Raw genomic sequence first — 140,330 nt, forward strand, 5'->3', positions numbered from 1 at the left:
TCAATCGTTTGTTTGTTTTTTTTTTAAGCAGAGGAATAGTTTCTTCTTAAACCACATAAAGTCGCCAAATTCTCAGAAAATACGTGAAGAGCTTTGCTTTCTTTGAAGGACAGGCGGAAACCCGAGGTCAGTCCACCAGACCCAATCCAAGAATCCCTGGCTGATCCCCCACACTGGAAAAACCATGCAGATGGTGGGACAGCAGGACACCTTCGGGGGGCGTGAACTCCCTAAAGAACAACAAACAAAAACCCTTGTATTTAAAAAAAAAAAAAAAAAAAAGGCCAAGACTAAAACACCACAGTGTTGAGGTTTCTCTGGTTCCCAAATGTGCCGGGAGCAACATGGGGCGTTCCTAAGCCCGTCCGGGAACTCTTCAAACGCACACTTTCATGTCGTTGGTTTCATAAAGAAACAAAGCTACCCTAATATTTCACTTGTTAGAAAACAAACAGGAAACCTTTCCAGCAAGTGATAAACTAGACAACGGGCAGGCCCTTACCCAGGAATCTCAGAGAAAGTAGAGTTTATAAACAAAGGAGAACACCTTCGGCACTATCCCTCGGCACTAGTCCTGCAGACCGGAGAGAGCACCACACAAATAGCCAGCAGGACAGAGCATACTCCTTTGATGCACACACAGGGGCTGTGAATAGTGCTTGACATTTATTTCCAAGGCAAGATCACTTGACAAAATGCTCTCGTGTGCGGCAAATCGGGGCTTAGCAAATGACCTCAATCACGGTCGGTGAATGGCAAGAGACACGACCAAGTGTGAGAGACAGAATGCGTGCGCAACTCGGGGAGAACCGTGTGGAACAAGTCCTCTGGAGGAAGGTCCCCCCCAAGCTCCGGCTCAACAGTGACCCCAGGGCGTGTCCCTCCCGTGGGGGCAGGGCACAAACAAGAGGGAGAAGGACCGCACCAGGGTGCGGAGCCCTGGCGCGCTGGTTCATAGTTTATCCCTCAAAATGCAGAACAAACATGCCCACAGAGTGAAGCCAGGCTCTGCGGTCAGTGTCATTTTTCAAGCAAATACATTTTTCTCCAAAAGATATTTAAAGATGGGACGGGTTAGTCCAGAAGATGAATACCAACCTTTAAAAAACAAAATACGCTAGGAAGCGAGAGAAAAGGCTTGCTGAAGGAAAGCTGTGCCTGCCTAGCAATGTACTCGACCGGGTTTAAATGGAAAACATGACATCTGGGGCCGAGTGTCTGTGAACGGGTGGTCTTGCCGGTCACTAGCTTCTTTTAAAAGCCACATCGTTAAATGACCTTCAGGGAACTGGTGAAATGGGCACGATCTTCACTGGGGACAGTCAACGAGCCAGAGGAGTAACAGGAAAGCCTGGGCCCTCCCATCCGTCCTGAGGGACTAAACACACCGTACGATCGATGCGTCCGACAATGCACATTTGTTTGCTGTGCTTACTAAAGCCACAGGGTTATCTGCTGAATCCAAAGCACCCCACTCTGACTGCAAGCTTAGCTTCCTAACCAGTTGGCCTGGTCAAGGGCAAGCCGTCTCTGAGAGGAATAAACAGAAATCTCCACCAAGGGAAAGACAGAAGATGGTGAAAGACAGACGCTGATCATGGAGTTCCGGCTCACGGCGCCCACGAATCAGCCCACGAGGATGGGACTGACGGCGTGGAGAAATGAAAGCAGAGCGCTTCCATGAGCCACTCGGCCAAGTGCACTGTTACCAACGGGGCAACGAGATGACCGCCGTTCTTCATTCTGAATGGGGCCCACGGGACTGCGGGTACTGTCTCGGCTACTGGGCAAACATACCAGCCAGATAAATTTCGTTACGTTCCTCCCTGTGAGACAACGTCCAAGTCCTGTTAGTAATCATTCACACATCAAAGAAAAGCCTCCCCATAACACACTTCCAGCAGTCCCCCAGCATTCACACGGGTTTAAGAGATGCCGATGAGGGGAAATCCCTAAACCTGTATCCCCAACACCAAGGTTAATGGTCCCAGTTCTAAGTGTAAATGACCTAACACCAGAGGGAGTCTATGAAACTCACAAGAACGGTAAACACTACAGCATAAAATGCTGAACCCCAAGTTCAAAACCTCAAGAGCAGGTTAACACGTGGGCAGCAATTCCCTCGGGACCCTAGAAAATGTCACTTTTGCTAGAATGATCTTGTTCCCTATCCAGAGGCCAATTATTCACTCCAGGGGCAAAATGAGAACTCTTGCTTCTGGGCGGACGTCCCCTCTCCTGCCTGCGGCTCGGTGTGCCGATCCGAGGAGAGAACAGGGAAGCACCACCTCGGTCTCAAACCCACCCGATCGGAGAAGGTAGGTGGAGCGGGGTTACACTCGCCACCTCTTCCAAAGCCAGCCAGAGCTTATCTTCCGAACAAAATGACAGGCGCACACGGAGGGGAACAGAGGAGCCCTTTGCTGGCTACCAGACGGCTGCGCCAGGAAGTCCGGATTCCCACCCAGCGCAGCAACCCTGAGCGAAGGGAGAGCTGCCGGACACTGGACACGGACCGAGATGCCCAGGGCCCCGCTGGACGGACGCATCTCTACCACTCTTGAGAGACACTTGGGATCGCTCCACGTTTTCAATACCTCAGTCATTTCCCATAGATTTTGGCGTCTGCGACTATTTCCAATACTCATTTCCAACAGCAACCTCAGGATTCCGGAGAAACCCATCCATGATACCTAAGGGAGTATCTTCCCACCTGAACACACAGGCTGTGTTCAGGGACATGGAAGCGAGCACCAACAAGGATGCTCTTCTGCCTGCTGTTCTGTTCCGGATTCCCGGGAAGAGGCATTCTCAGATCAGAGGGCCTTATTCTCGAGAAGGCACTCAGTCTGACTTACAGAGCCGCTGACCCCACCAGGGGTGAAGGACCAGCACGAGTTCCAGAGGCCAGGGGTCTACCGAACAGGTCGGCCTTGACCTGGATCACAGTATCACAACCCAGAGCTCAACAAATTGTTCCACAATAGGGCCTTATTCTGTCTTTGGCTGGGCTCTTGCTTGTGGGGCGCTGCTGCCCCCAAAGTGAATTTGGACTCCACACTCCATGTGTTCCTAAGGGCTGTACGTCACTTTAATGAGAATCTAACTGTAACTTGTAAGTCAGCCAAGCAAATCAGCCTGGAGCGACAACAGCTAAGCGGGCTAAGTGGACAGTGCTAGGACTGGGATTTGAGGAGGAGGCTCTGAACGCGGGTGGCACAAGTCTAGGATGAAGAACACCAGCTGCTGGAGGAGGAGCCTGGGGAAAAGGCTCCAACCACGTCAACTTGCTTCTTGGGGATCCCAGGACGTTACCATGAACTGTGCGCCTGGCCTGGAAGTGGGGGCACCACAGGCACGAGAGCCACCAGGGGTGGCCTGACAACACGTGGCCTCTCGCCTCCCCATCTCTTCTACCTGGGAAGGCCTCCTTTCCACAACCCAAGAGGGGCGCCTGAGCTGCTGCTGGGACACCCCAGCAGCACGATGTCCGGCCACAATCTGAGGCCGCCACTCTGGTGACGCTGACCACGCCGGGGCCAGGAACAGCACAGGGCCGCTTTCCCTCCCTCCCCTCTTCTGCTACCGGAAGATCCAAAACTCCATTTCCCCAGATCACTAGTCACTAACACTGGAGATATTCAACAAGCACAACCCGAGTCTTGGTTCACCTGGTCGTAGGGCTCACTGCAATTCTGGGGGTGTCTTCGCACCCCCTCCCCCGAACTCCAGAAACGAAGAGGCAACTGCAGTCAAAGAAACACCATGCACAGCTTTAAACCAACTTGGTGATTTTTATTGATGGGCGACAACTTCTGTACTCCTGGAGATCACTAAACTGTGTACAATTAGAGATGCAGCAATAAGAGGAGCAGACAGCAGAATTAAACTGAGCGACTTAGGGAAATATCAATCTTCATTATTTTACCCATTGTTCATTACGTGTAACAGAAGCATGAATGCAATTTGAAATCTTTAATGGCAATAGAGTTTACAATCACCCATCTACGCGGACTAACATCTGAACTCCAGACATCTGCTCTGCGATGTGCTCGGAACAGCCTCTCACCGCACGATTACAACAACGTGTTTGTCCTATTAGGAACCAGCAACTTATTTTTTGTATTTACGTTTCTTTTGAAGTAAGAACTATTTCTTCTCTGATAACTGGCTCATTTTTATCGTTTATCAAAAACTAAAGGGTGGGAAGGAAAGTGTGATGAATTAAAAAATTTATTTTTTTAAGGAAAGATAAAATTCATTTTCACAAATTTACAAGTGTTGCTGGTGCAGGATTTATTCTACTAAGCAATTAGACTGGGAATCAATGCAAGTCCCCCTTCTTACTCAGGAATCGGCATTATTTCAGAAACATGGGTTGTGTGTATTTTCTTAAATCAAGCGACTGTCTGTCTGAACGAAATGATTTGGATCCGGAAGGTGGACGCCAACGTGAACTGTTGCGCACAAGCCCCACGGCGTCTGCTTTCCATTCCAGCCCATTTCTGCGAAGGAGAAGAGTCTCTCTAGAGAGCCGCTGAAGAGAGGGAGGGCGTCAGAGGGAGTCGGCGTCTGCAAGCGGGCGGCGGGCACACGGCGCGGGCGGCTACAGCAGGTCCACGCGGCGGTAATACAGGAGGTAGGCTGTGCGCTCCGCAGTGGGCTTCACCACCTGGTACTGGCTGATCACCTTGACCGCCTGGTCGTCGATGCGCAGCCAGCCGTTGAGGCCGATCTGGAAGACGTCCGTGGTGTAGTGGCCGCCCGTCGCGCTGCTGCCGTGGTGGTAGACCACTGCAAGAGAGGCCCGCGGGCGACCCGGTGAGACAGCTGCACCCCTGCGGCCAAGGGCACCCACCAGCCCCCCCCACAGAGCCACTGCATGCGATGCCCCTCACCGAGGCAATAGAGTTTACAACAGAGATGTCACTACACAAAGCTAGGTCACATCATCAAAACTCTGAAAAATTCCCAGAAAAAGTCATACGTGTATATCTTAATGACATTTTAAGGATGTTTAATGCCTCACAAACAGGAGACGCCAGCTCTGTGGGGCCATCCCGCACGCCAGCTCCTCGGGTGAGGACTGCCCATCACTCCATGTCCATCGCTGAGGCGAGCACACGGGGATAGAGCGCGAAAGACCCCCCAGCCCCACCACCCACCCACCTCCAGAAACGCCACCCAGAGACCCACAACGCTCACGCCCTTCACCCAGCCAACCGCACTTCCGGATGCTCTACGGAGAGCGTCCAACCTCGGACCCACGGCAACACCCACGCTAGAAGGAATGGTTAGCGGACTGCATCACGGCAGATGGACAGACGGGGCACTGGACACATAGGAACATGCTTGTGAAAAAACAGGAAACGCTGAGAACCCGGGCTTTCTGGGGCTGTCATCACGGTGAGTGACCGCACGTCTCAGGAGGGACAGCAGGGCTGTGACACGGGCTGAGCGCAGCAGCCCCACCAACATGGCGCTAGTCCATGACCCTGTTCCCTTTTAAAAAATGTTCTCATTTTTTAACAAATAATGCCAAAATAACTATAATAAATACCACTTGTTATTTACTTAAAAAAAAAATATATATCTGTCATCTAAAGACACCAAAGGCTGCATCTTCCCTCCGTGAGGAGGAGGGCGGAGGGCCCAGGCAGCTGACAGGAGGCTAGGGGAAGGAAACCCCCAGCGCGGCCTGCAACGTGGCCAGGCAGGCTGTGTGCCACCACTGGGGCAAAAAGGACAGTCACTTGGAGAGGCACCCTACTTAGCTGGTGGGCGTGTCGCTGGGCTCTGGCGGTAGCGGCCACACCTCGGGAGGACCCAGCCCGCTCCGGGCCCATGGCTACTGCTCGAGGGAGGACAGTCCCTCTGGCAAAGCAGTCTCTGGGGCTCAGAGGACTCCCCGGCTCTGGCCCCAGCCATCCCTGTGACGAACATGACTGGACACCCGAGGGCGGAAGACTGCGAGGTGACCAGGCAGGAAGCCGGCGGTGGTGCCGGTCACTGTGATCACACGGGCATCAAGGGCGTAGAACAGGCTCAACACAGCTGGTCCCTTGGACCGCAAATCTGCTTTCGGGCTTTTGTCCTGGATTTTCACCTCCAAGACCTATGACTCGGACAAGACTTTATAGGAAGTGACCCTTCAGCGGGATGTAAAGGACCTGTAGTTCAGCGGATCGGCAGCTCCTTCTGGACGCCTGCAGCCGCAATCCTCCAGAGCAGGCACTGCACGCGGCCGGGGTTGGGCCGTGCCGCACTCACGTGCTCTCCCGGACCCACAGTCAGAACCGTCTTCACCAAGGGCTTCCTTCCTCACATTTTAGAAAATGCCACCCGTCGAGTCCAGTCCCCTCATGTGGGATTAGAAGCCGTGAGAGGAGGAAGCAGCAACGCGAGTGACAGCCCAGCTCAGATGCTGGACCACGGCCGGCAGGCAGAGGAGGACCCAGGGCTCCTTGAGCTTGATCGCAGCCTGGCCCGCCGATGGCCTTGAGGGGAGGAGCAGCAGGGGCAGCACAGCAGCACTTCACTCCCACTGGGACCCTAGGGCCAAGCGCCCTGAGCGGGCCGGATCCCTGAGGCAGATCCCCCTCCGAGGCAGGCGGCAGGGCCTCCATGACAAGGCGGAGCAAGGAGAGGGCTGGGGACACCACAGGAACGTGTGGCCACCCTGTCAGCGGAGAAGCCGTATCACGGCTTTGGGAGGGCAGACAAAGGGCAGAGCCGCAAGCAGGAAGACCGGACTGGGCCAAACCCCACCCGTGTGCGACAGGGACGTGACCCACTGATCAGGGCCCAAACCACCCTCCTAAATACGCACGCAGCGACCGTGTGAAGCCCAGCCCGGCCACCGCCGGTCAGAGTGGAGAGTCTCTCTCAGAACTCGGGTTTCTTGTTTTATAAGACAGCCCCCCCCCCCCCGTACCTCAGGACAGCTGCAAGAACAAAAGAGATACTACAAAAGGTCCCTAGGAGAAAGGTCCCATGAACGGGTGACGGTCAAGAAACGCTCCTGTCATTTTAAATTACAAACACGCTCACCAAAGCCAACACAAAAGGAGGTGTACAGAACAGAGCAGGTAGGAAATTCCAATAAAAAAGGCCAGAGAGCACCCGCGGTTGTTGCAAACGGTGACTACCAAGAGAGACCTAAAGCCTCAAAGGCCCAGGAGACTCAGGCTATAAAAGAGGAAGGAAGGCAGACGAAGGACGCCAGGTGCCTCAGGAAGCGGAGGGCCCGGAGATAAGAAGGGTCAGGGCCCCCAGTTCTGGGGTTGAGGATGCCACTGCCCTCCAAGAGGGCTCTGAGCTGGAGCGTGGCAGCCCAGGCGCCCGGCTGAGCCAGTGCAGTGAAGACCATGCAGCAGACCGTCCGTGTGGGCCCCTCTCTCCTAACCTGACCAGGCCACTCCGAGGTGCTAACCCACGCAGAGGTAGCGCCTCCACGGGTAGCACCCCGCCACACAGGTACCGCGACCACAGCAGCCAAGGTCGCAGCCTTAAACTGCCAGGCCAGCGGCCTCACGCCTGCCCCTCTGGCTCAAAGACAGAAAAGACGCTAAACAAGGACCGGATTCAGCTTAGAGCCAAAAGGATATTCGGTCAAATTTCAAGCACCGGATGTCAGGACAAACACACAATTTCATCAAAAGACGTCCTGACTTAGCAAGTCTATGGGGAAACCAGCGGAGGAGTTTAGTGTCTGTGTGAGGCTGTCTTGGAGCAAACTGTGCCTGGGCACAGACCCTTCTATCACTGCTTCAGTAAGGAAATAATAAACAAATTTACTTACCTGCAAATAGCCTATAGGTTCTGTGGCATTTAAAATTCTTATTTTTAACCCCTGGAGAAAGCAGTTCTGAAAAACAAAAGATCAACAGCTCCAGTCTATAAAAGCACTTCAGGAAAGGCTCGGAGTAATGGAAGCCAAGAGGTGACAATGGTCCCCACTCGCATGCACCCACCCCACACAGCAGGTAAACAAAACCCACAGCCTCCCTCGGCGCGCAAGCCCTGCCCGCAGGGGGCTGCCAGGCGGCGCAGCAACGCCCCCCGCCAGCAAGCAGCTGAGCGGCGCGAGAATATCCTGAGCCCGCCGAGCTCAGGCCAGAAGCCCGACAAGCAGATACCCTGAACACTGGAAAAGAAGCCAGCTGCCCGCTCAGAAACAAAACAAAACAGCTCCAGGAAACCTAAGCACTGGGATGTTTCACACATGAAACCACAGAACTTCCACTGTGTGAGTCAGACGGTCTCTCCAAAGAGGCACTGGTCCCCAGCTGGGCAGGTGGACAGCCCTGCGTCCGAGCCCCAGGGCCCCCTACTGGGGCAGCACGCCTGCAGATGGGCCCCGCACGGCCCTTACCAGCCGGCCCCTCCCATCCCCCACCCACGACCCACACCAGGGCCTCTGGGTCCTGCCTTAGCTGACTCCTTTCTAGAAGGCATTTAAGGTGGCAGCTGCGGTAAGAGCACAGGCAGCCAGCAAAGGTCTGTAAACAAAGCCTGTGGTCAGTGCAGGCGGTTTATCTGGGCAGGAGGGAAGAGGCAAGAGTATGGGGCACAGGATGCCCGGCAGGGCTCAGTGTGTGCGCCTCACGCGACAGCCCAGGCACAAACGCACCGGCGACCCGGTATGTGACCCGGTATGTGATTCTCGGCTGGTATTTCTTCCCCTTTCTGGTTCTCAAACGGAATCAGGAAAACGTGCCGCCTTTGAACAAAGCAGTTCCGAGGTGAAGGTGGGAGGGGGGACCCCGAGCTGGCTCAGGAGTCAGCCCGTCAGCTGCAGACCGGCTGCAGAAACGCAGCGTCCCTGCCTGGGGCTCCAGGCTAGGCCAGCTACCCCCCGTCTGGGAGGCCCCAGGCCCAGGAAGGAGTGGAGTGTGGCCATGCTATGTGGTGGGGAAGGCGACAGTTGCATTCCTCTGCAGAACCCAGCGATGACATCCCACAACCGCTTTTCTGTCTTGCACACTCCCTGATGATCTGACTCTGCCTCCAGCTTGTTCTCAGTCAAGGCAGGACGGCACAGTACCTTCTTCACAAACCCCGAAGCTCAAGGACAGCTCCCCTTCAAGCTGCACTTTCACCAGGACACCCTGAACTTGGTGCTTTGGTCAAAATGCATCAAGGCTGCTGAGCCCCGGTTACCTGACAGAGACTCGTAGCCAAAAGAAGCCACAAACCTGACCCAGTGTCATTGCATCCAGAGGTCGGAGGAATCCCCAGGGGCCTATGGACAACCCTGTCTCACTTCACTGAAAAAGCTCCTTTCACCAGGCTGGGCTGGGCAGTTGTTAACACTTAGTGTAAAGAAAACGATTTTGTACCATTAACCCATAAAACTTTCTAGAAAAACAATGCTCATTTTGACGGACAGAATCTCTAATCTTCTGATTTAGTAAGAGTATATGGTTTCTTCATCTTTGCCTTTATTTTTCAAGAGCTTCTTTGGTGCCAGTTATAAGACAAAAATCTGTGGTAAGCCGAGAAACTGAAAACCAGAAAGTCACGAGAACTTCCTTGTTCTCAGAAGGAGCCTGAAACGCCAAGCATCGAGCTCACGGACTCCCCAACAGGTGTCACCACGAACCCTCCTGCCTTCCGTGTTTGTTACCTTTACTGATCTCCAAGTCCACAGGGTAGTCAATGTTCTTGACGAGCTTCTGGCATCCCCCCGTCTTCTCGTAAACAAACCGCTTGAGATGCAGCACCAGAACAGGAGGGAGCTTCTCCAGAGTCACTCTCCGACTTATCTCCACCTGAGGCACAAAGCAGAGCAGGACCCCGCGCCTTACTTCACGCAGCAGCAGACGCACGTCCATCACACAAGGACCCCCCCCACCACCACCAAGAGCCCGTGGCCTGGGGGTCCAGGACAGCACCGCTCGGCCGTTGCTGGGTGGAGGGAGCTTCTCAACATCTAACACTCGGCTAAGAGGCCTTCTGAGAGCTGATATTCCTTGTACAGAAAGGCCACCATCCTGTGAACACAACCGCTGAAGACCCCATGGCTTCGAGAGTCCACGTGTGAACTCCCCCCTCAGAAGCCCTGCTCTGTGACGGTCACGACGCACAGGCACAGAAACTGAAAAGCAAACGTTGCAGCAGAACTCTGCATTATGTATGCACTAACACGCTTTCTAGCAAGTCCCACACCAGTCATCAAAGTGAGGCCAGGGTGTTTCCCAATACCCCAAAAGCCATCTATTCTAACCATTAATTTTACAAGTGCCAGTTTTATCAATTTATATGCTCCTTACATGCTTTTGCAGGTCTAGCAAATGCTGCTTTTCATTAAAATGCGTCCTCACGAACCATTCTTATTCCTCTTATTTATTGTTTTTTGTACCTATAAACCCTTTGATGCTTCCTGTGTTTACATGAAGAACACTTCTGGCAGAAATTTGTTTGCATCACGATCCAAAAGATAAAAACACAGATGAGAAACCAAGGAAGTGCTCAGAAGACCACATTTGTATCCGGGTGGCCGTGTCTGAATGGGCACCTGGCTTCCCACCCAGACTCCGATCCCTGCGGTGGGACCACCCAATGTGCCTCCAGAGTGCCAACGTGTGTCTGCATCCTGGTGTCTCCACACCCAACAAAACATGTAAATGATGGACAAGTGTGGCTACAGCTCGACAGTCAGAAACCGGGGTTCTGACGAGTGGACTCCAGCTTCCTTATCTGTGAACCGAAGAGTTGGGACAAAAGTGTCTCCGGGATGCTTGTAAGTGCTGGTGACCCAGGATTAGAACCTCTAGCTTTCAGGCAATTCATTAAGTGACTAATCTGAAATTTTTGCCTATGTTTTGGGTTTCCAGACAAACTGAGACAAACTTTTCTTCACCCAAGAAAACCAGATCTTTTCTATACAGCAAGTAATTTATATAACCATAGTTTCCCATCGACCTTCACCATGTGCTCCCACAGCAAAAAACCTTGTGACCTTAAAATATAAAATACTAAAGTTTAAAGAAATCACATTCCAGAACATGTGATACTTGCTCTCTCCAAATATCCCCACCCCATAGGAACTGTCTGAAATCTTCCTTTCTCAACCATTTGCTGTCTGGGTGTTCCTGCTCTAGTCTGGTAACACACCACCACCAAAGAGCTGCGACTGAGCGGTTCCACTTCCTTCCTCACGGCTCCCCGGAATGCCTCTTCTGCCTGCATCCTTCCTCCACCTGCCATCTAGAACAAGCCCCGTTCTCTCCCGCCCCCCATCTCGTCTGCACCCTCCCCAAGCCCACAGCTACCCGGAGCAGGAGCAAGAGAGGAAAAGCACCGGCGAGGGGCTCTCCTGGCAGCCCGGGGAAAGGCAGGAAGCCGCCAGCGGGATGAGCGCCCACCAACCTCCACGGGTGGCCGGCGAGAAGAGAGCCGCGGGGACAGTGACGCCGCCTCCGCAGCCGCGGCCGCCACAGAGAGCCACGGGGACAGTGACGCCACCTCCGCAGCCGCAGCCGCCACAGAATGAGCCAAGCGCGCAACTCAGCCACACCAACCAACCTCCCGAAAACAAATACCCACTTTCTCATTAAGTTCCACCGCCAGACTCCGCTTATTCACTTAAGACAAGTGCCAAGATTCTGTCTCTCGCTCCTACCACTTGTATTTTTTAAATAAAATCACCCGTGGGAAGAAGCAAGTAAGAAAACGTGGTGGAGGGTTAGGCCTAACTCTGCGTGGATCCCCCAAGAGGATGGGTTCGTCAGTCTAAGCAGGAGGCCCCAGAGGACCGCAGGTCTCCAGTCCGCCTCCGCTCGGCTCCCCAGCTCTCCCGGGAGGCCCAGCAAGCTCGGCGAGGTGCTGGCAGCGTCTACTATTCCTGCCCCTTCAGCCGCCACAGAGTCTGCTCACAGCAGGCTCCCCAGGGACACGAGGGACTGTGCAGGTGAGCGCTGCCCCCAGCTAGCCTGTGGTCCCCTCCCCCGTATGTTTTTCCACATTCACAGGCATCGTCTCAGCAAAGGAGAAGACCCCCTCGACCGCCGCGTGGACAACAGGCGGCAGCTGTACATTTGGACCCCAGGAACCAGTAAGCTCTCTGAGACCAGAATATTCTCGCCCTCTCCTGCCTTGGCCAACAAGTACACCCCACGAAGCTATCTGCTTCCCTTGACGCCTGAAAACTAAAGGACTCGGGCTTCTGTCCTTTTCAGATCCAATGAAAGACTAACAGACAAGAAAAAAGCTACTTTCTATTTGTCGATGTCCCTGAAGACCTACAAGCGAATGAAAAATAGACAGGTTTGGAGTCTCCTTTCTCCCCTAACTAATCCTGTGGAACTGCTTATGGCATCAGGGATGTAAAGAAGCTGTGCGGCCTCTGTGAGAGGTGGTACTGATTTTTACCCCATCCTAATTCGACGATCAGAAAATTAAAAGTAGCTCAAGACAAACAATCCAAGCGGCCACTACCTTGGGATACATGGTTTCGAGGTAAAGGAGGCTGCCGGGAGCATCTGCCTCGACCATTTCATTCCAGTGGAAACTTCCAATCCAAACCAGTTAAGCACCAGGGTTAAGAGGCGGAGTGCAAAGGCACTTCTCTGCCCCCCCCACTTCCGGACTCTTTCCACCGCACCAGGGAGCCTCAGCACAACATTCGAGATCAACTAGGAGTATACCTCTTGTTTGGTTTTTGTGGTATAACCCTGGACAGACTCTCTTGCCACCAAGCTCTCCAACGCATCCTGGACCGTCCGGATCCTGTCAGACTGGATGTCCAGCTGCAGGGTGAAGAAAGGCTGCAAAGTGGCCGACTCCTTTGAGCTCTGCTGGTAAACCACAGACCTGAGAGGCAGAGACAGAAACAGAAGACTGTAAGTGTCACCGCTCTGCCCCGCTCTCCGCTAAGGCAAGCCAGCAGGAGAAGACACGTTAACTGAAAACGAAATCGCTCAGTGTCATCTTTAGAAGACCAGAGAGAACAGAAAAGCCAAAAATTTACTGAATTTGGAAATAATCCTGCTGAACACCACCTCCGGATTGTTTCCAGCTGCCACCCGCAGGGTGACCATTGTCCCGGCACTAGCAGCCGGGAAGAAAACACGCTCATCTTCCGAATTCCTGCCCATCCACTCCACACTTTACCAAAAGCACCAGCCAGAAAATGCGCCTCTCCTGCCGGGGCCTCAAAATGCTCACACTCTCCGTTTTCTCATCGTATCATCGCCCGTTCCAATAAAATAGAGGAAACCCCAAGGCAAACAGAATATTTTTAATGGCGTTTCCCCCCTACAAGGAGAGGAGTGAACACTCCAGGAAACAGGGCTACCCCCCAACCTCAAGAAGGCGGCTGCCAATTCAACTTTGTTTTCTTAGCTGGTTTTTTCATTTTTCTTTTTCTAAGTTTTCTGAGTACAACTTATGCTCGGCCCATCTCTCAGCCCTGGCAAGTTACATTCCAAGAGCGCAACAAGGAATTCCATTTCTGCAGCCTGAGTGACCTAGTTCACGGACGGGATCAAACGGGCGTGCGTGGGTACTGAGGCTTTAGGGGGCAGATTCCGTGAAGAGCCGGCTAAAGGGCCCCCGTGCCCGCGCCGCACTGCTGAAGAGCGGTGCAAGAGCGGTGCTGGGACACACCTCGACGCCCCCTCCCTTCCAGGGTGCCACTGGGGAGCAGCGGCCCCCTCCGGGCTCCGAGAGCGGCGGGAGGTAAAAACTGGTGGAGGGGGACGCCTGGGTGGCTCAGTCGTTAAGCGTCTGCCTTCGGCTCGGGTCATGATCCCAGGGTCCTGGAACTGAGCCCTGCACTGGGCTCTCTGCTCTGCGGGGGGCCTGCTTCTCCCTCTCCCACTCCCCCTGCTTGTGTTCCCTCTCTCACTGTCTCTGTCAAATAAATAAATAAAATTTTTTAAAAAAGCCCAAACTGGTGGAGTAATCAAGAGGTGGCCCTCCTAACTCCAATGGCTTAGACTTTTACTGATGTGGCCTGAGGGGAAAGGTGAGGAAAGGAGCTGGTTTTTCAGAGGGCCGTGAACACACACCCAAAGACGGTGAAATTAAAACAAAACAAAACAAAAAAGACCTCCACCGTCCAGCTGTCTGAACAAGGAAGCACACTTCATGGGACTAACTACTACTTCACACAGGAAAGAAGTACCCTAACTTATAAAAAAAAAATTCCTATCTTCATTGTTTCTCAAAAATGTCAACAACCAATTTCAACATAAAAAGACCACCCCGAGGCCAGAGGCCTGGCAGAGCCATGCAGGCCAAGCTAGAAATTTCTACAAAGTGGACTCTGGTTTTTCCCACCAGTTATTCTCAAACAAGTGTGGGCTCTTTGGAAATGCCGGCCTCAGTGGCCTCAGAGTTTTGATGCTCTCCCTCTGCGCAGACCTGGTGCCACCGTCCTCCCCACCGGGCTGTTCCCTCACCCTCTCTCCCATCCCTAAGGGACCGGCCCAAGAACGCCAGCGTGAGAGAGCTCACCGCGAGCTAAGGACACAGCCAGCCTGCCCTCACTGCTGTCGCCTGACTTGCATCCCTGCTTCCCCTCCCCAAATGGTCCAGGCCAAGGAATCACATCCTGCAAAAACAAGTTACAGCGGCAGCAGTGAGAGGCTGGGCGTTTCCCCAGAGCACCCCTGACCGCAAGAGGCTCATGTGGGGAGACTCCAGAACACAAAGGGGTCGGCAGGCTCACAAAGTAGCTCACAGAGAAGAGCTCAGAAATGACTCGTTCGGGGGGACCGGCTTCGGAATCCTACCCGACACTGCAGCGCTGACGGGCTTGAGAAGAAGCTCACGGACATGCTGAGGTTTTACCAGCCTGCTGGAAGTTTCCATGCCTTGGGAAGGGCGTTACTTCTTTTGGATACACAGCATTTGGGATAAGCAAAGGCTGAGTCTCACTAAAAAACCGTCCTTGTGGGATATAACATGAGGCCTTTCGAGAGGAAATCCCATTCTGACGAGGCCCTTTGGGACTCTGGATGACTAACCTCCTTGGAGACGGCCCCCATGCTCGTGAGTCCCACATCACGGTGGTCCTGAACGGCTCTAATGCAATCAAATGGAAGCCTTCTAGAAGGACGTCATGAAAGAGCAGCGAGCGGCTGGCTGACGGGAACTGGGGCAGGAGGGGGGCCCAGGCACTCCAGGAGGCCCCAGGTGCCCAGAATGTCTCCTTCACCTTTCTAGCTCACTTGGTTCAGGCGCCTGATACTCGCCAGCAGACACAAGAATGTCTTCTCTTAACGAAACATGCGTTTCCATTAGCAAGTCCTGCTCGTTCTACCTAGCGGAGTGCAGCTCGCTCAGGGCGAGCGGTGCTCGGGGAGCGGGGTGTGTGTGTGTGTGTGTGTGTGTGTGTGTGTGTGTGTGTCAGGAGTCAGGGCGGCCGCTGGGCCCAGGGACCGGCGCCCTGTGCCGAACCGCCGTGTGGGACGAGAGCAGGGAAGCACAGGGAAGTCTGGGAACAGAGCGGGCACAGGGGCATAAAGGCAAGCCATCGAGTCCAGACTTTCTCGGACACGTCTTATCACAGCAAAACCCTGGAAAAGGCAAGCAGGCAAGCACTAAAGTATTCCATAAAAGCATAATAAACCTGATGTGTCCCCCAAAAATGCCAGTGATTGGGGTCTGCACAAACTCCGCCTGGCGAGTGACTGAAGTCTTGTTTCTGGGGCCCACTTGCTCCCACTCGTCCTCACTCCCTTCGCCGGGCTCCTCCTGCTCGTCTTCATCCACTGAGTGGCTTTTGGGTCCGTTGGAAACAGGGAGTTCTGAAAAGGAGACAGTCTGCTTAAGCTACCACTGGCAACAGGAACAGCAAAAACGTTTTTAAAGAAAGGTCCTACAGAAGCTGCCCGCACAGAGTTAGCTTTAAAAGTGAAGTCAGGGTGTGTCCGACATTAAGAATAAATACAACGTGGCCGCCCGCCGGACCCCTGTGTGCAGGAACCGCCAAGGACAGCGCACCTGAGAAATCCGAGGGCGGACTGGAAAGTGGGCATTCCTGGGTCACTGCGGCCAGTCCTCCTAGCTCGGGAAGGGGCTCTGGTCACACGGAGAGCACCCTCCTCCCGCAAGAACCGTGCTCTGGCATTTAGGGGCGAACTACGCTGGTATCCGCAACCCAATGTGTGTCACTCAGGGCGCCACGTGCAGTGCGTGGGGCAGACAGGAAGGACGCGTGACAGCACGTCAGCAGGGCCAGGGCCAGCGCCTCGACAGTGTTCACCAACTCCTCTCCCAGCTCTTCTGAAGGTGTCATCACTTTCCTCAGTAAAGAGTTGAAGGGAAAAAAGCAGAGCTTCTGGATATATTTTAATTTATCCAAATAGAACAATCTCAATGGTCTTATAAGCAACGTAAAGACCATCAGACTCGCCCTAGTGATAAAGGGACACCCAAGGGTCACAGACATGGGGGGGAACAAAGTACCACTTGGGCAGGTGAAAAGCGTTCAAGGGGAATTCTTAAGGAAAGGTCCTCACAGGTTTGTGGCAAACAGACCATGACCTACTTTCGTTATTTGGTGACAGGAGTTTCTTGAGGTTCAGCATTTCCTCATGAAGTCCATTTAGAATGAAGCCTAAGTACTCCTCAGCATCTTCTTGTCGACCCTGAAAAGGCCAGATGTGAGCACATTAATTTTAACCGGTCCCCACACAAGGACTGCAGGGACCGTTATACATGCACAGGTCTCCTCGGAACTTTCCAACAAGACTGAATGCGAAGCGGAGCTCCGCTTCGGACCACTGAACAGGCAGGCGGAGACGAACGGGGGGGGACCAAACCCATCCTTCTGTCTGAGTACAGAATGAGCAGGAATTTTATCTTTTCGTATTTCTGAAATTTTCTACAATAAATATGTGCTGCCTTTATGACAAAAAACAGTCACTTAACAGTTGCTCTTTTGCTGACATGAAACAGAAGACCAGGAACAGAGGTCCAGGGCCTAACGGTCACACCGGGGGTTGTGGAGAACAGCCCTGTGTGTCTCGTTCTATTTTTGATGATGGGCAACTATAGGGGAAAGGACCCAAATTATAGGTGAAAAGCGCTACTGAGACAGAGATTTAGCTAACGGCTGTACACACACACCCCAGCAGAATCTTTCAGAGATGAGTCACACAGCAGTCACGGACTCGTCTTACGATCTCAGGATTAGTTCCCATTTCACTCTTTGGAGAATAACCACATGTTCCAAGATTTTCAAAGTCCTCCTGCCGCCTCCAGGCACATCTGTCTGCTCCACACAGAGCTGTAGCTCTCGCCGAGAGCAGCTCTTAGGAGTGGAGGGCGCTCTGCGTGTGGGAAAGGGCAGACACTGGCTCGCTCGAGATGCAGAAAGAGCAGACACAGCAGGCTCGAGGCGGCTGTCCGTGGAGAGGCCCGCTTGCTAGGATGGTCTTTGGTTGGCATCTGGGTACCTGGATCTGGGGGGGGGGGTCCCCCTCATTTCAAGAAGTGAAAAGAGACTGTGCCGAAATCCCACAGTGTGGTTTAGGGGTGCACACCTGCTTCCCCTCTGCGAGTCTGGAATTCCAGACCAGTCCTTGGTAAAGCCTCGGGCCACTGAGTCTCCGATGCGCTTCCATAGCAGACATTTTCTACATGCTGTCACACGCTGATGCTGAGAAATTAAGTGCGTTCTCCTGACACACCACGAGAGGAGTCTCAAGGTCTCTCGCGGACATCTGATGTCACTTTTGTGTCCCTGCACTGGACTAAACCCTGTGAGTTACAGCTTCTAAGTCCTATGAGTGCTTCCATCCCATCACCGACCTGGGGGTGGTGTGGCGGAGCCGACAGAACAGAGCCAGTATTCATGTAACACTGAAAGACACCTCTGTCCGCCAGCAGAACTTCCGAGCAGGGTGCCCCCTGAGATGCGCTGCTTCCCCTCTGCCTCCGCCCGAGTGGACGGCCTCCCTCTGGCTTCCAGAGCACCAGTGTGCGCATTCATCTTAGTACTTCTCTTGCTAGCCTATTTTCTTGGATCTAATTCCCCTACTGGACGGTCAGCTGTTTGAGGGCAGAGGGCACAGTCTAATCCATTTCTGCATTCCCACCATTCTGTACATTTCTACCTGAAAGTGTAAATTCCGAGCTGACAGCTACCAGAGGAGCAGTAAAGTGTCCCCGGTGGGATCCAGCTACCCTGTCCTGGCCAGTCACCCTTCTCCAGAATAAGAAGCTTCATATTGCTTTACTCAGCTTTAGTGGAATTATTCTGATGATTTTTCTTTCTAAATAATTTCCCTAAGCATCACTTCAAATGCTTATAATGACCCACATCAAACTCTACTCAAGACCTCCTCGGCCCCTGGTCCCATTCCTTCAGGAGCAAAGCGCATGATTAAACATCTCGACAGGAGACAAGGAACTGCTAAAAACACGTGAGGATGTTTTCAGCTCTGCTGAAGGCCGCCGTCATTCCAGGCCCCATCACCAAGCTCCATGTAAGAGGCAGAACAGCGTTCAAGGAGCGGACTGTGATACCAGGCCCTGCACGCAGGAGCTGTGGGACCTCGGACAAGGATCTCCCTTTTCTCCACTGCAACAAGGAGGCAAGCGCCACTCACCGGCCTGAGTAACCTCTCGTGCAGAAGGAACGTACAGGAGTACTCGGTGCACCGAAAACAATGCATGAGCCGGCTCTGATCATGGTGATCGTATTTTTTAATATTCAATCAAGCAAGCAACTCCCTAACAAGCTGAGATCTATGGAAGCCCCCGACCCCCAGCACTGACAATGCGCCAAGGGCACTGAACAGCAGCAGTGCAGCCGCGACCAGAGCACGGGGCGAACTTTCTACTGGCTACGAGAGAGCAGTGCCAACCTTTTCAGACAGGCTCGACTTGATGACCGTCAGAAGTCTGTAAATATACGTAGGTTCAAAAGCAGCTCCCGGGCGGATATCTCTCACGATTTTATCCCCAAGAGCTGCAATGGAAACAGGACACAGATTTTCGTAACGAAAATGGAGTCTTCAAATGCTCAAAAGCAGCAGCGTCAGAACTCCCCCTCCGCCCTCACACAGCACCAGAAGAGCACAGGTGTAGCATCTGCATTTTAAATATATTTTCTTTCCAACAAGACTGAATTTATGACATTCAGTCATTAGACCTCCTAACTGTCCGTATGTAATGGGCATCAGAAGACCTCATTTTTACTCACCTTGTCTGGGTTTTGGAGGTACTGGCATATTAGTAAACTCATTCATTAGCCGAACACTATAAACACGGGGGAAACAAAAGTTTAGTATATTTTTTTAAAAAAAAAAACATACTTTTACTAAAGAGCCTCAATGGCTAAGCAGAACATTTTAGTATGAAGATGGCAAATACTAAGTAACCAATGCTATAATCCTGGTGAGTTCTTGTCTTTTCTCTGTAAGGTCTTGATCTATTTCACGTAACATACACTGGTAAACACTACACTTGGGTAACATCTGAGGAACGCAGGAAAACAAGGCTCCAGTTCCCCTGATGGTTAACTTCCACATAAAAACATGAACAGTACATTTAAAAATAATAATAAAATCATAGGACTCATTTGCAAAAAATTAAGAACCTGCTAAACTATTTGAATTCGAATTACCACAGGCAAAAACCCCAGCCCTTGACACACTTGTCAGCACCTTACTTACAAGCTATCTATCATGGGTGTCGACGTACAAGGCCTTTGCACTTTTGAATAGAGAGGAATGAACTTCATCAGGTGATACATCGGAGGGCAAGCAACCAGCGCCTGCAGTGTCTGAGTACCGGCAGTAAGGAAGTGTAAAGGAAATGCAACAGACACTCCACATTTCTAAAAAGTGCATCTCACCCAAAGCAGGTAGCACTGAGTCAGCCAAGGGCGCTGCAAACTTACACACGTGAACATAAAAAGGGACCCGCCAAATGGCCATGAGGATGACCGTCTTGGGATTTCCCCGGAAGGGATTACTCTGCAATCAGCATTTACATACAAAAACTGGATTCGACCAAGATAAATCAATTTAAGTGAACACGCTGACCCATCAGTCAGGGCCATGCTAGTGAAAATCAGAGTCGCCTGATTCTGTCACTCACCAGCCAACAAATCATCTTTCGGGGGGTCAGGAATAACTTTATAAGCAAGGTAGGTGGACTGAGCAAGGAACGAAGTCTTTGGACTCAAACTTTCAGGGAGAGACCCCGAGGCAGCCGCACGGAGCAAAGGCGCAGGGGAGAGCCGGGCGCGGCAGGCCGGCTCCAGGGACGGCACTTGAGAAGGATACGGCATTAATGTAGCACCAGTTTCCTTTATTGATCAGCCCACGGGGTTGCAATGACACTGGCTTATGTATCAGGGTTACATTCTCCAGTAACTCTGAAAGATGAAGAAGCACATTGAAGAGGTTAGTGGCGTCGAGTGGACACATGGAATAAACGCTCGATGGCTGGCGAGTGTTAGAGCCGCGTGGGAGCTGCGCGCTGTCCCACACCACGGACGCCAGGTAAGGGTCAAACAGTTCTTTGAGTATCTCCCCCCAGGGAACACCAACACTCGTTCGTCTTTCTGTGGGAACGGAACCGGGGAACACAACTCATTTAACAAATAGCAGAAGAGGCTGAGATACACGGTGACAGAGGTGACAGAGACCCGAGAGACCGGCTTCTCCCCCGCACCCCGGGCTGAGGCAGGCCTTGCTAACACCGCTACAGAGGAGCCCACGGACCGAACCCGAGCCTCAGCCGGCAGGGGGGCCCCCAACACACCACAGTGGGTGATCCGCCACTCTGTGATGGACAATACTCCTTTCTAGGATGACTGTCTCATAATAACTAAACTGTATTTTTCATTAGAATTCCAATTTCTGGAATGTTTGGGGTGCCGGAACACACTTACTCCACTCAGAAACACATTATGCTCAGTTTCCTCCTCTCTCATACCTCTTTTCCACCTTCGGACAGATGTGAATACCACCTTCATATAACGCTTTAACACTTCATTAAATGCTTCCAATTTTCTTCCCCAGAAATGCTTTAAAACAAGACAAAGTCTCCCTATGTCCCATTAAGAATCTTGTACCAGGGGCGCCTAGGTGGCTCAGTGGGTTAAGCCTCTGCCTTCGGCTCAGGTCATGATCCCAGGGTCCTGGGATCGAGTCCCACATCGGGCTCTCTGCTCAGCAGGGAGCCTGCTTCCCGCCCCCCTCTCTCTCTGCCTGCCTCTCCGTCTACTTTGATCTCTCTCTCTCTCTCTCTGTCTGTCAAATAAATAAATAAATAAATAAATAAATAAAATCTTTTAAAAAACAAAAAGAATCTTGTACCTGTGACAGCTGTAAGTTATGGAAACCTTCTACACTCAGTGTTTTACAACTTAAACTTGTTAACAGCGCACTTGACCCTCAGCCATCCAGAACACCCCGACCCCCTCTCGCCAGCAAGGAAGCATCACCCAGCTGGCCTGTGGGCACTCAGGAGCTAGGCAGTGCAGCCGGGGCCTGAAGTCCGTGATCTGTGGCCACTGCACGCTGCCTCCCTTCACTTTTAAATTGTGTACCAGAAAAGAAAGAAATAAGTACGTGTACATCTGCTGCCGACATCCATCCAAGGCATCACTCAAACAAAAGCAGCTTTTCAATTCTAAAATGCAGTTGGACCAGGAGGTCTGACTTAAGCATTAACTGAAGAATTTAATTTGCAAAATTCTAATGTCCACACCAGCACAGACACACACACACACACACACTCTCTCCCTCTCTCCATTGAGAGTAAATGCCAGCCTTCCTCTGAGGAAGCACACCGAGTAACTTTCCCCTTTATAAAAAGTAAAGCATTACAGGCTCAAGAAACCCGGTGGGATCTATTCAATTAGTCTGGGCTTACAAAGCTCTTGTCTCCCTCCTACTACGGGCACAGCACCGGGCTTCAGTGTGGACCACGTCAGTTAGACGCAGTGGACACTGTGCTGGGAGCCTCAGCTGCACTGTTCATAACCGTCCCACGACCCTTGCAAGGAGACATGGCTATCCTCCTCCCCACTCTACACGTGAGAACAGAGGTCCAGAGGGTTAGGGACGTGGTACAGGCTAAGTCCCTGAGCAGACATGACCCAGGGGCTCCGCTCTACAAACCTTTCATTAAAAGGTTCCCGTGCTAACTTACCCCACGGGCTTGAGACCGCCCATGGACAATGGAGCTGTCCATTTGTCTTTGATGCATGTTTTCACAACAGTCCATACTCTCCAGCGTGTGCCACAGACTGGCAATTATTTTGATATAATTACTCCACAAAAATAAAATCTGTGCATTTTCAAATAAGCATCAATCCCAAATGGATACTCTGGCGCGGCCCTGCGGCTCTCTGCCATAGCACGTTCTACCCACCAACAGTCACACTATGTCTTTACGGAACCGTAAGACTCCAAATCAACTGCTCTCCTGCCACAAGGGCCTCTGTTCAATGACCCGCTGTGGTTCGAAGAGCCCTGCCTGGGCGCCGGGTACAGGAAGCCCAGGGGTGACTAGGAGGCAGCCCTGTGGCAGGAGAGCTTGTGGACACTGAACAAGGGAAAAGCCAGTGCAGGCTAAGCTGAAGGGGGCCAGTGGAGGGGATGGTCAGCCCAACCCCCAGACTGGAGAAACCATGAGACACCGTGAGGGGGCCAGGGGCCAATGACCGCAAACAGCAGCTGACACAAGGGCCCTGGCTGGGGGATGGCGCCTTCCACCCGGAGGGGTAGGTTTCTTTTTGCTTCGTACAGTGATGTGATCACAAGTTTAGTTCAGAGGTACTGGTAAGAGGTACCCAGACTACACCAGTCAACAGTGTACTTACATCCACAGAGCAGCAAGCAACAGATCTGCGCGCGCACACACATGCCCACGCGCACAGACACACACACATGGGCCCGAAGCTCGGGGCTGGCGCTGTGCCCTCAAGAGGAGTGATGTGTCGGGAGCGGCGTCCTAAGCACCAGGCACGTGGCAGCAGCAGCCAGGAAGAGCACGCAGCGCCCTCCACAAGGCAGGGCAGTTTGAGGTCGCTGTGGAGGTGAAAGCAGGTTCCAGGGCTCCAAAGAGGGAGTACACAATGGAGCTGCTGCCTGAAGCCTGTGAGACCCAATGGGGTCCCTGAGAGGCTCCCAGGGCTGTTGGGGGGAGGCAGCTAGAAAGGGCAGACTTGCCAGTTTATGGTGGGGAAAGACAAGGTACAGGAACCTCAGTTTCCTCTGATAATAAGGACACAGGCAACATCATCTAGGGTGAGGGCAGGGGCAGAGACCAGGGGAGAGGACGGCAGGGAGTAGCTTAGTGACAGTAATCCCCGTTAGTACAGACACTGAAGGAGAATGGAAAGAAAATGACCAGGGACTGAAATAGAAGACCTGAAACTGCCCTCCCATGTTAACTCTCTCAACAGATTCAAAAGCATGTTTATAGCTGGTCAAATTGCTTTTAATTCATATCTTACGAAATTTTTAAAAAAGGAACTTATGACAAGGCCGCCACTCTCGAGAGGGAAACAGGTGCAAAAACATCAAGAACTAAGTAGTCGACGCTCCTCAGAAGGCGCCTCTCTTCCCCTGGCTGCCGAGCCACGTGCCCAGAGCAAGCGCCCGCTGCAGGGTGAAGCGCTCAAGGCTAGGGACACGGAGAGCGAGTCCGATTGCAAACTGGCCGGCAGTGGACTTCCGCCCACCACTCATCTGGAAAGCAGGTGTACCGGTTGGACAGAAACCTTCAGTTTCTGCATCAACCCTTCCCTTGAAGCAATGCCAGCTTCTGGCCATCGCTTCTGGTTCACTTATTTTAGGGGACAGACAGGAAAACGCCAGTTTTGCCGTTCGGCTTCTACAATGTTCAACTCATGGCTCTCAGCATCACCTAGCGGTGTGCTCCGTAACTGCACGTAACAATTGCAAGTTCCGAACAGCCATCCGTGCACAGAAGGAACACGGCAAACCTCAGACACGTTGTGTGCAACAAAATGACACCAGGATGTTTATCAGAGAATTACTGAACCAGCCTCAAGCTTTTAACACTCTTCGGAAGAGCCTCCAGTCAGGGGGCACCCGGGGCTCCACCGGAGCAGAGGCCAAGCCTTGACTTCACTTCTGGTCGCCATCTCGGGGTCCCGGGGACCAAGCCCCACTTCCGGCTCCTTGCTCGGTGGGGAGTCTGCTTGAGATTTTCTCTTTCCCTCTGCTCCTCCCTCTGTCCACTCTTTCCCTCTCTGAAATACCTAAATCTTTGGGGAAAAAAAAAAAAGTCTCTGGTATAAATTTGAAAGTTAGTATCTTTATAGACTCCTCTATACTGAGAAAAAAGAGTGAACAATCTAGATTTTCCTTAATAGTTATGCTGCTGTTCTAGAAAACCTTTCTCTCCACTGGCAAGTCTTACGTAAGCTAAAATAGAGTATCACTCTGTCGCTCGTGCCTTCCACGAGCCCAACACCACTCTCAAAGACAGCCAGCCTGGAATGGAAGCAGCCTTCCCTGAAGGCACCCAGAGCAAGCCCCAGCCCTTCTCTGTGGCAGCAGGCACCGCGGACGCCACCTTGTATCAGAGGTGTGCAGCTCCTTCCAGATGACTCCCTCACAATGCTCACTACTCTGCTGAGTCCTCCCTCGCCAGGTAACATAACTTCCAGGCCTTCGCCGCCCCGACCTCATCCTGCCGTCCCCAGGTTCCAGCACATCTCCTACTGGCCCCCAACCCCCTCTGCAAATGATGACTGCTCTTTCTGCTACTAGGAGTAGACATCTGTAACTGCCCTATCTTATTCTTTAGACAACACTTATGACAAAGCTGATCACAACTCACTGACCGAGATAGTGGGTGGCCCACACAAAGTACTTACTAAGAGTACAGGGGGTGCCTTAAACATCTGGAGACTAAAGGTCTTGGTTATGGTAAATGACTCCATTCGTGCTTATCAGAAATGGCCCAGCGGACTCTGAAGGTCATGCTATCACCTGTTCACAAAGCCTGCAGGTGTCCCTGTGAAGGAGACAGGAGCCCAGAAGACAAACCAGACAACCAGATGTAAAAGCCTGGCTCTGCCACTTCATTTTGCAACTGAAACAGAAGACCTCACCCCTCCCCGTAACAGAGCCGACGAGCCGCACCAGGCCCGGCTGCAGTGAAGACACCAAATCCTGTAACAGGAGTGTAGAGAACACCCAGCAGGACAGCCAGCTCATCACAGGCTCCGATTATCTTTACCAGAAAATAAAAAACTGGGGTGCTTGGGTGGCTCAGTAGGTTAAGCATCGTGCTCTTGATTTCAGCTCAGGTCGTGATCACAAGGTCCTGGGATCGAGCGCCACATCAAATCCCACCTTGGGCTCCACGCTCAGGGTGGAGTCTGCTTGAGGACACCCCCTCCCCAGCCCGCTCCCTCTACACCCACTCCCTCTCTCTAAAATAAATAAATCAAGGGGGAAAAAACTGATGTAGATGGGAAAAGGAAGAGAAAGGAAATTTATGGAAAACTTTAAGTGAACCAACAATTTTCAGTACTCTAAGAAGTTAAATTACTTAAAATTAAGTACTGAACATTTTGTGAATATACAGAGTTCCACTTCAAAAGATATGAAAGCATGTAAAAAATTAAACATTTTATCTATGATGTTCTCTTAAGAAACAAATATCCAGGGGTGCCTGCGTGGCTCAGCGGTTAAAGCCTCTGCCTTCGGCTCAGGTCATGATCTCAGGATCCTGGGATCAAGCCCCGCATCACATAGGGCTCTCTGCTCAGCAGGGAGCCTGCTTCCCTTCCTCTCTCTGCCTGACTCTCTGCTTACTTGTGATCTCTGTCAAATAAATAAAATCTTTAAAAAAAAAAAAAAAGGCAAAAAGAAAAGAAACAAATATCCAAACAATGTCAAGTTTTGGTTTTGTAACATAGTATATATTGGGCCTTTCCCCCCTCAAGAATTTCAGTAACCATAAACTGAGCCAGACACCAACATGGACAAAGTCAGCTCAGCTGCCGCCCAGTGAAACACACACACACACACACACACACAATCCTAATTCTTGTCCACTGTCACCTGTCACTATTACTGAATCCTGCTGCTACAACTCAGTTATTCTGGACTTGCGACAAGCCAGTGTGATAAACTGCTTTCAGTGTTTTGGTACCACTCCTGTCTCTAGTTCCATATACTACCGTATTCCTACCTTAAAGTCTAACAAGCACTGTACTTACCGAGGTCAAAAGAATTAAGGCCAGGCAGAGTGGTGCCAAAGGACAGAAGGCACGGTACTTCTGAGCTTGAAGCTCAAAGACTGACCGGTGCTGCAAAGACATCACTGCTGGTTCTCTAGCTCACCTTCTTTTAGAGCAAATGATCAGAAGCTGACGGTAGTAACAAACTTCTCGTCCAAACGCCTTCCTTCCAATTCATTATCATCATGTAATTCACTATTCAGATTCACTGACACAGCAGCCTTGCAGAGGACAGCTTCCTCAACCCACCCTTCTCACAGGGCTGGTGTGGCTGCCCAGAACAATGTAACTAGAACGGCCCAGAAGGCCAGAATGACTCCATTTCACATAAACGGCGTAAAACTGAAGCTGGTGTCTTCACTTTTTTACAGTTTAAACATTAGGTGGCTAAACTAAAATTCAACTTTCTCATGAAATCTGCTGATGTACAGAAAAACTGAGTGGTTAACAGCCTTTCTCGTGTTTCAAGACATACACAGTAGCTCACATATGTTGCCACAAATCATTCCAAAGAAACGATTTACAAACTCAGTGGCGACACTTGCATTGTAAACTTTTAAGTCAATATAAGATAGGATTATTTTTACATGTACTTTGTGCATCAAATTTTGTTTCACTAAAACTAGGATGTAGAGGTCATGTCACCACTTAAGTTCTATGAAAATACAAAGTAGGAACTCTCCTCGATTCTTAAGGCCCAGTAAGTGACCTGTAATCAACATTCTGATGCCACTGACGGAGTATCTGGTCCTCTTCCTCAACTACCCAGCATGTCCTGCAAGTGTTTTCGTTTTCTTTGTCACATCACTTTGGAAGAACACATCCTAGCTAGCTTGGTTATTTAATCAGCTGGAGGACAGCAAAGTGACCAAAATGTACCGCTGTCCATTGGCTACAGATAAACATAAGCTTTACAGGTAGAGGGCTCTCGATTCAGTTCTAGACGAAAGACACATCATAAATACCAGCAAGAACATATGCACACGTATACGGAAACTCTCCATCCACAGGCAGGGAGGGATTCTACAAACAGGTGCCACACCTCTCCAGCGGAAGGCATGCTACATCATCATAACCTTTGCTATTTTGGACAATTTGAAAAGGAAATGCAAAATATTTAAGAAATCATTTCCCAAGGAAGAGGTAAGTATAAATATAATTTATAAGCCACCAAAAAATGATCAATCACAAGGTATGTATTTGTTTATAAATACGGACACAGGAACTCATTTTTCTGAGCAGACCTGACTTGTCATGATTCTGCTGCTCTCCTGGAACAAATCTTAGGTATATAACTACTGTGCAGAACCACATATTCAGTAGGTTTTGACTAAAACTCGTAATAAATGGTATGACTAGGTGGTTCGATCTCCTCACGAAGATTTTTTAGAGCCGTCGAAGACCTCAGTCTACTTCCTCCTCTTTGCACTGGAATTCTGATTCATTTCATGTAGGTCTTCAGCCCGTGCCCACCATGACTTCCACTCTTTTAAAACAAAAGACACTGATATAAGATTTTAAAACCAAAAGGTAAGATACAAAATAGCTCTATTTGTGATTTGAAAGCATTTGACACATTCAGGTTTGGGATATGACAAATGTTTCTTAGTGAAAACCCAAGAAAAAGTAAAGGTTCATCACAAGGATCTACGCGTCACCACAAAGACCACAGGCGCTCCCCCAGCTGCGGGCGTCGCCAATCCCTGAGCTACTCGTGTTTGTCAAACTTACTCCCGAACATGGACAAATCTGGTATTTTGCAACCACTTTCAAATACAAGCTACTGAGATTTCAAGTTTCTTGTTCACGCCTCCTAGTTCAGCTGTTCCTACTGAAAAGTGCCAAATATTCCCTCTCAGACTGACAATAACTACACGCTGAAAGCCGGACCCCTCTGCGAGCCCACGCGGGTTTCTGTGTTGGTGTCCACCGTCCTGTGGGGCTGGGCAAGGCACTGAGCACGCCCAGACAAGTGCTCTTCCCTTCCAACTCCTCAGATCAAACTTACACTTCCGAAGAAGAGCTAATGGAACAAAACGCTGACCGTCTACACCAAGAAGGTGAAAGCAGAACCCACTCAACGGACAGTTACAACTCATCACGAGCTGCTGTATTTCCATTCAAAATGCCTTATACGGGGTTCTTACTCTCTGTTTACAGTAGGTGTTTCCTCGTTTGTATTTCACTGGTAGTTGTATAAAAATCAGGTGGCATTTATGAAGCACAGACTTAATGACAGGGCAGAGAATCCAGAAATGTGGGCATCCAAAATAAATGAGCCTGGGCTTCAAAAAAAAAAAAAAAAAATCGATTGTAGCTATTGGTATTACTCGAAGGACTCAGAACGGAAGAAGCTGACGTCTAAACTGCTCCCTTCTCCCTCTTTCTCTCAAGCTAATAAATATCATAATAAACGCAAAAAGTACTCTCTTGTTAGAACCAGTTAGATGCTTATGCTAATTTGAGGATAACCAACCTCAATCAAGAGCTCTTTTATTGGAAGGAGAATGTCACACCGTTCAACACGGCTTAAAACAAGTGAGCCTACGCTGAAAAGCATGCCCATTCAAGGGAAGTCTGCGGTAGTAGGTCTTACAACAAACGGAATACAGCTCATCATTTTTATACAGTAAACCTCTACAGAGCAGTGTGACCAAGGGGACACTTCCAAGCAGCACCACTTGACCCAAGTGCATGTGATCCCAAGAGGCATTTCGTGCCGGCGCCGCTGCGCGTGGTTTCACAGGAAGCACCGCTCACAAGTGTCGGCAGCTGCGTTCCAGATGTCTAAGGCCCCATAAAAAGGCTCAAAGAATCAAGTGTTTTACAAAGAGCTACACTTTCCCTCAGAATATGAAAACATCTTCTCAACCGGACTAATCTAATCAAACTACGATTAAGGAAGTAACCCTGCTGGGGCGGCCCTGCCTCAACTCCAACAGACTTGACCGCGCCCGGCATGGCGTTCCCCGCTAATACAAGGAGCCCAGAGCCGTGTTCGGGTTAACAGCAGACTTGAGCAGGTGAGATTTTAACAAATGTACAACACAGCAAACTATGTATCAAAACACATTTCAAGTCACGGGATCAAAATGTTCCAAAACCTTTAAAATGAAGTTTTTCTTATTTTAAATAAAGATTGGGAAAATTTCCTAGAAATGGGAGGTTTTTAGGAAGAAAAGTATTATTATAACGCCATCATTACTTTGAACTTGGAATGCACATTTTTAAAAGCATCCCACTGATGCATTTCTCATGTAGAGTTTTTAAAATAAAACTTTTAACATACTGATCTATACAAAGGTTTCTATCGTCTTATCACGTGACAGCTTTCTCTTACAATGAATACATTCCAGAAGTTGTAATAAAGAAATCATCTAACTTGAAAACGTATGTACATATGAAGCCCAGAATCCACGGCCTGCCAATTATCTTCTCATCCTGAGAGAACTCGAGACACCACGACTGTTCAGAAGAATGTGCGGATGGAACCGCGACCATCCGTAGAGGGCCGCGCAATCGGCAGCTCGCTCCTGCAACTGATCCTTCTCCCGGGGACAGACACTGCCCTGACGTTCCAAATGTTACACCCATAGGCTTCACAAAAAGCCTAACTGGGACAGCTGGTTCTACTTCCACTAGTGGGGCAAGACACTGCAGAGCTGTCTGCTGATCTCCCGGCAGCGTGAAACCGGATAGACCCCAGCTCCAGAGACACGAACACACGCACGCAGTCCCTGCGCGTCGGACTTCCTAGTTTAACTTAAAAACATCATGCAGCTGTTTTTACTGAAATCCATCCTACTTCTGAGCCTGAGCACTCAGAACAAAGCATCAACTCTGACCTAAATTGTTGCAGTTTTTCTTTTTCTGTCAAGAACTGACCTTGGTGTACTACAGCTGAGTAAAATCCATGGACTCAATCCAAAACAGGCGGTAATAAGGGAAAAAACCCAAATGCTTTCTTACACCCTAAGAAATACAGAAAAGAAACAGCGCCAAGGGAGTCCAAGTCACGGATTACGTAGCAAAGGTGCAGGGCAGCTGTTGCCGCGCATGGGACGGGTGCACTCGGCCCCCGGCTGCAGCAGATTACTGGATCAAAAGGGAAGGACGCGGAAACGCACTCTGTCAACAGAGAAGGACTGGGGACAGACACGGAGCACTCATTTCCCGTGAAGGCAGGACCCCCAACCTGCCTGCACTGTGCTTAAGCACCATTTCCTTCCAGACAGAGAGCATTTAAGGCACAGACATTCCCGAGAAATTCCCCTTAACACACCGGTCACCGACTACTGCTCTGAGGAACAAGCTAGCACACAGTTTCTCAGCCCAGACAGCCTCAAGCTTATTCAACAGGGGCAGAGCTCTGCTCCCACCTTCACTTCCAACCTCAATCTTTTGAACTATACCTGCGATCTTTATGGCTACGGGATCCTCTGAAACTGGAACGAGCCCTTCTTTGACTTCAATCTGTTTTTCAGAGACCAGGGGAGATGTGGCAGGAGGGGAATACTTAGTTTCCACAGAAGCCACGGGTGAGGAGGAAGAGGGCTTAGAATCATGAAAAAGACTGGCCCATGACTTAGGCTGGCTCGCGGGAGCGGTGCCCGCCGCAGAGGCCGGGGCGTCGGCAGCAGGGGAAGCGCTCTCGGCTTTAGTGGGGTCCGAGTCCGTGCTTTCCACAGTGTGCAACTCAACTCCATTGGCAGCTGAGCCCTCACCGGAGGATTCAAGTATTTGTCCATTAGCAACTCCAAGGTTTTCAGTAGTATGAGTTCCCATGTAAGGCTGAGCCACCGCTGTCCTCAACAGGCTGTCCCTGCCAGCCTCCACGGAGAGGCAGGACTGTTCCAAGTCAGCCCCATGGCAGCCCTCGGGCTGCTGCCCTGCAGTCCTGGCATCGCCATCGAGGGCTCCGGGGAAAGGCCCACCAGGCACAGCGTCGCTGACGAAGTCCGTGGAATCCTGAAGGCTGTCACAAGTCCTGGGTGTCCCTGATAGGGGCACATCGCCCACGAACTCCGCATCCTCTGAGCCTACGCTGTGCGGGACCGCCGGATTGGTGTGGCCATTGACAAGGGCTTCCGTGGGAAGACCACCCTCACCACCATCTTTCAAGTAACTGTAATATCCTGGGGGACGTTTTTTCTTCTTTTTACGCTCCCTTTGTCCAAGACCACCCGCAACACCATCGCTCTCTAAAGCCTCCACCTCCGCGCCCGAACTGCCATCCAGGGCAAGAGCAGAGCCTGGGTACTGGCAGTCCACGGCGCCATAGGTCGCTTCTTTATCGAGGTCATCAGGGGTCTTTTTGGAAGTTGTGCAGCTGAGAATAAACTCAGGGGCCTGAGGATTCAGTGTGCTGGAAATACTGTAGCTGGGGGCTCTCGGCAAAGCGCCACTGGGCTCAATCACTTCATTAACACCAAACTCAATTCTCTGATATTCTTGTCCTGTTTAGAAAGAAAACGATCAGTAAATACAGCATCAGTTAAGAGCACAGTTACGCAAACTATAAAAGTCTCTATAATTAATCATTTCCTTTTTGAAACTAAACCCTTAAAGCTGTCTTCTAATTAACACAGCTATGACATTTCATTTCTGTGACAAATAATTAGCCAAAAATAAGTAGTGACTATAAAACCTTATTTAATTTTAGAGCTACAAAAACCAGAAGCCCATATTCATTTTCCACTCTCAGGGTAGCTAAGGGAGACTTTTAGAAAGTGGAAATTCAAATGAAATTATAATAAAAAGCAAATCATATTCTGCCTGTTTACAAACACCCCTCAATGAAATCTAACTTTATTGGCTTACTTTCTGAGACTAGGGTACAGGTATTTTGGACAACTTAAAAAGAAAACCATGTCCACTAACTCAGGGATTTAAAGTCATTACTATATTTATGGCTTCCCTAATTAGTGTAATTTAGTGATTCAGAAAGTCTGCACCACACCAGGACCCGCGCTCTCTGCAGAGGTGCTCCTCGGAGGCAGCACTCTCGAATCCGCCATCCCGTGACCTCTTCCTGCAACCTTTGCTGCAGCGTGCAGACGGCCTCCCGTGAACACACGAACTGTGCCCAAAATCAGCTCCTAGTGGACCAACTCCAAGGATGGTGGCCACACTTCCAAAAACACCAAAGGACAATTAGGACTGCAAACTTTTTAAAAAATTTCTTTGGAACCCTTTGATACTTCCCACCAACTGGCTAGCAAGAGTACAGACCATCTATACAGTCCATCCACTCCAAAATGTACATTTTTTCATAGTTCACATGTCTGAATTAGGTTAAGTTGTAGAATCAGCTGCATCTTTCAAGAGACGTCAAGCACCAGTGTCATCGTGTACCTGATGAAACAGTTATAAATCCAGACATTAAGGGAAGGACACATGCCTTCTCATTTATCCGGAATGCATAACTGCACATGTCTCCGAGTCTAGCACAAGAGGCCAACTTCTCAAGGCAAGTATTCCAAAATAAACAAATAAACCAATCAATAAAATCATACTACCAAGAGAACTGTGCTCTACTACAAATAACTGAATACTTTTGACCTTGGCAGTCTTTCAACAAACAGCCCGAGGGGCCCGTCGTGTGCAAGACAGCTGGGGACAGGGATGCCACCGGTCCCCTAATTCTTCCTCGGCTTTTTGACCACACCTCAGGGGGTGGGGCTGCACCTTCCAGACAACAAGAAGTTCCTGGAAAAGGGGGACTAATGACCCCCACACCTGACAGTACACTGTCACACAGATACCAATATGAACATCTGAATCCATTCGCCTCTGAGCACTGCTTTTTTTCCCTTGTTTTGAGAAGAATCACTAAGGAGAAATGATGTTCTCTTTTATCACACCTAAAAGTAAAGTGTTCGTTTGATTTCAGGCACCACCTGTCCCACGATGCTTCGAGGGTGCAATGCCACTCCACGGACGGACGTGGATGTGTGTGAGGCAAGGAAGAACACTCCCCGTGGGGAGGCACCCTTTGCAGACGGTGGCGCACGCTGTGAAATCAGAACAGACATTAGTATGCTTTGTGGCATGCAGCTTGTGCAAGATCTTGATTATTTCCAACAGACACAGTGCCTTTCACATTTCAATCCTTTATCTTATCATATCACAGAATATTCTAGAACAGGAAAGGACATTAATGGAAACATTATGCTATGGTTATTTCCAAAACATCTACCCCGTAGAGGGTCTGACTGTACCACCGAAAGGCGGAGAGTCCTGCCCAGAACAGTCCCTCTTCTCATCCACAGCACGTTTCATGGACATATGTGCACCGCACAGCAGAGGAGTCAGCACGAAGCCCAATCTGTGGGCTGAAGGCGTGGTGAAAGCCTGCAAACCCAGGCTTGAAACACACAGTCGACGCATCAGGTGAATGGGGCCTCAGTGCAGACAGTGGGGTTGCTGGGGGAAGGAAAACCAGGTCAAATAAAACAAAGCCGTCCTAATATAGCATTCTGATAGGCGTGCTCCCTGCGGCGCCCAGGGTGCTGGACGGGCCACATGGCCTGCAATGCTTGGGGGCCCCCAGAGACTATGTGCCCATCGCTGTCTGGGAAGTGCTGCTTAAGTGGCTTCCTTGGCTGATTTCTCCAGTTAACAGAGCACCTAGCTATGTGCCGAGTGCTTATTATCACAGAGGGTACGAGATTAGTCCGGTGAAGTCCCGGGAGTGACAGCGAGGAGCAGAAACACACCTCGGACCGAAGCTGACAGTGCAGAGGCAGGGCAAGAGAAGGCCTTAACAGCTTCCCAGAAAGGATGCTTCCCGATATAGGAAAGAGCAACAATTTCAGTCAGAAGCCACAGGGAAGTCCGTGGAACTGGCAGGAGACCTGGCTAGAGAGGTGGGGGGAGTCCATTCCAGCTCTAGGATTGGACTAAAAAAAGCAGAGCTATAAAAGGCACGCCGTGATGAGGAGCCCTGAAAGGGCTCTCGCTGTAGCTCCCCGCGGTGGGCGGGAGAACAAATCATCCTAATCATTCACCCAAAAACACACTGACGGTTTACAACATTCCAGAAGTACAGTGTGTAGCTGCTGAGCACAGAGAAATGGGTAATCCTGATCCCCGCCACCCAGAGCCCAACTGTCTGAAGAGGGAGGCAGACCCGTTACCGGCCAGCGGGACAGGCACTGTGAAAGGAATAAACGTCACAGAAACACGAGAGAACAGGAAAGGCCCCAGAGAAATGAGCCTTTAAGCTGCCCTGTTGCTGGCAGCGTGAGCCGGGGGCCGGATCCCAGCTGTGGTTTCGGCAGATGAAAAGATGGACTTGAGAGAAGAGACCAGGGAGAAGAGGAGCCGTGAGGCAGGAGCTAAGCCGAGAAGACAGCCTAAAAGGAGGGGTGTGGCGTAAGGAAGGGAGGGAGAAGCCACGGAGAGGAGCTGATGGAGACTCCAACCTGCAGCCTGGGCCCTGGGAAGTCGGCGAGACCGTGACCCGAACAAGAGAGAAAGGAGCCACACAAACGGGAAAGCGCCGAGTGAGCCACCGCAGCGCGCTTCCTACGCGCCAAGCACTCGGGGCCCGACGGCAGCAGACTCGGCGAGCACGGGCTCCCAAGCTGGCCAGCCAGGCGGGGCGTCCGCACCCCTCCAGCTCACTCCCTTGCACTCTTATCCTCAGCCACCACTAGAACTGCTCCTTCTTTTTCTTCTTTTTTTTAAACATTATTTATTTATCTATTTGACAGAGAGAAAGGGCGAGAGCACACAAGCAGGGGGAGCAGCAGAGAGAGGGAGAAGCAGGCCCCCACTGAGCAGGCAGCCCAAAGTGGGGCTCGATCCCAGGACCCCGGGATCATGATCCGAGCTGCATGCAGACACGGAACTGACTGAGCCACCCAGTCGCCCCCAGCACTGCTCTCTCCTTCAGCCTCCCAGATCACGGTTTCCTCCAAACCGCTAAGGACATTAGATGCTGTCGAGTCTCCGGCTGTACTGTACATAAAGAGTCTGGACAGGTTCTTCAGGTTTATGTTTAAATTATAATGAAAACCCCGTTCACAGGTCTGACCATGCTAATGAAAGAGGGAACCAGGCCCCTGGCTCTCAAAGCAAAGGGTCTCCAGCTGCTTCTCCAAGCCCAGCAAGGGCCTTTAATGATCCACACAGAGCACGAGGCCCCACAGCTCTGACGGACCCACGCCCCGGCCTTCTGCAGCACGAAAGCAAGCCGCCAGTCCTCAACCGCACAAAATCACTGCATCTCAGTGAGCACTGTCCCCAGTAATGAGCTCTGTATCTGGGACAGACACCAGAAAAGTAACAGACCAGGAAGTAAAAAGGTCCTCTGACTTCCCGAGAACATTAAGGAACATATTGGGACAGAAATGAAAACTGCAGAGCAGATCGGAGCTGTTGGCTGAGATCACCAGCTCTGCCGGCGGCAGCCTCCACAACCAGAAGAAAGGCCACTGGAGAACTTTTACCAAAACCGCTGGCTATAAAGGACACACGTGTGCCACTGACAATGGTCAAGAAAAAACAGTATCAAACAACTATGTCCATACTTAAACCTGAAACATCTAACAGTCTGAAGCACAGAATATACTTCCTTAATCAAAATGATTCAGAGATCAAACATGCTAGTTTACAGCGAAAACCTCAAGCGGTCAAGGAACATTTACTGGGAAAGTATGAAGCAGGAGGAAGCCGTGACTTCCGAAGAGCCGGCCCACGCAGCACACGGGGCCAGAAAGCGCATCGGGGAGACAAAGGAGAGAACCAGCTTACCGTCGGGGAGCTCGTCGGGATCTTGGGGGCCACACAGAACTGTTCCACTGTATGGAGGAAGCTGCGCAGGGAAGTGGAAAACAAATTTTAACTCAACAAAATGTTCAAACCCAACACATTCTTTTTCATTAAACTCTTTATCCATTCAACTTTTCTCAAGACATTTTTTTTTAAACCAAAATAACATAGGCAGTAAAATTAAATCACCTTCATTTAAGATAAAAAGTAACACAGGAATGATTTTTAAAATTGTCCTTAAGATCCAAAAATGAGGCAAAAAATGAAAATAAAGATTCCAATGGACATGTAAGTCAACTACAATAAAATGTCACAGTAAGCCTTTCCTTTCATAGGATGTTAGAAAATGCCCACAGATACCACAGCCACTTGCCCTGGACCACTAAGAGAGGTGAGTCCTAGTGACCCCATGTCTGTCACCCCTGCGGCACTGCACGTCTGCCCGGAAGGACAGGCCAGACTTCTCGTGCCCACCTGAGAACTGCTGTGCACGGGTGTCCTCAGCTGATTTCCCCAATAAACTCTTAGCAGGTCGATTCAATGGTCACAGTAAAGAAGTTCTGTACCCCAGGGAATGAATGACAAGTAAGAACCTGAGGAAACACAGGGCAGTTCAAAACCAAAGGCTTGCAGGGATGGGAGCTGCACGTTGTCCACTGGGGGGCGCTGGGGGTCTCCCTGCCGGCACCAAAGCCTAGGGCTACACAGGGGCCTTGCACCCGCGGCACAAAAGCCACTCCAACACTCACACAGTGCTCCAGCATTCACTGCGGGCACAGACACTTGGAGCAAAAAAGGTGCGTCTGAGCACCAGTCAGGTTCCTCTCCCCCTGCAGTCACTCAGGAAGTCTGGCAAACTCCCGGATGCAGAATGCCTTCTCTCCTGCTCTCAGTGACACTACGCTGCTCCTGGTGATGGAAATCTATGCAACTGTGAGGCAGTAAAAGTACTTGGGTTTTTTTTTGTTTGTTTTTTGTTTTTTGTTTTAAATCAAGCTGCATTTGCACAAATTGTCTTAAGTGGCAGAGGCAGGACCTGAAAACGGACTCTGGACCCCAGGAGACCCCAGGCAACACTGCCATTTTCTTTCTGTGTTTACAAAACTTACTCAGAGTTACTAAGCTAGTAGGCAACTGTAGGAATTAGTGTGGGAGGGAGTTCAGGTACAAAAGAGGGGAGTGCATGTGTCTTCCTTACTCTGCAGGCACTTGGCACCTTTAATTCAACAAACCTCCACCATTTAGAAGATGCCCCCAAGACTGTGGTAAATGTGTATTTATGACAGAAAATTGCTCAAAGTTCCCTCTTTAACTATATAGCTGCTTCTAAGAATAAAAAATTATAAAATCAAACTCACACAATGAACTCAAGGTGAGCAATGTAAACTGAAATCCAGTTATATTAGATGCACAGTAAAATCAACTTAATCTGAAAACAGCGCTACGGTCTTGTGAAGTCAGTACTCGGGCCCTTTGATTCGGAAGGTAATATTTTGAACAAATATGTATGATAGCCCTTATTTTTGCAATCTAACAAAAAAACAAAACACAGAAACTCAAATTAAAAAAAAGAAATGACAACTGGCCTGACACCCGCGAAAGCTGAGGCAGGGGAGCGGGGAGCCACAGGGTCAGGACTTCCACCACTAGCCACCAGTAGATACGCACGTCCTGGATGTCTAACACACAGTATGCAGATTACAGACAGCAAACCTTATTATAAACTTTAAGCCTGCAAAGAAGCCAGGTTTTAACGGTTCCCACTATAAGAAAGAGTAATTATGTGAGACTATAGCTAACGTCACAGCAGTAATCCTGCAACCAAAATGTGTTCGAATGATCAAACCAGTACACTGGAAACGTAAACACAATCAATCTAATAATATTTCATAAACTAAACGGTGTGTTTTAAAGTCTTTTTGGCACTGCCACTATTTGTTCTTACCCTCATGAACCTTAAATCTCTCCTATGAAATCCCATGAAGACACAAACCGCCGAGAACAGCAGTGCGCCCACAGCGGAACCACGCGATCCTGGGCTTGCGTGTTCAGTGACACGTTAAAGGATGTGTTGCCTCAAATGTTGCATTCTGGAAGGCTCAAGAACAATGAGCTTTCTCTCCTTATTTCTGAACACTAATGACATGATTATGGCTAGGGTTCAAAATATGCTTGTCCAATAAATTGACAGCTTTTTTTCCAGTTGGAAGAATTCACCTTTAAATCGCGATGGCTTATAAACTGGAATACAGCTTTAGAAAATGTATGTCACCTTTAAATTTTTATTAGGATCACATAAAGAAAGCAGCTGATGGGGCGCCTGGGTGGCTCAGTGGGTTAAAGCCTCTGCCTTCGGCTCAGGTCATAATCCCAGGGTCCTGGGATCGAGCCCCGCATCCGGCTCTCTGCTCCGTAGGGAGCCTGCTTCCTCCCTTCTCTCTCTCTCTCTGCCTGCCTCTCTGCCTACTTGTGATTTCTCTCTCTCTGTCAAATAAATAAAATCTTAAAAAATAATAATAATAATCAGCTGAGGTTATTTCTTCGATTCTTTTTTTTTTTTTTAAGATTTTTTATGTATTTATTTGACAGAGAGAGAAATCACAAGTAGGCAGAGAGGCAGGCAGAGTGAGAAAGGGAAGCAGGCTCCCCATTGGGCCTGATCCCAGGACCCTGAGATCATGACCTGAGTAGAAGGCAGAGGCCCAACGCACTGAGCCACCCAGGCGCCCCTCTTCTAATTCTGTTAAACTTCTGACCACCCTATCTGGCCAGTGGCAAGCTTTCAAACAAGCAAACTAAAGAGTTCAAAACTCAACTGAGAGGACCAGGACTTCAGCTAAAAGGTAGAATGTTTCTACATTTTAACACCTGCTGATTCTCAAATTTTGTTTTATCAGTTCTTGGCCCCAAATAGAGACAAAATGTTTTCTCAAGTCCCTCAAAGCCAAAGAAATATATGAAGTCCAGGGAGGGGTTCTCGTTTGTGCCAGAAGCACAGGGCGGGAGCAGTGCCGGTCAGGGCTGAAGTCATGTTCAGCAAGATAAAAGGCCCAGCCAGTGACATCACAGTGTGGGGAAGAGGACATCACTCCCACACCCACCGATGCAGCCACACGTTACCCCGTGAAACAGTCTGTGTCCCCTGTGATTATATTATTAGCACACTCCAGACTCCTGAACTATAATAATTACAATACTGAGAAAGATAGCTTGGCCCAGTCACTTAATTAGCCTGAGTTTCCTTTTTCCGAGTTATAGGACCGACCATATGTGATTTTGATAGAAACATCTGTCAATGCATACTCAAAAGCAAAAACACAGAAGACCCCAAAATGAGCAAGACTTAGATTTCTGGCTATAATTAATTCTGATAAGACAGAGTCACTGTTTCTGCAATAAAAAGTTCAATGTAACTTTACCACCAACAGCTTTATCCTCTTGGTTTGCTATCCACTATATACTCCTCCATACACTAGTGATTTCCCAACATTTCTGTGAGATGACTAGACAACCTCCATTTTCTCATTTAAGAAAGCACAATGCAGGGTACCTGGGTGGTTCAGTGGGTTAAGCCTCTGCCTTCGGCTCAGGTCATGATCCCAGGGTCCTAGAATCGAGCCCCACATCGGGCTCTCTGCTCAGCGGGGAGCCTGCTTCCCCCCTTTTCTCTCTGCCTGCCTCTCTGCCTGCTTGTGATCTGTCTGTCAAATACATAAATAAAATCTTTAAAAAAGCAAGCAAGCACGCACTACGCAATGGAGGAAACTGCCCAAAATTGTCTGGCCTGCTTACGAAGCAGTGATGAAGGAGCCCAGCTTGTTCAGACTTCAATATGGTACCTTTTCCACTTTCACATCACAGGAAAACCCAAGGTTTTATTCTGACACTTACTTGCAAACAGGCACTCACAAACCCACACACTTGAAATGCAAATGCACACACTTGAAAAAAGCTTTTGTAAAACATAAGTTGGGCTTTATAATTTTTTAAAACCGTAACTATAAAAAGCACAAACTGTCCTATTCCTGGCAGGTGCCCCTGTATATTACCACAATTAGGCAACAGAAATGATTTAAAATTCAAACCATTAGAAGAGTATATAAGAGTAGAATCTCAGGTAACACTAATGGTTGGGAAATATGGGATCTGGTTATATTTTGCCTAATTAACTTTTGTTTTTTCTGTTTTTTTGTTTTTGGTCAGGAAACACTAAACTTCAAGCCTTATTCTACAGAATCTAAAATGTGCAGATACATTTTATTGCCTTAGGAAATACAATATATAATTTAGCTTCCCGGTTCCCTGGCTCATATCCTTATATTCCTTAAAATCTTAACTGTTACCATCAATGAACACAAAACAGACGGAGATCGCAAGGAACTGGATTTATTCTTTACTCGTTTTCTAAAATAAAATCTGATATAAGCTTTGTCTTTTTTGATTTCTTCCCTTTTCCTAAAATGAAACAGGAGAAACGAATAAATCCTTCACTCATCTGTGCAGCTGAACTAACACTTTCAACACGCTGTCATCTAATCCTTCCTCCACAGCTCCAGAAAGAGCTTAAGAGTTCCAGAAGCCGAGGTAAAGCAGAAGGACTGGCCAAGGCCACACGCAGCGCTGGCCCTGTGGCTCCTAATCTAAGGAGTCAGCCTCTCCTGTTCCAGTTTCGAAAAATAAAAGAACTCCGTGCAAAAGCACTTCACACACGTGCAAACCTACCATGGACATTTATTAGGGGATCTAAGTGGCCAGTTAAGGCCTCATTAAAGTCAAGTACAGTTGTACTTGATTCGCTCGCACCTACTCCCCGTCATCCCCCAGCCCCCGGCCCCCTTCTCTTCGATGCAATCTGAACAGTTTTCACATTTACAACGCGAATGGGAACACACAGTCCAGGTAAGCTGTTATTAATTTAAGATGGATACCATTACTCACGTAAAGAGTGGACCTAAAAGGAGACTAGTATTTAGTATGTATTTAGTATTTAGTATGGTATTTTGAATGCCAAAATACACCAAAATCATGCTTAGGAAAACTATCATAAAGATTCTAATTCTCCTATCAATTAACCCATAATTTTAACATAATTCCCACTGAAATTTCAATAGGATTGTTCATGAAACCTGACCTGCTGTTCATAAATTCCCAAGGAAGAGTTAAGGATGAGGGAGGATCGGGGCGCCTGGGGGGGCTCAGTCGTGAGGTGTCTGCATTCAGCTCAGGTCATGATCCTAGGGTCCTAGGATCGAGCCCCATCTCCCTCTCCCACTCCCCCTCCTTCTGTTCCCTCTCTCGCTGTGTGTCTTTCTCTGTCAAATAAATAAATAAAATCTTTTAAAAAAAAAGAAAAAGAAAAAGGATGAAGGAGAATCAAAACACTTCTGAATAAGTATAAGAGGGTATGTGCTCTCCCAGAAGATGGATTATAGAGCTGCAACCATTAAAACGAGTGGTAAGGACACAGAGACAAAGCAGGAGGGCCACGGCCACGGACACTGCAACTAATGGCCCAGCGCTCAGCAAGTGACGCTGGGACCACTCACCGCCGCCGCGGGAGAAGCCGTATCAGGGCCGCACCTCACAGACATAGCAAAATCCACCCCAACTGCACCATACACTACAGTGGAAACAAAACCTTAAAACTTTTGGAAGAAAACCAGTGTCTTTATTACCTCAGACAAAGAAAGTATTTCTTTTCTTTTTTTTTTTTTTTTAAAGATTATTTATTTATTTGACAGAGAGAGATCACAAGTAGGCAGAGAGGCAGGCAGAGAGAGAGAGGAGGAAGCAGGCTCCCTGCTGAGCAGAGAGCCCGATGCGGGACTCGATCCCAGGACCCTGAGATGACCTGAGCCGAAGGCAGCGGCTTAACCCACTGAGCCACCCAGGCACCCAAGAAAGTATTTCTTAAAGACATTTACAAACCACGAGGAAAAAAAGCCAATGCATTTGACATTTAAATTAAAAACGTACTTCCCTTATGCAGCAAAAGAGATAAAAGTGCATCATATGTGAAGTTCAAAAGCCCTCATGCTAGAACGAGATGCCTGTAACATGCAAAACCAAAGACCACTAATCATATAAGTAACAAGAAAAAGACAAGCCACTTAATAAAAAATGTGGACAGTGGAGACAAGCTTAATTCAAGAAGTGGAAATCTGTATCATCAATGGGCACGGGCAAGTAATGAACTAGTTCTCAACTATGTCACCTGAGAACTGTTCACAATGAGAATCCATTCATATCCATCAGACTAACAACATTTTTAAATATGCCTATACTAAGAAGCAAGAATGTTTTCTTCAAATGAGACAGTGAGAACGCTTGTGCACTGCTGATGGGGATGCAGCCTGCTACGCGCTTTGACAGCAGAGCAGCGGTCTCCAGCAGAACTACAGATGCTTACTCCTTTCCCGCTGACCAGTTCCATTCCTAGGGCCAAAGCCTGGAGAAATCCACAGAGGCACGTAAAATATGTTTACTGCAACATTTCTGTAACTGTGTACCAACTAAAGACCGCAATGGTCCTTGTGAGGAGATAAGGCAAATGAGCTGTGGCAGCTGTTGAGAGCTGTTCTACCAGCAGTACTTAGCAATTAAAATCAAAGAACAAAAAACAAAACGTATCACACAGATAGAGCAAACAATACGTTAGTATGAAATAAACCTCAAAACAATGAACGCACACTTGACCCTGGACACCATGGGTTTCAAATGTGCAATCCACTTCGCAGGCAGATTTTTTTCTATAAATACAGTATAACACTATAAACGTATTTCCTCTTATTATTTTCCTAACATTTTCTTTTCTCCAGCTTATATTCTAAGAATAACCACATAACATTTGTAACACATAAAATGTGCTAATCAACTGTTCTTATGATCAGTAAGGCTTCTGATCACCAACAGGCTATTAGTAGTTAAGCTCTGGGGGCATCAAAAGTTACACACAGATTTTCAAATGAAGCGGGTTTGGCACTCCTAACCCCTGCGTATGAAACCATTTATCCTTTAAACCACATAAAAAATTACGATGTTACTATCTGCTGACATCCCTGTGTGCAGTAGAAGGTGAAAACCATAGTCAGTAAACAATACCAACTCAGCAGAGCTGTTCCTTCTGCGGAGGGAGCGGAACGAGAGGGGAGAGGGACACAAAGAAGGCTTCAACTGTGTCTGTGACGTCTCTGCTGTACAAACACAGCAAAAGTTCACTATCAGTCAAATCTGGTGGTGGGTTTGGGCATTTCTATTAGTTTCTTTTCTATACATTTCTGTACAGCGGGTTTATCACAAAAGCATAAATTTTTAAAAAATCAAAACTAAAACATAACCAGTAATTTTATCTACACACATACTCAATAAAACGTCTTACCTCAACCGAAGAGCGAGGAGTCACGAAGAACTGATTGAATTCATCAGGGCTGAAATCTCCGAAGATATACTGGAAAAGAAAAAAAAAAGTCACTGATCACATAAAATATCCAATTTATATACTTTCAGGGAAAATGCTACATATTATACCAATGCTATGAAATGTGTAGGCTAGGAGCCCAATACCCTTTTTTAAGTAAATAAATCAAAGGTCTGCATAATGGAGATCTACAATTACATAAAAGAAAATACTACTGAGCCTTTTCATAAATTGTCAGAGAACCCTGTGAAATCGATACGCTGACTTTGAAACACTGTACACCACACCTGTCAGCAGAGTCCTGCCTGAAGGACAACTTTCTGGCTCACAGACACCTCCAGGTGCCCCGTTCGCCTTTCTGCTGACTCATTCACTACCCCCACGCCAGCGTTCTCTGCCACACGCACCACCGGAAAGCAGAAAACGTGGTTCACAGTGTTCACATGGGAAGACAGAGTTATCCAAAAAAAAAAAAGGAGAAAGAAAAAAAGAAAGAAAAATGCTGATGATCCTGATGAACGAGCTTTAAGATAAATATACATGTACTTTTATCCTGAAAGTTCATTTAAATAAGCACATTATTGAACAGACACAGGTATAGTTGTAAACCCTTCACACAACTCTGAACGCTGACTTCGTGGGAAAACAACCAGTTCAATGGCAGAAGCAAGTGTGGCAGGTGCCCAGTGGCTCATTTTCTCCCGGAGCTTTAAAAACTAAGTCACTGACAAGAATCAGGATGACTAGATTTCTACAACAGAGAACCGCTCACTGAATTATTCATTCATCTAGTCAATAATTATTTAGAGCCTACTAACACCATGCACAAAGATCAGTACTGGGGATAAAAATGGTTAAGCAGGGGCACCTGGGAGGCTTAGTGGATTAAGCCTCTGCCTTCGGCTCAGGTCATGATCCCAGGGTCCTGCGATTGAGCACTGCATCGGGCTCTCTGCTCAGCGGGGAGCCTGCTTCCCCCCCCCCCCCCCCGCCTGCCTCTCTGCCTACTTGTGATCTCTGTCAAATAAATAAATTTTTAAAAAAATGCTAAGCAGATAGGCTGCCTGGGTGGCTCAGTTGTTTAAAGTGAGTAACCCTTGATTTCAGCTCAGGTCCTGATGGCAGGGTCCTGGGATGGAGCCTGACCTCCCTCTCCCACTGCCCCTCACCTGCTTACTCACTCTCTCTCTCAAATAAATAAACCTTTTAAAAAAAGGAAAAATGGTAAGCAGAGTTGTGGTTCCTTGGCTCTAATGGAGCTGAGTGACTTGCTGCGAAATGTACAAGCATGCGATTCAAAAATAACCAGTAACCACATATTATATAAATGGAAATGCCTATTATTATCATAAACGTGAATAAATAACAACAAACTCTCACAGCATATTAGCAAGATTGCACCGAGGGCTGCCTGGTTAGTCGTACAGTCAGTTAAGTGGCTGACTCCTGATTTCAGCTCAGGTCATGATCTCAGGGTCCTAGGATCAAGCCCCATGTTGGGCTCCGAGCTCAGTGGGAGTCTCCCTCTCCCCTTCTTGTGTGCATGTGCTCTCTAATAAATACATCTTTAAAAAAAAGAATGCACTGATCCTTCTTTTAAGTTTTTTTTTTTTATTTACTTACTTATTTTAGAGTATGCAAGTATGCAGAGGGAGGAGCAGAGGGGGAGGGTAGGGGGAAGGGAGAGGATCTCGAGCAGGCTCCCGAGGAGGGCAGAGCCCTACGGGGGCTCAATCTCATGACCCTGAGATCGTGACCTGAGCCTAACCAAGAGTCAGACACTCAATGACTCAGACACCCACGTGCCCCAATGCACCAATATTTCATGGGAAAACACTGCCGGAGGGCTCTTTGGTAATAGCTAGCCAGACCACAAATATATATTAAAAATAAGAACATCGTCACATAATATTCACATATACTTGCAAAAATCCACAAAGTAACTGTGCATTGACAGTAATGGTAAAAATAAGCAGAGTCCCAAAACAATTTAGAAATCATTGCCTGCAAAAGGAACTCAGACCCTCTCATCATTTCCAACACCAGGGGAAAGCCTGTATTAACCGCTGTCAGGTGTAACCGCGAGCTCTGGAAGGGAAAGGTTTATTCCAGTGCAAAGGAAGCGGAAGAAGGTGGGGGTGAAGAAACGACACTGCTGACTGACATTCCCTTACAGCCCCACTACAGAGACAAGTCTAGATATAAAACCTCAAAATTTACTCAGCAGGAAATGAAAACACAAGTCATAAATTAGGAGAAAATATTCCCGACGATACCAAATGCTGAGGATTAGGGAATGACTGCAGCTTTCCACATGGCTCACACAGATGCAGAACGGTACAGCCGCTTTGGGGGAGAGTTTGGCAGTTTCCTACCAAGTTACCCCACACCTGCTCACCCAGGAGAAATAAAGACCTATGTCCCGGAAAACACCTGCATGCTGAGGTTTACAGCAGCTCTACTCATAACACTACAACAACCCAAATGTCCGTCCAGAGGTCAATGTGGTACGTCTGTAAATGAAATGCTGCTCAGTGGCTCTCACTCTCAAAAGCATCATGCTAAGGGAAAGAAGTCCGACTTCAAAAGCTACATGTGGCATGATTACATTTATGTAACATTCTATGACGAAACGGTAAGGACAGAAAACAGATCAGCCTGACCTGCCCAGTGCAGGCTCCTTGCTCGGAGGGGAAGCTGCTTCTCCCTCTGCCTGCTGCTCCCGTGCTTGTGAGCGCTCTCGCTCTGACAAATGGAGAAATGAAATCTTTAAAAAAAAAGAAAAAGAAAACTTTCCTATAGATTGTAAATGCTTTTTTTTAAAAAAGATGTGCTTATTTTAGATAGAGTGCAGGAGCAGAGGAAGAGAGAATCTTAAGCAGACTCCCCACTGAGGGAGGAGGCCGCTGCGGGCCTGGATTCTGGGACCCTGAGATCATGACCTGGGCCTACACCAAGAGTCAGACGCTCAACCGACAGGAGTCACCTGGGCGCCCCTAAGTGTGTTTCTGTTACAACTTCATGCCACCCATTTCTCTACCAGATACGTATCTTCCATCTGTTCACAAATCTAACTGGTGAAAACCAGGGAAGAGCTTGCAGTACAGGAGGGGAGAAAATCACCAGGAAACTGTTAAACAAAGAGCACACTCTGGGTACAAAAGGGAAGAAAAGCCAGAGCCAAGGGAAAGCAAAGTGGAGGCAGGGCAGTCACACCAGATTCCTAGTGTGTCTCTGGTCAGAATTCTTAGTTCCAGACCATGTAAATACCTTAGGCAGGCAAAAAATTACTCATAAAAAGTCTCTGCAAACAAACCTGAAATGACTGTACAACTTTTCAAAGATGCCCACTTTGCAGAGACATTACAAGTGTGCTCTCTGCATTTGTGCCCGTGTTCATTTCAAGATCTCCCTGACAACAGATTAGGACTTGATGAAAACATTTAATCCCAAAGAGCCGTCATAAGCAACTGCAAACTATCAACTGTGTGACGCTAAACTATCACCTGGCACTCAACAAATGGCAGCGGAAGCGACTGTCACTGCAACGGGAGCTGCTGGATGGCGGCTCAATGCGTCAGTGAGCTGGGCCGCCAAGGTACCCGTGAATCACATCCTCTGGCCACAGTCAGACGGATTTCCAACCCCTCAAATGCATGAGTCTTTGAAAGTGAGCGGCTACACCTCCACAGTATAAACAACAGTCACTTCAGTTGTGTGACCGAGAGGATGGAGGGGACCGCTAGGAAGCTGGTACCAAGGACAGCAGCATTTGTGCAAGGTGCTCGCCTCCCGGAGGAGCTAGGCTAGGATCTGTTTCCTACAGAATGGCCATTCTCCTTATGGTCATGGCAGAGAAACGACCCAGACCTTCTTCCTCTGAATCTGTACACACATACTGCTGCTCAGCCAGAAACACCAATGTCATAAGGAACCGTAAGGAGGGAGTGGAGTCTCACAATCGGCAGAGCGCAAGGCACCGGGGACTCGGGCAAGGGAAAGCTTCCCGAAAGCGGATCTCCACCCTCCGCAGTGCATGCGACGAGACAATTATTTCTTTCTAGGCACAGTAACGAATGCCTCTATGGTAACCATTCAAATGTTCACTTGGAACAATTCAACAGAATATCCCACAAAAATTCTGAGGCTATGACATCATTTCAGTGTTTAACAAAATCATCTACATCATTCAAAACTGACTACAGGAAGCATTACTACAAATAACCATTTATTACCCACACTGTTCCAGAAAGGCAATTAGGAGAGTTAGTTTACATGAATTCAATGGGAGGGGAAAAAAGGTAACTTTTTAACATTCTGATAAACACTACAAAGATAAAGGCCAAATATTTATGCAAGAGCAAATCCCAGTGCTGGGACACAGAGCAGGCTGGCCCGCATTTTACAGAAAAGTACACAACTGAACACGCCTGACAGAGGGCTGGAGCCGCACTGCACCGGGACACCACAGTGCCTGCCGCGGAGCTTCAGGACCACCGACTGCCGCCGCTACGTGCTCAGGTTCTACCACCTCCTGCTCCAAAAGCCGTCCTAATTTTCAATCGCAGATTTTTCTAGGTGTTTGGCAAAATGAAGAGCGTGACCAAAGAGAGAGGGGCAGGACCATGTTCTTCAAAAACATTAGTGTCGTGAAAGACTGTGGAAACATCCCAGATGGCAAAAGGTAAAGAGACACAACAAGTAAACACAGTGCGACCCCAGAATGGACCCCGTCCTGGAGGGAAACGCTATGAAAGAGATTATGAGCTCAACTGACAAGATCAGAATACGGACAGCAGACTGTAAAAAGTACTGCGCCAGTGCACACTTATGAAAGCAGTAACTGTCCTCCTGCGGTCATGTAAGAAGACATCTGTCATCTTGGGAAACGCGTCAAAGCATAAAGGGGTAAAAGATCATGGTACGCAATCTCTCCAGTGTCACAGGGTGGAGGAAGGAGTGTGTGTCCGTGTGTGTGTTCAAGTTTGGGAATACGCGTGCACGCGACAAGAAAAGTCAAGCCACGGCAATGGCTAAGCAAAGGGGGTTCGTCTGAACTGGTCAACCCGAGGGAAGGAGGAAAAGGGAGCTCAGCTCTTCGTGCTGCTTTTATTTTTGCAACTTCTGTAAATTTGAAATTATTTCCAAATGAAGAGATTTTTTTACAGCCAAAACAGAAAACACTCAATTGTGAGAAAAATCCTTACCCTCTCTTTCTGTGGGTGTGAAACATTCTCCTTCCTCTAGAGGATTATTAATAAGTGGACTTTAATGTCTTTCTAAGGAAAAAAATATTATAGGAGTCTTGGTTTAAAAAGATAAAAATGATTCTGCTCATTTCACAGGATTTATAATTTAGTGGGGAAGAAAACTCCACTGACCGCATGAATTCGTTTGTCTTTTAACAGCACAGAAAGATAAAACAGGACAATTGATTCTGCGTGGCAGGAGCGTCAGTATGTCTTCTTTCTTGCATTTCCAAAGCCGGGTGCAGGGCCCAGCCCAGACCAACACTCAGTCCACAGGTTCCGCGCAGATGAAACAAAAGGTGCCTGGAGGCCCTCTGTCCGCCCAACTGCATTACAAAATGTTTATGTTGTCGTTTACAATGTTACTCTTCTAACAGCCGCAGCAGATACCGTGTAAGGCAAAGCCTGAAACACCCTCTAGGTTTTCCGCAACCCCCACCAGAGCCAGAGTGGGCTGAATGGTGGAGTCACAAGGAGAAAAAAGAAAGCAAAATGGCTTGCTCCCTTCCCAGCCGTGATGCCCACGCGGAAGGCCCAAGGTCAGTGCTCCAGGGGCTTTCGGCCTCTGCATTTCTCTCTTCAGGAGGCAGGCGAGCCAGCGAGGTGCAGACGCTCTTGCCCACTACCAGGGATACATTTCCAAACTAACTCAGCTCAGGCTTTAGAACTCCCACTGTCTGCACGTTTGATTATTTCCCGATCCTTTCTAGAGAGGGTATGTTGAAAAGATACAAAAAGCGCTGCAGGAAAAGGCGGCAAGGCCACAACACAGAATGGAGACAAGACACTCCTGACACGTAGCCCCCAGTCGCGGCTGCACTGGGTGTCGCCTTCCGGAGACCCGAGGCCTCAGCCCTTAGGGGGGTCCGGCTCTGTAAGCCCCAGGAAGGGGCTGGGCAATCGTGGACACACCGTGCTCACGCTACAGGAAAAGCGAAGGGGCCACTCGTCCAAGGCAGGTTCCCGCGGCAGGCGGGGGCTCGGCACAGATCCGCGGCCGGCCGCCGGGAGGAACGGCACCGGCGCGCCCGCGGCGCTAGAGGGCGCACGAGCACAACGCACCTCCGCGAAGGTCCGTGAGGCGCCACTAAGGCCGGCCGTCTGCTTCCAACTGGGCTCCCGGAGAGCGACCGGCCGTGGACGGCAAGAAGAGACACAAGGCAGTGATGCGTGAACGCGGGGCTGCGCGCGTCCTGTCCCTCCGCCTCCGAGGCGGGCAGGCGTCCGAGCGAGCCCAGCTTCCAGAGCCACTGCGGGAGTCCAGGCCCAAGTCCGGCCTCGGGACAGAAGCAAGGACAGAAGCCGGATTCACCAGCGAGAGGCCGAGAGGCACAGTTTCCGCCTCCTCCATTCCCCAACCCAAAAAGGGGGAGTTTGGGAGAGACGGGGAAACACGCAGGACCAACACTGCTCCGAGGGCAAGTCTCACTTTCGCCTCTGACCCGAGGGTGCTGGCCTTGGCCACCTCCAGCCCCCAGGCTCCACAAGTGTCTCTTGGATCTAACCGGAACAAAGAAACAGGGTCTGGAAATGTCCCCAGGTGAGTCCCTGCTACCACATGGATAAAGCCGGAAAACATCACACTAAGTAAAGAAGTCAGACGTGACAGGGACCCAAGTTGTCGCATTCCATTCATGCGGAATGTCTAGAGGAAGCCAGTCTCTAGAGACAGAAGGTAAACTGTGGTCGTCACAGGTTCCGGGACGGGGAGATGGGGAGTCACTGCTAAAGGACAGGAGGTTTCTTTCTGAAGTGATGAAATGCTCTACAACTGTGATGGTTGCACAACTCTGTGAACGCACTAAAAACCACTAAAATGTACTCTTCTTAAAAATGGGTGAATTCAGGACGCCTGGGTGGCTCAGTTGGTTGAGCAGCTGCCTTCGGCTCAGGTCATGATCCCAGCATCCTGGGATCAAATCCCATATCGGGCTCCTTGCTCGGCAGGGAGCCTGCTTCTCCCTCTGCCTCTGCCTGCCATTCTGTCTGCCTGTGCTTGCTCTCTGCCCCTCTCTCTCTGATAAATAAAGTCTTTAAAAAACAACAAAAAAAAGAATGCATCTCTGTATTTAAAAAAAAAAAAGGGTGAATTCTATGGTATGTGGGTTATATCTCAATAAAGTAAAAAAAAGTGCTTGCAAAAAAAATCTCATTTCTTTACTAAACTTTTAAAAAACAATTATTTGAGACAGAGTGCGCGCACGCACACACACACAAATACACACACACAAAGTGGGGAGAGAGGGAGAGGGAGAAGCAGGTACCCCGCTGAGCAGGGAGCCTGGCAGGGGCCTGGATCGCAGGACCCCAGGACCACAACCTGAAATGAAGGCAGACGCTGAGCCCTCCAGGGGCCCCTTTACTCAACCTGACTGATCACGCATCCTTGATGCATGCTGACATCTACTGAACCATCGGTGGGTCACGGCACACTTTCACCTCTGCAAAGTGGGGTGGGTGGTGTGGGGACACGTGGACATGACACTGTTCGGACAGTCGATGCACAACAGGAATTTTACTGATTTAACCATTTGTACTGGGTGGGCACCAACTAGCCACACTGAGTCATGCTAGATTATAAGAAACTGAATAAAACAGACACAGCATTCAGGACACTACAACATTTACAGTTTTGTCGCAGAATGAGTGGAATGTGAGTTGCAGTGAGCATTACAAGCAGCAAAAGCCAACAAAGAGGGAGGTAGAGGAAGGCCTGATCCTTAATGGACTAAGCTGGAGTAGAGGGGTCCTGAGAAGGGGACAGAATGGACAAACAGTGTGACAAAGCCACGCCCACAGGCAGTGCACTCTTCTCACAATTCAAGTGAAAGCACGATGTAGTGTCTAGTTTCATGTAGTCTATTTTATGTGACTACTTAAGTCCTATCAGAAGATCGCCTCTCCAGGGGCCCAGGTGACTCAGTGGGTTAAGGCCTCTGCCTTCGGCTCAGGTCAAGGTCGCAGGGTCCTGGGATCCAGCCCCTCATCGGGCCCTCGCTCAGCAGGGAGCCTGCTTCCTCCTCTCTCTCTGCCTGCCTCTCTGCCTACTTGTGATCTCCGTCTGTCAAATAAATAAATAAAATCTTAAAAAAAAAAAAAAAAAGATCGCCTCTCACCTTCTGAAGCGGGATCTAATGCGTTGGCTGTATACTCTGAGCTAAAACTTGTTCCCACAAATGCATCTCCAACTAGAAAACATGATTCTTCTAAAAGAAATCCATTTTTTGCCAACTTTCCAGCCCTATGTCTACATTAGTTACTTCGCACAAAAGCAGTTAGATTTTAACTTGTTCTGCTCTGAACTAACACTAAACAGCAAGACAAAAGAGCCCCCATTTTATGATAACTTGCTATCTAGAATTTTTATCACATGGAAAGGACCTGATAAATTATTAGGGAGTGAACTGAGTGCCTGTTGTCTAGGATCGCTGGGTAGAAGTTCCAGAGTCCGCGTACTTCAGTTTTCATTACAATCACCTCGGTGCTGATCTGGGAAATAAAGGGGGTGGGGGAATAAGAGAAGAAAAAGGAGAACAAGCAGAACACCAATAAAGAAACTTTAGCAGTGGTTCCACCTTTGCTGGGGCCCAGGGTGAATAAGAAGACAGGCTGCAGGGGGCACACGCGGGAAGTTGGGAGCCAAAGAAGGGCTGAAAGATACCCGACCCGTGGAGGGATTAAACAAGTATGCGCATCTGTTAAAGATTCTCATATATACTTTAAAAGGGTGAAATTCACTGCAGATACATTATGTCCCCATAAAGGTTTTTGTTTGTTTTAAAAAGAACGGGAACCAAGTTAAATTCATCTTTGTACTGACAGCAGTTAATGGACTTGACACAGGGTAGGTGCTGAAATAAAAGCCTTGCTCAACAAGTGAACTGAGGAAGAGGAAGATGAAGAGAAAACCCCACGGGAAATATAAGTTCTAGGGATAAGAAATGATAGCCTCTCCATCCTCCACATGAAGAAACTTCCCATGGGGCGCCGGGGTGGCTCAGGTGGTTAAGCGGCTGCCTTTGGCTCAGGTCATGATCCCAGCGTCCTGGGATGGAGTCCCACATCAGGCTCCTGGCTCCAAGGAGCCTGCTTCTCCCTCTGTCTCTGCCTGCCTCTCTGTCTGCCTGTGCTCGCTCGCTCTCTCTCCATCTGTCCCTGACAAATAAAAAAATAAAATCTTAAAAAAATAATAATAAAATAAAGTAAGAAACTTCCCATATGTCAGTGCCATCAAATCACTTTGCTCTGGTCTTTATTCTCCTATTTTTAATATCAGAGATGTTCCAGCAAGAAGCACAATTTTTATTTATTTATTTATTTGACAGAAAGAGAGAGATATCACAAGTAGGCAGAGAGGCGGGAGTCGGGGAGAGGCTCCCCACTGAGCAGAGAGCCCGATGTGGGGCTTGATCCCAGGACCCGGAGATCATGACCTAGGCCAAAGGCAGAGGCTTGTTAACCCACTGAGCCACCCAGTCACCCCATCACTTTTAAATACAATCTTTAAATATAACCAAGATATAACCCTTAATTTTTAAATATAACAATTAAACAGAATCAAGACAATTTGAATTAAGCCTTACAGAAAACTTACTAAGAGCATGTATTTTGACGCAGAGGAAAATCATTCACAAATACCATGTGGTCTCCCAAACTAAAGAAAAATCCACTTTCATGTTTTAAATGCAGAAGGGAAAAAAAGGATAAAACGAACTACAGATGTAATCAAAAATTTGGAGGGCAGGTCAACCTTTGACAAACTCGGTTTCAATCCCTGCTTCAACTATCCCTGCTACCAAACGAATCAGCCGCGTCCAGTGCGAAGCCAGCGCTCTCCCAGTCTCTACCGTCCCCCTCTCTTTGGGGCTCCAACTTTCTTTAAAAAACAAATTTCACTGAGAACCACCTATCTGTGCTCCGATTCACTCTGCTGTCATCAACGCGGACTCCTGCTCTTGCAGACATATAAATTCTTCCCTTTTCAATTGGTGCACCATAAAATCAACAGGACTGACAACAGCCAGCGCCGGCGCGGACACAGCAGAAGGGGAATGCCAGGACTGCTGGTGCAGGTGTCAACACAGACACTTGGGAGAAACTTGGCAGCTTCCTCTAAAAGAAAACACACATCATGTGACCCAACAATTTCACTTCCAGGTAGTTTACCCACAGGAAGTGAACGCCTCTACCCACCCATGACTCGCACATGAACCTAGAGCACAGCTTCCATCCTAACTAACGCCAGGACAACCAGTGCTCATGACGAGGTGCAGAAAGCATCTGCGGTACAGCCATATGATGAAATTCTAATCCTCCCCGAAGGGAGAAAATTCCTACAGGATGGAGGAACCTTAGAATGTTACGCAGAGGGGACGCCTGGGTGGCTCAGTTGGTTAAGCAGCTGCCTTCGGCTCAGGTCATGATCCCAGTGTCCTGGGATCGAGTCCCACACCGGGCTCCTTGCTCCGCAGGGAGCCTGCTTCTCCCTCTGACTCTGCCTTCCACTCTGTCTGCCTGTGCTCGCTCTCTCTCTCTTACAAATAAATAAATAAAATTTAAAAAATTTAAAAAAAAAAAAAAAAAAAGAATGTTACGCAGAGTAAGAGAAGCCAGAGAGAAGAGCACATGCCGTGTAATTCCGCCTCAACAGAATTCTAGGAAATGGGAAAGCCTCGAGTGACAGCAGATCAGAAACCACCGTGGTACGGGGTAGAGATTCACGGCAAAGAGGCATGAGGGAACTTCCAGGGCAACAGACTGATTGTGGAAGTAGCTAGCCTGGCATGTCCTTATCAAACCCCAGATGAAGACTTAAAATCTAGGGTACACTTACTGTATTAAATTAAGCCTCATAATGCGTTTTTAAAATTGATGCACAATCAGTCAATGCACGCCCACAAATAAGGTGGACGAGGCAGCTGTATTACGAAAGCAGCTCTTGATGGCAAGGACTGCAGCGTTAACCTTCCATTTACATCAGGAGTATTCTCAAACACTGTCTGAAAACACCCACACACTGGGAATTTTTTTTTTTTTTTTAAGGTTCCGCATCTCCTTGGCCCAAAGACTCTTGCTGGTAGCACTGAACAGCACCCACAACACTGGGCGTGACACCTGTGTTCTGCGGCCTGTGTCACTGTGAGGGTGCCCAATCTGGTAGTTCCCCATCACTACGCCACAGACTGCTCTGGCCCAGCTCAACCTCCGTAAGCTGCCTAGACCCCCTGACCACCTACTCAGACCCCACGCCACGCACGGTTACTGCCAGTAACACTGAGTCAAACCACAAGTGTTTCATTAAACAGAGTGCTACATGGGCAGAAACCTGTAAGTGCATCCGCCCTATAAGATTTTTCACTTAATGAAATACACTGGAACCAAACCAACAGAAGCTGGGCTACCAAAGGCCACCTGCCAGAAAGGACAGTGCATCACTAAACCAGAGCTTCAAGTTTAAACATGTCTGAAAACAAGCAGGGTAACTACATAAATGACCTTCTTCAATTTGCTGGCCATCGCCAGTGGTTTCTTAAATACCCTGCAAGATGTAGAGCTGCCTAACTTACGCCATACATGCAGAGGAAGATACCCTCAACCCTTCTATGGCTCCCCAATGTCCCCAGATTCCCCTGAATGAGTCACCTTGGTTGTTAATGAAAACCAAAGTTACTCAGAAGAGTTGCTCCAAGCAGAAAAAGCTGCTAAATGATGATCTGCTGAAAATGAAAGAACACAAATGCAGTGCTGACACCACAGGCCGGCCCGGCCCACTGAGGAAGCGCTCTGCTGCTTGCTTTTCCAGCTTGACTTCCACCTAATGACCTGCTGCAAACGAAGACTGCAACTGCGCAGAACGAGTCTACGTTACCAGCCGGAACAACTGCATTCTTGAACTGTGCGTTTAAGTTCACTGTTAGGATTAAAAATCTTTTCAGATTTGTTTGTTTTAGAGAGAGAGCAAGCAGGCAAGTGCACGTAAGTGGGAGAGGGAGAGGGTAGAGAACCCCAAGCGGACTCTGCACTAAGCACGGAGCCCAACATGGGGCTCGATATCACAACCCTAAGATCAAAACCAAGAGTCCGACGCTTGACCAACTGTGCCATCCAGGAGCCCCTAAAAATCTTTCATTAAAGAAAAACAAGACCTGATACTTCAGAAAGTCCCACTTATGATAACTTGAGCATCCTGGAAAAGAGGTATTTCTCCCAATTAGCTGGTGGGGCTCACCTAGCAGGGAAGCAGGGTCAGCTATGCAGGTCAAAGGACTACGAGCAGGGTCAGCTATGCAGGTCAGAGGACTACGGCAGTGAGTCTCAGCCCAGGCCACCCCTTAGAATCACCTGACGATCCTCAGGTCATAGCTGCGAAAATTCGGGGTTCGGGGCGCCTGAATGGCTCAGTGGGTTAAAGCCTCTGCCTTCAGCTCAGGTCATGATCCCAGGGTCCTGGGATCAAGCCCCACATCAGGCTTTCTGCTCAGCAAGGAGCCTGCTTCCCCCCGCCCACCCCGCCCCACCTGCCTCTCTGCCTACTTGCGATTGTGTGTGCGCTCTTTCTCTCTCTGTCAATAAATAACTAAATCTTTTTTTAAAAAATTCAGGGTTCACTGGAGTAAGGGGGCACCCAGGCTTCACTCAACATTTTAAACACTTTCTATGTAGATCTGATGTGCAGTTAGGGTTCAGAATCATTGTGTAGGGGTGTTTCTGAAACCTAGAAAAAAGCTCTAGCACTACAGGCAGTTGAAGGGTGGAAGAAACTACGGAGACAACAGGAGGGAAGGTGCCCAGAGCTACTCTGCCACTCAGTTATGCCCCCAAACCAGACAGACGCAACTACAAAACAATGTGAAATGATTATTCACTTTATAAGAGGACCTACTGCTTGATGAACAACATCCAGGGCAGATGTTTTTAAAATGGGAACTCTTGGGGCACCTGGGCGGCTCAGTGGGTTAGGCCTCTGCATTCGGCTCAGGTCATGATCTCAGAATCCTGGGACTGAGTCCCGTATCAGGCTCTCTGCTTGGCCCGGAGCCTGCTTCCCACCCCACCCCTGCCTGCGTCTCTGCCTACTTGTGATTTCTGTCAAATAAATAAATAAAATCTTTAAAAAATAAAAATGGGAACTCTTGGGGCACCTGGGTGGCTCCGCTGATGAAGCGTCCGCCTTTGGCTCGGGTTGTGGTCCCAAGGTCCTGGGGTGGAACCCCGTGTCAGTCTTCCTGCTCGGCAGAGTCTGTTTCTCCCTCTCTCTCTGCCCCTCTTCTCGAGCTCACACCCACACGCATGCCCTCTCATAAATAAATAAACAAAATCTTAAAATAATAACAAAATAAAATGGGAATGCTTTTAGTGCTTTTAAGGTTTTACTGATCACTAACAACTTAAAGGCAACAAAGCTAAATGTCTATCAGAAGAAAAATTACCGGGGCGCCTGGGTGGCTCAGTGGTTTGGGCTGCTGCCTTTGGCTCGGGTCATGATCTCAGGGTCCTGGGATCGAGCCCCGCATCGGGCTCCCTGCTCCGAAGGAAGCCTGCTTCCCTCTCTCTCTCTCTCTGCCTGCCTCTCTGCCTACTTGTGATCTCCGTCTTTCAAATAAATAAATAAAATCTTTAAAAAAAAAAAAAAAGAAGAAAAATTACCATGCAACTGGAAATAATTCAGTAAAAAAAATTCCACTCCATGCAACTTTTTAAAATTTCTATTTACTTGAGAGAGAGAGAGAGCATGAGCAAAGGAAAAGCAAGAAAGGGGGAAGAATCCCAAGCAAACGCCTCACCGACTACAGAGACCTACGTGGGGGCTCCACTCATGAACCCCAGATCAAGACCTGGGCTGAAACCAAGAATCAGAAGCTCAATCAACTGAGCCAGCCAGGTGTCTCCCCTGCCCCCCTCTGCCAAAAAAACGTTTTAGACACGTCTTTCCCGTGCTCGCTTCGGCAGCACATATACTAAAATTAGACACGTCTTTCCCACAAAGATAATTCTTTGACAGCTGAGCTCATTTTCTCATTTGCTCTTAACTGAAACCTAACACTCCGCTCCAACACCCGGCCTGTATAGAAATAACCTCCCATCCAAGCCAGCGTCCTTCTACAGCCTTCAGCTCACTGACAAGCATTCATCTGCCAGCATGCAGAGCTCTCTCACACACATCCTCCGTCCGCCGGCACCCTGCAAGACCGGACTCTGCTCCCAGCCCTTCCTCCTCTCCCTTCGGCTAGTCCCTCGGCAGCCCCCACAAGGACCCCTCCTTCTTTCCCACTCCAACCGTGCTGGTGAAGTCCAAACTGGCGTCCACCGCGCGGACTGCTCGATCACATCGCCGTTCCACTCTCCAGGCTGCCAGCCTCACAGCACTCCCACTGTCATGTTCTTGTCTAACCTTAAATTCAAAAGACCCATTATCTTCTCAAAACCGGCTTCTACCCTTACACCAATGGCATCCTTCATTGTTCTGCCAACCTACTAGATGAGAAATTTTGAAGACTGTCTTAAATTAGGTACCCTTTCCATCCCAAATTTCTGGGACAATCAACAAAGTGTCAAAATGTTCAGGAAGCTCTACTTGGCAAGCGCAAGGCAACGACACGAAGTGAGAGCAGGCATCCAGACTGGCGCTACGACACCCACGGGATGGAGACCCAGAGAACCGTATCTCCGCGCACCGAAGGCAGGAGTAGCACCTTTCTGAACATACATCACACTCAGCAGTACGACTCTGCAAACATGATTCGCCTCCTCCTCAACCCTGCTCTTTCTGTTACCGTCCGGCCCAAGCCCTGATGGCTGTCCCTCTGCGCCTGGCTACCTGCAGGACGCGGCCGCAGCCCCTCAGCACCTGGTGCGACACCGGACACACAAGGGACCTCAGACGCAGTCAAGGCGCCCGGCAGCCCTAAAAGAGTTTGTCACCAAACTAAACAGATTTCTGTTGAGCACTCACAGTACAAAAGGTATTAAAAAGTTATTTTAAATGTTTAAGCAACGTTTCCCACCTCAAAGAACCTGGCCGGTGGAGGAGGAGTGGGAAGGAGGGAAGACAGACACTACCACATTCTGGATTGCTCTCAGGAGGTAGACATGCCTCAAAGGCATGGAGTGTACAGATGTCACTGCATCCTGACGGGATTTCGAACGGCTCTGGGGTGGCAGCAGAGCCCCTGAGAATCTGACGTAAGCAAGTGAGGCCCGCTCCCCGAAGAACGCGCCCACCCCCACTTCCGCGTGTGATTCCAGGGACTTCAGGGACCCCCTGACATTCATGTCCTGTCCTACACTGCTACTCAAAGGGTGGCCCCAGGCCAGCAACAAGGGCATTGCTCAAGAGCTTATGCAGCTCTCAAGGTCCCCCGCACACCTACTGCGGCCAGATGTGTCACCCAAAAGACCCCCGGCTGACTGCTTCTGCAGCTTGGGTTTGCGCAGCGCTGCTGCACCTCATGCCATCCCAGGGTCCTGCTCCCAGGTACGCACTGCACACCGCCAGCGCTCGGCTCTGAACTCCGACTCGAAGTCAGGTGACCCTTTACCATCCAAACTGAAGGCACAGCTCAGCACGAAAGAACCACACGAACTGCCCCGGAACAACATAAGCCAGCACGGACACTCGATGCTACCCATCCAGTGTACAGAGATGGGACCGAAACCCTTGAGCTTGCGATAAGGGCGTCCCTGCCACAACAATCCAGCCTCACCTCACTGTGCAGCCAAGACCCCGTTATTCTCCTGCCCTGAAGGGCCCTCCTCCCTCCCTGCTGTGAGCACTGCTGGCCTGTCAAGGGTCAAACACAGGCATCATCCCCTCAGCGAAGTCTTCCTGCCCCCTTACTTCTGTCAAAGCAACGTCACATTTCTCATTGACCGTACGTCTCTCAGATGAATCGTGATCGCCTTCTGTCTTATGGGTCTGGACCCCAACCACTGAAGTCTTAAGTATAATATTCAGAATCTAGTATCAGCTGACTCTGTGTTAAGATGAAAAAACTTCAAGTTCAGAGAACTAACTGCCCAAGATCCCATGAACAGAAGATAAAGCCAGGATTAGAACCTACGGCTTGGGGCTACCCCAAAAATAACACATGAAGAGTTAAGGTACAATAAAATTTAAGGAAAAATGGGGCGTGTCGGGCGCCCTGCTCAGCAGGAAGCCTGCTTCTCCGCCTCCTACTCCCCATGTTTGTGCTCCCTCTCTCATCTGTCTCTCTTTCACTCTCTGTGTCAAATGAATAAAATCTTAAAAAAAAAAAAATTAAAGGACGACAAATACAATGGGACGCAGGGTAACTTGCAAGAAAAAAGGACACAGTCTTCAAAGGAGTCCAGAAGGAGGAGGAAGTGACAAACCTGGAAAAAGACAGTGGGAACGAATGGTCCTCCCAGATGGGATGGTAATGAACTCTCTGAAAGTTCATTTTCCTCCTTCCCTTCACCAGCTCAGAAGGCGGATACACACCCACACCCAGCTCTAGCGGGGAGCCTGACCTGGCACGCCACCCTCCTGCCCACAGTGCTTGGTTCAAGGGAGACCCAGAGGACACAAACCGCAGGATACAGTCAGGAACTCTGGAACACACAAGCACTCTCTCGTTCTGGCTGGTGTGGTGTCGGCTGGACACGACGCTGAAGTCTGCATCTGCTGTGACCATGGTGTCATTTGGAGGAGAACTAGCTTAAGGAAAATGCTGCCACAACAGAAGTGAGAAGAAACCAGGTTCTCAAAGACACCCCTGGACTGACTCAGCAGACCAGCCCTGAAGCCCAGCCTCCCTCTGGGATTTCAAGCTCCATGAGCCCCGATTATCTCCAGTATACAGCGCAAGCCAGTTCGAGCCGGCCTTTCTTTTACTCGTTATCAAAAACACCCGAAGCCAGGAAGGAATGAAGTGGGCAAAGCAGGAGATAAAAGGCTTCGTTCAGGAGCAGCACCCGGGGTTCCACAGCAAGTGGGAGCAGTCCAAAAGCCAAAACAAGGTTAATATGAAACTAAGCCCTAGTCATTGCTTCCCTACACAGAATGGCCTCCACCTTCCTCTCCATTTACCAAAATCCTCTTACACCGTCAAGGCTACTCATCACTCATCTCCTTCACTCTCTGAATTACTGGTGCAGAACTTAACACGCGCGCCGCACAACTGCTCGGCACTTAGCTGCACATCTCAGGACGTGCCCTGGCTGTTCCCTAGGCCTCGAGCACGTGCTTAGTCACCCGCTGCCCACACAGGTTAAGAGCACTTCGGTTACCTTCCCGGATAGCTCGAGCAGCAACTAAAACAGGTGGCGTTCACCAAACATTAACCAGCTTACTGACAAGTGTTTTATGAAAGAGCTTTCTCAATCTTTCTCAAGTATTTCATGTGTATAACTTGCCTCTGAACAAATCAGTATGCAGTTTTAAAATCCAAACACTCAGGGGCACCGGGGTAACCCAGCCTGTTAAATGTCTGCTCAGGTAATGATCCCCGGTGATTCCGGAGTCCTGGGATCGAGCCCTGCCTCAGGCTCTCTCTGCTCAGCGGCAAGTCGGCTTCTCCCTCTCCCTCTGTCTCCCCCTTGCTCATGCTATCTCTACTCCTTCTCTCTCTCAAATAAATAAAATCTTTTTTTAAATTAAAAAACAAAAAGTAAAAAAACTTCATGTTTCCAGGGCGCCTGACTGGATCTGCCGGTAGAGCACGAGACTCTTGATCTTGGAGCTGTGCGTTTGAGCCCCGCACTGGGTGTAGAGACTACTTAAAAATAAAATCGGGCGGGGGGGGGGACCTTCATTTTAAATTACCACTAATTACTTAGTATTAATTATTAGCGAAATATATCTCCCCCCACCCCCAAAATAATGATTTAAATTCACCTTTCAGTTTACTTCAATGCTTTAAGTAGTCACGGGAAATAAGATAATTCCCAATCAGAAACAACTAAAAAATGTATCCAAAAACTGCCCATCGCTGCTTTTGTTGTTGTTGTTTAAAAATTTTATTTATTTGTCAGAGAGAGAAAGCACAAGCAGGGGGAGCAGGAGGCAGACGGAGAAGCAGGTTCCCTGCTGAGCAATGATCCTGATGTGGGACTTGATCCCAGGACCCTGAGATCATGACCAGATCAGAAGGCCGACGCCTAACCCACCAAACGGCCCAGGCGCCGCCCAGGACTGTTGTTAGTATGTATAAAACAACTTGTGAATCCGCGCAGTATTTAAATACTGAAGAAAAGTTTAATAATGGAGAACAGTCACAACACAAGTTGGAAAAAACACTTAACTGAAACACAGAGCATTCCATGACAGAATAAAATACATTATTAAAATAAATTACAATGAAGCTGCCTGGCTCCCTCCACATCCCGTTTGGTCACCCAAAGCCTCGTCTCCCCTCAGTGCCTCTCTGCGTCTCAGCCTCCGCACTCTGAACCGCAGGCGGCCACCACGGCACTCTCTCTGAAATGGGAATGTCAGTTTGGTCCTGGGCACAGCCTGCCATGACTCCTCAAGAGAAAGGGTCCCCTCAGAGCGTACAAGAGCTCCGGCTCTGGCACTCACCTGCACCCAGACTCCTCAGCAAGTCCTCCCCGGGCCTGGCTCCGCAGCTCGCTCCGCACCTCCACGCGGCTGTGCTCACTGGGGGGTCCCGCACCCCAGTGCACCCGGGGCTTCTCTCCGGCCTGGAGGACTTCTCAGGACCTCCAGAGTCTCGGCTTTACCAACTGTCTCCCCAACAAACTGCAGTTACTCACTCTGAATGGGAACAGCTCACTAGTCTCTCCCACACTCAGCCGTGAACTCCCTCAGTGCGCGGTCGGTGCGGTACCCTTCACCTGTGTGTTCCTTAATGCACGCTTACCGAGCGCTGGTCTGTTCTAGGCCCTGGAGATGATCACTGAACAAAACAAAGAAATCCCCGCTCTCAACAAACTTCTGCTCGTCTCTGACATACAGTCAGGCGCTCTGCCTGGGAAGGCTGACAGCTCTGTGGCTCCTGAACCGGGGGAATGCGCAGCATCTGCTCTGACTAGGTCAACAAAGGACGGCTGCCAGGGCCCACTAACTGGGCACAGCAGAGGGGCGCTGAAAGCACTGCACTGGCATCAGTAACTGTCCTCTGATCGCAGGATTCCATTCACTGAGAAACCACCCAGAAAATGAAACAAAATACCTTATCATCTGATAGAGAGGTCAGTCACCTGGGCTCAAGAAACTACACAACAGAGATAAAGAGAATAATGAAAAGCCTTGAAAGAAGCTTAGAAGGCACCCATGCTTTTTTTTTTTAAGTAACCTCTACACCCAATATGGGGCTTGAACTCACAGCCCTAAGATCAAGAAGTACTGCTCCACGAACTGAGCCAAGTGACCTACCCATTCGTTCTTTTTACAAGATTTTATTTATTTGGGGCGCCTGGGTGGCTCAGTGGGTTAAGCTGCTGCCTTCGGCTCAGGTCATGATCTCAGGGTCCTGGGATCGAGTTCCGCATCGGGCTCTCTGCTCAGCAGGGAGCCTGCTTCCCTGTCTCTCTCTCTGCCTGCCTCTCCGTCTACTTGTGATTTCTCTCTGTCAAATAAATAAATAAAATCTTAAAAAAAAAAAAAAAGATTTTATTTATTTATTTGACAGAGAGAGAGCAAGCGTGCACACCACACACACAAGCAGGGGGATCAACAGAGGGAGAAGGAGATGTACCTCAGTCCCAGGACCCCGAGATCACGACCTGAGGCAAAGGTGGACACTCAACTGACTGAGCCTCCCAGGCACCGCCACCCCCCCTTTTTTTTAAGATTTTATTTATTTATTTGACAGAGAGAGATCACAAGTAGGCAGAGAGGCAGGCAGAGAGAGAAAGGGGAAGCAGGCTCCCCGCCGAGCAGAGAGCCCGATGTGGGGCTCAATCCCAGGACCCTGGGACCCTGGGAGCCCAAGGCAGAGGCTTTAACTCACTGAGCCACCCAGGCGTCCCCACCCACTCATCCTTAATGCAGAAATTATAATCAATCTGAATACTTCAGCAGCAGCCTACCCTTCTTATTCAGGTCCCATTACTAGAACGTATTTCTATGGAGAACCAATCTGTCCCTCATGGTTCTGCACGCCGTGGTCCTAAACTTCATTTCCAGAATGAGAAACACCAAAACAACCCCATATGCAATCCTGAACAAAGTGAATGACAACCAGGTGTTCTGTTTATTTCCTCCAACTGGCCCCTCCAATAAGTCACTTATCCACTGCACACACAGCAGAGGCAAGACGCTGTGCTGACAGCAGAGGTGCTGGAAGAGAACCAGACCTCAAGAAAGCCTTCCTGGGCCACTGGGTCACTCCCAGGGTCCTTATTTTACTTCAGAGCACCTGCCAATGCTCTAGTTAGACAATCACAAGTGTGGTGTTCCGTCCACCAGGCAGGGCCCTCTCTGGGCGCACTGCCCATACAGGGCCTGGAAGCCTGCAGGCCTCCATGGACGGCTGACTGACTGGCAGAGGAAACACAGGGCATCTCCAAAATCAAAGTCCACCGCGGCCCTGTCGCTCACTGCGCACATCACGAACATGGCATTCCTCTCCTCTCACAGGACAGTGAAGGACTCACAAAGCTAATTCAAATCTATGTTTTCACCCAAAAAGAAATCAATGTCAAAGAAGGAAAATGACAACATACTTAGAAAAAAAAGCCTATTTGTTCAATGTGTGCCTTGGGATAAAAGGTAAACTCTCTGCAAACTCAGCTGTGGTAATTCTGTGTCCAAGACTAGTCACTGCTAGGATACTGCTACAGTGTCATCGTGTGTAAAGTTCAAGTTATAGTCAGCTAAGCTTCCAGCCAAAACATAGAAAATACTTTTCAGATTAAAAAACAAAAACAAAAACCAAACCTCTCTCTTCCCTCTTTCTCACTGAACACTACTCAAGTTAAAATTTAAATTTGTGTTCCTGGCACTTAACTCATAATACAGTTGTGGCATGGAAACGCCAAGAGTTCAGTAAGAAGACAGAACCAAGAGAAGAGAACCAAATTATTTATTTTTTAAGATTTTATTTATTTGTGTGTGTGACAGAGAAAGAGACAGCACACGCGTACAAGCAGTGTGGGCAGCAGGCAGAGGGAGAAGCAGGCTCCCCACCAAGCAAAGAGCCCATCTCAGGACTCGATCCCAGGACCCCAGGATCATGATCCAAGCCAAAGGCAGACACTTAACAGACTGAGCCACCCAAGTATCCCAAGAGTAATTATTTTAGGGACACCTGGGTGGCTCGGTCCGCTGAACACATGACTCCTCCTTTCAGCTCAGGTCATGATCTTCGGGTCGTGGGACAGAGCCCTGAGTTGGGCTCCACGCTCCGCATGTAGCCTGCCTGAGACTGTCTCCCTCGCTCTCTGTCCTTCTCCCCACTCTCTCTTGATCTCTCTCCCTCTCTCAGCCTCTAAGTGAATAAATAAAATCTTAAAAAAAAAAAAAAAAAAGGTAATTATTTTAGCTCGTTTGTGGAGAACTGGAGAAAAGAATTTCCTAAACTGACAAATCCATGACCAGCAACAAAAGAAGGTACCAAGAATTTCTGAAAACAGACTGGCTTAATACTGTACATACAACCTCAGAGAAATTTTGATGACGACCGGACTTCAGGATAAAATTAGAAAGTTCAGCCCAGCTCTCTGGGACATCAGATGGACCCAGTTCCAATGAGCCGCACCATCCACACTGGGTTCTACCCACAGCAGGGCTACAGCTCTAGATACTTTGCAGCTCTAGATACTTTGTAACATACAAACCTTACCAACCTCCCTAGCACAGGGCAAGAGCTGGATAACCATTGCTGGAAAGGACTTAATCAGAAATCTCCATCTGAAGACCCGATGTGACAGATCTTCAAAGGGGCAAAGTTTTCAGGGTTTTCATGCTGGTTCCATTCCCACAGTTCATTCCACTCAGTGCTAAAATCAGACAACGCGGCCCTCACGGCAGTACATGCACATATTCTTGCTGCTGTTCACACCTAACCTACACAAGATAAGTTTAAAAATTTTATCCAAAATATGACTTAGTGAATCCTCTCCGTGGTAAAGTGCTCAACAGGTTAAGTGCAACACGCTGGCAACAAAGCCACATGGAGGCTCTGAACCCTGAGCGCGGTATCTGCCACATGCGGGGGGGCCTGCCCGGAGGTCTGGCTGGCCCTCGGGGTGCCAGAGGATTTCCAAAGGAGAAGACAATGACCAAGAGTCACAACATAAGAAATACCACCACACAAAATGACTCTAAATTTCGAACATCTACTACGAAAGGACGGAAGGGAACCATTTCAACCTATTAACCTCACTAAGTCACCTCACAGTTGTGGGATACTACCAGTCACATGTGTTTCTTATATTTTCTTTATTTCCTAGGATCGAAAGGAAAGAACAAATGCTTGTTTTTTAAAGGTGACCCCCCCAAAATAAAATGAAGAATGTCCCCAAATGGCCTTCCTTAACACAGCTATCCAATTATCACTGAGGACAGTCAAGAGCTATTTGCCTTGGATTAATCCGCCTCAGATGTCCCGAAAAGAATGCCCTACTTTTCCCCCCCTCAAAGGTTTGGGGTTTAACATGTTTGGGGTGAAGTTAGCGAAGAGAACATTCCCAGGTCTGGAGGACAGCCAAGAGGGAAACCTCTGACAGCCCATGAAGGACCTCAACGAGCCCCTGGAAACCATCTCCACCAGCAATGCCACACAAAGTGGGACCACCGCTTTTTTAAAACCTGTGGTTTTTGTTACAAAACACTGTGGGTTCCCACAGACCCCCATCTGCTTACAAGATGAAAGGCAGTCTTTGGCTTGGACTCTCTCAAGGTCCTTCAGCTCTGCTCGGACCCCTGCCCCACCACTTCACCCTAAACATCATTTCAGCCACAACCCTCTCCCAGGTTCCTAAACATGCCTCAGTTTCGGCACTGTGTTCCTCTGCATGCTCTTTCCCATATGCCCCTTGTCCTCATGCTTCTCTCCCCAAATGTCACCTTTTTAGAAGAGACCTTTTCCCAGCTTCCCGACACTCACTCTTCCTGCTCAATCCATCTTACACCCAAGTATCTCTTGACCATGCCACCCCTCTCCGCTGCACTCTCCCTCTTTTTTTAAAAAGATTTTATTTATTTCCAGAGAAAGCCCCAGCACACACACGCGCACAAGCAGGGGGAGCAGCAGACAGAGGGAGAAGCAGGCTACCAGCTGGGCAAGGAGCCCGAAACAGGACTCCATCTGGGCACACCGGGATCATGACCTGAGCTGAAAGCAGACATTTGACTGACCGAGCCACCCAGGCACCCCCACGGCACTCTCCCTAAACAGAATTCCAGAAACCCTCTTACCTGATCTTCCCATGGCCACTGTGACCCCATGATACCAAGTCTATTCTGCATGGGGCTCTCAGAGTGAGCCTGCTCTGGAACGTGCCCATGTGGTTCCATGCTGTATGAGCCCCTCCTTCCATGTTTTTCTCAGGATAAACACATTAACACCTAAGAAACCCTACAAGGTCGGATAGACACTGGTCTGCCTCTCCTCTCCGGCACTGAGCTCTGCGTACACAGGCTTTCTCCAAGTTCTCTTAGGCGCTCTGAACACCCTCCAGCCACAGGGTCAGTGCGCAGGCAGTCCGCAGTGTCTCACACTGTGCATCTCCCCTAAGGCGCCACTGCCAGGGAAACACATCCTTGACTTCCCCAAGCCAACAGACTGTGTCCCCTTCCTTTGGGACACGCTTCTCAGCTTGGAACTACACGTGCATTACTGTGATTATCTGATCAGCAACTGTGTCCCTCGCCAGACAGTAAGCTCCCTGGTAGGAGGCACAACGCTTGTTTTCATGTGTCGCCCCATCCTCAGTGCCTGATGCACAGCGCCTTTCAAGAACTACTCGCTGAACGAACGAACGAATGAATGAATGAATGAATGAAAATTCGCGGCCATGTTCTTCACATTTCCATTAGAGGAGTTACCACCAGAAACCAGGATTCACTGATTAGCCCGTTTCGCTCCCCTCTGCTACTCTGTGAACTTTTTCTAAAGCACCGGAACTCTCTTCAGCTCTGTATTCCTAATGCCCAGGCGCCACAGATTTTTGTTTGAACAATCACAAAAGATACAAAGTCCTTTACATGTCGTTCTGAATAAAAGTGTCTGATAGCCTGCAAAATAATCAAACAAAATGCTACCCCAGGAAGGCCTGATTTTGCATTTTATTAGAGTCAGAGGTGGTTTAATGCTGTTGTCTCTGGGGAGAGGGATCTGAGGTGGGCAATGGAAGAGTGTTTTATTTTCTGCCATTGTAGCGCCTGGATTAAAACAAAGGGGGAGGAGAAGAAAACCTGATTTTAACAGAAGACAGGAGAAAACCCAGGCTAATGACCAATGCCCCCACTATTCACTCAAGCTGGTGACCTACCCATCTCTCCAACTAAGAAATGGTTCATCCTCTCTATAATCTTCTCTAGTGAAGAGGGGGGCCAAGAAACAAGAATCTGAGTGTGATTAACATCTTTTCACTATAGAAACTAGATGGCACGGCTGCTTTAACTGAGGAGTTGAATTCTTCAAAAAACCATTTCTTTAAAAAAAAAAGGGGGGGGGACATTTTATTACTCAGAAATTTCTAGAGCACCTCCACAATTCTCAGTATACTTTAACCTCCAGAACATCTGCTCCATTCCCTGGAAAAATCAGATAAAAAGAAAACTTACTGTGCTTGAAGAGATGCCTTCAAAATTTTTTGAAACAAGATTTGCCCCCAAACAGTTCAGTTCAGTGACCGTCTGTTTAGACACACCATACAATGGAACAACAATAAAAACGCCCAGCAGAAAAAAGCACAAAAACCCCTGGAGTTTGTCTTTAAAAAAATCAATAAGGACACACCCCCCACAAAATTTAGTAATGAGTAACATATTAGCAACTCTCAGTAAGATTCCTGTCTTTAACCTTTACAGCTGAGGTGCAGGCACCTGGGTGGCTCAGCCGGCGGAGCACCCAACTCTTGATTTTGGCTCAGGTCATGATCTCAGGGTCCTGGGATGGAGCCCCAAGTCAGACTCCACGCTCAGCAGAGTCTGTTTCTGCCTCTACTCCTCCCCCTGCTCATGCACATACATGTGCACACACTCTCTCTCAAATTAGTAAAAACTTTAAACATTTCTATTTTTATTTCACGCATTCACTCATTCCGTAAACTTTCGCTGAGGAAGTGCTATGGCAAAGTCACCATGTGAAGCACTATGTCTTTGCCAGTCTCTTTTAGAAAAGCAATTTGACAAAGCAGAAAAAACAAAGAATTTGGAAGTCCAAAGACCTACTTGCGAGGCCCTCATCACGCACTTAACAGCCATGGGACTTCAAGTCACAAGGTGCCAGAGTCTCACTTCATTCATCTGTAAAATGGTGGTGACACCACACTGCAGAGTGGCCCAAAGGATCAAACAAACTACGGCACTTTATGAACTATGAAGTTTACACACAGCACAACATTCCTCAAATGCTGATTACTGCAACAGTTAGTGTTTTATTATTAATATGTTCTTCTTCGTCCAATGACGGAATCCACTCAGAAGACCCACTTTAGGTCTCAAATAAATATACGCATCTTGGCAGCCATCGAACTGGGATTACTACTTAAAGTATCAAGAGACATACTTTACAACCCCGGGCGAGACTCTCAAAAACCCCAGAAGAGGGGTACCTGGGTGGCTCAGCCAGTTAAGCTTCTGCCTTCAGCCCAGATCATGATCCCACCATCCTGAATTTTCTTGGGATCAAACCCTCCATGGGCTTCCTGCTCAGAAGGGAGTGTGCTTCTCCCTCCCACCACTCTTGTGCTCTTCCTCTGACACACTCTCTTTCTCAAATAAATAAAATCTTTAAAAAAAAAAAAAAACTCCAGAATTCAATTTTACCGTTAAATTATCTTCTATTCCCCCTAAAGCTTCAATGCGTCCTATCAAAAGGAAAGAAAAATTAAGACTTTAAGAATGGGTAGAGTATTTTAATGCCATGAGATGAAAGTCTCAAGAGAGACACTGCTTCTCTAGAATTATGTCTAAAATAGACGAAACCCAAAAAACACTAGAAATCCTCTTAACAGTTATTAAAATACCAAATAAATTCACAAGTTAATTAGTTCTAACTAAATTTAAATGACTATAATAAAATTTAAAGTGCACTCCTTATATCCAAGGCAAAGGATGTCATCCTGTTTCTGTGACGAGTGCAGTGAACGATACGGACAGTAACTCGTTACACAAAGGCAAATCAAAATTTTCTACACAGAATCATCTTACATGTTCTTGACCAACTCCATTTAACAAGGCCTGTGGCTGGCAAATGTAACTTATACAGACACAGAGCTTTATTTGATACATTTACAACAGGAGTATTTTTGACATGTACTCCTATCGCAAAACCACCCCTTTCTGTGGAGAGTGGGAGACCTAAGCGGAGAAAACAGTCTGGATTGACGTGTGATGTGTCCCCAACTCCAGCACAACCAGCAGGTCTCATCTCAGAATAACAGCTGGGGGAGGGGGGGGGGGCAACACATCCACCACTCACGGCACCCCACCCTTCCCACCCCAGCCAGCAAGTGGTCTGCATACAGCACAGGGAGTCGAAAACATTTTCTTTTTTAAAGATTTATTTATTTGAGAACGAGAGAGAGAGCGCGAACAAGCAGGAGGGGGAGAGAGGGAATCTCAAGCAGGTTCCATGTTGAGCACAGAATCCCACACAGGGCTTGATCTCACGACCCTGAGACTGTGACCTAAGCTGAAACCAAGAGTTGGATGTGTAACCAACTGCACCACCCAGGAGCCCCGAAAGAATTTTCCTCATAAAACAAGAACAAATGGCGAAACAAAATGAGGGAAGAAGGGAAAAAGACAACTAGATGTAAAAATCAAGCACCGAAAGTACAAGAGTGGGGATTCCAGCCTTCCTACTGAGGGCTCCTTTCACTTGTAGTGCGCCAGTTGTGAGACTCTTGAATCAGACAGTGCAGGCTGAGGAGATGTCCCTCCAGCCAATACCAAAAACATAAATTAAGAATGAAGCTGAAAAGGCGCCTGGGTGGCTAGTGGGTTAAAGCCTCTGCCTTCGGCTCAGGTCATGATCCCAGCGTACTATGATCGAGCCCCGCGTCGGGCTCTCTGCTCAGCGAAGAGCCTGCTTCCCTTCTGCTCTCTCTGCCTGCCTGTGATCTGTCTGTCAAATAAATAAATAAAATCTTTTAAAAAAAGAAGAAGAACGAAACTGAAGGATAACCCATAAAGCTGCAGCCAGAGCCCAGAAGGGAGAAGTCCGAGAACCCCCGAGTAGCCAGCAGGAGCATGGCAGGCACTCGGCAGCAGGCACAAGGGCAACACTCCCTGCACACACCATCTACCAGTTCTCCAGTAAGCCAGAAAAGGAAACACTGGGAGAATATGCTCTAACCCTCTCTGCACCACCTTATTCTCCCAGTCCTAAACCACATCTCTAGGGTCTCTACACCTTACCTACTCTATTGCCAGAAGAGGACAAATGGAGGAACATGTGTGTCAAGACAGGGCAGAATGGAGCTATTAGCCAACAGCTTCTGGTTTCTCAGGTCTTCTGCTGAAATGGGGTCATGCCTGAGGGGCTTTCAGAGAGTCAGAAAAGAACCAGCTCATGAACAGTCTACACTTTGAAGATCCACATCCAGGTTTATGACAGATTCTACAATGTCTAATCCTTAAAACAACGACCATGAAATACCCCACCAGCTACCTTTTATGTCGCCTACACTAGTTCTTAATTCGATCTGTAATGACAAAAATGGTCAGGAACAGACCTCTGGGGGGGATCACTTCAATAAATGGGCAAACTGCAATCCAAGCACATGTGAGTCTTTGGGAGTGAACATCTACACTGCTGAAGTAGTGCTGAAGAGACAAATGACAGTGATTCAGTGGCCCAAGGCCAGTAAATCCCACTGCCGACAGATCTATCTGTTTGTACCGCTGTGATTCTTGCATGGGAGGCGATCAACGGAAATGTGACTGCCTGATCACGAATCCGAAAGCAAGTTCTTCCTACAATTGCAGACTTAGTACACTATCCCTAAGAAATGTCCTCAGCAACCACCTTTAATGATCCGCTTGAAAAACCAGATCCATTAACAGCGAATACTCACACATCTGAAATCAGTAAAAACACAAAGACAAACAAAAAAGAACTGTGATATAACAAATAATTCAAGTAGAGATGATACTTTTCTCAACTACGTTAATATTATACTCTGAACGTGGCACAAAGTAAACGTGCCACTAGATTTGTCATTGAATAATCATTAACCCTTATGACCCTTTCCTCCTGTCCGTCTTCCTATGTGAACCACTACAGAAATCACGTGGACTGCACATAAAAGTGCACTGGAATGTATGTCCTAAGTTTTGCTCTAGAAATGAATTTCGAACAAGGCAGGTCCGCTTAGCATTCACTGTAATTTCAGTGAATAGTGGTCCCAAGGAGACAGCTCGAGAGCCAGAGGGCTCAGCCCTGGCTCTGCCTCATCTGAGGCTCCGTAAACCACAGCGGCAACTGTCAACTCACAAACTTTAAATGGCATGTCTAGTCTTAGGACACGTTTCAGTATTTTGCTGTCACTGTGAAAGGAAAATCAGGATCTCCAAACATCCTGCATTTCAGATCATTTTATTTAATTCAGCTGCTCACTATGTGAGACTCCAATAAAAATGTATCTTTTGAGAATTACTAATAGAGCTGTCAGTTATAAACAGATACTCAACGACAGAGTAACACTCTGCCATATGCTGTAAATTGGATCCAAGAAATTCCATAGTATAAAAAGTGGGGGCCCCACTACTGTGCGGAAATGAAAAGACTGGAGAGAGCCTGCTTCAGAGGACCAGGACAGAAGCCGGTGTGATATTCAAACACCGGGTAGGAGGCGCTGTTGAGGGAATTTCACTACAAGTTCAATGACCACAAAAATCTCTTCTGGTTTAAGGAAGAACTGCTCATTTCAAACTAATTATCCCAAATCATTTCATCAGACAACAAATATTCATAAATGAGAGATGTACTCACACTTCAACGGAAAAGTTCATCCTTTGTGTTTGTTAAAATGTTGAAAGCTACTGGCATTAGAAATGTTTCCAAGTTCTGCAAGGGTTCACTTCAATCCAAGGAACAAGGTTCAATCAGTAATATGGAAACAGGATATGATCTATATAAATTTTCAAAACTGTACCTGTAACAATTCAATTTTAATATAAAACCCTTACTATTAACCTGTGATTGTCATTCCCAATCGTAAACAAGTACTACCCCAACACCGTGCTTATTAGCACATGGTAAGTTATCACCGCTGAATGAATGACCACCACTGACTCTGCAGGATCCCCAGGACGGAAGGAAACTGAACGAAAACAAATTTCTTAAAATACTCAGCCTGACTCACGCAGGATACAATCATGAAAACCTGCCACATGATTTCATTACTTGTTTTAATTACTATTCTTTTAAAAAGAAAATTAAGAGAAATCAAACAAAGGATTACTTTGCTGCCTTCTCTATGCTACCGCTTAAAATCGCTCTTAAAAATACACCCAACAAAAGAATAAACTCAGAAAGTTGCTAACATTTATGTTGAGCTAACTTCGTCCACTGCAATTTTCTAAAGATGTGTATAGGCAATAGTGTAGTATAAAACGTAAATACTAGGACAATGAATGCAAATGAAATTACAATTAAGTCTACATATTGTTGCTGCTAATTACCATTTCAACCAATCTGCATTGTAATGGACTGAACTAGGGGCACCTGGCTGGCTCAGTCGGTGGAGGGTGCAACTCTTGATCCTCAGGGTTGTGAGTTCGAGCCCCACAGTGGCTGTAGAGGCTACTTACAAAAACAAAATCTTGAAAAAAATAAATAATGGACTGAATTATCCCTAATCATGCTTTCTTCGTTTCCGAAAATCACTGTGTGTATTACATTACACATCAGTCCACAATCAATCTTGTACTGTGTTTTTACTAATTTTAATGAGCTATTCACATTAATATTTAAGTCCTGAATGCGGCAAATACCAAACCTCTTAAAACATTTCAATTATACCTATGTAAAAATTATTCAAATATTAAACCTCTTTTTTGTGTTCAAAGAACTATCCTAAACATTCACAAAAGCAGATGTACAAGTGAACAGAAAATTAAAGGAGGAAACTTCTACCACAAACTACAGTACCAAAAATATGACAGAATTCCAGATTCCTGTAAGATCTCATTTAAAAGAAAAAAAAAAAAAAAGGCTTTAAATTTCTCGCGTTTTAAATTTCACGACACGCATTAATTACAATAGCTATGAAAATCGACTTCACTTCCCAGAGAGCGAGAAAAACCAACAGCCTGGAGAGGGTTCGTATTTACCGGCCACCAGTTTTCCCAGCAGCTACTTTGTTTCACATTCCAGTATTTCACTCGAAAGCACCCTGCGATGGTATAAAGTGCAGTAATTTCTAGAAATTAGACGTCAAAAAGCAGAGGTCTAAAACAAACTTGAAAGGTAATAATACCCCACGAGTGACTATAATGGGGGGGGGCTCGACTCTACACGTACATCTCCCCGGAAGAGAAGGGTGCGAGCTCCCCTTCCTCCCGCAACGGCGTTATTGTACGCGGCCCCTAAACTTTAGAGACAGCTGAGCCCCGGCGCGCTAGCGTGAGCCCGGCGGAGACGATGCGTGCAGAAGATGTCACTCTGATGCAAGTCAAAGTACGGTCCTGGCGACTCAATTTCCAGTTCTCTCTGCAACAGTAACCCAAGGCTGCTCCTCAGGGACTCGAGCCCACCAACCAGAAGAGCAGCAAGCCCCCCGCGGTCCATCACGCTGAGGAAGCGCCCTTTGGGGGCATGGGGGCAGCGGGGCACCCCCACACCTTGGGGTCCCACTCCGCGCGGAGGGGCGAGCCAAGGGCCTGGAGGGGCCCTGACGCTGCGGGGCCTCCCGAAGCCCCCCGGCTGCCTCTCTGGGGCGCCCAGAGCCCCCTCCGCACCCCCGGCTCCCCCGCGGTCCACTCGGGGGTTAACCCCTTCGCGCCCCCCGCGCCCTCCGCAGGCGGCCCGGCGCCCCTCCAAGCTGCTCCCCCGCGGCAGGACCCGGAGGGCTCCGCGCGGGGCGGCGGCGGGCGGCCGGGGCGCGGCGGCGGCGGGAGGCCGGGGCCTAGTCCGGGGCAGCGTGTCCCGGCGCCCTCCCCCACTCCCACACGCTCGCTCCGGGCGGGGTGCGCCCGCCCGCCCCGGCGCCGCCCGCCGCGGCTCGGGGCGGCTCCCGCCCAGGACGCGGGCCGCCGGCTACCTGCGGGTTGCGGAGGGCCATGGCGACCCGTTTCAATGAGCCTCGGCGCTCGTCCGACTCCTCACGCTGCTTCCCCCGCCGCCGCCATCTTCTCGCCCGCACATACACACTCGCATCGGCCGCCGCGCCTGCGCACTGGCCGCGCGCCGCGGGGCGCGGGGAGGCCGGGCGCGCCGGGAGCGTGCTGCGCATGCGCGGCCGACAGGTGGGCGTGCGCGGCGGGAGCCGGCCCGGTGGCGTCTGGGTCCGCGCCCCTCGGCGCTGCGGGCGGCTGGGCCGCGCACTGGAGGGCCGCGGGGTGCGGCTGCGGTGCGGCCGGGGGAAAGCACAGGGTACGCAGGTGATGACGCCAAAGCGCCCAGCCGGCCCGGGCTCCTCACCTAGTGGGAAGCCGCCTGGGACCTGCGTGAGACTCGGGACCGTCCGGAGCCTGAGGCCGGCCCGGGCCCGGGAGCCGCAGGGTCTCCCTAGGCCGGGGTCTCCCGAGGGAGCGCCAGAGGTCCCGGAGCAGTTCCCCTGCCGACGGCGATGACACTTCCGCCCGTTCATTCATTTGTGCAGGCTCCTTCCCTGCACGTCGCGCGCCCACCCCGTGCCACGCCTATCGCCGGGCGGTGGAGGAGATTCCAACCAAACTCGGCTCTGGGGCCTGGCGGACCGGGAGCGCCCGGGAAGCGCTGCCTGGCACACGCGCCCGTGCACGGTCGCAGTCGGATCGACCTCGGGGTCACCGACCCCAGAAGCAGGGGGCCCCCTGCGCGACCGCGCAGTTTCCCGTCGGGTGTGGCCCCTCTCGGAGCCTGGGACTGCAGGCAGGCCCCCTCCCTCCCTCAGCTTTGTCTCCCTCGCCTGCGAATGAGACGAATGCAATTTCTTAAAGGGTTTCGGGGAGGATCATATTAGATGAGTGTGAACAAAGTGGCCAAAAGAACCAGCTCCCCCTCCCCCCAAAAAAGTAGCTTCTGAGATTATGACTCACACCCCTTATCCTGGGTCTCACTTGCTCCACGCGTCCACAGCCAGCCAGGGTCAGACCCCGTGCTGAGCTGCAGAGATGAACAGTAAGAGCCATTGCTACCTTCTGTTAGGACAGAGGGCCCGGTGTTTTCAAAAATGGGACACCGTGAAAAATATTGGGGGGGTGGGGGGGAGACTGCTCTAAAGTATAACCAAAAATATAACCAAATACAATCTTGACGGGATCCTGGTGTGTTTTTTAAGCGAGGAGATACCTTTTGACAATCAGGAATTCGAGTATGGCTTGCTCTTGGTAATTGTAATGGTATACTAATCGTTGCGCACGTGTGAAAGAATGTTCTTATTGTTCAAATATGCCTCGGAAGAATTTAGGGATGAATGTCATAATGCCTGTGAGTTCTTTTTTAATGGTTCAACAAAAAACAGTGTATAAAGACAGACAACTCCACATAGAGAAAAAGCAAATGAGGTAGATGTGAACAATTGGGTCAAAGGGGTACTCTCGACTTTTCCTTTTCTGTAGGTTTGAGAAAGTATATAACGAAAAGCTGGGGGAGCCATATACTATTGTATCCATGCTATGGTTACAACAGAAAAATTTTATCTGCCTGTGGATAAAGTCAAAGGGATATAAAAACCCAGTGATGGCTTAGGATGGTGGATGTCTGATTTTTATTTTTTGAACAATACATAATAGTAGGATCTAATTCTGATTTTCAAATCACTCACAGAGATATTAATGCATGGTTTCAACACAAGGAGGTAGATGGTAAAAAGAAAATATTAGCAGTTACTCTGGGCCCCATAATGCTGACTAGGCCCTAGTATTTGCAACCACTTTAGGGGCACTGGAGGAACCCAGAGTCCACACAGATCTGAATTAAAATCCTGACTCCTCACTCACTGGTTGTGTGAACATCAGCAGAATACATAACCTTGCTGTGAATCTTTGTAAATAGAGATATGGTTGGCAAAATCATACCAGCCCCTCTTCCTATCCCAAAGATGTCTACATGACCTCACATGACAAAAAGGACTTTGCAGATGTGATTATATCAAAGACCTTGAGAGGAAGAGATCAATCTGGATTATCTGGGTGGTCCCAGGTAAGCACAGGGATCCTTACAAGGGAAAGAGGAAGGCCAGAGAGTCAAACAATCAGACAAGGAAATGTGGCAACAGAAGCAGAGTTGGGGGAGAGAGAGATTGATCTGAGAGTGAGATTGCTCTTATGCTGCTGGCTTTGAAGGTGGAGGAAGGGGCCAGGAACCGATGAATGCAGGCAGCCTCTAGAAGCTGGAAAACACAAGGAAACATTTCCTCCCAGTTGTTCCGGAAGGAACCTAGCCTTGCTCACACCTGGATTTTAGAACGTCTTCTGACCTACAAAATTATAAAATAATCATTTGTAAACCAGCAAATTTGTGATCATTTGTTACAGCAACAATAAGGAATTAACACAAGGAATAATACCACCTACTCTGCAAACATGTTGGCAGGAGGAAATGAAGTAATGGCTCAGCAAATGGAACATGGGGCCTGGCAGTTTCTAACTACTGTTCAACAAACAGAGGGACTTTTTGTTCTATCTAGGGAGGGCGTAAGCGTTCTGCAAAGAGGTAACATTTGAGCTAAGTCTTGGGGCGCCTGGGTGGCTCAGTGGGTTAAGCCACTGCCTTCAGCTCAGGTCATGATCTCAGGGTCCTGGGATCGAGTCCCGCATCGGGCTCTCTGCTCGGCGGGGAGCCTGCTTCCCTCTCTCTCTCTCTGCCTGCCTCTCCGTCTACTTGTGATTTCTCTCTGTCAAATAAATAAATAAAATCTTTACAAAAAAAAAAAAAGAGGTAACATTTGAGCTAAGTCTTGAGTAGTATGTGTGGAGATGGGACCCACATTTCCCCATCTCTGCCCAGCAGAGAGGGGCACCTGGGTGGCTCAGTGGATTAAGCATCTTTAAGCATCTGCCTTCGGCTCAGGTCATGATCTCGGGGTCCTGGGATTGAGTCCTGCATCAGGCTCCCTGCTCAGCGGGAAGTCTGCTTGTCACTCTCCCTCTGCCCCTAACCCCCATTCATGCTCTCTCTCTCCAATAAATAAATAAAATCTTTTAAAAATGAATAAATAATTACACCGATGGAGATACATGGTCTGTATCTAACAAGCAGGAGTTAATTCCTGGATCCCAGAGGACAGACTATTTCTATTAGGCCTTTCCTACCTGGAAAGTTCTTTTCTGGAATTCTGATAGCGTGGAGGACTGACTACAACTAGCTGTATGGCCTTAGGCAAATACATAACCTCTCTGGGTCTGAAAACTGGAAGAAACAATACCTGGCAGAGATCTAGTGAAAATGAATATAGTAACGAGATAACATAGGTCATTTGGTTGATAAAACATCCAGCAAACAGGGAGAGCCCAGTAAACACTGGAAACTATCATTACCCCCAGACTCCTTGCAAAAGAAAGTGATGTTTGCACAGGAAGGATGTAGCGCATTTGATGGGATTTATTCAAGCTTTCAAACAAAAATTGGAATTTGGGGAAACATATCCACCATTATGAGCTGGGCAGGCAGCTTCCCAGTACTTAAAAGATTTTTCTGGTGGGATTGGTGGCGATAGTAACAAGTGCGATTTTTTTTAATAATGAATAATGGAACATTTCAGCATTTGGAAGACCTGCATAACTCAGTGAATCAATATTTTCCAATGATCCATGTGGGGTGTTATAAAATCATGCATGAGTACAAGATCCATTCAAATACAAGACAAACCAATGGATTTGAATCTAACCGAGTACAAAAAAAGTTCACTGATATGATTTCACATTCTGCTTTGCAGTTTTTCTCTAAGAAATCTGTCCACTGGGGCACCTGGGTACCTCAGTGGGTTAAAGCCTCTGCCTTTGGCTCAGGCCATGATCTCAGGGTCCTGGGATCGAGCCCCGCATCAAGCTCTCTGCTCAGCGGGGAGCCTGCTTCCTCCTCTCTCTCTCTCTCTCTCTCTCTCTCTCTCTGTCTGCCTCTCTGCCTACTTGTGATCTCTGCCTGTCAAATAAATAAATAAAATCTTAAAAAAAAAAAAAAGAAATCTGTCCACTTTGGGCAGTGATAAAAAAATACCACAATTATCTAAAAACATCACTCCTAAAATAAATAAATTAATTAATAATAAAACAATAAAATAGAATAGATTAAACAATAAAAACATCACTCCTTTTGAGGAATACACTTTTTTTATGATTTTATTTATTTATTCAACAGACAGAGATCACAAGTAGGCAGAGAGAAACTGAGAAGCAGGCTCCCCGCTGAGCAGAGAGCCCCAGGTGGGACTCAATCCCAGGACCCTGGGATCATGACCTGAGCCAAAGACAGAGGCTTTAACCCACTGAGCCACCCAGGCCCCCAAGGAATCCACTTTTTAAGAAAATACCCCTCCCTTCCTTTCCTAACCACATTCTGTGTGTGAGGCTGGATTTTCTTCACAGACCTCAATCAGAGCAACATATCACTACCGACTGAATTCAGCCGCAGATGCGGGAACTCAGTTGTTTTCCTTTAAGCCAGACATTAAAGAGCTTTGCAAAAGTCCACCATATGGGGTCCCTGGGTGGCTCAGTCAATTAAGCAATACTCTGGGTCTCAGCCCCGGGTCTGGATATCAGGGTCGTGAGTTCAAACCCTGCATTGGGCTCCATGTGGCGTGTGGAGTCTACTTAAAAAAAAAAATCTACCATAGTGCCATCTTCTCACCCAAAATTATTTACTTTGGAAAGTAGTTTGTTTTTTTTTTTTTAATTAAAAAAAATGTTATGGGGTGGGCTTTGGTGGCTCTGTCAGTTAAGCATCTGACTTCAGTTCAGGTCATGTTCTCAAGGTTCTGGGATCAAGCCCACGTTGGGCTCCCTGCTCAAATGAGAGTCTGCCTCTCCTACTGCCCCTCCAACTACTCATGCTCTCTCTCTCTCTCAAATAAATAAGTAAAATCTTTTAAAAATATATTATTTTTATGTTGACATACACTGCATTTATGATTAGTACATTTCTTGACTTATTCTTTAAATGTCTCGGTTTTCATTCCTAAATGGAAAGAAGCAATAAGCATAATTTACAAAAATAAAGTCTTTCTGAGAGTCAGCAGTAATTCTGAAGAATGTAAAGAAGTTTGAAAATGACAGCTCCCAACCCCCAGGCAGGCTGCCTCTGTGCTTGGCTTATCTGCCTGGAATTTGCTTTCCCCTCACTCAGCTCTCTGATGGCTGCCATCTCTGAAAGGTCGTCTCTGGCCACTCTGCTCCTAACGGCCACCTCTCCACCTGTTATCCTGCTTTATTTGTCTCCAAAGCCCTCACTGAGAGCTGTGAGTCTGTGGCATCTTTACTTTATGTGTGGATCCTCTGTCTCCTCCCCTAGGACCCTAAGCTCCAGGAAGCCCAGGGCTAGATCCTATTCCCTCATATTTTCCCAGCATCTACAACCGTTTTAAACATTTGGTAGGCACTCAATACATATTTTTTGAATGAGTGAATGAATGAATGGCCTCATTTAATTCTCACAAGACCCAGCGAGGTGGATGCTATTGTCTTCCCTGTTTTAGAGCTGGGGAAACCAGAAGAATCCAAGCGACCTGCCTAGACTTGCACCTCTAATAAGTGGGGCAGCTTGAGATGAAAAACATGGGTGTGTCATATGCAGAATTGGGATCTTATTCGGAAATTGAGTCAAGCCAAGTACCATACAAAGGCATTTTTGAGACAACGTAGGAGTATAAGTGAGGCGTGGAGGAGACCATGGAATTACTTATTAGAAAATGTGTGAGGTCGGGGCGCCTGGGTGGCTCAGTGGGTTAAGCCGCTGCCTTCGGCTCAGGTCATGATCTCAGGGTCCTGGGATCGAGCCCTGCGTCGGGCTCTCTGCTCAGCAGGGAGCCTGCTTCCTGCTCTCTCTCTGCCTGCCTCTCTGCCTACTTGTGATCTCTGTCAAATAAATAAAATCTTTAAAAAAAAAAAAAGAAAATGTGTGAGGTATGCTGGTGGGATCGAGGTTCTGTTGGAAAATACCCCTTCCAGTTTGGGGAGGTGGACGCTCTAGTACACAGGGATGAACTCTGTGAGGGATGATACTTTAAAATATTTGAGGAAAGCACAGAAAGAAGAAAGAAGATGGGGCAAACATGGCTGTCGGCAGCTGTAGATGGTGAGATGTGGGGGTGTCTGTTCAGGTACAAGGAGAAGCCAACGGGAAGATGTGCCGGAGGGAAACCCCAGTAGGGGTAAGGGGAACGGGAGGGGGCTGGCCAAGGTGGGAGCCTGCAGACTGGGCTGTGGGGTGGTCCCCTCGGAGCAGAGGGGGACCAAGAAGGGCTGAGTAGGAGTCGTCTGCGGCTACAGCTCGGTCTTCAAAAGTTTCCGTTGGTGGCGGGTTGCGCCTGGGAGGCTCAGTTGTTAAGTGGCTGCCTTCGGCTCAGGCCATGATCCTAGGGTCCTGGGATCGAGCCCCACATTGGGCTCCCTGCTCAGTGGGGAGCCTGGCTTCTCCCTCTCCCACTCTCCCTGCTTGTGTTCCCTCTCTCGCTGTGTATCTCTCTGTCAAATAAATAAATAAAATCTTTAAAAAAATAATGAGACTTCATGTGGGACCATCGAGGAGCCCCTGAACCACGTATCTCATCAGGGGGTCCCACATCTCTCAGGAAAGAACTTGCCTAGTGTGAATGTTCCAGGGCTGCTGCAACAAGGTATCACAGACCAGGGGCTTAACCAATGGGAAATTTGTCCTCTCACAGCCTCGGAGGCCACAAGTCTGGAATCAAGGTGTGGGGAAGCAGGTGTAGGTTCCTTCTGAAAGCTCCAGGGAGAATCTGCCCCAGGCTCCCCTCCACTCTCTGGGGTTGGCACGCCTTGGCTTGCGGCCGCGTGGTGCCCATCGCTGGCCCCTGGGTCACGTGGTCTTCTGCTGTGGGACTCTGTCTCTGTGTCCCTTCATAAAACCGACACAGAGGACTTCTCATCCCGAGCCCAGAGGAATCTTAGGAGGTGCCCTTGACCCCTGACTGTGGCTCACTCCACAGGACCCCTCTCGTGAAACCTGTTCAGTACTAAACACTAAGGCCACACTCTGCCAGGCCGCCCTGGGAGCACACGGGGACCCAGAGAGCCAGCTCCTCGCCTGTGCACTGGCCGTGGCATCCTGAGCGCGCCCACTTACCTTTTCATTTCTTCTCGTTCTCTTGCTCTCCCTCTTGTTTTTGGTGGAGGAACTCTTAGAGTTGAAGTGTTTTAAGGATCCATACGACACAGCTCCTCACTCACACATTGTCCTTATGCCCCTGTCCCCACCCTCCCCCAGGTGTGACACAGCCCCAGACCAGGATGCCACCACGGTCAGGGTTGAGACCCTGCTAAGGGAGGACAGTGAGGACAAGGCGGGGAAGAACCGCCGCTCTGCTTTGCATCTTCAACACTGAAGGCAAGCCCCCTGGAGACTGGCGCCGGACCCCTGATTTTCCAGAGCTCGGGTCCCAGGTAATGGGGACGGTCCTGCCCGCCGCACAGGATGGATCCCTGGATCGGCTGAGACACGAATGCGACGCGACTCCAGTCTCGTAAAATGAGCCACTAACCACGGGGCACTCGCATTAGTAATGAATTCAAGTGGCAACGTTGCAATTTGATGCCTTTCATTTGTCTCGGTCCAGGCCCCCTTATGAGCCTGCCCTTTTCTTTCCCACCCAGCCAAGAAGTGCTTGTTTTTCATTGACTTTCAGCTAACTTGGGTTTTTCTTGTCTGCCAGACAGACAGCTCAGAGTGTGTGTGTGTGGGCGGGGGGGGGGAACACCACCATCACATTCTTCCAATCTCTTGTAGCCTACAAAAATAAGTATATTGATCCTGTGCCTCCTCTGCTCAGGACTCTCCACTGGCCCCCATGACTCTTGAGTACAAGGCCCTCCACAATCTGGTCCTGCCCCCCATCTTCTCCTCCTCCTGCCCCAGGACCTTAGCACTTCCTCATCTAACCACCTGGAATGTCCTCCCCACATGCCCATGGCTACTCCCTCACTCTCATGAGGACTTCTCTGCTTCCCCTTGATAAAGCGGGATGCCCCCCCAATGTCCCCCCCAACTGCTTATCCTCTTCCTTGTTTCTTTCTTCTCCCGAGGACATATCCCTCCCATACCCATATTTAATCTATTTTCTTTAATGTATGTCTCAGCCCTAAAATGAAAAACAGCTCCATGAAAGCAGAGTAGAGCCCAGGACAACACCTGTCACCTAAGCTTTCCATAAATATGTATTGATTTAATTAACACAATTTATTAATTGGGTTAATGAGCCCAAATGGGGTCTCTGGAGAGACTAGACAAGTCACTTTCTTTACCTGGGGATTCTTTAGGGACACTTGGAGGATGTGCCCAAATTTCCAAGATCGCTTTTATCTCTGACAACCATTACTTCCAAGCAAACATCAAGATTTTGACTCTTCATCTGTTAGTTCCAAGCCTGTTTTTTACTTTTTTCCACTTGAGATGTGCTCTAAAGCCTACTGGCCTTTAGCTCCACCGCACTCAAAGTGACCCTAGGGATTTCTTCCTGCGTTGACACCCCCAGAGCCTTCTGGGTGGAAGATTACAGGCAGCTGCCCATTCTCTGACATTCTGCCTTGAGACATGGAGTCCGCTTCCCTGTCCTGGAACTGCTGGCCCCAGGACTTGCTTTGACCAGCAGAATGTAGTGCAAGCGACACTGTCTGTGTTCCAAGGCTGAGGCTTTCTCTCAAGTACTTGGAGCGTTTCTTCATGGAGCTCAGTCCCTGTGGGGTAAGAAGCCTGAGTGACATGGAGAGGTCACATGAGGGAGAATGAGATGTTCCTGCCCTACCCCTCAGCTGGGCCCGCAGCCCACGGCCACATCTACTGGCAGCCACGTGCGGGAGCCCCCTGGGATGTCCCAACCCAGTTGAGACCCCAGATGACCACAGCCCCAGCTCTTGCTGCACAGAGAAAAGAAGGGCCCAGTGGAGCCCACCACATCGTAGGAGCTAAGTTGTGGTGGTTGTGTTAAGCTGCTATATTTCTGGTGACCAGTCACACAGTCATAAATAATCAGATGCCGTGGTCTATTGGGGCTGCCCTATCAGAATCACGTAAGTTTGTAATTCTGGATAGCTTATAAAGAGTAAAAATACATTTCTCACAGGGCTGGGGTCTGCGAAGTCCAAGATTTAGGCACTAATGGGTTCCATGTCCGAGGAGGCTCCGCTTCCTGGTTCCCAGATGGCACCTGTACTCTGTCTTCGCAGATGGAGAAGGGAGAGAGCTCCCGGGGTTTCCCTGATCAGGGACTAACCCCACCCACTAGGCTCCATCCTCGTGAGTCACTTCCCAAAGGCCCCACCTCCTAACTCCATCACACTGGGTGGGTAGGATTTCGACACATGGGTTTGGTGGGGGGAGTATAGAGGAACGTTGTCTATAGCAGCAAACAGTCTCTAAACACACACGGAACATATTCCCGGGCGTCTGCATGGCTCAGTGAGTCGAGCAACAGACTCTTGTTATCTACTCAGGTCATGATCTCAGGGTCGTGTGATCGAGCCCCCAGAAGGTCTCTGAGCTCAACGCGGAGTCGGCTTGAGACTCCCTGCCCCATTCATGCTTGTACTGTCTCTCTCAAACAAATTAATTAATTAAATCTTAAATGAAACAAAGCAGGCACCCAGTGCCTCAGTGAGTTAAGATCCCAACTCCTGGGATGGAGCGCTGCCTCAGGCTCTGGGCTCGGTGGGGGTCTGCTTCTCTTCTTCTCCCTCTGCCCCTCCCCCACTCACAGGCACTTGGCCTTGCCTGCCCTCTCTCTCCCTGTAAATAAAATGAATAAAATCTTTTTTAAAAACTCCAGAGAAGGGGCGCCTGGGTGGCTCAGTGGATTAAGCCGCTGCCTTCGGCTCAGGTCATGATCTCAGAGTCCTGGGATCGAGTCCCGCATCGGGCTCTCTGCTCAGCAGAGAGCCTGCTTTCCTCTCTCTCTCTGCCTGCCTCTCCATCTACTTGTGATTTCTCTCTGTCAAATAAATAAATAAAATCTTTAAAAAAAAAAAAAAAAAAAAAAAAACTCCAGAGAAAAATAATAAAAATAATGACAATGATGATGATGGTAACTAAACATAACCCCCTGAGTTTTTGCCTTTTGTTTTTACTTAAATTTTAAAAACACGGATGCCAGACCCAATCCTAGACCAGTCAGCCGAAGTCAAAGTCTCCAGATGTGGGCCTGGGCACAGGGATTTTCTGAACCTCCCCTGCCCCATGCCCCACACTGTGCTAACAGGCAGCCTGGACAGAGAACCCCCACCGGAGCCCTCTGGCCTTGCCCTGGTGTGCACAGGCTGGCCGGCCACTAGAGGCGACAAGAGCTCTTACAGCTCCGTAGCTCAGCAGTGCCCTTTCCTCTGTCTAAAACGCCCTTCCTGGGGCGCCTGGGTGGTTCAGTGGGTTAAGCGTCTGCCTTCGGCTCAGGTCATGATCTCAGGGTCCTAGGCTCAAGCCCCGCATCAGGCTCCCTGCTTAGCAGGGAGCCTGCTTCCCCCTCTCTCTCTGCCTGCCTCTCTGCCTACTTGTGATCTCTGTCAAATTAAAAAAAAAAAAAAAAATCCTAAAAAAAAGTCATTTAAAAATAATAATAATAAATAAAAATTAAACGCCCCTCCCTAACACTCCAGGCTAGCAAACTCCTGCTGATTCGTGGTGTACGTCCCAGCCCAGCATTCCTGGAAACCACATAAGCTTTGGATTCAGGTCCTGCCACTGATTCACCATGTGAACTTGGGTGAAGTACTTTGCATTTCCAAACCTCAGTGTCTTCACCCGTGAAATGGAGCTAATGCCAGGAGGGATTGTGTAGAGCTGTTCGGGCCAAGTATCTGGTATAGTGCTGGGTCCTTTGCATGAACTCACTCAACACAAGAGAGTAGTAGTGGCGGGGAGGAGTCCTTGTCATTGTAGTAGAAACGGTAGTAAAGCGAGTAATAGTGTGTAGCGGCCAAAGAGAAGTACTGGTCTGCCCTGCACTCTAGTTCCTTTCTGGAATAATCTGGCTCCTTCCAGCAGGTGGCTTTCCCAGCTAAGCAGAGGTTGTTTCTCATCAGGTGGGCTCAGTGCTTGGTGCGTGGAGGTCCCTGGTCCAACTGGTCAATCAACGCCCTCCCGGGATATACCAGAGCCACCAAGAGAAATGAGCACCATCACGGGGCCACACGCTCAGTGCCAAGGCTTCTAGTGTGCTCGTGTGAGGTGTCTGCTTCTGATGAAGCCAAGCAGATGTCAGCAGAGGTGAAAGAGAGGGAGAGACAGACAGACAGACAGACAGAGAGGGAAGGAGAGCGGGAAAGGAGAGGAGGGATGACGGGGGAGAGACCGAGCGCAGGAGACAACGACAGAGGCAGAGAGAAGCTTGACAATGTTACTCCTACCCCCGGGGACCCCCAGCCTGAAACTCAACTGAGACCCTCCCACACCCCACCTTTAAACTTCTGCTACTTTGGATGAGGACCCTGTCTCTGGCCACCAAATTGGCCATAAATATGTTGTTATCACTACTGTGCAAGCATCATTTTCGGCAGGTTAAAGCTGCGACCTCGTGGAAATACATGGCGAGCCATGTCAGGGTCTCCCTTAGCTCAGGATCGAAGGAAGCAGCAGAATGGGAAGGGGGTTCAGGGGAGGACACACGAGACTGAAGTTGATTAGGTTAATGAAAGGAAGAAAATTGTTGAGGCCGACCTGGAACAGTTAATGCCCCATGAGGCAATAAGATACTCACATTTCAGGCTACATTTTCTTCCAGACGTAACTCATTCTCGTCTCTATGGGACAAAAATCATCAGTAACTTACTAGTACTCTACTAGTTAACATCTCACCCGAAGAGTCTAGGCCCTAATAGTAAGTAGTAAGTCAAACACGAAGACCTTTCCCCAGAGCAGTAAACTTCCACAGCCGACAGGGGCCGAATAACCACCACTTTATGTAAATAAAGTTTTATTAGAACATGGTCATGCCCATGTGTTTACATGCTGTCTGCGGCTGATTTCCTCTGGGAACAGCAGAACTGAGGACCTGCGGCAGAGACTGTCCGGCCCACCAAGTGCAAAATCATTACTATCAGGTTTTCTCCAGGAAAGTTCCCTAACCCTTGGCCTAGGGCTGTGGTTCTCAAAGTGCGGTCCTTGAATGTAAGCACCAGCAACGGGTCATTGTCAGAAATGTCAATACTCGAGCTCCCTCCGGATTCAGGTCCCTGAATCAAAAAAGTCCAAAGGCAGGCTCTCCAGGGTCCTTATGCCTCAGAGAGTCAGGTGAGCTCTGAGCCGACATGAGGACGTTGCGTGAGTAGTCAGATGTGACGTCAGAAGGTCATTCAGTGTTCCAAGTTCAGAATAATTTTTCCCTTTTTTTTTTTCAAGATTTATTTAATTATTTTAGAGAGAGAGAGAACATAAGCAATGAAAGGAGCAGAGGGAGACGGAGAGATCATCTCAAGCAGACTCTGCACTCAGCATGGGTCCGAGGTAGGGCTTGGTCCCCGGACCCTGAGATCATGACCTGAGCTGAAACCAGGAATCCTATCCTTAACCAACTGCACCACCCATGCGCCCCTAGAATAATTTTTCTTTAAATGGCATAGGGGAAAAAACAATGGGAGGTAGGAATGGGGAGCTAGGCAGATGGCAGACTGTGCCAAGGCAGGAAGGTAAACTGTTATCCTGCATGGATGGCTTTTGGCATAGGGATGGTGATCAGATTTTCATTTCAGGAAAATATTTCAGGCATCAGCCTGTAAACGGGGGTGGGGGGTGCAGGGTGGGAAGGTGGGGAGGCTAGAGGAACACAAAAAGATGGGAGGACTCATAGCTAGTTAAGAGCATGTAACCAAACCCCAGGCTGGAGACACTTTGTGAACTCCTGGAAACAGCCATACCTGAAGCTAGAGAAAATTCATAGGCTTCCCAATTAGGCCTGAATAAGGTGCTGGAGAGAAGCAGGGTAACAGGGGACAGAATTGCAAGATCCTGAGGTGATGGAATCCAAAACTGATGTGTGAAGTGAGAGACGGGCCATGTTACCCTAATGGCATATTTTTGATCTGTTGGACTGGGAAGGCGGGGCAGTCCAGGGGAGGAGATGTTCAACTGCATGTAGAACCTCTCTGGTTGCTTTCAAAATGATGGGAGAGAGAAACATAAGCCAAGGGAATGAGTGTTCCTCTCGAGGCACAGTGTGCATGGCTTGTTGTACCCTTCATTCCCGTGAACACTGTAGTGGAAGTTAAGAACATCCCTCTGGTGGCAACACCTTGGTGGCCGAGAGTGCGTCTCTTCTGAGGTGGATGCTCCTAGGCTTAAACTCTAGCTCTGCCCCAGCCCAAGAAGCAGTTTCATCTGACTCCGGCCCTGCTTCTTCACCTGCACTCCTGTGATAACAAGATGAAACTCCAGCACAGTGGCAAGGAATACATATTGAGACATTGATGCAAACTGCTCGGCGAGGTGTCTGTTAAGTGTTAAGTGTCTTGTCAGAGGTGGGTGTTAAGATGATCGTTCTGCGAATGCCAAACAAACACTTTTTGACTAACTGGCTTGTGACATGGATTGTTTCTTTCCAATTTAAGATGTTTTTTTTTTTTTTTTTAAATGGAAGTTTAAAAAATAATAAAAACATCATTACCATTTAGTAGGTAATTACTATGCTGTGCTTGCTCTAGGATTAAATAAAAGTGACTTGCATATAAGATAATACGGCTCCTGTAAGCACTACTGATGTGTTAGTTAAAGAATAATTTTGACTTGAACTTCATGGGTAGATTCTGGGGATGGTGGCCTCCCAGGAGAGGCAAAGGGGCGGGCTACCACCTGCCATTGCTGATGCTGTGACCTTAGATTAATAGGAAGAAGAATCAGAGGCAGGAGACTGAGGTTCCATTCCACTTTTAAAAATCCAGGGTTTTTTCCCTTTTTTTAAAAGATTTAATTTATTTATTAGACAGAGAGAGAGAGAAAGAGCGCGCACAAGTAGAGAGAACAGCAGACAGAGGGAGAGGGAGAAGCAGGCTCCTTGTGGAGCTGGAAGCCCGATGTGGGACTCGATCCCAGGACCCTGGGATTAAGACCTGAGCCAAAGGCAGATGCTTAACGATTGAGCCTCTCCGGCGCCCTAAAAATCCAGTTCATTCTGATTCTTTCCAACCATAAAGGCAATTCAAGCTCAAGTGCTAAACAGGGTAAAACCAAATAAAAAGAAGAAAAATCTCATTTCTCTTCAAAAACAAATGCTGTTGGTTTTTGGCATACGAGCTTCAGATCTTTTTAAAAATATATATTTTTTAACATAACGGTGAGGATTTACAGGGCACCTGGGCAGCTCCATCGTGAGGCGTCTGCCTTCAGCTGAGGTCATGATCCTGGGGTCGAGCCCCACATTGGGCTTCCTGCTCTGCGGGAAGCCTGCTTCTCCCTCCCCCACTCTCTGTGTTTATGCTCCCCCTCTCTCCGTCTCTCTTCCTGTCAAATAAATAAATAAAATCTTTAAAAAAAGAAAACAAAAATAACAGTGAGAATTTTGCTGAGTTCAATGAGGCATAGAAAACATCCAAGACAGGGGCGCCTGGGTGGCTCGGTGGGTTAAGCCGCTGCCTTCCGCTCGGGTCGTGATCTCAGGGTCCTGGGATCGAGTCCCGCGTCGGGCTCTCTGCTCAGCAGGGAGCCTGCTTCCCTCTCTCTCTCTGCCTGCCTCTCCATCTACTTGTGATCTCTGTCTGTCAAATACATAAACAAAATCTTTAAAAAAAAAAAAAAGAAAGAAAAGAAAACATCCAAGACAATGCCTGGCACTTAGCTCCCACTCGGGAAGTAAGTGTTAACATTCTTATCATCGGTTATCTGATTTTGTATCCTGGCTGTTTCCATGTAACTATTTTTCCATCTTATTAAAAAGGGGGAAAACCCTCATAAACATTATTTTACGTGATTGTACGATATTCTACCCTGTGCACATTTCCTGTATTTGAACTGCATTAATTCTTCATTCTTATGAATATTGATAAGCGTCTCCATGCTTAAGGTGGTCTCAAGTTAGCATGTTGTATTAGTCAGGGTTTTCTGGAGAAAAAGAGCCAATAGGGTGTGCATATACAGAGATGGAAATTTCTTTTTTTTTTTCTTTTTCTTCTCTTCCCCGCCCGGAGATAAGACGTTTATTTTAAGGGATCAGTTCATGTGATAATGGAGGTGGAAGTCCAGAGTCTGTAGGATGGCCTGGCAGGCTGGGGACCCTCCCGAGGGGCTCATGTTGTCGTTCCAGCCTGCAAGCAGTCTGCTGGAGAATTCCCTCCTGCTCTAAAGAGTTTCACCTTTGTTCTAGGAAAGCCTTCACCTGATTGGATGAGGCCCATCACAACGATAGAGGGCAACCTACTTCACTTCACTGTCCGCCAATTTTATTGTTATTAATCTCACCAAAAAACACTTGCAGAGAAACACCCGGAATAATGTTTGACACTGCAGCTCAGCCAAATTTACACATAAAAATTAACCAGCACAGATGCATTAACTAAATCAAGATTCTAGACCTCCAAAATTGAAAGCCAGATCTTGAAACACAGTAACCACATCAAACCAGTGCCCTCCCTGGGGGAACAGATCTTACAAAGTCTTCTACAAATATCTCCTTTGATATTATTGTGACATCTTTCCATGTGAGGGATGAAACCAGCCCTTGCTCTTTGACGGTCAGGGTTGATGGGACACAGAAATCTTTCAGCTTTCCATTTCCCAAAGGGTAATGTGCTGACACAGTGTCTGCTGTTACTAGCAGAGCACAAAGTGGGCAGGGGCCAGGGGCAGACAAGTTTTGGAAAAGACTGGGTTAAGCAAAGTTAGGTGGGTATCTAATGGGCCTTTTGGAGGCTGTGATATACAAATGTGTACCCTGGTGTGAGTCTCTAAGAGGAAGATTTTGTCCCCAGGATTTCCCAAACCTTTCCCGACCAGAATTATTTATTTCATTTTTTTAAACTTTCAAAACCAGTGCACGACTTTGGTCACCTACATAGATCCGATCTTCTCAAGGAGGGTCAGCAAAATTGAATTGTGCCAACAGAGCCCCTTAAGTAGCTGCTTAGGGGACCAGGGTTCTGCCGGTCACGCCAAGGGACACGAGTTGCCTCCAGCCATCTCCTCTCATGGCCCCAGATGATCTGAGATGAGGTACCTTGTCCGGGGTTATGGACCGAGCCATAGCCAAAAACTGCCTTCCTGATGACTCACAGCCCACGCTCTGTGGACATCACAGGGAGATCTAGTGTCGTTCCATAAACAGGAGGCACTGAGCGAAGCCTTGCTCCAGGCTCCCACGTTAGGAACACTGGATGGGGATCTGGGTCTCTTGAACCTCAGCCTGGAACAGAAAAAAAAAGGCCTAGAGCTTAGAAGTTTGGAGCTGCCTGTATTTTTAGCGCCTTGCCATGATTGAAGGAGTGGGGCCGCGCCCCCGGGGAGGATGAGTCACTCCTGTGGCGTGCCTGGTCAAGTGACCTGTGGAGCAGGAGGAGGCTGGACCTCAGTCAAAGGGCTGGGCCGCAAGGCAGCTTCCTGCCCACGTCAGCAGGCAGCCCACAGGCGTGGTTCACTTTCTCTGCGATGCAGCAGGTGCGCGGCCCGGCCGAAGTTTGCTCCAAGACCTTTTCCAGTCTTTGAAGCTGGAAGCTGCAGCTACCCCTAGACTGGGTTGTGTTTGGCCAGAGAGAAGCCCTGTGGTTCAGGTTTTGGCCAGTGACATTGGTTTGGCAAAGACCCACAGCCCCGGAGGACGTGCGGCTGGAGACCTGAGACGGCACCTCCAGAGGGCAGTGGTCCACAATCGAGCCCGTTACACCCACCAGGAGGCGCTGAGTGTTCTGGGGTGTTCCCTGTGATGGCGATGGCGCTGGTCAAGGAGACCATGGTTTGAGGAGCCCTGCCCTAAGGTGCTCTTGGAGGATGCCCTGAGCTCCCCCCACCCCACAGGTCCAAATTGAAGGCTACCTCTATTCTCATCATTTTGTCCCGTTTTAGAACCCAAGCAGGGAGCTTTGTCTCCTGGCTCTCAACCTGGAGCTATTTGGGACACCAAGCTCAGAACTCGGGGAATGGACTGAATTATTGCTTAATCCTAGGGAACTAGCTCTATCGAGACAGAATTCCCATCGACAGAGTTGGCCCCATTGAAGCGTACAGTTCAAGGATTTTTTTTCAATGGGTGCAGATATGTGCACCCAGAAGCACCGCTGATTTTAGGATATTTTCATCACTGTGAGGAGGAAGCTGGTACCATCAGCTACTGCTTCCTATCCCTGTCATCCCTACACCAGCCTTGAGCAACCCCTAATCTACCTCCTGGCTCTCTAAATTTGTCCATTCTGGCCCTTTGCATTGTAGCCTGGATCACAGCGTCATTCCTGTTCACGGCTGAGTAATACTTCATTGTACGCTTACAGCCGTTTCGCTTCTCCCTTCATCCAGTGCTGGGCTCTAGTTTCTACAGTCCACGACTGCCTGGCCTTTTGATAAAATTCACAGAACTGTACACAAAGAGGATACTTTATTGTATGTTAATTTTTATTTTTTTAATTTTTTAGAAGATTTAATTTATTTACTTAACAGAGAGAGACAGCGAGAGAGGGAACATCAGCAGGGGGAGTGGGAGAGGGAGAAGCAGGCTTCCTGCTGAGCAGGGAGCTCAGTGCAGGGCTCGATCCCAGGACGCAGGGATCATGACCTGAGCCGAAGACAGACGCTTAATGACTGGGCCTCCCAGGTGCCCCTGTAAGTTAAATTTTAAGAAAAGGACAGAGGCACTTTCTACTTCCTGTCTTGGAACAGGGTTGGCCTGAGCTGCCAGGTGAGAGCTCAGCGGTCTCTAAGACCCCAGGTGGGAAAGGTCAGGTGCGCGGTGCACGGGGCCAGCACGGGCCAGCAGGGGCCAGTCTCCCCTCCTGAGTGGTGTGATGTGAGGCCGCGCCCCCCCCACCCCTGCAAGAGACCCTGACTAAGCCACCTTGGGATGCAGTAGGACCTCCTAGGTGGGCACCGGCCGCTCTTCTGATCCACGGAGCTCTGAGCTACAAGGAAGATGTCTCCAGGTCTATGTCATTTGTTGTTTATCTCAGGGCATGAGGGACAGGGCAGCTATGGCCCCTCCTGGGGGGCGGGGTCTCTCAGGGAACGCTCCGGCCAGCAGAGTCGGCATGCGGACAGCCGGCTCCCTCGTCCTCCCCGGCCCCTGCCCCATCCCTGCTCTCCACCACAGGCCCAGACTATGCTTTGAAAACAGGGCAGGTCACTTCCCTCCTCTGTCTAGGCCTTCTGTGACGGGCCCAGCTCCCTCTCGGTGCCTTTCTTTCCATCCGCTGCCAGGCGCACTCCCGAAGTGCGGCTTTTAAAAGTGAAAAGATCTAGGGCTGAGTGGTTAAGCATCTGCCTTCAGCTCAGGGGGCGGTCCCAAGGTCCTGGAATCAGGCCCCGTGTTGGGCTCCCTGCTCAGTGAGAAGCCTGCTTCTCCCTCCCCTTCTGCTGCTGCTCCCTGCTTGTGTTCTGTGTCAAATAAACAAAATCGTAAGAGAAAAAAAATAAACGGCTTTGTTGAGATAGAATTCACATCTCATAAGACTGACCCCTTAAAAGAGTCGAGTTCAATGGGTTTTAGTGCATTCGGATCAGGGTGTCCCTACCTGACCAGTGTTTGTGGGGCCTTGTCTCTCCACTGGCCACCGTTTCCCCAGTCCCCCGCAGTGGTGACTGGCAGGCACAGTGCAACAGCTTCGTGCCTTGAAGCTGAGCTGTTTGGGTGCTCAGAGAAGGTGATCTCAAGGATGAGAACAGGTCCTTGAGATGATGGCCCAGCCTTGGGTGATAGGTGGTGAGGACCTTGTCCGTGTGGGGCTCCAAAGAGATGGGCCTGTGCCCCCACTCTGCCTTCCGCCCAGCCCCATACAGACTGCTGCCCCCCCGCCATCTCTGAGGCCGGGGACAGCTACGGACCTCTCTGGTGAGCCCCTGACGTCACAAATGTGCATCCGGGGGGATTTTGGGACACAAAACCTCACATGGAGACCGAATGGTGGTCATTCTCAGCAGCTGGAAGAGTTGCAAGAGGCCGGGCTGGCCGACCGGGGTTACAGCCCAGCTCCAGCAGCGGCACATGCCGGCTCCCCCTGCCACGGCGCTTCTGCCTGCGCCCGAGGTCTCTCAGACACGGAGGAGCTGGCTCCCACTCTCCTTCCTGGGGTCGACATGCACGAACACCTCTGCTACGGCCACTCACTGTCTCTGTTCCAGCAACAGGTGTCCCCTACGCTTCGCACCCCCAAACCCGGACGGGGTGGCCTCGATGAGCTGCAGAGGTGCTCCCTGACACTCCAGGCTGTTGCTCACCACCCTGGGGCCGTGGGCTCTGGGAGCCTCTGGCTGCCATGGGACAGAAGGGGGGTGCCTGGGTGGCTCAGTGGGTTAAGCCACTGCCTTCGGCTCAGGTCATGGTCTCGGCGTCCTGGGATCGAGTCCCACATCGGGCTCTCTGCTTAGCAGGGAGCCTGCTTCCCTCTCTCTCTCCCTCTCTGCCAGCCTCTCTACCTACCTGTGATCTCTCTCTGTCAAATAAATAAATAAAAAATCTTTAGAAGTGGGGGAAGGTCACCAAGTGGAGAAACCAGAGAGCAAAGGGGCGGGAGGGGGAGGGCGGCCTGAGCGAGGGGGGCTGGAGGAGCCCCAGTTGGCAGTGAGCCTCTCAGAGCCCCACCTGACCCCGCTCACACGTGAGGCCCAGGGCAGAGTGACCCCGCAGAGCCCAGTCACCCCTCAGATTTGTCCTCCAAGTAAATGCTTATTACCGTTCCCAGCCACGGCCCGGGAGCGGTTTCCTTCTCAGCTGTAGAGAAAGCTCCTGCCCATCAGCCTTTCCCCCTTCCTGTCTCACTCCAGCTTCTGCGGACCACCTCCCCATGTAACTCACCGGCCTTGCCCGAAGTTCTGGCTTCCAGGGAACCCAAGACAAGACCGGCACAGAGCAGCTGGGTCTGGAAGGTCATGCGACTTAGGGTTTCGCTGATGTGACCCAAGCCTTGGAGTGCTCACCCGGAAAATGGGAAGAGTGCCAATTCCAACCCGAGATTCTAGAATCCCACCGAATTAGCATCTGGCGGCCAGGGTCCTGTTTCGGGTCCTGTTTCGGGCAGCTCAATGGCAAATTCTGGTCCAGGCCCGGGGGCAACGGGCGTGCCAGGGACCTCCCTCCCACCTCCCAAAGCTGAGTTACTAAAGGTACAGGGAAAAGGTGTCCCAACTCTGACTGGGCTTATCCGCTGGGGCGGGGCGGGGCGGGGCGGGGTTGGTTGTGAAACCCCTGGGGCGAGCGCGGGGCCACATTTCCTTCTTGGGCCTCAGCAGACATGGAGCCAACTCTGTTCTTATAGAAATGTTACGCTATTTTTCCGATAAAGATAATAAACTGCTTGCCATAAGCTAGGTTTCCCTTGGTTTCTGTTTTTCTTCTCTAATCGAATTACCCCAACTGACACAAATTTAAGCAAACAGCTTCATTTCAGGTCACAGACCTCGTCCTGCAATCAAGGATTTGAATGAAATTCCTGGCAAAATATAGTAATTAGAAGCACAATGAAAGCAGCCTCGAAATGTCCCAGCTTCCCACAGCACTAAAAGGCAGTCTGGTTAATTTCCAAATTATATTTGGGCTTAACATGCAAAGGGTTCTTTTTCGACCGGACAGAAAAAACAGGCCTGAAGATCATTACAATAACCACACAAGACTAGGAATATAATTATAAAATAAACCATACCCTAGCAGGCAAATCATTTTAATGTGTTTTGAGAACTGAATATTCTGTACGGAATTAAAAACAAAGGAAAAAAAAAAACCAACGTGCAGAAAATTAATTAAAAAGAGATAAGACACAGAAAACCTTCGCGTGTCATAAAATTACAAATACAAAAGCAACAGATTAAAACACACATACACACAATTACAGATTTTGGTAACATTAGTAGCCAGAACATACCCAACAAATCGCTTAATCGTCAAATATCTTACTAATTTCGAAAGGGAGGGGGCGGTGAGGGGGTGGTGGTAATGACTGACTACAGTTAACCCCGAAGGATCTGAGTCAGCCTTCCATCGCAAGCAAACGTAAGAAGGTGGCATCAAGTCCCTATGAGAAGCTGAGCTCCTTTTCTCAAAGAGAACGGCCATGAAGGTGGATGCCCTCTGCCGCGTTCCACCACATTCGTACACTGGTTTACCTCTTTTAACTGAGGCAACGGAAAGACACAATTTCTTGAGACCCCAACATACCCCCAGAAGCCATAAATTCTATTCCTGTTCAAACAGAGCGGAATTCGCCTCCAAGCTGAGGGGAGTTGTTCCATCCGGTGCAGGGCGGTTTGCTGTTACAGAGTTGGTGCTGAAAATGTCTTTAAGAGGGGTGGACAGAAGCCGGTAGGGACCCAGGCACGCCCGGGGTTGAGCAATGACCGGTATGAGAAAGGCGACACGTGGGTCAGTCCTCAGGGATGGTTTCACCTCTGTGCACACACACGGCTGAGGTAGGAGCCTCGGGAGAAACAAAGAGGACCTTAGGGGAATGAGAGTGCCTTCTTGGCAAATCGGTGCCCTCTTGCTCACTTTGGAGCCTGAGACGGTCACGGTCATAGGCCGGGCGGGGCTTGGCAGGGGAGACCCATGACCTTACAAAATTCAAGGGTTGTATCTGATCACAGCCACAGAGGAGAGGAAGATCCAAGACAAAGCCACTGGAGGTGGGCGAGGCCCCGGCCCGGACCCCAGGGCACCTGCTGTCTAGTGCAAGCTCAAGGGGCTGGGGGCAGGGCAGGGGGTAACAGGAAGTGGAAAACCCCGGCAACGACCTACAAAACGGTTATTAGCAAATGGTATCAAAAAGTATCAAAACATTTCAAAAAACTTTAAAAACTGCCAGGCTTGGCAGACGCGCAGGGCAGGATCTCCGAGGGCCAGTGGAGCTGGCCTACACTCCAGAGGTTTCCTCTGGAGGCCAGGACACGGCCCCCTCCCCTCCCCCTCTGAAGATGCCAAGGCTGAAACTGCCCGAGACTCCAGGGAAGCTCCGAGAGACAGAAGGCCCTGGAGCTTCTCCTCCGGCGGGTGCTGGGCTAAGCCACGGCCGAGGACCAGCAGGGTAAAGGGGAAGCTGGTAGGTCTACCCGGGGCGGGGGTGGAGGCCTTCCACTTCCCACACTGCTGCAAAGCGCTGGAAGGTCCCCTGAGGGGCCAGCGATGTTGAACCGCAGGTTAGCTCTCCCGAGCTCTGTTCACAGAGCGGGACCCTGGAGCGCAGGGGAGGGACGGGAACCCCACTCACTTTGGCATTTGGGTCTCCACCCAAAACTGAACACCCCTAGGGCTGGCCTCTGGGCTTTCTACTAAGTCACTGGGAGACCCGCTTTTCGGTGATTGTATTTCAGAACATATTCACACACCCAGGTGTTCTGCCCAGATCAAGATCTGAAAGTCCTACCCTGCAGTCTTTCTAAAATGCTAAAATGTGACCACTTAACAACTAAAACGTTAAAAATCCCGAAGTAGCCAGAGCCAGAAGGGCACGCAAGTCCCTGAGACAACCTCTGTCTATTCAAGCCTTAGGGAGACCACGGGCAGGAGCCACGAACTCTCCCGCTCTCTTTTCCCCTCCCTTCTAGAATGACATCTTCGTCTTAGGCCAACAGGTTTCCAGACTTGGGTAAGGACCAAACTCAAAACTAAACAGCTGATGTGAAGCGGAAACTCCAGTTCTTTAAAAATGAGAACCCCCCGCAAAAAACCTGTAGGAAAGCCCACTATGCTTATCTTGAAAGCTCGAAAGAAACGATCCCCGCCTTCTCCAAAGTCCTCAAAGGCAGCAGACGGTGCCACTGCATTTCAAGATGACGGTCTACGAGAACCCGACCTCTGTCACCAGGCTTGGAAACCGTGTCACTGCTACTGCTGCTCAAACAGCCATCTGCTGGGTTGCAGCCCCGAGCCGACTGCCCATCTGGGTTACGCAGCACTGTCCCCCATTCTCTGCTGGACAGCACCGCAGGGCAGCTGCCACCTTAACAACACGGGACGCCAACGACCTGTCACGGCTCCCACCACCGAGCAGGCCAGTGTCTGTGCAGCTGCTGCCTCCTGGTCGTTGACGCTCCTTTCCACAGACACCGACGGTCTCGACAACATTCCTTAGCACAGGGAAACCACCAACGATCGGGAGAAGCCTCGCAACCTTAACAATATTGGGGTCTAAACCATGCAAATGACAAACTGCCTTCAGGGTGGCACGAGGGAGGAGATGCGAGACATTGTCCGGAGTCCACAAGGCACAAGACAATCTGAATAGTGACCAGCACTGCACCCTGGTCTGCGGACACGTCATGGTAGTCAGAAATAAAAGAGCTGGCTTGAGCTAAAAATGGGCGGCTCTCCTCTTCCCAAGGTCAAAGCCATCCTGCTCCCCCAAAGCACACATGGAATCTACCTGCTCTTCCCCACCTGATCCCGGACTCTGGTTAAACCACCACCTCTTTGTTCATGACTGAGAACAGACCACGGGTTCCATGCCTTCTGTAGGGTCCTCTACTAGCAACACTTTTCCTGGAATAGGAAGAGGGTAAGCTATCCAAAGTTGGCAGAAGTTCTGCAAAACACGTTTGTGGAGGGCTGGACAAGGCAGGAGACAAAAAAGGCTTTCGGGCTCAGTGAAGTTTGGCAATGGTGGAGTGATGGCAGGTTAACAGTTAACGTGGGACTTCTCAGAGCCTTTAATTCACTGAAGTATTGTGGAGCTCCAAGAAGAGTGTACAGTTTGTTTTTGGTTTGATTGTTTGCATGCCTGGCAGAACCTCTCAACAGTTTGTAAGCCTCTAGGGACTTCCACGTGCACAGAGCTAGCTAAGTCAGCAGACCGCTCACCCCACTAACAACACAGGGGACGGGTTTAGGTACTGAAGATTTCAGTGCCGAAGCCCCTCAAAATCACAGTAATCCTTCAAGGGGAAGGAAAGCAAGTACAGTAAAGAGATCATTTTTTTTTTAAAGTAACTACGTTAACGGAGATTCAGAGTTTAGTACCAAGGTTAACAATAAATCTCGAGATGTTCTCATCTCTGCAGTGAGATCCTTGCCAAGGCTGGATCGGGAACGCCTCCCTCAGCAAGTGCACTTCTCCTCCCCCATCCTTGTGCCCACAGGAGCTGGGGTGGGAGTCCCCGTCCCCAGCTCTCCTCCGAGGGCACACCCTGGTAGTGAGACCTGCGGGAGTTAGCGCGGAGCGGTCCCAGGTCCCAGGAGGTGCTCAACGCACATTAACAGCTTATATGGACTGAAGGAGCCGAGCCCTGGGCGGCAGTGATTGTGACCCACCGCGCAATGAATGAGGGAACAGCTAAGACTTGTTACAGAATTTGCCCAGCAGCACAAAACGACCTCGCAGTGGACGGCTGAGTTTTGGGGGTGGGGCGGGTACCTGACATCCTCCTCCAGGAGAAAGGTGTGCTCGGCTCACTCACGGAGGGGCTGTCGAGGACTTCTTGGAACTAAGCCAGAGAAAACAACAGCAAATTCTAGGATGGACACTTTTTCTTTCCTGAGAAATGAACAGATTTGGGGGGCTCAGTAATGTAAGTTAAGAAGTGGGTTCTGGGGGGAAAAAAGTGCACAAATTACAGAAAAATGTAAGAGTTTCATGCCTTTTTTTTTTTTTTTTTCCAGTTTCTTGATTACCTAGACCCTTTTAGAATTAAGGAAGATTACCCATCAGGGGGACAGGACAACTCAGAAACAAGAGTCACCAGCTCAGGAAATCCTGGCAGGAACATCTCTCCGGTGAGAAGTCCCAGGTCCTGCCCCGTCAGGGTCTCCGAGTCCCCACTCATTAACAAGAACGCACTTGACATTGCCCGCGACCTGGTTATAGCTTCGGAGCACCCCCGGTACCCCTACTGCTGGTAGTTTTAGGATGGATAATCCTGAGGCAGGGCCCAGGAATCTGTCTAACAGTTCAGCCAAGCTGAAGGAGGCGTGGACTGGGGGTTCCGAACTGGCCCCACCATGGCCCCCAGTGCCATGGGCCAAGATTTCACGTCACCCCTGCCCCAGGGGGGGATGGGGAGGAGGCCCCCTCGGGCAGGTGAGGGAAGAACGCCGATGCAGATATGAGGGGCTAGTTCATGCCTGGGCCCAGGGTTAAGCAGTCAAGCAAGATAATATGTAAAATTATATAGAATATTTAATCGGTTACTGTGATACCATAGAAATACCAAGAATCATAAAAATAAAAATAAAAAAAAAAAGAAAGAAAAGCTGCTAAGAAGTACATCATGGTTCCAGGACGCTACGAAGTCCTGGTTGGGGGGGGGGGGGGTCACTGGCCCCGGTCCTGGTACCTCTTGCCCTTCCCCTTCTTCTTCTTGTCCTCCAGCCGCGGCTTGAGGGCACACACGCAGGCCGACACGCCGGCGATGGCCTTGGGCAGGTCGGGGCCCTTGCCCCACGTGTCCTTCTCGCGGTCGTACACCTGCACGGTCTTGGAGAAGGCGGTGCTCTCCCAGCTGTAGCCGCCCAGGATGTAGATGCGGCCCTGCCACACCGCCACCCCCGACTCGCTGTTGGCCTGCAGCAGGGGCGCCACGCGGGTCCACTGGTTGCACTGCGGGCTGTAGGCCTCGACGCCCAGCACGTCGAAGCGCTCCATGGACTCCACGCTGTCGTCGCTGCCGCCGATGGAGTAGATGGTGTCGCCGAGGCTGCACATGCTGTGCCAGCCGCGCGCCGTGGTCATGGGCCGCCGCTCCTCCCACACGTCTGTGCGGTGGTCGTAACACAGCAGGTTCTTGCGGTACGGGCCGATCTGGTAGTCGTGGCCCCCGGAGATGTACACGAAGTCCTTGTAGATGGTGCCCGCGTGGCCGTAGGTGAACCTGTGGAGGGACGGGGCAGGGGGCGGGCGGAGACAGAGGGGGCTCAGCGCTGGGCCCGGGCTGGGGACCACGCAGGGGGCAGGCAGCCCGTGCCCGCCTCACAGACCACAGCTGTCACTAGGCAAGGCGGGGCCTGGCCGGGTGGGGAAACAGGCTCCCCAGGCCGTGGGGCTCTGCCACACGCTCCGCTTCCCCGGGGGCAGGGGCGGGGAGAAAGACGAGGCTGCTCCTTCCGGAAAACCACGGGGCTGTGCCATCGAGGCACACACAGGCCCCTGCTCAAACAAGAACCAAAGTACAATTCAACTCTGACATTCTGGAGACGACGGGAGGGGCTCGCGGTAAGGGCGGGACGGACTGCGGAGCACAAGAGATGCTCTGTGTGACACGTGTCGCCACACTTCTGTCCCGAGCCACAGAACATACAGCACAGACCGGACCGTGAGCCCTCACTCGGGGCAGCCCCCCAGGTAATGTGGCCCCTCGGGGCTGTAGCAAATGTAGCTCGCCACTTCAGGATGCCACCAACGGGGGGGGGGGGGGGGAGGGGGAGTAGGTTCCAAGGGGAAGGTCGATGGGAACATCTGTACCTTCTGCTCAATGTTCAGTTTTCTCGAAAAAATGCAGTTCAGGTAATAACCAAAAAGTAAAGAACAAAACCCAAGTGCAAACACAGGGGACAGGAGCAGGGAAGGGGACGGAGGAGCGCGGCTGCGTGGCGGCTGCGTGGCGGGAGGGCAGCCCCAGGCTCCCGCAGCCCCAGGCAGCTCTCGGTAGGGCTGCGGGTTCACCGAGGTGCCGTTACACACACACACCAACGAGCACGGCATCGCGGGCCACATTTCCTCCAACCTCGTACGGCTCAGGCCCGTTTAGAAAGAAAAAACCCAAGTGGTTGTGGCGTTTAGGTACATAGTGACACCGGCCGGCCCACACGGCAGCAGACGCTCTTAACCACTACTGTGAAGCCTCACTTCTCCACCTGTGAAATCAGGTGACAAAAAACAGTACCTAAACCCAAGTAGGCCACAGGTTTTGGTCTGCCTCCAACACGGTCGGCGTTCACACGCCTAACCTTCCCCGCTCGCTGCCACCTTGGTTTGCATGACAAAGTACGTGGGCGCTCGCGTGCCCTGCTAGCTCCCGGGGACCCGTGCAAGGTGGCTGCCCGGGACCCACAGCAAGTCTGTTCGCAGAGCGAGCTGCAGGCTCAGTTACTACCAGCGGCAAGCATGCTCTGCTGGATCTGGGATGAGGACCAGCGCTGCTCCGCGCACACCTCGGCGGGGCGACGGAGAACGACCCCAAGCCCTAGGGCACTCCCCGATGCTGGTGCCATGTGTAGGGGCTTCTCGCCCTGACAGCCCTGTGGGGCAGGTGTGAACACACCCACTGTACAGATGAAGCAGGAGAGACCCAGGGGAGGACACTGACTCGTGTCACAAATCTGTCACCTCTCAGAACCCAAGCCCACACTCGGGGACGTTCCTCGGAAAGCCCTCGATGTCTGAACTTGATACCCTCTTCCTGAAACTCCGGAAGCGAACAGACTCGGACATGGAGGGAGAGCCACCTGATCGGCAGAGCTGACCCCCGCACCCGGATGGTCAGAGACCAGAGCCCTGACTGGTCACCGACATGCCCTCTGTCCCCACATTCTGCTCACGGTTATTTACAAGCCCGGAGATTTTTTTCTGGAATAAAGATCAAAATATCTAGAAAACGAGGTGGACCAAGTCATCCCTATTGGAGGAGACCACCACAGAGCCCCCCATCACCTGGGCAAGCCAGCCACGTAGGACCAGGAGTCGGTCTTGGGGCTGTACGTCTCCACTGAAGAAAGAGCTCCATTCTCGTTCCGGCCACCGACAGCCACCAGCATGTCTTCGATGGAGGCGAGGTAGAAATCCACGCGGCGCTGGTTCATGGAAGCCACCTGCGGAGGGGGACACCTGTACCTTCCCTTGCCCAGACCCGGACGACATCAACAGTGAGCATTCCCAGAAGTTCTATGGAACACACAGCCCAGGAGGGTCAAGCGGTGGCCAAGTGTGTTTCGGAGAAGGAAGATGGATGAACTTGAAGCATGGGGAGGCTCTTGAGAGGGACTTCTCATAGCTCCCAGGAACCCCCGGGCACTGCAAGTCCCCAAGGAGGGAATGGAGAACACAGTTTCCCTAACTCGTCTGGCCACATGGCTAACCTTGTGGACTTGAGTTCCACGGAACACCCAGTTTCATCTTTCCTTTTACTCTTCCCCACATCAGATACTTTTCAAATTAATGCTGAGTGCCAGCGTGTTAACAGCAATCAATGGGAAACTATAAAGCAGAAGACCAGATTTTTTTTTTTTTTTTTTAAATAACGTAGGCACAACACAGAAATGAACACAGTCCCGGAGGACTTCAGGTTGTCCCCGCTACAAAGCTGCTAAGCACGGGCTCCAGAGCTGGGAGCCACTTTCTAGTTTGGGGGGTGGGGGTGGGTTTCAGATTTTTATTTTTTGAGAATAAAACAGAAAGGTCATCAGAGTCCATTCTGAGTTTTGTGCCCAGAAAATAAAAACAAAAAACCCCACCAAGTTAAATAAAAACACTGAAGTGTGGGTAGAAAGACAGACTGACTTTCTAGGGTCGTGGCCTGTGGCAGTGTTTGGAAGAGAAGGGCCCACCTCCCCTGTGCCAGGCGCTTGCCAACCGCCCTGAGCGCCAAGCAGCCTCGGACCTTAGAAGGACATGCCCTCCCACCCCGTCTCCAGAGGCAGAAGCAGAAATCCGCAGGGCAAGGACCAGTCTGAAATCCACAGCTCTGACTTAGCAAGCCGGGGGGTGAACTCAATTCTGTGGCCAACAGCCACACACCCCAGAACGTGCAACACCTGCTGGCAGGCGTGAGCCTTGGTGACCACCCTCAAGGAGCTCCAAACCCCTCCCAAGGAGGGGAGCTCCAGGGAGACTCTCAGACAAGGGAACGAGGTCTGAACTCCGGGTCAAACCTCTAGACCGGCACTGCCCGGCACGGCGACCGCTAGCCTCGTGTGGCCGTTTCCACTTGGACATAAATCAGTTAAAAGGAAATAAACAGAGAACTCGGTGTCTCAGTCCCACTGGCCACATTCTGAGCACTCAGTCGCCACATGTGGCTGGGCACTAGGTTATCGGCGGGCGTGGGCTGGGAGCACTTCTGCAGCCCCAGAACATTCTATCAAGCAAGCTCCGCTCCAGATGGTGACCGAGACTGCAGACAGCGGCCGAGCGGCACGCGGGAGCCCCGTGTGGGGTGCGGGCACGGGGAAGCACGGGAACCACGGGTGCTTGTCCCTTGATCGTCAGGCCCAAACAGGATGGTGGCCCAGGCCTGGGGCAGTGGTAAGGGGAGGGGAAGGGGCGGGGGGGGGGGCAGTCAAGGCTAGGTTAAGCGACCGAAAGTCGTCAAGAGTAAAGAAGTAATCCGGCTTTAATCTCACCTTGATCCACTGTTTACAGCGGGGGTCATACCTATAAAGAAGATTGGATGCCGCATCCCCTCCATTGTCCCGGGAGAAGCTGCCGCCGGCGATGAAGATGAACCCCCCCAGCACGGCGACGCAGTGGTGGCTCCGCCGGGCCGGCAGGGGTGTCTCCTTGACCCACTGCTGGCTGGCGGCGTCCAGGTAGCAGGTGTCGTCGCTGAGCTCCAGGCAGCGCTCGGACACCTCGCCGCCCACGAACAGCAGCCGCTCCTGGTTGGTGCGCAGCGCCGTGCGCTTGGTCTGCAGCACGGGCTGGGCCGCCAGGCTGTTGTGGTAGCGCACCGCCTCCTCGATGAAGCCCTCGCAGTTGGCCTCCCGCGGCAGCAGCGAGCATACGGCCGGCTTGACGCGGTGCAGCAGGTCGTTCTTGGGGATGAGCGGGAAGTGGATGTTCTCCAGCACCTGGAAGGCGTGGGCCTCGCGCTCCGGCCGCTGCGTGAGCCACTGCAGGGCGGCCCGCAGCAGGTCGTGCTCGCACTCGCGCTGCACCTCGCTGCTGCCCAGGTAGGCGCACAGCTTCTGCACGGACACGTTCTGCAGGAAGTCGGGCGTGAAGGACAGCGTGCCGAAGCGGCGCAGGATGAAGCCGTCGACGAAGGCGTCTAGCCGCCTGAGGCTGTAGATGGAGGCCAGCTCCTGCAGGTACAGGTAGTTCTCCTCGCTGACCTCCTGCTCCAGGTACTCGCAGCAGAAGTCCACCACCGTCCAGATCTGCAGCAGGTGCGCCGTCTCCAGGATGTAGTCAATGTTGCCGCCGTCCAGCGCTAGTTCCCCGCCGTACAGGAAGTCCACCACGGCCTTGAGCCCGATGTACGAGGCGCCAACGAGCTCCACCTCCTTCTGGAAGGCCTCGCGCATGCCGATGGTGAACATGGAATTGAAGTAGTCGCTGCACACGGCCAGTAGGTTGCGGTGGGCTGGCACGCGCTGCTCGTCCGCCACCAGGACGATGTCGCAGAAGAGCCCGCGGAGACGCTGCTCGTTGAGCCGCTGCAGCACCGTACTCGGGTGCTCGGCCCAGCGGTACACCTGCGGAGGAGAGCACAGCTCAGGGGGTCTGCTCACCGCGGGGTGGGGGTGGGGGGAGCATGCCAACCCCTCCCCCGCCACGCCCCTGCTCCCAGCCGCGAGGTCCCAGGGTCCGTGTGGTGCTCCACGACCAGCACTTGCGTACAGCACAGGGAAAGAGAACAGAACGGCAGGTCAGAGAGCCTGCAGGGAATGAGGGTGTGTATGTGTGTGTGCGTGTGTGCGTGTGTGCGTGCTGCAGCTTTCCTTCTTTCTTTTCAAAGGCAGTCCTAACAGGGCGGCTAGCTCGCTCAGTCCGAGGAGCAGGAGACTCTTGATCTCAGGGTTGGGGGTTCAAGTCCCAGGTTGGGTGTAGAGCATACTTAAAAATAAAATCTTTTTTTAAAAAATGTGGTATATCAGGGCCCCTGGGTGGCTCAGTGGGTTACAGCCTCTGCTTTCGGCTCAGGTCATGATCCCAGAGTCCTGGGATCGAGCCCTGCATCGGGCTCTCTGCTGAGCAGGGAGCCTGCTCCCCCCCCCCACCCCCGCCTGCCTCTCTGCCTACCTGTGATCTGTCAGATAAATAAATAAATAAATAAAATCTTTTTAAAAAACATGTGGTATATCAGGTGCAGTTCCTAAGAACTGACTAGCATTCCCTTCCTCTCATTAGATACACAATTCTGAAAGTCTTACCTTCTGTCTCTCATCCTTCCTCTCTTCTTTCTAAATAGAATTCCTGGAACGTTTCTTTCTTCTCTCCCTGCCCCCTTTCTTTCTCACTGTGGGTCCTGAACAAACAGGTGTCAAACCTGCTGTCCTTTAAGGAGGACACGTAACGGAACAGCACCGGGTATTACGTAAGACTGATAAATCATAGACCTGTGCCTCTGCAACCGAGGATACATGTTAATTTAAAAAAGGAAGAAGAGAAAAACCTGCTGTCCTATCAGAAAGGTGAAGTGGCTCCGGGCAGCCTAGTCTACACTCAGACAGAATCTGGGTTTGAATCCCAGCTCTGCTACTCACTAGCTTGTGGTCTCGGGAAACCACAGTAGCTTCTCAGTCCCCACTTCCCAGTGTCACGAGTGAGAAAAGGGCACTTCGCAGTCAGGAAGGGGAGCTCAGGAAACACTGTGGCACGGAGCTGCTTCCAGGACAGCTGGAGTGCCCACCAAAGCCTCACACCCAGACGAAGACTGCTCTCTCTCTATTAAAAAGTGCTCAGCACCCAGCCATGCTTCAGGGACAACCCCCCCCACCGCCCGCCTCCACTTCTACTGATGATCCAGGGATGTGTCTGGTCCCAGAGACTCTGCAATGCTTCCAGAATAAGGAGCTCTGGGGCTCCTCCTTTCAGAAACATGGCTTCACTAGTCGTCACCGAGACTAAAAGAGAGAAATCGTGAATATGCAGGAGCACGGTCTTCTCCCCGGGCAGGGCTTAGATGTGTCCCACGCTGTGCCCTCGCTCATTCAAGGGTCATGATGACCCTTTAGGGAAGGGCTGTTACAATGCCCATTTCCCAGATGAGGAAAACTGAGGCTCAGAGAGATGAGGAAACTTGCCCAAAGCCCCACAGTGACTGAGTGACACAGCTGGGATTTAAAACTAGGTCTGATTCGAGAGCCCAAACTTTTCACCATCACACAATGGCAGAATTAACAAAATAATTAATATGAACAATTAAATGGATAAATTCTAGCAATTCCGGTTGGGAGACATGGACTGAGTGCTGTGGTCCTGCCATGTGCTTTGGAGGAGGCAAAGACGCGTCAGACCGAGACAGCAGCTCCTCTACCCGTGGAAGACCAGTGAGGCTCTGGGCATTCAGGATCTGCCTGCTGCTTGCTTTATTGACCTTGGAACGACCACAAAATTCTGCACAGGGAGACCAAGGCCATCCAAACACATCCGCGAGGTCACCGGCCTGTTTGAGGGTGCCTGAGGCAAGGGCTGGCTGGGCTTTAAGCCTGCAAGGGAAAGTGGGTGCAGGCGAGGGAAGATGGGCTGAGGGCTCCCCGAGTTCCTGCAGGTCCCCTATCAAGCCATGCCCTATGGCGTGGGTCTCATCTCTTCTCTGCCTCCTGCCTCCCACGCATCTGTGACAGCAGTACTTTCCTTCCCTCCGGTCCCCACCTGGTCCGGCCACTTCCCACACCAACCACCCCATCTAGACCACAGGCGCGGGCCATGTTCTCACACTCCACTGAGGACACCAGACCCATATTGTCCAAAGCTTCTTTCCCTTCCAAGCGCCAAGAGCCAGGCTCTATGGCTGTTACATTACAGGACAGTTTCTCTGAGGTCCCACACACGGTCTCTCGGTCTATTCTGGTCACTGGCAGAGAGAGTGCAACAGGCTGGGCTGGTTTAGGCTTCTGCTTCTTCTTTTTTTAAGGTTTTATTTATTTGACAGAGAGATCACAAGTAGGCAGAGAGGCAGGCAGAGAGAGAGGACAGGAAGCAGGCTCCCTGCCAAGCAGAGAGCCCAATGTGGGGTTTGATCCCAGGACCCTGGGATCATAACCTGAGCCGAAGGTACAGTCTTAACCCACTGAGCCACCCAGGCGCCCTTGGTTTGGGCTTCTAATGAAGCAGAAAGGGCCTGGGATCCTGGCTTGGGGGCCCCTCTTGGGCGTGCAACCGAGGAAGGAAGGATAAAAGCACTATGGCAGTGCAGGCTAACTCGTGACGGCAAAGGCTCCAAATCCCGAGAAGCAAGGAGCATCGAGTGGGCGGGCTGCCCAGTCTCTAAGCTGGTGGGGACACAGAACCACCACACTTAAATGGGTGTACACAGGACCCCCATCTGCAGTGTGAAAAGAGAAACAGCCCCCCGAGGGGCGGGGGGGTGGGGACAACCCCAGATGACAGCTGCCGAGGGGACCATCTGCTCCCGGGAGCAGGGAGCAGGGCAGCCCCTCTCTCTAAAACTGGGTCTCCATGCTAAGTAGGCACACTGCACCCTTCACCTGGGTGTCAACTACAACCCCCGTTTCTGGTCATTTTCATGCAGCTGCAGAGATGAAAACTTTGGGGGGGAAAAAACCAGACAAACGTGACTTCCCAATTTTAAAGGGACATTAGTAACAGTCTCGCAGCGTTTTCTGTAATTTGGAAGGCCCAACCCCTACATTCGTTGATGGTATTTAATCCTGTTCATTCATTTATTTCCCATTTTAGTGCCTTCATCAAAGGCGGTTGAAGGGACACAGCCACTCAGTAGCAAACCCAGACAGAATGCTAGAAAGGGGTATTTCATATTAAAAAAAAAAAAAAAATCACCATTAAAATGGATGAAGACATTTCAGAGCAGAAAAATGAACAGTGGCCGTCACAGAAGGGAAGACGTTAGTGCCCTGGGAAGGAACCACCTCCCTGTACACCACAGCAAGCCTCGGAAGCGGACTAACCAGTGAAAGGAGCCAGGTACACGGGCGTACCCACCCCCCTGGGTCCCATTTACATGAAGTTCCAGGGCAGACAAAACTCCAGTCCTGGAAGCTGGAGACCGGGACAGGTGCTGGCTACACTGATGTGTTAACGTCTGGAAAACTGAAGATGCACTTACCATCTGGGCTCTTTCTCTAATACAAAAAGTTAGAAGCTTAAATACCATCTAACCAAGGGATAGGTTCAGACAGAAACAAACTCAGGATGTGGCTTTAAGGGACAGAGACTTCTAGCGCTATCATACTGAGAAAGCTACCCTGTCTCGGTGGCCAGGATCCGAAACAAAGCCTCTTTGAAACAGCCTCGAGACGGCTCTGGGTTTTCACAGCGGATAAAGCCGGGCTTGGCAAGAGCCTTCCCGGGAACTCGCACGGAAACAGGAGCCCACTTCTCTGGAGAACCAACTTCTCCTGAAAATTACACTCCGGTTTCCTATCATGCACAGCTGCACAATCTCTGCCCCCTTTTTCCCCTCAAGTCTAAAGGCTGCTCACAACTCTCTTTGTAAAGTGCTGTTCCTTAATCTTTTTTCCAGTTTTGTAAGATTATTTTTCCTAACAGTTCCTGTGCAATTTAAAGACCACATATATTCTGCATATCTGCGCATGAACCGTATGCATAGCTGTGCTCTAATCACACACACACAAAAGAGTAGGATCCTTTCTGCACCTCCAAGGACCAATTGTGGCCCCTTGGGAGCAATAGCGGCTGCATTGAAAATGCGTGAAATGGGGGCACCTGGGGGGGCTCAGCTGGTTAAGCGACTGCCTTTGGCTCAGGTCATGATTCCAGGGTTCTGGAATTGAGCCCCACATTGGACTCCCTGCTCAGTGGGGAGCCTGTTTCTCCCTCTCCCCTGCTTGTACGCACTCTCTCACTGTCAAATAAATAAAATCTCTTAAAAAAAAAAAGGAAAAGGCATGATCTAAGGTAACCATAGCATTTATTAATCTCCAAGAGAGCCGTTTTAAAAGAAAAGAGGGTGTTGTTAATATTTAGAGAGGGACAGATGTAAACAGAGATTGCCTTGCAAATCGATGCCCCAATCCTTATGTCTAGTACTTTGGGGGACAGGGGTTGCTCCCAGCCATGTGAAGAGTCTACTGGTGGTATAGATTCCCAGGTCCTACTCTCAGATTTTAATTTAGCCAGTTAGGGATGGAGTGGGGCATATGCATTTCTAATTCCATACTTTTCCCCTCACCATCTCCTGGGGTGATCCTGATGTGGCCAGTACAGCACAGTTTGGTAGCCTGGCCCTGCGGAACACACCCTCACTTGCTCGTAGGGTCCCAGCAAGTCACGACTGGGGGAAAATTCTGGGCCCTTAACAGCCAGGCAGGCAACATGTTGCCCCCACTATGAGGTGGGTGACTGGCTTGTCAATGGATGTGTCCTTGGGAGTTTCCTGAGCCCCATGTGGGGACAGACATCCCGTGGCTTTTCTTTCGTCCCAGCCACGTCTTCAGGTTGAGGCAAAGAACTAATGGGTCAAGGTGTAGTTCTAATGTCCCCCCCTCCACCGCCTACTCCTCTGAGTTTAGGGCACGTTTTCCATTCCGTGTCCCTGCTACCTCCCCTGATTCATCATTAAGGAGATTACCACCACCCCCGAGAAGGAACAGAAAATCAGTCTGTCAGGCACGAACTCATCAGAAAAACGCCATACTGCTAAGGCGACCTGCACACGCGGCGAGCCCCCACTCACAGACCTTGGAGGACTCGCTGATCTTGTAGGGCCGTGACACTCGCGTCTGCCGGCTTCCCTCCATCATAGAAGAGACCGCAGCCCTGGAACGAGAACGGGATCTCTGAGCATCGGAGACCAAACCCGAGGCCATTCATGAATCACAGCTCTGCTGGGAGCTCAGCGACAGCCAGGGTGCGGCCACAGGAGCAAAGAGGGAGAGAAGACCGTATACTGTCAAGAGCTCTCGGACACAGAGTTGGAAAAAATCAGGTTAGAATGAGAATCAGATGGAGCATCTAACCTTGTTCATTTATAAACTAAAACCTGACGTCGCTTTTAGGCCTTGTCCCACAAATATCTGCGGGATCCGGAGGAGGCCTTCTTCTTGGAAGCCTTGGGCTGGATCTAAATTATAATGACAATAGTTACCATTTCAAAGCCTGGACTGGGACCCAGGAACACGGCTAAGGGATGTATGTGTGTGATCTCATTTGAGCCCAACTACTCCACCAGGCTAAGGTCACATCCCGTTCACAGGTGAGGACACTGGGCTCCAGGTCGCAAAGCTGGTAAACGGCAGGGAATCCAACCTAAGCCCATCCAGCTTCAAAGTGGGCAGACGTGCGCCCTTTACCCACAAGCTCTGCTCACTGTGGCCCAGGGCTCGGGAGTCTCTTACTTTTAAAATATCACAGCAAAGGCCAGGCTGTGACGCAGTGATGACAACCACAAAAGAAATACAGTCACATTCTAGACACAGGGGTTTTCCTACAAGTGCACTCCTAGGTCTTCACTGATTTAATGCCCCCCAAACCCTCAGGAGGCCAGAACTATTATTCTGTTTATGGAGGAGAAAGCTGATCGTGATATGGTCACTTGCCCAGCGTCACACAGGAAGGAGGTGCGCGGTGGGACTACAACCAGGGAGGCATCCTTGCTCTCAACCCCCAAGCTACCCTGCCTGTCCATTAAAAAAAAAAAAAAAGGAGCGCCTGAGTGGCTCAGTGGGTTAAGCCACTGCCTTCGGCTCAGGTCATGATCTCAGGGTCCTGGGATCGAGTCCCGCATCGGGCTCTCTGCTCAGCAGGGAGCCTGCTTCCTCCTCTCTCTCTCTCTCTGCCTGCCTCTCTGCCTACTTGTGATCTCTCTGTCAAATAAATAAATAAAATTAAAAAAAAAAAAAAGTGGGGTTCGTGGGTGGCTCAGCGTGTTAAAGTCTCTGCCTTTAGCTCAGGTCATGGTCCCAGGGTCCTGGGATTGGCATCGGGCCCTCTGCTCGACGGGGAGCCTGCTTCCTTCCCCCTCTCTCTCTGCCTGCCTATGATTTCTCTGCCATATAAATAAAATCTTAAAAAAAAAAAAAAAAGCATGCCTACAGGCAGTATGTCCTGCCTAGAACGACCAGTATAAAACTGAATGGTTACATCTACCTCTCTAGACCTCATAATCATCTCTATGGGATGGGCTGGAGTATCAGGCAACATGGAAGTTTCTTCCCGCTTCGAAATGCCAACTAATTCACTAATCATAGCACAGAGCCAGGCTTTGGGGGACCACAGGGCGGGGGGGGGGGGGGTTAGGAGCACAGAGGAAGGACTATGCCAGCTACATGTTACAGACTGGGTTTAAGGAGGAATATTTCCCCCTGTTCTCTGAGTTACGAAGAGTCCATTTGTTACCTACTGAACAAACAGCCTTGGCTAATAAAACAATGTCACAAGAAGCAAGCACTGTGTCAAGATAATGGGGGTCACACAGAGGTGGGGGTGGGGGCTCCAGCATTTCCAAGGGAGTAACCTGGGGCACAGTGCATCCTGTGCAGCTCCCTGGGGAAAGGAAAGGACAACTAGGTTTTTCTTGACAAACTTGCAACTTTGTGACAAAGGCCAGCTGTAGCACCCGGTCCCTTCTGACCTAACGGCCTGGGGGCTGCCAGGGGGGTCCAGGAGGGAAGGGCAGGAAGCCAATATTCACGCAGTGCCTGCGGGCCGTACTACCTTCACTCTGAGACAGGTGCGCGATCACAGCGGACGCCCAGGCTCAGGTGCTAGAGAGGCCCGCCCAAGGTCACACCCCAGAAAGCAGCAGGTCCCTCTCTCCCCACCACCCCTGCAGCCAGCCAGGGCTCAGGTTCCCTCTCTGCGATGAAAGCTTTCGTTTCTAGGCCAAGATTTCTTGAGAGAGTTTCCCCTGCTGGAGGCTCCCTTTTGTCTCGGGGCAAGCGGTTTGGGGCCAACGCGCGCAGGAGCGCTGGGTGTCAGCCGCCTCCCGTGCTTCCCGGCGGAGGCAGACGAAGGGGTCAAGGCCATCCACAGAGGCAGGGGCGATGCCCGGTTCCGCGTTAACAGGTCTCTGAGTAAACACGGGAACAGAGGCGACATCCGGACGGAGGGCCCCCGGGGAGCCTGCTCTGCGCGCCGCTTCCCGGCTTCTGGCCTGAACCTGCCGACCCCAGCGATCGGGAAACGGACTCGGACGCCGCAGCGACTCACCAGCCCCGGGTCTCGCGGCGCCGCGGCCGCTCGCCCGCACCCGCACCCCCGGGCCGAACTGTCGGCACAACGGCCGCCGGGCAGGCTCGAGCCGGCGGCGAGGCGGCGGAGGGAGGCGGAGTCGGATCGCGGCCCGGCCGGCGCCCGCGGCGGCCCGCGGGGACACTCACCTGGGCCGCGCGGGCCGGGCCGCGCAGGCCGCACCTGTCTCACCTGCGGTTCCCCCTCCCGCCGCGTCCCCCCAGCACCCGGGGACGCCGGGAGGGAGAGGGGGCGGCGCGGCCGGGGTGGGTGCTCGCCAGGGTGGGCGCCCCCCGCCCGGGCCCCCGACCCCGACCCCCCGACGCGCGCGCGGAGGCCCACCTGGAGGGCGCGCTACGGGAGCGGCGCGGGGACCCCTGGCGGCGGCGGGACCGGGCGGGCGCGGCGGCGGGGCCGGGTCGCGGGAGTCCTGGGGCCGGCCGGCTGCGCAGCCATGGCTCCGCCAGGAAGTGCGAGGCCGAGGGCGGAGGCGGCGCGCGCGGCCAATGGCGGCGGCCGCGAGGAGGTGGGCTCAGGCGGCGGCGAGGCGGGGCCTGCGCCCAGGAAGGGGGGGGGGCGGCGGCGCGCAGGGGGAGGGGGCGGCGCGCGGGGCCGAAAGGGAGGGGGGCCCGCGGGGCCCGGGCGAGGGGCGGTGCGTGGGCGCGGGCGGGAGGGGTCAGCGCGCGCGGTCGGTGGTGGGGGCGCCCGCGGTCGGCCGCAGGCCCCGGTCTCCGCCCTCGCTCCTGCTCGCACCTGGGAACGCCCGCTGGGGTCCGCCACGGTCCGCGGCGCAGCCCTAGGGGTCATCGCGGCGGCCTCCTGGCTCCCGCACTTGCTCCCAGGCTGAGCTCATCAGTTCGCTGTGCTCACCCCAAGCGGAGGCCCCCGCTGGCCCCTCGAGGTGAGGACACCTTCCCTCCCCACCCCCCAACTCCTGCTCTGATCACTCCCAGCTTTGCACTGCACGCAGCTCTCTGCACCGTGGAATATCACAAGCCACTTACTGATTCCCTTGGTGTATTTTCTCTCTTCCCCACTAGAAACCTTCCAGGAAAGAGTTCACTGTCGCTCTTATTCCTGGCCGGGCCCCCAGGACTGGCACACAGTAGGTGCTTAGTAACCAATACATGTCTGCGGGACCAGTGAATTTAAGCATCACGCAGACATTGTCTGTACAGCTTGGAGGAATCTGGAAAGCACTAGGCTCAGTGAAAGAAGTCAGACACAAAAGGGACCCAGATTGCAGGATTTGAGTTATATGAAGTGTCCGGAACAGGCAAGTCCATGGAGACAAAGTAGGCAGGTGGTTGCGTGGGTCTGAGGAGTTGGGGGGGTGTGGGGGTGACGGTTAAAGTATAAGGGATTTCTTCTTGGGTGATGCAGATGTCCTAAAATTCCATGCTGTTGGTGGTTGTAGAACTTGAATATACCAAACCCCCTTAAACTGTACAATTTAAAAGGGCAAACTTATGGTATGTGAATTCTATCTCAATAAAGCTGTTACAAAAACAAACTAAATGCCCTCTCTCTCCTTGTTTTTCTACTCCCTGCCTTCTCTGGAAAGGATTCAGGGCTGCAAAGCTGGGCCAGGACAGAAAAGAAAACCAGGAATGGGGATTTAGCATGTCCAGGCAAATACTCAAGGCTTGTCTTTGTCCTTTCTGTGCTACACACAACACTCAACTCAGGCCCCTTCCATAGCCTAATTCCCAGCGAGGAACCGTGTGGTCCCTGAGCAGCCTGGACCTGGACTCAGGGACTCTCGGGGAGCACCTGTCCCCAGAGGCTGCCTGCCCTGGGGTGTGGGGGGTGGGGTGGTGGTGGCTCTCTGTCACCTGTGGTACAAAATAAGGCCTGCACTCAGGTGGGGTAAGCTCGCCTGGGTAAGCTCTCTCACCTTGTTGGGAGTGAGGTCACATCGGAGCCTGTTTCCTCGCCGCCTATGAAGGGGGTCCGCCGAGAGCAGAGCCAGCTAGCCCTTCCCTCCCCTGTTGAGCCCACCACCCATTCACGCCCTGCTTTTTTCTGAAAAGCATTACATTTATGGGACTTAGAAAAATTTCACTTTTGATAATTGGGATTTGTATTAAATATCCTTAATTTGTGGAGAAATGAAAGTACAGAAAGTATCTTTTTAATTCAAAGGGAATTAGGGTAAAAGGAACCCCGGAACCACCTAGAGGGTCCTCTGAATGCTAGTCCCACTCTTCTTTCAATTCTTTTCCCTTTTCTGTGGGGACAAGCACACGGTCACCCTCCAGTACTTTACTTGGGCCTCATCTTTACTATAAAGTCTTACTCGCTCATCTTTGACCCTCCCTTGACCTATCTCCACCGCAAAACAGCTAATCCCACATCTCATTCTGTGTATCTTGACCCATGAGTCTCTGCTATTACTTGAACGCATTCATTCATTCATCCATCCATTCATTCAGCAGACTTTTAGGAAACTTCTATTATGTGCCAGGCACTGTGGTACATGCCGGGGATAGAAAGAAGACATATTCAGGAATTTTAGGGAGGGAGGCAAACAAGTAAATGAGCAATTATCATATCATGGTCAGTCACTTGGGGTTATATTTGGGGGCTGTGGGTGGCAAGTACTCTTTGTAATAGCTTAGTGAAAGAGTCCCTCTCGTTATATATACATATTATATACAAAGTAAATAGAAGCATAGATATGACACAAGTAGTTACAATATCTGTATGTTTCTCCATGGAGTTACAATATCTGTATGTTTCTCCGCATGTGTATGGATATTTATCTATCTGAGAGCTTTAACTGCAGTATTTTATCTGAGACCCTATCATTTGGCATTAGCGTCTGTCCACCAGCTGTTGGATCCTTTATGAATGAGAAGGTACACAATATGATAGGACATCTGAAATTAGGGCCAGAGACGAGCTCCAGAATCCACTCCTGATCTTGGCCTGAAAAGCATGCAGAGGTGGCTAACCTGACTTCGTCCTGTTTTCCCCAGCACTTAGCACACCACCTTTTCACCTCTTTTTTCTTTAATATTTTTCTTCACGTTATAAAAGAAGTGCATGCTTACCTTGGGAAAGACAGAAACGTCCAAAAGGAAAAATAAACCACTCACTTATGCACCATCCAAAATAATCATTGTTAATATTGTGGCATTTTCAGATTTTTCTCTTATGTAATTTCTTTATGAAAATAACCCCACTACATACAACTTACTATGTGCTGTGCATGGCTCTAAGCTCCCTGCCCTTATAACAGGTACTGTTACTTTCCCTGTTTATGGATGGGGAAGATGAGGCTCAGAGATGTGAAATCCCTTGCCCAAGGTCACAGAACTTGTAGGGAGCAGAGCGGGGTTTGAACCCAGATAGTCGGGCCCCACATTCTGCAGGTCGAAACTAACCTTGCCCTCTGCACCATCGTGCCTCTGGGCCACGGTAAAGGTGAGGTGCACTCCTTGCACGGAAGTTGGAAGGGAAAAAAAGCGCCCACCCAAGGAGAACAGCTGTCAGTACTTAGGTGTAAATCAGCCCAGTATGTTCCCCAGGCATATATTCCCCACGCAGCTATGCAAATGAAGTCATATGGCACAGGCCCTTTGCTAACTGCCTTTTTTCCTCTTTTGCAAATATCACGAGTTTTTCTCATGCCAGTAAGTTCTCTCCTGCGATATGCTTCCGACAGTGGCATCGAGCCCTCCACCTTCATCGTGTGCGGGACCCTCCCTCACCGTGGGGCATCTGGCCGCTTTCACTGTTAGAAACAACACGGGTGAACATTCTTACACACACGCCCATGTGCACGTCTCTAATGATAACACCGAGTTGCTGGGCCAGAGAAGTACGTACTAATAAGACTCTAATCTAATCAACAAAACTGTCCTAGTGGCCACCCCCTGACATGTCTGAGATTCGTGCATCAGGTGGAACCGCTGCCAGTTACCTTGTTTGCAGAGTCGGGGCAAAATGAAAATGCAGGGCCCTTTATCAGAAAGCAGGAAAAAGCTACTCCCTTTCTTTGCCATCTCTCTTGATCTGTCCTGGTGATTTTTATTAACTGTTTTTGTGCCGTGTGCCTTGCAGGGGGGCGGTGTACTTGTGGAGCACATACAGACCCCCACAGCGCCTGGGGCCATGTAATTTGGTGGGAAGGGCCCAGAGGCTTGGCTCTAAGTCTTCCTGCACCTGTGCCCAGGTCCCCACTGCGTGACAGGGACGGAAACCTCTGAACCAAGCCCACCAGCCCATGCTCCATTGCCCCCTCGGCCTCACTTACACAATCCAAACCCCCAAAACAGAATTATTAAGAATTTCAAGCCAACCATCTCAGAGCGTTAAACCCCAAGCATGGGGCCTGAGTGTGGAGCTGTGACACCGCTGGCCAGATGGAGCAGGTGAGACTGTCACCAAAGAGGGACAGGCAAGACTCATGTCACTCTTCTCCATACTTCAAAACCACGTCACAGCAGAGAGTCCCTGGTAAAGAACAGGTCATCTGGATTCACAGAAGGTCGAAAAAAGGGCAGGGGAGGGGCACAGGCAAGCGAGGCCCAGGTGAATGGCAGGTAACGCACAGACCCTGTGCCCCACTCCCTCAGTGGCCTGCATCGTCCTCGGGGTAGCCTTCAGGGTCCGTGCTCCTGTTCTCCCCACTTTACAGATGAGGAAGCAGAGGCCCTGAAGGACTGCATAGCACATCCAGTACCATGCAGAGGGCAAGTGCAGGAAGCAGGACAAAGCCCCCGTGCCATTGTGGGTCCGTGCCCAGAGTTAACCAGAGCGTTAGAAGTTTTGCTGAAAGGGCTGCCAGCTGCTTTCTTTTCGGGTTCCTGAGTTGGCGCTGACCTTCTGGTTGCCAGGAGGTCACCACCCGTAAGAAGGGGAGGCAGGGAAAGGCATCAGTGAGCTGCCAGCTAGGCTCCCCAAGAGCAGCTGGGTTGGCAGGGGCGGATGGAGAGAAGGCTCAGCTCAGGCAGCCCCGCACCCCTGCAGGGAGTTTGCAGGCTCCCCAGCCTCCTGGAGGAGGAGGGAGGGCAGAGGAGGTGGGTCTGTTCTCTCAACAGTCTGTTCTCACCAAGGGTTTGTCCTTGGCCCAGCTTCCCTCCCAAAGGCTGAGTAATCTAGAAAAATCGCAGCCCGGCATCAAGGAGCAGGCCCCGGGGCCAACCAGGATCCCGAAGTCAAGCAGAATTCTTGGCCCGCTTGCTCTCGGAAGTCTGTAACTGTTCAGACCTGAGGACAAGAAGCAACAGATGCTTCTGGAGGATCAGGCCAGCAAATGCGTAGAGCCCGGCAGGAGCCCGGCCCCAGCCTCTGGGTCCTCAAATCCTCATCTCAGATTAAAGAAAAAATGCCCCCCTCCAAGGGGCACTTCCTCCTTCCCTCTCATCCCCAGCGTTTTTCTCTGCCGGCTCTCCCTGGGTCTGAGCCCTGGCCAGACCCCTGGCCAGACCCCTGCTCCCCAGCTGCGAACTGGACCAGCTACTTAGCTTCAGTGTGCCTCAGTTTCCCCATCTCCAAATGGGGTCGCACGTGCTCCCCACACTCTGAGACGGAGTTAAATGACGTCGTGCATGACCAGCACTTCCCGTGGGGCCTGCATCTGAGCCTTTGCTAAGGGAGGCTGACCCCCCTCTGGGGAGCTGCTCTTGGCCCAAGCCCCTGCTTCCTGTCAAAATAGAAATTGTCGGGAAGTGGACACATCCTATTCGTCAAAGACACCTTAGTAGTGTTCATCAGCTTTGGGCACTTTCTCCAGATCCTGCTGTGACTAAAGGGAAGGAAACATACCATCCCCCGGACAGAGGTAGGGACAAAGCGGCAGGGGAAGCAGGTGCCACAGATAAGATGTCCAGGAAGCTTCCTGCAGTCACAGTTTCACCCGGAGCCAACTATGTCTCGGCTTTTGCCGCTTACCACAGAGGTCCCTAACTCAGCTAGCGCAGTCCAACTCCTCCGTGGCACACCAGAAGCCCCACGTGCTTCCCCTTCTGCCATCGGTTAACATGAAATGCTCGGGATTTCAGGTTTGCTAACCTGGTTTGGGTCCAAGGCCAGCAGGTAGCCCTGATGGCACTGTATCCTCCTTCGGAATCTTCACACTTCCCCTGTGCAAAATTAGACAACACAGACAAAAGCCTTCCCAGAATTGTTGCAGCCGGAGGAGCACAAACGCAGCTGCTGGGATGTCCGCTCGTCGGTTACACCCCTGCCCTCCCTGGTGGAACCATCACTGGAAACGTCCCAGTGCATTCACGCGCATCTGCGGAGTTCCTGGGCCACGCTCTGAGTCCCACACTGGGGATCCATCTGGGGAGGCAAGCCAGCCTTCGGGCTCTAGAACTGCGTTGTGCCCAGACGGCCGCTGACAGCCCCACATGGCCGTTTCAATTACAATTAGCTAAGATCACATAAAATTAAAAATTCAGTTTCTAAGTTTCTGGAGCCACGTTTCAAGTGTGCCACAGAGCCACGCGCTAGTGGCTGTTGTAATGGACGGGGGAGGTTACAGGATATTTCCGTTATCTCAGAAAGTTCCACAAGAGACACCGTCCTACCCGCATGACTTACTAGCTTACCAGCACTTGCTAGCTGTGTGACTTTGGGCGAGTTAGTGGCTACTCTGGGCCTCTGTCTCCTCAGCTGTAAAATGAGTTAATCCACTCAACAGCAACTGCTTAATTGAGTGCCTGCTGGGTACTCTGCCAGTGGCTGGGGATACAGCACTAAACAACCCAGATAAATAAAATCACCGCCTTCATGGAACTGACCTTTTTTTTTTTTTTTTTAAAGATTTTATTTATTTATTTTTGTCAGAGAGAAAGAAAAAGAGAGAGCAATTTTAGGGAAGCGGCAGGTAGAGGAAGAAGCAGGCTCCTCACGGAGTGGGGAGCCCGACACAGGACTCGGTCCCAGACCCCCAAGATCATGACTTGAGCCTAAGGCAGATATTTCCCCAACTGAGCCACCCAGGCGCCCCTGACCTTTTTTTTTTTTTTTTTTGAGAGAGAGAAAGAGAGAGTGGGGGAGGGGCGGAAGGAGAAAGAAATCTCAAGCAGTCTCCACGCCCAGCAGCAGAGCCTGGTACAGATGTGGGGCTCAATCTCATGACCCTGAGATCATGACCCGAGCAGAAACCCAGAGTTGGATGCGCAACAGACCCAGCCTCCCAGGTGCCCTATGGAACTGTTCTTCTAGAGAAGGAGCAAAAACAGCACTTATCTCAGAGTTGGTTTGCAGATCAAATGAAAAGCACTTTACATCATTTCTGGCACATTCTAAGTGCTTAATAGATGGTAGCTGCTATTATTGCCAGTAATCCGCCCAGCTCCCTTCTCCCACAGCCCTGCTAACTGGGACGATGAACACAGAGCATACAGGCTTCCACTTCTCATCCTATACTGATGGCAGACATTGCTAATCGATCACAGCACACTTTCCACTGGAACAGAGCATCTAGTAGCACTCTCAGACACATTCTCTCAGAACTCACATCATCCTGTTCAAAATCACCTCTTCACTCTTCTACAAGCTGTCTGGCTTCCCACAGTCCTGGATGCAGGGACCCCTTAGGTCCCGTGGAAGCTCAGACTCCAGGCCCAGGCCCAGGCCTGACCCTACTTGGGAGAAAGAGCAAGGGGCTGGTCATTACCTTGTCAGTTGAGCAGCTGGTCTTGCTCTGACCTCCTGCCAGCAACGGGCTTCTTGCTTTGCTGCCTCCTGGAGTGGGGTCTGGCCTTGTTCACACAGGGCTGCTGGGGTCTCGAATCCTCTTCCTCTTTTTTTCTTCGAGAAAAGTGGATTATTTCTAGTCAGAGCAGATCAGTCCTGGACAAAAACGTCTGAGTGAAGCCCAGCCTGGATCCGAAGTGGGAGAGACAGACACGTGAGCATGCAGTTGCAGTATGGATGAGATAAGGGGAGGGCGGACGTGGCCCCATATTGTGGGGACCCAGGGGAGGGAGGAACACTCAGTCCCTGGGAGTCTGCCTCATTGGGTGGGGGTGCGGCAGGGGGGGAAGCACATCATGGACTGCAGCCTCCAGCCCGACCCCCTGGACATCCTATCTCCATCGCTCTGTCCTCCACTGCACAGACTGACCCAGATGGCCCTGTGTGATGCAGCAGGGCTGTCCTCTCTCTGGATCTTACATCAGTTTGGTTTTGCTGATCCATTCAATCATTTATTCAGCACAGCATGTAGTAATGATACCAGGTGTAAACCTTGGAGTTCAAGTCTCGTGTCTACCATTTACCAGCTGTGTGACCTTGAGTGAATTACCAAGACTCTCTGTGCCTTGCTGTTCTCCTCTGCAAAATGGGATTTCCTACAGAGCCTGCCAAGGAGGGTCTGGGTCTCAGGAAGGATTTAATGAATTATTGCATGCGGAGAGCTTAGGACAGTGCCTGGGGCGCTGGAGTAAGTACGCGATTCAGGCTCACTGCTATTGTCAGTCACATGCACATCTCAGGGTCCCCAGAGATTTTCCTTTTTTACTCTGTTGGCATGGTACGTTTCATGAACTCATTTCCTTTTTTTTCAAGTCCAGAACTTCCCTGGCACTCTGGTGTAAAGCCTACTGCTCATGACCCCTACTGATTGGGGGCTGACATCTAGGCTATTTGCAAGGATAAGCAGGGGACCTATAGGCAGGTGCAGAAGGAAGGGGAGCCCACGCAGAGGAAACAGCGGGTGTACAAAAGGCTGAGGGATGAGGCAGCGGTTGAGTCCAGGAAGAACTCCACATGGCTGGAACAATGGGCCCCTGGAGGGAACGGTAGGAAATGGGGTGTCCGGGAACACAGAAACCCGTTAGCACCGAGCTGGGTGTCTGGCAATGGGTGATTGAGGCAGCTTTATTTTAAATTCTACAAGTGCACCATAAACGTTAAGAAGGAAAAGCTCATGTGTCGTATATACACATATGTGTGTGTGTGTGTGTGTGTGTGTAATTTTGTTTGAGTCGCACTTTGTATATGTTTGTTGTCTGTGTCAAGTTTTAGCAGCTTTGAGGCTCCCTTTTCCTCCAAGCTGCAATCCACAAGTAGAAGATGCTGCCTTCCCCCCACCCCACCCACAGATCCTGCCCCATGTGAATATCCGAGGCTCCTCCTCTTCACCTGAGTCCAGGTCCCAAGCTCTGCCTGTTAGACGCCTGACCTAAGATGCCGCAGAGGACAAGTCAATGAGGGAGCAGGGCTGTAGGTGACAACTGTTGTTTTGTCTCTCTTGTAAAGTGATAGCCTCGCCCCTACGCATCTTTCCCCCTTTAGTCTGGGTTTCCCAAGAGGCTGAGATTCAAGATCAAGTAGCTAACTTGGGAAGTGCAGAAATAGTGATTGGGAGGAGGAAGCAAGACAGCAGAGGGAAGCGGTCCCGGCGGCACAAGCAAAGTCAGCCACTTTCGAGGGTGGCTGGAGCTTTATACACCGGGACTCTCGGAAATCGGCGAACACACCCCGGAGAGCTTTCCTGCCCAAGGGGTGGGGCAGACCGGGGACTTACACCACATTCCTGGCGTGTATTGGCTGACAGCTCCTCACAGGGCGCATCAGCCCACACTTCCAGCCTGCTGGGCAGGAGGACAGAACATCCCCTGTCCAGCTAAGGCAAAGCCCTCCGACCCAGGACTGCAGATACTGAGGCCTGAGCAACACGATTGGAACACCACTAGCATCGGCTGCACCTTCCTTTAAGGAAGCTGTTTCTGCTCACAATCCTTTCCAGGCGCTTCTGTTGAAGTTGCCAGTCTGAGAGACCCACCCCCAAGCGTGGGCATATAACCCATATTTAGCCAATCAGAGTGCCGATTCCTTGACCCCCGTGATTGGCTGAAAGGGTGGGCGTGTCGTCCAAGCAGAGCCAATCAGAATTGTTCCCTGGTATTTTTATACAGTTGCCAGGAGCGAGGAGTCCTCTCTCTTCTTTGTTGCTAACTGAGGGAGGATGTAAGCTCGGAGTTCTTTGCAGGAGATGGTTACGCTGTGCCAGTACATTCCTTTTCCTTTCTCTTCTCCAAGCTATTGGCTTAAAGTCAGTGTGATTTCTGGTTCTCTCACTTGCAACAATTGAGTCTTAACTAGTATGGAGTCCATTCTTATTTTAATCCCTCAGACTCACAAGTGGCAGCATTTCGGGAATAAAGACATGTTTGTTGACGGGGAATCTTGGATTATGAGTCTGTGTACTCAAGGCCAGGCCGTTCCCATGTGATTGGTTCCCGGAAGGCTGAGCTCAACTGGAAAGCATCGTATTTTTCTCTTCCAAGTTATGTAATACATGTGATTCCAGGAAGTAAGAATGCAGGATGGGGTGTGGGTCAGGGAATCAGAGGGATGTACCCTCAAGTTCACCAACGCAGCAGGGGTGACTGCCATGGTTGATCCCATGGAGCCTCTGAGGAGCCCTGTAATGTGTCTAAGAACTGTCCACCCAGGAAACAATAGGGGGACACATTTGTGTGTGGGTTCCCGCACCCCATTGGTCAAGGACAACCCAGGGGAATTAACCCCATCACCAGGTTCTGGGTGGAGCCTGTGCGAATCCCCTAAGGGCTCTGCAGTGGAATTGCACACGCTAGGGTGTCTGAGAAGTCTGGGGGCTGAAGGCAAAATGTACGTGGCTTTGGCTGGGTGTCCCCATCTTTTGCTTTTGACAAAGGTGCTGACGCCTGTGCAGAACAGCCAGGGAAATGAGTGAGTGATAGGGGAGAGGATGGGAAGGGTGTGTACCTTGTCAAGTGACCATTTCTCATCTAGCAGACTGAGGGGCACAGTCGCCTCTTGCTTCTTGGGATTTTCTTGAACGTGGGTGAGAGCTGTGGAGTTATGTTTGTCCGCCAAACCTCTTCTCTGCCTTCTTGACCTTCACTCTGGTGCAAAGTCCTTTTTCTGGTCACCTCCTGGGTGTCTAGAGATTTGGCTGACCTGGTCTGGGTGTCGATTCCCTGTCCCCTGCACACTCCCTCTGACCCCGTGGTGGGCTGACACCCACACCGTCCTCCTACCATGTCCTCTTCCCACCCCTGCCACTTCCTCTTGCTTTCATCTCAGAGATTTCTCAACATCGTAAGGGGAAAAAAAGAATTCTGACCCCATCAACTATGCCACCCATGAGCAAGGAGGGTGCGCTGGTTACTCCCCATTTGCTCACCCCCTACCTCCGTTCTCTAGGCTCTCCAGATCCCAGATGTTTGGCATTGGCGGACACCACCTGGGCTCCCTGTCCTAGGACTTCTTGCTGGCTGCAGCCAGTGGGAGGCGGGAGGGGACATGTTGGGTCATTTCTTCCCCCTACAAGGTCTGTGCTCTGGGCTGAGTGTCCGTCAGTGGCTGCTCCCTTCCGGGACCACAGCTCCTGCCAGGTCATCCGATTAAAAAGAAATCATTCTGACAGGATTGTTTTAAGACTATCACAATAGAAGGTGCACCTGGGTGGCTCAGTCTATTAGGCATCTGACTTGATTTCAGCTCAGGCTGTGATCTCAGGGTCATGAGATTGAACCCCGTGTCGGACTCCATGCTGGCCATGAGGGTCTGCTTAGGATTTTCTCTCTCTCTCTCTCTTTCTGCCCCTCCTCTGCTGATCTCTCTCTCTAAAAATCAATCAATAAGTAAATAATTTTTTTTAAAAAAGCACAATTTTACCCAATGTTTAAAAAAAGGGGCGTTGGCAATAAAAGAGAGACTCTGAGCTAACCTCCGAATAGAGTAGAGACAGCGGAGGGTTTACAGCTGGATGGGGTGGTGGGTGGAAACCTGCCCAGAAGAGCCATCCAGGTAGAAGCTTCTTGCTGCAGATGTCAAAGTGGGGAATGGGGAATTTTTTTTTTTAAAGATTTTATTTATTTATTTGACAGAGAGAAAAATTACAAGTACACTGAGAGGCAGGCAGAGAGAGAGAGAGAAGGAAGCAGGCTCCCTGCTGAGCAGAGAGCCCGATGTGGGACTCGATCCCAGGACCCTGAGATCATGACCTGAGCCGAAGGCAGCAGCTTAACCCACTGAGCCACCCAGGCGCCCCGGGAATGGGGAATTTGATCAGACACCAAGGGTCGGGGGATTCTCCCTAAATGGACGTAGCAGGACTCTTTGCTAAAACTGGGCTTGGCAGGCCAAAGACAGGATGGAAACCAAGGTCAAGGAAGAGCCTGACTAATGTCCGGTCAAGGCAGAGCCTTTGTAATGGCCACGCTCCAGTGCCTCAGGCCTTGGGAATACTACTTCCTGCCCTTGTGTCTCCAGGTTTGGTGGAGGGGGTGACATTCCATTCTCGCTATCTCCAGGTGCCTCGGTAGCCCTTGCTGGTTCTAACTTGGTTCCCTCTTAATGAAATTCTCTTTAGGATTCCGTCTGATGTGCCTTCCATTTGCTGTCAGCTCTCTGGTTCCCTACCCTGGGAAAATTTGCCTTTCTGTCCCTTTTTCTGTCAATTTCCAAAGTGGCTTTTAGAGTTGTCTGCTTTCTGCCTCATCCTGTCAATGTGGAGGGTCTGAACTTCAGGTCGAAGGGGAAGATGAATCCCAACCCATGGTATTGCATAGCAGGAAGTACATGAGGACCTGGGTTGGAGGCCTGGCACCTTTTACTGGCCGCACGCGTGACAGAGGACAAATGGTTGAGCCCCAGCCTCCCCACCGATAGCAAGGACATGGTGATACCGACCGCTGATCAGCTTGTGCTAAGCACTGTGTCTAGTATTATCAGATCAGAGAAGGAACATTCATTGAATGAAAAAAGAATGGATGACCAAACAGAATGAGCTAATGCATAAGTCACCCTTAATGGGACACTATGGCTCAGTCATTAAGCATCTGTCTTCGGCTGAGATCATGATCCCGGGGTGTTGGAATCGAGTCCCACATCAGGATCCCTGCTCCCTGGGAAGCCTGCTTCTCCTGCTCCCACTTCCTCTGCTTGTGTTCCCTCTGTCGCTGTGTCTCTCTCTGTCATATAAATAAATAAAATCTTAGGGGCAAATAAACTCACCCTTAACTTTGAATTTCTCACCAAATTTCAATTTTTTTAAAGATTTTTATTTATTTATTTATTTGACAGAGAGAAATCATAAGCAGGCAGAGAGGCAGGCAGAGAGAGAGACGGGGGAAGCAGGTTCCCCGCTGAGCAGAGAGCCCGATGCGGGACTCAATCCCAGGACCCTGGGATCATGACCCGAGCCAAAGGCAGCGCCCAACCCACTGAGCCACCCAGGCACCCCCCAAATTTCAATTTTTAAACATGTATCTTTTAAGATACTCTCTGAGCCAGCTTCCGTATCTTTGACTCATGAGCTTAGCAGATACATCCTGTCTTGTGTGTAGAACACGTGAGCACCCTCCACCCCACCCCTATGCCCTCCTTCCCCTACCGACTGGCCTAGATGCTTATCCAGGGACTTCTGCGTTTTTGCCCAGGCTTGGTCCTGGTGGTTGTGTTTATTACTGCCATTAATGGATTCAATTAAGTGTTATGTACACTGTGGAACGTGAGGGTAACAAGAAGGGATGAACATGGTCTTCATGAAGTCTGGGAAGTCTCGGAGTCCAAGGTCAGGTGATACTGAATTTAGCTATTGAACCCCGGAAGGCAAGGTGGGAAGGATTGTGAGCCCCGGGGGGGAAAGGGGATGATTCTCCATCACACCGCTCAGAAAACATCCTTAGTTTCTCCAGCTGCACCAAAGAACAGGAAATGGGGAACTGTCACGGATGTGTGGTAACGTGGTCTGTCGGGGAGAACAGGGAGATGACACAGTCCTGTGCCACCAGGCCGTGACCGAGGAAAGAATGTCCACTCACACATCTCAGGTCGTGTGCAACCCACATGGGAAGGATGCATTTCAGGGGACGCCCCGAGAAGCTGACTGGTTGGCCTCACAATTAGGTGATTGGCTGGAGTCCTGATTGCCAGGGTAAGAAAGCCTCCTTGTCTTTCTGAAGTTCCCCATTGGTCTTCCCTTCTTCCTGTTTCCCTTTCTCTTTTCTCTGCTATTTTTCCTGCCTTTTCCTCTGTTTATTAAATGTCCAAAAAAGGAACTGGTTTTTGAAAAATGTATATAATTGTAATTCTATTTAATATGTAATTTCTGATGCATTGTGCTTCTCGAATTAAATAGGATATTCACTTAATTAACTTACACAGTATTTCTCCGCTCACTGTGAGCTGCTGTTCTGGGTGGCTTCCCACGGAAGGGAGGCTCACTTTAACGGCATGCAGCAGAGAATTGTGGCTTTTTATTTGCATATTGTCCACATTAATTTCTTCCTCCCCGTGAGCCTCCTCCGTGTAATGGTTTCCCTTCTCCAGCCTGAAATAAATGGTTCAGAAAACAATCTTCGCCGAACCTGAAAGTATTCAAAGTTCCAGGGAAAATGACCACTTGAAAAACTTCTGCGGTAGATTTGTTTGCTTGTTTGTTTTTTGTTAAACCCAAAACCGAGAGTTTCATATATTACATTAACTTTAAGTCACGTGACTCTGTAAATATGTTCATGCCTCTGAGGGACTGATATCCTGGGTCAGGGAGAGAAGACAGAAAGTGTAACTGATGTGCTGTGTTACCGAAACCTCCGTGGCAAAAGCAGAAACCAGTCCAGATGGCAAAAATCACCAGTTGCAGAGTGAACACTTGTGATTCTTCTACTGTGACGGGGAGCTCACTGCCTCGCAGAGGAGCCCTTTCCATGGCATCAGAAAGAACTGCTTTATACGGACTTCAACTCTGTCTTCCTGTAACTGACTTTGATTTGCTTTCAGGAGGTTCATAAAAGAAGACGATCATCCGGCAAATGGAGGGGTCGTTTTCACACCCTTCACGAGCCTGCTCTGCGGTAGGATAGAGCACGCCAGTGGCTCCGCATGCCCTCTGTCCTGAACACCAAGCACTGAGTACTGCTCTGTCAGCTGGTGTCCTCCTTTAAGCACGATCCCCAAATCAGAACATGAGTCTCAAAGTGTGCTGTGACCACCACGGTAAAGCCCATCTTTCTCTTCCCTGGGTCTGGCCATTGGTGCTGCTCCAGAACCGCAGTCTGCCCATCGCTTTGGGGGTGGGAGGGCCTCCCCTGCAGGCTGTATTTCCCAGGCTCCCTTCCCAGTGGCTTCCCACTGGATCTGGTCAATGGGGGACACTGGTAGAGAATGGAGAGTCGGAGGCAAGAAAAGCGTGGGTTCTTTCTCCTTTTCTTTGGAGCGAATTTCCAGCTGGTACACCCCCTCCATGCTCCAGCTTTCCTGGGGCGGCCCCAGGCCCAGGACCCCAGCATCCTTCCATCCCTGAGTCCCTCTGGCCCAGGGTTGGATGCCAGTCTCCGTGCTGTTTATTTTTATTTTTTAAAAAGGTTTTATTTATTTATTTGACAGAGAGAGACACAGCGAGAGAAGGAACACAAGCAGGGGGAGTGGGAGAGGGAGAAGCAGGCTCCTTGCCCAGCAGAGAGCCTGATGCTGGGCTCCATCCCAGGATCCTGGGATCACGATCTGAGCTGAAGGCAGATGCTTAACGACTGAGCCCCCCAGGCGCCCCTCTGTGCTGTGTTTCATTTCTGGGGTGCTTCACCAGCCTGCCTGGATTCTCAGCTCTCCCACCCCTGGGCCATCCAACGCCTTCCGTTTCATTCTCTCTGCTTATACAGTTGATGATTCTATGGCGAGAGAGAGAGAGAACATAGGTACACTTGACCCTTGAACAATGAGGGCAGCTGAACCCCTGCACCATTGAAAATCTGCATATTAATTTTTGACTCCCCCAAATCTTAACTATTAATAACCAACAGTTGCCTGGGTAATATTTACTGATAATATAAACAGTCAGTTAACACATATCTTGTATGTCTTAATTATGATACCCTGTATTCCTACAATAAAGTGAGCTAGAGCAAAGAAAATGTTATTAAGAAATTCACAGGGAGGGGCCCCTGAGTGTCTCGGTGGGTTAAGCCTCTGCTGTTGGCTCAGGTCATGATTACAGGGTCCTGGGATCAAACCCTGCTTCAAGCTCCCTGCTCAACAGGGAGTCTGCTTCTCCCTCCCCCTCCCCCCTTCCTCCCTGCTCATGCTTACTCTCTCTCTCCAATAAACAAAATCTTTAAAAACAATCACAAGGAAGAGAAAATACATTTATAATGCTGTACTGTAAAAAACCAGTAGGAGGCTTTTCCTGCCTCCTACCCTCCACCCTCCAGGTGGCCTTGCCTGCTTAAAACCCATATTCTTCAGGGTTCTACTGTGTGTGTGTGTGTGTGTGTGTGTGTGTGTGTGTGTGTGTAGTGTATGTTTCCTCATGGACTCTGATGAAGGACATTACTTCCAGTAAAGTAGCTAAGGATTGTAAACAGATGAAAAAGTGCCCAACATCACTTGGCATCAGGGAAATACAAATCAAAACCACAGTGAGATACCTCACACCAGTCAGAATGGCTAAAATTAACAAGTCAGGAAACGACAGGTGTTGGCAAGGATGCAGAGACAGGGGAACCCTCCTACACTGTTGGTGGGAATGCAAGCTGGTGCAGCCACTCTGGAAAACAGCGTGGACAATCCTCAAGAAGTTGACACTAGGGACGCCTGGGTGGCTCAGTGGGTTAAGCCGCTGCCTTCGGCTCAGGTCATGATCTCGGGGTCCTGGGATCGAGTCCCGCATCGGGCTCTCTGCTCAGCAGGGAGCCTGCTTCCCTCTCTCTCTCTGCCTGCCTCTCTGTCTAGTTGTGATTTCCGTCAAATAAATAAATAAAATCTTTAAAAAAAAAAAAAAAAAAGAAGTTGACACTAGAGCTACCTTATGACCTAGCAATCACACTACTGCGTATTTAACTTAAAGATACAAATGTAGTTATCTGAAGCGGCACGTGCACCTGAATGTTCATAGCAGCAATGTCCACAATAGCCAAACTATGGAAAGAACCTAGATGTCCATCAACAGATGAACAGATAAAGAAGAGGTGGTATGTATATACAATGGAATACTATGCAGCCATCAAAAGAAATAAAATCTTGCCATTTGCGATGACGTGGATGGTACTAGAGGGTATTATGCTTAGCAAAATAAGTCAATCAGAGAAAGACAATTATCATATGATCTCCCTGATATGAGGAATTTGAGAGGCAGGGCTAGGGTTCGTTGGGGGTAGGGAGGGAATAAATGAAACAAGATGGGATCGGGAGGGAGACAAAGCATAGGAGACCCTTAATCTCACAAAACAAACTGAGGGTTGCTCAGGTGGGTGAGAGGTAGGGAGAGGGTGGCTGGGTTATGGACATTGGGGAGGGTATGTTCATGGTGAGTGCTGTGAAGTGTGTAAGCCTGATGATTCACAGACCTGTACCCCTGGGGCTAATAATACATTATATGTTAAAAAAAAAAAAAAGATTGCAAACAGATGTGGGGGGTGGCACTTAAAATACCAGCTTCTGTAAATCTCCTTACATGTATTTTCCACATGTGACGCTCAGACAATTTCTCTGTGGGAGGTACCCGTTGGGCAAGAGGAAACAGGCTGGGAAGGGCTATGGCAGAGCCCAGATTGTACAACTGCAGCTGTACAAACCCTTAACCATCAGACCACAGTCCTACTCACAGGCAGCTAAGATAACTACATTTGTATCTTTAAGTTAAATACGCAGTAGTGTGATTGCTAGGTCATAAGGTAGCTCTAGTGTCAACTTCTTGAGGATTGTCCACGCTGTTTTCCAGAGTGGCTGCACCAGCTTGCATTCCCACCAACAGTGTAGGAGGGTTCCCCTGTCTCTGCATCCTTGCCAACACCTGTCGTTTCCTGACTTGTTAATTTTAGCCATTATGTGGACTTTCGAGCATTTTCCTGCTGGATTCCTGGGACCTGAGTGGAGTTCTCTCCGAGCGACTCCCAGTTCCTGAAAAAGGCCATGCAAGTGTTCTGTTTTGCACTCGTCACTGGCTCAGCAACTTTATTTTTCGAATGTTCCTGGGAACCTCTTCTCAGAGATTTGACAATGGGTGAGCTCAGCACACGACTCTATAAATACCACTTTCTATAAATATTCATTCCATGAAGGCACCTGCTTCAGAATGACAACCACCTTGCTGAGAACAGCAAGTTTTGGGGTTATGTTTTATTCCCATCTCTAATTACAGCTGAGGTGAGACTTTCTTTCTTTCTTGCCTTTTGTATTTGCAGCCCCAAGGAAAATGCAGAAACCAGGACAATGCTGACCTCACCAAGTCTGTAAGGTTTTTGCAGTGAAAGAAAGAAAACCTGTGCCAAAGTGATGGTCTTAAAAAGCCAGCACAGCCTTTCTGATGGTCTCAAGGCGTGCGTTGCTGGGCTACCCTGGGTCAATGTCAAGGTCTCCAAACTGCTTCCTGGTGGGCAGGCTCAGACCTTGAGTTCAGACTGCCTGCATCCAACTAGTATCTCTGCCATGTTCTAGCTGGGTAACTTTGGGGGAGGGCGGGGAATTCAGTTCCCTCGTCCATATTGGGGTGTTAGTGATAATGTCACTCTGGCTGAATGAGAATCAGCTGAGAAAATAGTTGTAAAGCACTTAGCATGGTGGTTGGTGCACAACCAAGAAGAAGACATCCCTCTTGCTGATACTGCATGATCCAGTTACTATATAAGCTATGTGCCATGTAACCACTGGTACTAATACTATGTGCTACTACATCCATATATGGTATAACCACCCCGTCAGGCATGGTGGTGGGGGGGGGATCCCAAAGAGGCAGTACTATGAAATAGCTAGGGGGCTCACACACCCTAGTTTCTATCCACTGCCCATTTCCTATAACAGATTTAAAAACTTATGTGTGAGCGACACCTGGGTCGCTCAGTTGATTGAGTGTCCGACTCTTGATTTTGGCTCAGATCATGATCTCAAGGTCGTGAGATCAACCCCTGTGTCTAATTGTGTGTGGAGCCCCATGTTAAGCCCCCGTCAAGCCCGGGGTCAGGCTCTGTGCTGAGCACGGAGCCTGCTTGGGATTCTCTCTCTCCTTCTCCCTCTGCCTCTTTCCTCACCTGAGCTCACTCACGCGCGCGCTCTCTCTCTCTCAAAAAATACACTAAAGATAAAAATAAAAAAATAAATTGGGTTACTTGTCTCTTTTTTTTTTGGCTGTAAGAGTTCTTTATATATCCTAGAAAAGGATTCCAGATCCTTTTCAGATATGTACTTTCTCCCATTCTGCACATTGTCTTTTCAGTTTCTTGCTGGTGCCTCTGAATCATAATTTTTTTTTTATTTGGCGAGTCCAATGTATCTAATATTTTTCTTTTGTTGCTTCTGCTTTTTGCAACATAGCTAAGAAATAATTGCTTAATCCAAGGTCATGTATCCTTCTAAGAGCAATTCTTAGAAAATCTATTTGGGTGGCTCAGATGGTTAAGAATCTACCTTCGGTTCAGGTCATGATCTCGGGGTCCTGGGATCAAGCCCCATATCAGGCTTCTTGCTCAGTGGGGAGCCTGCTTCTTCCTCTCCTTCTTCCCCTCTCCTCACTCATGGTCACTTTCTCTCAACTGAATAAATAAAATCTTTTAAAAAAAGATCCGTTTTGAGCCAATTTTTGTATATGGTGGGAGGTAGGGGTCTGGCTTCATTCTTCTGCATTTCCTATTCAGGGGTTCCAGCACCAGTTGTGAAAAGGGTCATTCTTTCTCTGTGGAATGATGTTGGCACTTGAATTAAAAATCAATTGAATTGAAAATCAATTGACCAGGGGCTCCTGGGTGGCTCAGTTGGTTAAGTGGCAGATTCCTGATTTCAGCTCAGATCATGATCTCAGGGTCCTGGGATTGAGCCCTGCATCTGTGCTCAACAGGGAGTCTGCTTGAGGATTCTCTTCCTCTCCCTCTACGCCTCCCCCTCACTCTCTCTGTCCCTCTCAAATAAATAGATAACTCTTTAAAAAATTATTTTTATTAATATATAATGTATTATTTGTCCCAAGGGTACAGTCTGTGAATCATAAGTCCCACACATTTCACAGCACTCACCATAGCACATACCCTCACCAATGTCCATAACCTAACCACCCTGTCCCTACCCTCCTACCCCCCAGCAACCCTCAGTTTGTTTTGTGAGATTTAGAGTCTCTTATAGTTTGTCTCCCTCCTGATCCCATCTTGTTTCATTTGTTCCCTTCCTACCCCCCACACCCTCCCCACCCTGTCTCTCATATCAGGGAGATCATATGATAATTGTCTTTCTCTGATTGACTTATTTCGCTCAGCATAATACCCTCTAGTTCCAACCATGTCATTGCAAATGGCAATATTTCATTTCTTTTGATGGCTGCATAGTATTCCATTGTATATATATATATATACCACTTCCTCTTTATCCATTCATCTGCTGATGGACATCTAGGTTCTTTCCATAGTTTGGCTATTGTGGACATTGCTGCTATGAACATTCAGATGCACGTGCCCCTTCGGATCACTACATTTGTATCTTTAGGATAGATACCCAGTAGTGAGATTGTTGGGTCATAGGGGAGCTCTATTTTCAACTTTTTGAGGCATCTCCATGCTGTTTTCCAGAGCGGCTGTGCCAGCTTGCATTCCCACCAACAGTGTAAGGGGGTTCCCCTTTCTCCGCATCCTTGCCAACATCTGTCATTCCTGACTTGTTAATTTTAGCCATTCTGACAGGTGTGAGGTGGTATATCACTGTGGTTTTGATTTGTATTTCCCTGATGCCGAGTGATGTGGAGCAATTTTTCATGTGTCTGTTGGCCATCTGGATGTCTTTTTTGCAGAAATGCCTGTTCATGTCTTCTGCCCATTTCTTGATTGGATTATTTGTTCTTTGGGTGTTGACTTGGACAAAATTTTTTTTATAGATTTTGGATACTAGCCCTTTATCTACTATGTCATACTAGTATGACATACACATATACATACATACATATCTAGTATGTCAAACAACATAGATATGTCATTTGTGAATATCTTCTCCTATTCTGTCAGTTTTCTTTTGGTTTTGTTGATTGTTTCCTTTGCGGTGCAAAAGATTTTGATCTTGATGAAGTCCTAATAGTTTATTTTTGCCCTTGCTTCTCTTGCCCTTGGTGATGTTTCTAAGAAGATGTTGCTGCTTGTGTTCTCCTCGAGGATTTTGATGGATTCCTGTCTCACATTGAGGTCTTTCATCCATTTGAGTCTATTTTTGTGTGTGGTGAAAGGAAATGGTCCAGTTTCATACTTCTGCATGCAGCTGTCCAATTTTCCCAATGCCATTTGTTGAAGAGACTTTCCTTTTTCCATTGGGCATTCTTTCCTGCTTTGTCGAAGATTATTTGACCATTGAGTTGAGGGTCTATTTCTGGGATCTCTATTCTGTCCCATTGATCTATGTGTCTGTTTTTGTGCCAGTACCATACTGTCTTGATGATGACAGCTTTGTAATAGAGCTTGAAGTCTGGAATTGTGATGCCACCAGCTTTGGCTTTCTTTTTCAACATTCCTCTGGCTATTTGGGGTCTTTTCTGGTTCCATATAAATTTTAGGATTATTTGTTCCATTTTTTTGAAAAATAAATTGGATGGTATTTCGATAGGGGTTGCATTAAATGTGTAGATTGCTTTAGGTAGTATAGACATTTTCACAATATTTCTTCTTCCAATCCATGAGCATGGAACGTTTTCATTTCTTTGTGTCATCCTCAATTTCTTTCATGAGTACTTTATAGTTTTCTGAGTATAGGTTCTTTGCCTCTTTGGTTAGGTTTATTCCTAGGTATCTTATGATTTGGGGTGCAATTGTAAATGGGATTGACTCCTTAATTTCTCTTTCTTCTGTCTTGCTGTTGGTATATAGAAATGCAACTGATTTCTGAGCACTGATTTTATATCTTGACACTTTACTGAATTCCTGTATGAGTTCTAGCAGTTTTGGAGTGGAGTCTTTGGGTTTTCCACATAAAATATCTTATCATCTGCAAAGAGTGAGAGTTTGACTTCTTCTTTGCCAATTTGGATGCCTTTTATTTCTTTTTGTTGTCTGACTGCTAAGGCTAGGACTTCTAGTACTGTGTTGAATAGCACTGGTGATAGTGGACATCCCTGCCATGTTCCTGACCTTAGGGGCAAAGGTTTCAGTTTTTCCCCATTGAGAATGATACTCACTGTGGGTTTTTCATAGATGGCTTTGATGGTATTGAGGTGTGTACCCTCTATCCTACACTTTGAAGAGTTTTGATCAAGAAAGGATGTTGTACTTTGTCAAATGCTTTTTCACATCTCTTGAGAGTATCATATGGCTCTTGTTCTTTCTTTTATTAATGTATTGTGTCACATTGATTGATAGGCAGATGTTGAACCATTCTTGGAGCCTAGGAATAAATCCTACTTGGTTGTGGTGAATAATCCTTTTAATGTACTTTTGGATCCTATTGGGTAGTGTTTTGGTGAGAATTTTTGCACCCGTGTTCATCAAGGATATTGGTCCATAATTCTCCTTTTTGATGGTGTCTTGGTCTGGTTTAGGGATCAAGGTAATGCTGGCCTCATGAAATGAGTTTGGAAGTTTTCCTTCCATTTCTGTTTTTTTTGGAACAGTTTCAAGAGAATAGGTATTAATTCTTCTTTAAATGTTTGGTAGAATTCCCCTGGGAAGTCATCTGGCCCTGGGCTCTTGTTTTTTGGGAGCTTCTTGATGACTGTTCAATCTCTTTACTGCTTATGGGTCTGTTCAGGTTTTCTATTTCTTTCTCGTTCAACATTGGTAGTTTATATGTCTCTAGGAATGCCTCCATTTCTTCCAGATTGTCAGATTTGCTGGCATATTTTCTCATAATATGTTCTTATAATTGTTTGTATTTCTTTGATGTTTGTTATGGCCTCTCCTCTTTCATTCATGATTTTATTAATTTGGGTCCTTTCTCTTTCCTTTTTGATAAGTCTGGCCGGGGGTTTATCAATTTTATTAATTCTTTCTAAGAACCAGCTCCTAGTTTCATTGATTTGTTCTGCTGTTCTTTTGAATTTAGTGCCATTGTATTGCCCGTAAGGTGACTGTTAGTATCTGTTGCCTCTGTTCCTTTCTGGTCTACTACTTTTAGGCTCTCTCTTTGCTTAGAGAATGCCTTTCAATATTTTCTGTAGGGTTGGCTTTGTGTTTCCAAATCCTTTTAATTTTTGTTTGTCCTAGAAGCTTTTTTCTCTCCTTCTATTTTCAATGACAGCCTAGCTGAATATAGTATTCTTGGCTGAATATTTTTCTCATTTAGTGCTCTGAATATATCATGCCAGTCCTTTCTGGCCTCCCAGGTCTCTGTGGATAAGTCTGCTGTCAATCTAATATTTCTACCAGGTCTGTACGTTACAGACCTTTTTACCCGAGCTGCTTATAGGATTTTTCTATTTGTCACTAAGACTTGTAAGTTTTACTATTAGATGATGGGGTGCGGACCTATTTTTATTGGTTTTGAGGGAGATTCTCTATGCCTCCTGGACTTTGATGCTTGTTCACTTTGCCATATTAGGGACATTCTCTATTATAATTTGCTCCAATATACGTTCTGGCCCCCTCTCTCTTTCTTCTTCTTGTGAGATCCCAATTATTCTAATATTTTTTCATCTCATGGTATCACTTATCTCTCAAATTCTCCCCTCATGATCCAGTCGTTGTTTGTCTCTCTTTTGCTCAGTTTCTTTATTCTCCATCATTTGGTCTTCTGTGTTACCATTTCTCTCTTCTACCTCATTTATCCTAGCAGTAAGAGCCTCCATTTTTATTGCACCTCATTAATAGCTTTTTAAAATTTCAACTTGGTTAGATTTCAGTTCTTTTATTTCTCCAGAAAGAGATTTTATTTCTCTGGAAACGGATTTTCTAATATCTTCATGACTTTTTCAAGCCCAGCTAGTGCCTTGATAATCATCATTCTGAAGTCTAGTTCTGACATATTACCAATGTCCACATTGATTAGGTCCCTAGCCATCATTACTGCCTCTTGTTGTTTTTTTTTTTTTTTTCTGATGAGTTTTTCTGCCTTGTCATCTTATCCAGATAAGAATACATGAATGAGAGAATAAAATACTAAAATGGTGGCAAAGACCCCAGAGAAATATACATTAACCAAATCAGAAGAGACCCAAAACCAGGGAGAGAAGAAAGGCAGGGGGGAATATATATATAGGAATATATATGTATATGTATGTGTGTGTGTGTATATATAATATATTTAGACCGGTGAATAGAACAGAGCCACATACTCAATTTTGGGTGTATTCTGGTCTCTTAGAAGAAACTACCTCCCAAAATTTTAAAGAAAGAAAAACTTATATACACACACACAAAGATAAGGGTAAATGCAATGAAGGGCTAGAATATGACTGTAAAGATGAAGATTTTAAAAGATTCTAAAAAAGGAGTTGATAAGTTGGTTGGAAAAAGAAAAAAAAAAAAGAGGAGAGAATGTGATAAGGCTGGAGCTGGATTTAGGGTATATTTTGATACTAGAAGAAATTATATCCCAAAATTACAAAGAAAAGAAACCTGTATATATACAAAAAATAAGGTTAAATACAATGAAGGAATAAAATATGACTATAACAATGAAGATTTTAAAAGATTTTTTTTAAAGGTAAGATAAAATAGTTAAAAAAATGTTAGAAGGGGCGCCTGGGTGGCTCAGTGGGTTAAAGCCTCTGCCTTCCGCTCTGGTCATGATCCCAGGGTCCAGGGATCAAGCCCCACATCAGGCTCTCTGCTCGGCAGATAGCCTGCTTCCCTCTCTCTCTGCCTGCCTTTCTGACTACTTGTGATCTCTGTCTGTCAAATAAATAAAATCTTTTAAAAAAAAGCTAGAAGAGGAAAAGTTAAAAAAATACAATAAGAAAAAAATAAAATAAAATAAATTAACTTTGCAAGACTAGAGGATCATGGGGAAAAAGCCATGAATTCTATGTGTTGCTTCTCCCTAACTCTGAAGTTCCACAGTTCTCATTAATGGGTGAACTTGGTCTTGTCTGGGCATTCTTGCTGATCTTCTGGAGGAGGGGCCTGTTGTCCTGATTCTTTTTTATTTAATTTTTTTAAATTTTTATTTATTTGACAGAGAAATCACAAGTAGGCAGAGACACAGGGAGAAGGGGAAGCAGGCGCGCCCCCGAGCAGAGAGCCCGATGCGGGGCTCCATCCCAGGAGCCTGGGATCATGACCTGAGCCCAAGGCAGAGGCTTTAACCCACTGAACCATCCAGGCGTCCCCGTTGTCCTGATTCTTAAATGTCTTTGTCCCAGGCGGGATTGCGTGGCCGTTGCCAGGGCCCGGGCTGAGTCAGCTGCTGGGTTCGCTCTCGGAGCTTTTAGTCCCCGCGGGCTTTCCGTAGAGCCCTGGAGGCGGAAACAAAGATGGCGGCCGCCCAGTCTCCGCTGGAGGAACCCAGAGCTGGGGCGGCCCCTCAGCGCGCCCGCGGAGAAAAGCCGTCAGTATCTCCCGTCTCCCTGGTCTCCAGCCGCGCTCCCAGCTCACCTGGCTTGTGACCCAGCGTCTCTGTGTCTGTCTCCCTGTTTGGAGTCTCCAAACTCAGCAGCTTCCTGCCTCCAAAGGAGGAAGGTGAGTGTCCCCGGATCTGCCTCTTGTGGGGTCCCTGCTCGGAGAGCAGTGGCCCGACTGTGCCTCCGATCACAGTTTAAGGTGACCCCGAGCTGAGAGCTCACTCCTCGGCTCCAGCTCTGCCGCCAGCTTCCCCGCTCCAATGCCTGCGAGCTCTGCTGCACTCAGACACCCGTGGTCTTTCTGTGACCCCGCGGGACCCGAGACCACACTGTCCCCACGAGGGCTCCACCCCCACGGAGCCTCCAGAGTGATGTCCCTCCGTGGAGCAGACTTCTAGAGGTTCGGATTTTGTGCTCTGCTGCTCCACCACCTCCCAGGAGCCGGCCCCTCCCCTCGCGGTCCATCTGTCCATTGCTTTGGACTCACTTCCACGCACGTCCTACCTTCCCGAAAGCGGTCGATTTTCTGGCCCTAGAGTTGTTGCTCTTCTTCTCTGATCTCCTGGTGGGTTTGTAGGTGTTCACAATGGTTTGATGATTATCTAGCTGAACTCCTGGGATCTAACGCTATTTCAGTTTTCTACTCCTCCGCCATCTTGCTTCCTCTCCAATTTTTTTTTTTTTTTTTTTTTTAAGATTCTCTTTATTTATTTGACAGAGAGAGATAGAGAGATAGCAAGAGCAGGAACACAAGCAGGGAGAGTGGGAGAGGGAGAAGTTGGCTTCCCACCAATCAGGGAGCCCAATGTGGGGCTCAATCCCAGGACCCCGGGATCATGACCTGAGCAGAAGGCAGCTGCTTGGTGACTGAGCCACTCAGACTCCCCTAAATAAATAAATTAATTAAAAAAATTTTTTTTTCATTTATTTAACAGAGAGAGAGAGATCACAAGGAGGCAGAGAGGCAGGCAGAGAGAGAGAGAGAGGAGGAAGCAGACTCCCCACCAAGCAGAGAGCCCGATGCAGGGCTCAATTCCAAGACCCTGAGACCACGACCTGAGCCAAAGGCAGAGGTCTAACCCACTGAGCCACCCAGACACCCCAATAAATAAATCTTAAAAAAAAGAAAAAGAAAAGCAGTTGGCCATCAATATGAGAGTTTATTACGGATTCTTAATGGTATTCCCTTCATCTGTATGTTTCTCCTTTTGCAAGTATCCTCTTCTTTGGGCTTTCCCTCTCCTTCATCTTCCATCCATCCAGTCAACGAGGGTAAACTCTGCGTCTGTCTGGGATCAGTGCTGTGTCTGGACATGGGCCTACAACAGTAAGCAGGAAAGATACTCTCTCTGGCTTCACAGACCCAACATTCTTCTGGGGGCGGCTGCACAATAGGCAAGTAAAGAGATTAAGGAAAAAGATGATTTCAGACAGTGACCAGTGCCGCGGAAACCAAAAGGAGGTTATGTGATAGAGAGTGACCAGTGGACATTACAGAGGGGCTCTTTAAATTGGGGTGCAGGGGAAAGCCTCTCTGAGGGTATCACTGGAGGTCTGGGTCGGAGGTCAGCTCTGCAGTGCTTGGGGTGGGCTATGCCAGTCACAGGGGCAGCGTTTGCCTGAAGTGGAAACTGATGCACAAGGAAGGGCTAAACAGAAACACCGAGAAAGACAGAGGGGTAAACCCTGTTCATGACGTGCCTGAAGCCCGGTTA

At 49.6% G+C, this 140,330-nt stretch overlaps 2 protein-coding genes and 1 long non-coding RNA gene across 7 annotated transcripts; 1 reads left to right on the forward strand and 2 right to left on the reverse strand.

Annotated features, from left to right (window-relative positions):
• Nucleotides 1–3,774: 3,774 nt before the first annotated feature.
• On the reverse strand, nucleotides 3,775–75,199 carry USP10 (ubiquitin specific peptidase 10; the record flags this gene model as incomplete). The annotated part of the gene is made up of 14 exons (XM_082712001.1): nucleotides 3,775–4,794; nucleotides 7,802–7,867; nucleotides 9,629–9,773; nucleotides 12,651–12,816; nucleotides 15,581–15,758; nucleotides 16,502–16,601; nucleotides 18,825–18,928; nucleotides 19,163–19,218; nucleotides 19,635–19,744; nucleotides 20,250–20,341; nucleotides 30,613–31,656; nucleotides 35,960–36,020; nucleotides 43,356–43,424; nucleotides 75,008–75,199. The coding sequence occupies 14 exons, from the start codon at nucleotides 75,197–75,199 to the stop codon at nucleotides 4,607–4,609; spliced, it is 2,571 nt and encodes an 856-aa protein (XP_082568127.1). The 3' UTR covers nucleotides 3,775–4,606.
• Nucleotides 75,200–90,471: 15,272 nt separating this feature from the next.
• Nucleotides 90,472–113,896, reverse strand: KLHL36 (kelch like family member 36). Of its 5 annotated transcripts, XM_082711379.1 has the most exons (7): nucleotides 113,550–113,740; nucleotides 110,717–110,795; nucleotides 104,492–105,565; nucleotides 102,804–102,961; nucleotides 100,492–101,025; nucleotides 99,573–99,692; nucleotides 90,472–91,438 (listed from the first exon to the last, which is right to left on the reverse strand). In XM_082711379.1, the coding sequence occupies exons 2-6, from the start codon at nucleotides 110,777–110,779 to the stop codon at nucleotides 99,608–99,610; spliced, it is 1,914 nt and encodes a 637-aa protein (XP_082567505.1). In that variant the 5' UTR covers nucleotides 110,780–110,795; nucleotides 113,550–113,740; the 3' UTR covers nucleotides 90,472–91,438; nucleotides 99,573–99,607. The 5 variants fall into 5 exon arrangements, with proteins under 5 accessions (XP_082567505.1, XP_082567504.1, XP_082567506.1 ...); XM_082711378.1 differs by lacking the exon at nucleotides 90,472–91,438 and having other exon boundaries at nucleotides 95,853–99,692; XM_082711380.1 differs by lacking the exons at nucleotides 90,472–91,438; nucleotides 113,550–113,740 and adding an exon at nucleotides 113,357–113,380 and having other exon boundaries at nucleotides 95,853–99,692.
• Nucleotides 113,897–113,909: 13 nt separating this feature from the next.
• On the forward strand, nucleotides 113,910–114,720 carry LOC309853428. Its single transcript, XR_014305670.1, has 2 exons — nucleotides 113,910–114,108; nucleotides 114,248–114,720. It is a non-coding gene; the product is annotated as an uncharacterized lncRNA (long non-coding RNA).
• Nucleotides 114,721–140,330: the final 25,610 nt, after the last annotated feature.

Source organism: Mustela nivalis, assembly GCF_964662115.1.
Source record: "Mustela nivalis genome assembly, chromosome: 18".
NCBI lineage: Eukaryota > Metazoa > Chordata > Mammalia > Carnivora > Mustelidae > Mustela > Mustela nivalis.

What these genes read in the sequence shown, in the direction of transcription:
- KLHL36 (XM_082711379.1), bottom strand. Translation starts at nt 110,779, where the DNA reads ATGATGGAGGGAAGCCGGCAGACGCGAGTGTCACGGCCCTACAAGATC. An exon ending in AGATCAGCGAGTCCTCCAAG is followed by an intron (nt 105,566 to 110,716) that starts GTCTGTGAGTGG and finishes TCTCCTCCGCAG; the next exon opens with GTGTACCGCTGGGCCGAGCA. An exon ending in GCTGTAAACAGTGGATCAAG is followed by an intron (nt 102,962 to 104,491) that starts GTGAGATTAAAG and finishes CCCCCTCCGCAG; the next exon opens with GTGGCTTCCATGAACCAGCG.